The following is a 144,179-nucleotide window of genomic DNA, read 5'->3' as shown; positions in this document are numbered from 1 at the left end:
GATTACTTTTCCATGGCATTCCGAGGTGGACCCTGGATCTGTGTGTGGAAGTTTTAATGTGAATCAGATGTGGTCCTAATCAAAGGAATATGGTGGGACATGTTACAGAGCCCAGAGCACAGAGAAATGGAACCGCAAGGCTTCCTCTCAAATGAAAACTCTATTCTCTAAACAGTTCACTACTTTTCATCAGAGTCCTATTGGCACCGGTCAAAAGCAGTGCACTAAACAGGGTTCCATTTGGGACCTAAAGAAACTGCGATAAGGCTCAAACTACGGTAACAAATTACACGGCTTCTCTGTGATGCCTGGCCAGTGATTTCATTATGACCAGAGGTGTGTGTGTGTGTGTGTGTGTGTGTGTGTGTGTGTGTGTGTGTGTGTGTGTGTGTGTGTGTGTGTGTGTGTGTGTGTGTGTGTGTGTGTGTGTGTGTGTGTGGGTGTGGGTGTAGGTGGAGCAGACTGCCAGATATGATCAGCTGTACAGTGTAAGAAGAGACATACGGTTGGGGTGGAGAGTAGAGACTTCTGATGGTTTATAATGTTATTCCTGTCAATACATGTTGGCATGACAACCATGAGACTTCTGATGGTTTATAATGTGAACCTGTCAATACATGTTGGCATGACAACCATGAGACTTCTGATGGTTTATAATGTTATTCCTGTCAATACATGTTGGCATGACAACCATGAGACTTGTGATGGTTTATAATGTTATTCCTGTCAATACATGTTGGCATGACAACCATGAGACTTCTGATGGTTTATAATGTGAACCTGTCAATACATGTTGGCATGACAACCTGTCACGTCCTGGCCAGTATATAAGGTTAATTGTTTTGTAGTTTGGTCAGGGCGTGGCAGGGGGTATTTGTTTTATGTGGTTCGGGGTGGTGTGTTTGTGTAAAGGGTGTTTGATTTAGTATTTCCGGGTTTTGGTTTATGTTTAGTTAATTCTATGGTTAGTCTAGGTTGTGTGTTTCTATGTTTGGTTGATTGGGGTTGGGACTCTCAGTTGAAGGCAGGTGTTGTCTATCTGCCTTTGATTGAGAGTCCCATATATTAGGGTGTGTTTGTATGTGTGATTTGTGGGTGATTATTCTGTGTATAGCCTTGTGCCTTACCAGACTGTTTATTTGTCGAGTGTTCGTGTTTTTGTTATTTTGTATGTTCGGTTTTGAAGATAATTAAAAATCAAGATGAGCATTCACGTACCTGCTGCGTTTTGGTCCTCATTCACCGACAACAACCGTGACAGAAACACCTGCCTTCAACTGAGAGTCCCAACCCCAATCAACCAAACATAGAAACACACAACCTAGACTAACCATAGAATTAACTAAACATAAACCAAAACCCGGAATTACTAAATCAAACACCCTTTACACAAACACACCACCCCGAACCACATAAAACAAATACCCCCTGCCACGCCCTGACCAAACTACAAAACAATTAACCTTATATACTGGCCAGGACGTGACACAACCATGAGACTTGTGATGGTTTATAATGTTATTCCTGTCAATACATGTTGACATGACAACCATGAGACTTCTGATGGTTTATAATGTGAACCTGTGTCACGACTTCTGCCGAAGTCGATGCCCCTCCTTGTTCGGGTGGTGCTCGGCGGTCGACGTCACCGTTCTTCTAGCCATCATTGATCCATTTTTCATTTTCCATTGATTTTGTCTTGTCTTCCTACACACCTGGTTCCAATCCCATTCATTACATGTTGTGTATTTAACCCGCTGTTTCCCCTCATGTCCTTGTCGGAGATTGTTTGTTGTTATGTGCTCGTGTTGTTGGATTAGTGAGCGACGGGTTATCGTACCCATGTTTATTTTATTATGTACTTTACTCCAGTTACACCAAGTTTGTTTCTCCTGCGCCTGACTTCCCTGCCACCTACACACACACGACATGACAAACTGTCTATACATGTTGGCGTGACAACCATGAGACTTCTGATGGTTTATAATGTGAACCTGTCAATACATGTTGGCATGGCAACCATGATAAATGTTTTTTTTGCTCTATATACATTATGATTTAAGAGACTGGAGCAAGGCGTTCCACCTGCTGTTTAATAAATAATAAATAGGTCTGGTCTTCAGATAAACAGCCTCCGTTTTATATCACATTGGTCTTGTTTTTTTCCACACTTTACTATAAAAAGATGCCATTGTGCGACGTGAAGTAGAAAGTACAGATCTCCCACTGTGCTGTGATTTCACCGGTCTTTTCACAAGGACACATCTCACATCAAATCAACTGATAATGCTGAGCTGCCAGCTTGCAGACTGTCACTGTGTGAGTGTCTGAGTGTTGTCAGCACGATGTCCTATCTTCTCTCTCTGTCCTCTCTTTGTTTTGATATGGAGCTGTTGGACTGATCTCCACAGTGTCCTCTGCTTTGACTACTGGGACTGCATCCCAAATAGCATCCTATTCCCTAAATAGGGAACTACCTTTTGACACTATGGACCCTGGTCAAAGGTAGTGCGCAATGTAGGGAATAGGGTTCTGTTTGGGACGTAACCTGTGACTGCAGCTCAGCAGTATTTTGTGAAGCAGAGGCACTATGCTGTTAATACTCTGGTAATACCAGGCGGTGGTCTGCCGGTCGGTCTAACATCGACATGCCACCAGCCTAATGACCCAGCACAGGTGGAACCATGATCTCTCTGGTCCTGTGTTTATGTGTCTCTCTCTCTCTCTCTCTCTCTCTCTCTCTCTCTCTCTCTCTCTCTCTCTCTCTCTCTCTCTCTCTTCTCTCTCTCTCTCTCTCTCTCTCTCTTTCTCTCTCTTTCTCTCTCTTTCTCTCTTTCCCCCTTCTCTCTCTCTCTGTCTCTCTCTCTCTCTCCCCCCTCTCTTTCCTCTTTCTCTCTCCCCCCCTCTCTCTGACAGTCTGTGTTCACACTTATGGTACTCTTTCTCCAACTTGTTACTAGAAGTCTGTCATTGCTTGGATGCTGTTGAATGTTACAGAAATATCCTATGTGTGAAGAAGCGCAGAAGTATCAAAGCGAACTACCCCTTACAGTGTCATTAAGTGTTATGTAGCAGAGGATACATAGTAATGACCTCATCCTATCCTGTTGATATAAGCACCTGGTCATGCCCAGTTAGACCCGGCCAGAGCCAGCCAGACCCGGGCCAGAGCCGGGCCAGAGCCAGCCGACCGTGTGCTAACGGAACCATGATGTCAGAGAGGGATTCACGCTCACACAAAGAGGAACACACTCAGGCTGTTTTATCTCCTCCGTCAGACCGCCAGCTCCTTTCTGCTGGTAGAAGCAGAGTAAACACACACACACAAACACCAAACCACATGACACAACTCTCTTTCGAGGAAGGTATGTGTGTTTGTCATTCTCCCACCAGATGACGAGCAGCTTACAGTATTTCTGTAGTGACTTTTATTGTTCCCTGAAAGATGCTGTGTTTCTGTGAATGATTTAGAAAACCACAGAGCTCTGAGGGAGATGACATCAAAACCGATAACATAAAAAACCCTCTCTGTCTATGTCCCAAGTTGCACGCTATTCCCTATATAGTACACTACTTTTGACCATGATCCATGGTGCACTAAGTAGGGAATAGGGTGGCATTTGGGATGCAGACTGAAAGAGCTGTGGAGGAGAGCTGCTGGGTGTTCAGTTTTTAGCTTTTAGCTGACTGACTGACTGACTGACTGACTGACTGACTGACTGACTGACTGACTGACTGACTGACTGACTAACTAACTAACTAACTAACTAACTAACTGACCGACTGACTGAATGTCTGGCTGGCTGACTGTCTGACTGTCTGACTGACTGGCTGTGTGACTTCAGGGGAATAGAGCAGAGAGTTGAACAGCAGGGCTACATAGTCAGGGCCATTTCTGCTGCTGCTCTCTATTTTCTCTGCTGAAATGATGTGGTGGTTGGCTGGGGAACCTCTGTGGTCTTTAGAAGCACTAGTGAACTGGGTGGAGTGGGAGGACTAAAAGGAGAGAGAGAGAGAGAGAGAGATGAGAAGGAGAGAGAGAGAGAGATGAGAAGGAGAGAGAGAGAAAGAGAGAGAGAGAGAGGAGGAGAAGGAGAGCGAGAGAGAGAGAGAGAGAGAGAGAGAGAGAGAGAGAGAGAGAGAGAGAGGAGAAGGGGACAGATAACTAAAAGAAGAGTAGACAGAGAGAGAGAGAGAGAGAGAGAGAGAGAGAGAGAGAGAGAAGAAGAAAAGAGAGAGGAGAATGGGACAGAGAACTAAAAGAAGAGTAGACAGAGAGAAAGCACAATGGACTTTGTAGCCAGCCTGTTGAAGCATGAGATGAGGCAGTGTGTTATTTGGTGAGGCAGTGTGTTACTTGGTGAGGCAGTGTGTTATTTGATGAGACAGTGTGTTACTTGGTGAGGCAGTGTGTTACTTGGTGAGGCAGTGTGTTACTTGGTGAGACAGTGTGTTACTTGGTGAGGCAGTGTGTTACTTGGTGAGGCAGTGTGTTACTTGGTGAGGCAGTGTGTTATTTGGTGAGACAGTGTGTTACTTGGTGAGACAGTGTGTTACTTGGTGAGACAGTGTGTTACTTGGTGAGGCAGTGTGTTACTTGGTGAGACAGTGTGTTACTTGGTGAGACAGTGTGTTATTTGATGAGGCAGTGTGTTACTTGGTGAGGCAGTGTGTTACTTGGTGAGGCAGTGTGTTACAGTTTTTTAATTTCAGAAAACTCACAACCAATGATCAAACTGCAACATTTTCTAAACTCTTAACACTTTTTCCAGTTGCTTGGATACAATACACATAAAGATAAGATCATTTGTTCATTGAACTAAAATCACCTGTTCAAAATGACACAACTTTAACATCAAAATATTACCATTTCAAAATGCAATTCACACATTACATCTGAAATGACTGTCTATTCATTTCATTACAATGATCTAACTATCAATTGATACAACTGCTCAAAATGATAATTAACTGTTGCAGTACTCTTCATGCATAGTTTTATGGAAATTAACAAACAATATTCCATGTTTAGATCATGAAAGTTTCAGGATAACGAGATCCATTGACACCAATTACCGTGGAACATGAACCAATTGGACTACATTATCTATGGATGTAATATTTCATCATCATTCTTTATCAGACACTGTTTCTATGGTCCCATGTACCACTTTTCCAGACCATGTTTTCAGATTTGACATTACTGCACACTCACTGGCCACTTTATTAGGTACACCTATCTAGTAATGGGTAGGACCCCCTTTTGCCTCCACAACAGCCTGAATTATTCACGGTGTTGTACGTTAAGAGATGCCCTTCTGCACACCACTGTTTTAAACAGCTGTTATTTGAGCATTTGTTGACTTTCTGTTAGCTTGAATGAGTCTAGACGTTCTCCTCTGAACTCTCTCATTAACAAGGTGTTTTTGCCCACAGAACTGCCGCTCACTGAATGTGTTTTGTTTATCGCACCGTTCTCTGTAAACTCTAGAGACTGTAGTGTGTAAAAATCCCAGGAGGGCAGCTGTTTCTGAGATGCTGGAATCAGCATGTGTGGCATCAACAATCATACCACGGTCAAAGTTGCTTAGATTACACATCTTGCCCGTTCTAATGTTTGGTCGAACAACATCTAAAGCTCTCTACTCTATATACTCTATATACATTGTGATGTGAATGAGAACCTGTGGCCAAATCCACACGACAGGGTTGATGGAAATATAGAAGTACAGTAATCAATCCTTTGCGTTTTACAGTGAGCCAGGGGAGGCTCACTGCAGTTGACGTTTTACTGTAGTTTTTTTCCTTTTTTTGTAGATAATTATTTTTGCTTTGATTCAAAGAAACCTATGTTGTGATTTTATTGTATTTCATCAATAAATTTCACATTTTGTTCAATGATTCCACTGTGTCTGTAGTATTCTCTCTACTAGTCTTTTTACACTGATGTATTTACGTGTAGTACCATAATGAAACATGCATCACATATTCTGTCCTACAATATTTAATGATCGCACGAACAACGACACAGGGAAACTATCGGTATCTTGTGTGTGTGGGTGATCTAAATGAATGTTCCTATGGTATTTCATGATTAATGAGTTATTTGAACCAATGATTCTGTAAGTGGAAGGTTTCTTTAAAGATATGAATCCACAATGCGATGTTTTGATCATTGGACAGCCTGTGTTACAAGTGATGACCGTTTTGAGTTTTATGTCTAGAGTTTTCAAACAAGTGCCAAAGTGATTGTAAAAACAAAAACGGTTAAAACACAGCTAATGAATTACATAAACATTCTATTCAGACGTTTTCAACAATAACAGAGCAGACGCCAAAAGACACAAACATAGAAGAATATAATCAGTTCACAGAGTCATATATATATACCCATACACTATCCAGAGAGCTGGTTGGGTCTCCCAGGCCTTATACAGGATGCCATTAAGGAAGAGGTGGGTAGCCGGACCCCTGTCAACAAGTGGTAGACTGTCTACATCAGACTGGGTCAGAGAGTGTTGTGTGTGTGTGTGTGTGTGTCAGCGCGTAGAGAGGAATTTCCTTTCTTTCAAAGAGCACCGGGAGACTGAGGGAAGGGAACAGAATGGTGAACTTGTAACTTTGACCTTTGACATGAATGGACACTCTAAGAATGATGTCATTTCTCAGGGCGTAACTATTTCAGTATGAAACAGCAAGCTGCTAGTACACAACCTAAACATGTTATTTTGATTTAAGGGCATTCCATTAGAGGAACAGAGAAGAGTAGATGAAGACTTTCAAACGTTAAACGTTTGTGACAGTAGTTCACTTTACTTGCGGGTACCTGTACACGTCAGGACTTTCCCTTACGTACAGAGAAGCTGTTATCAAGTTCCTCAGCTGCCTTGTAATGTCCACACCAGACAGTCTTTCCTCTGGTTCTGAGGAGCTCTAGGACGAGGGAATGTTGATATTGTTTTAGTGCCACAGACCGCTGGTGAATAAGTCAGTGTGATTACGTCCCAAAGGGAACCCTATTACTTATATAGGGCACTACTGTTGACCACCACGGCTTATAGAGTGCACTTTATAGGGAACAGGGCACCATTTGGGATGTAGCCTGTGTGATTGCACGGCCTGATACCTGAGGGCTGTATAAAATCATATGATTTATGAAGTCCCCCCTGCTGCCTGTTGTTAATCAGTATAAAATCATATGATTTATGAAGTCCCCCTGCTGCCTGTTGTTAATCAGTATAAAATCATATGATTTATGAAGTCCCCCTGCTGCCTGTTGTTAATCAGTATAAAATCATATGATTTATGAAGTCCCCCTGCTGCCTGTTGTTAATCAGTATAAAATCATATGATTTATGAAGTCCCCCTGCTGCCTGTTGTTAATCAGTATAAAATCATATGATTTATGAAGTCCCCCCTGCTGCCTGTTGTTAATCAGTATAAAATCATATGATTTATGAAGTCCCCCCTGCTGCCTGTTGTTAATCAGTATAAAATCATATGATTTATGAAGTCCCCCCTGCTGCCTGTTGTTAATCAGTATAAAATCATATGATTTATGAAGTCCCCCCTGCTGCCTGTTGTTAATCAGTATAAAATCATATGATTTATGAAGTCCCCCCTGCTGCCTGTTGTTAATCAGTATAAAATCATATGATTTATGAAGTCCCCCCTGCTGCCTGTTGTTAATCAGTATAAAATCATATGATTTATGAAGTCCCCCTGCTGCCTGTTGTTAATCAGTATAAAATCATATGATTTATGAAGTCCCCCCCTGCTGCCTGTTGTTAATCAGTATAAAATCATATGATTTATGAAGTCCCCCCTGCTGCCTGTTGTTAATCAGTATAAAATCATATGATTTATGAAGTCCCCCTGCTGCCTGTTGTTAATCAGTATAAAATCATATGATTTATGAAGTCCCCCTGCTGCCTGTTGTTAATCAGTATAAAATCATATGATTTATGAAGTCCCCCCTGCTGCCCTGTTGTTAATCAGTATAAAATCATATGATTTATGAAGTCCCCCCTGCTGCCTGTTGTTAATCAGTATAAAATCATATGATTTATGAAGTCCCCCTGCTGCCTGTTGTTAATCAGTATAAAATCATATGATTTATGAAGTCCCCCTGCTGCCTGTTGTTAATCAGTATAAAATCATATGATTTATGAAGTCCCCCTGCTGCCTGTTGTTAATCAGTATAAAATCATATGATTTATGAAGTCCCCCCTGCTGCCTGTTGTTAATCAGTATAAAATCATATGATTTATGAAGTCCCCCCTGCTGCCTGTTGTTAATCAGTATAAAATCATATGATTTATGAAGTCCCCCTGCTGCCTGTTGTTAATCAGTATAAAATCATATGATTTATGAAGTCCCCCTGCTGCCTGTTGTTAATCAGTATAAAATCATATGATTTATGAAGTCCCCCCTGCTGCCTGTTGTTAATCAGTATAAAATCATATGATTTATGAAGTCCCCCCTGCTGCCCTGTTGTTAATCGATGTGAGGCTTCTGGAGTGGAGTTGTTAAAATCCCATCACATGAATTCACTTCATGTCAGAACATCTACTGTCACTGTCAGGAGACCCACGGGGTGATTTATGCTCTACGGTCAGACTCCAGAGACCCTGGTTGCATCCTGATTCTCCATCATTGGTACACAGCCCAGGGAGATAACCAGGTGGAAATACCTTGGTACACAGCCCAGGGAGATAACCAGGTGGAAATACCTTGGTACACAGCCCAGGGAGATAACCAGGTGGAAATACCTTGATACACAGCCCAGGGAGATAACCAGGTGGAAATACCTTGGTACACAGCCCAGGGAGATAACCAGGTGGAAATACATTGATACACAGCCCAGGGAGATAACCAGGTGGAAATACCTTGGTACACAGCCCAGGGAGATTAACCAGGTGGAAATACATTGGTACAAAGCCCAGGGAGATAACCAGGTGGAAATACCTTGGTACACAGCCCAGGGAGATAACCAGGTGGAAATACCTTGGTACACAGCCCAGGGAGATAACCAGGTGGAAATACCTTGGTACACAGCCCAGGGAGATTAACCAGGTGGAAATACCTTGGTACACAGCCCAGGGAGATAACCAGGTGGAAATACATTGATACACAGCCCAGGGAGATAACCAGGTGGAAATACCTTGGTACACAGCCCAGGGAGATAACCAGGTGGAAATACATTGATACACAGCCCAGGGAGATAACCAGGTGGAAATACATTGATACACAGCCCAGGGAGATAACCAGGTGGAAATACATTGATACACAGCCCAGGGAGATAACCAGGTGGAAATACATTGATACACAGCCCAGGGAGATTAACCAGGTGGAAATACATTGATACACAGCCCAGGGAGATTAACCAGGTGGAAATACCTTGGTACAAAGCCCAGGGAGATTAACCAGGTGGAAATACATTGATACACAGCCCAGGGAGATTAACCAGGTGGAAATACCTTGATACACAGCCCAGGGAGATAACCAGGTGGAAATACCTTGGTACACAGCCCAGGGAGATAACCAGGGGGAAATACCTTGGTACAAAGCCCAGGGAGATAACCAGGTGGAAATACCTTGGTACACAGCCCAGGGAGATAACCAGGTGGAAATACCTTGATACACAGCCCAGGGAGATAACCAGGTGGAAATACCTTGGTACACAGCCCAGGGAGATAACCAGGTGGAAATACCTTGATACACAGCCCAGGGAGATAACCAGGTGGAAATACCTTGGTACACAGCCCAGGGAGATAACCAGGTGGAAATACCTTGGTACACAGCCCAGGGAGATAACCAGGGGGAAATACCTTGGTACAAAGCCCAGGGAGATAACCAGGTGGAAATACCTTGGTACAAAGCCCAGGGAGATAACCAGGGGGAAATACCTTGGTACAAAGCCCAGGGAGATAACCAGGTGGAAATACCTTGGTACAAAGCCCAGGGAGATAACCAGGGGGAAATACCTTGGTACAAAGCCCAGGGAGATAACCAGGTGGAAATACCTTGGTACAAAGCCCAGGGAGATAACCAGGGGGAAATACCTTGGTACACAGCCCAGGGAGATAACCAGGGGGAAATACCTTGATACACAGCCCAGGGAGATAACCAGGTGGAAATACCTTGGTACACAGCCCAGGGAGATTAACCAGGTGGAAATACCTTGGTACAAAGCCCAGGGAGATAACCAGGGGGAAATACCTTGATACACAGCCCAGGGAGATAACCAGGTGGAAATACCTTGGTACACAGCCCAGGGAGATTAACCAGGTGGAAATACCTTGGTACAAAGCCCAGGGAGATTAACCAGATGGAAATACCTTGGTACAAAGCCCAGGGAGATAACCAGGGGGAAATACCTTGGTACACAGCCCAGGGAGATAACCAGGTGGAAATACCTTGGTACAAAGCCCAGGGAGATAACCAGGGGGAAGGCCCTTGGGACACAGCCACGGGTAGATTACCAGGTGGAAGACCCACACAGTCCAGGGAGATTAACCACAGTACATTATTGTGCCCCAGTCCGGTCTTCTGGGAAACCATTATAGATGTCATTGTGGTTGAGACGACGTTGACTTCTAATAACAGTCTGCTATTCACTTTGATCTTTATTCTACAGTAACAAGACTTGGTAACAGTGAAACAGTTTATGAATTATGAATAACATCATTAGTGGGATCCCCCCCCCATCACTCAGCCATTTTGACATTAACTCAGGAAATCTGGGTAATTTATTTCCATGGGAGAGATCATCAACCTTTCCATCCGAATATTCCCTGTGAGAGACAGAGACAAATAAAGAGAAAATGAGAGATGGAGAGAGGGGGGGAGAAAAAAAACGAAATTCTCCAATGTCCAGAGAATAAAAATACCTTGAGGTTCATAATCGAAAATATTTGACCTGGACCCTTAATTCAAGGAATAAAATTTAAAAAGTCCGGAGCCCAGACGGCAGGAAGTATGGAGTTTAAGCACTCCCAGATAGACCTAACAAGACCAGTGGAAATAGATACCGTAGCTGACAGACTTGGGTCTAACTATGGGGGATAGGTAGTGTAGCCTAACAGACCTGGGTCTAACTAGGGGGATAGGTACTGCAGCCTAACAGACCTGGGTCTAACTATGGGGGATAGGTAGTGTAGCCTAACAGATCTGGGTCTAACTAGGGGGATAGGTACTGCAGCCTAACAGACCTGGGTCTAACTAGGGGGATAGGTACTGCAGCCTAACAGATCTGGGTCTAACTAGGGGGATAGGTACTGTAGCCTAACAGACCTGGGTCTAACTAGGGGGATAGGTACTGCAGCGCTAACAGACCTGGGTCTAACTAGGGGGATAGGTACTGCAGCCTAACAGACCTGGGTCTAACTAGGGGGATAGGTAGTGCAGCCTAACATACCTGGGTCTAACTAGGAGGATAGGTACTGCAGCCTAACAGACCTGGGTCTAACTAGGAGGATAGGTACTGCAGCCTAACAGATCTGGGTCTAACTAGGGGTATAGGTACTGTAGCCTAACAGACGTGGGTCTAACTAGGAGGATAGGTACTGCAGCCTAACAGATCTGGGTCTAACTAGGGGGATAGGTACTGTAGCCTAACAGACCTGGGTCTAACTAGGGGGATAGGTACTGCAGCCTAACAGACCTGGGTCTAACTAGGGGGATAGGTAGTGCAGCCTAACAGACCTGGGTCTAACTAGGGGGATAGGTACTGCAGCCTAACAGACCTGGGTCTAACTAGGAGGATAGGTACTGCAGCCTAACAGACCTGGGTCTAACTAGGGGGATAGGTACTGCAGCCTAACAGATCTGGGTCTAACTAGGGGGATAGGTACTGCAGCCTAACAGATCTGGGTCTAACTAGGGGGATAGGTACTGCAGCCTAACAGACCTGGGTCTAACTAGGAGGATAGGTACTGCAGCCTAAGAGACCTGGGTCTAACTAGGGGGATAGGTACTGCAGCCGAACAGACCTGGGTCTAACTAGGGGGATAGGTACTGCAGCCTAACAGACCTGGGTCTAACTAGGGGGATAGGTACTGCAGCCTAACAGATCTGGGTCTAACTAGGGGGATAGGTACTGCAGCCTAACGGACCTGGGTCTAACTAGGGGGATAGGTACTGCAGCCTAACAGACCTGGGTCTAACTAGGGGGATAGGTACTGTAGCCTAACGGACCTGGGTCTAACTAGGAGGATAGGTACTGCAGCCTAACAGACCTGGGTCTAACTAGGGGGATAGGTACTGCAGCCTAACAGACCTGGGTCTAACTAGGGGTATAGGTACTGCAGCCTAACAGACCTGGGTCTAACTAGGGGGATAGGTACTGCAGCCTAACAGACCTGGGTCTAACTAGGAGGATAGGTACTGCAGCCTAACAGACCTGGGTCTAACTAGGGGGATAGGTACTGCAGCCTAACAGACCTGGGTCTAACTAGGGGGATAGGTACTGTAGCCTAACAGACCTGTGTCTAACTAGGGGGATAGGTACTGTAGCCTAACAGACCTGGGTCTAACTAGGGGGATAGGTACTGCAGCCTAACAGACCTGGGTCTAACTAGGGGGATAGGTACTGCAGCCTAACAGACCTGGGTCTAACTAGGAGGATAGGTACTGCAGCCTAACAGACCTGGGTCTAACTAGGGGGATAGGTACTACAAGCCTTCCCTGTAGCTCAGTTGGTAGAGCATGGTGTTTGCAACACCAGGGTTGTGGGTTCGATTCCCACGGGGGGCCAGCACAGGAAAAAACAAAAACAAAAAAAAAACAAAAAATGTATGAAATTGTATGAAATGTATGCATTCACTACTGTAAGTCGCTCTGGATAAGAGCGTCTGCTAAATGACTAAAAAATGTAAATGTAACAGACCTGGGTCTAACTAGGAGGATAGGTACTGCAGCCTAACAGATCTGGGTCTAACTAGGGGGATAGGTACTGCAGCCTAAGAGACCTGGTTACTGCGTTGGTTTAGTTTAGATCCGTTCAGCAGATCATTAATATTAGTCCGAAATAATAGTCCAGGGATCGATCAATACGTTAAGGCTTCAAGATATTAAGAGGACTGTTCACCATTTGGATCAGGGCTTTTCAACACTTAGACCCTAGAGGTCATGAACTACTGAACCAGGCAGAAAAGAAACACCTAACCCAAGAGGTCATGAACTACTGAACCAGGCAGAAAAGAAACACCTAACCCAAGAGGTCGCGGTAGTTGAATAGGCTTCATCTTATCTGGGTCAATCAGGAAGTGAACTATCACTGAGAAACAGAACCCACATCAAACTATGAATTGCAGTTTGTTTTTCTGCACCATGGACATTACTGAGGCTAGGGGGCACCGAGGTTGCTGGTTGTTGGATAGCGTCATCGCTGTTGATATAAATGCAGTGGATTGATCTGACCACAACCAGCACATCAGAGAGACACACAAGCAGGGACAAAGGATTCCTTCTTCCCACACGGGCAGGCAGGCACACCCAGTGTTGTGTTGCCTTTGGATCATGATGTGTGGATTGATGTCATGTTTTTTTGAGGTGATGCTCTCTAGCAGTGGGAATGGAGGACTCACCTAAATGACACGGTCGTCAGAATGAAGGCCTGATGTAATGACGCACTAATGAGTAACACGCTTGTGCACAGACAAGTGCACGCACACGCACACTCACATACACACACAAGGGGCCTCTGATTTCCTGGAATGCCACGGTCTACTGTGATTGCTGATATTTCAGGTTCAGTCACTAATGTCCTTTAGGACGGTTAGGGGAGAAGAGAAGAATATATATTTTGTTTAGACCTAGTGTGCGTGTGTGTGTGTGTGTGTATATATCTGGCGTGTGTGTGTGTCTGGTTTGTGTGTGGAAACGGACAGGGCCGGACTGAAATGGCACCATTGTTTGGGCTGCGAGTCTCCTGGTTGGTATGATTTTGATTATATTCTAGAGAGCATTGAACCAAACAAAGAGAGAACCTCTTGTTGGGAGAAGAATTCCACCCTTGTTCCCAGCTGGGCAGGCCCACAGAGGCCCGGCTGGAGAGAGGTGGAAAGGCATGGACCGAACCAAACAGATAGAGAGGGGAGGAAAGGCATGGACCGAACCAAACAGATAGAGAGGGGAGGAAAGACATGGACCGAACCAAACAGATAGAGAGGGGAGGAAAGACATGGACCGAACCAAACAGATAGAGAGGGGAGGAAAGGCATGGACCGAACCAAACAGATAGAGAGGGGAGGAAAGACATGGACCGAACCAAACAGATAGAGAGAGGAGGAAAGACATGGACCGAACCAAACAGATAGAGAGAGGAGGAAAGACATGGACCGTACCAAACAGTTAGAGAGAGGAGGAAAGGCATGGACCGAACCAAACAGATAGAGAGGGGAGGAAAGACATGGACCGAACCAAACAGATAGAGAGGGGAGGAAAGGCATGGACCGAACCAAGCAGTTAGAGAGGGGAGGAAAGACATGGACCGAACCAAACAGATAGAGAGGGGAGGAAAGGCATGGACCGAACCAAACAGATAGAGAGGGGAGGAAAGACATGGACCGAACCAAACAGATAAAAAGGGGAGGAAAGGCATGGACCGAACCAAACAGATAGAGAGAGGAGGAAAGACATGGACCGTACCAAACAGTTAGAGAGAGGAGGAAAGGCATGGACCGAACCAAACAGATAGAGAGAGGAGGAAAGACATGGACCGTACCAAACAGTTAGAGAGAGGAGGAAAGGCATGGACCGAACCAAACAGATAGAGAGGGGAGGAAAGACATGGACCGAACCAAACAGATAGAGAGAGGAGGAAAGGCATGGACCGAACCAAGCAGTTAGAGAGGGGAGGAAAGACATGGACCGAACCAAACAGATAGAGAGAGGAGGAAAGGCATGGACCGAACCAAACAGATAGAGAGAGGAGGAAAGACATGGACCAAACCAAACAGATAGAGAGAGAAGGAAAGACATGGACCGAACCAAACAGTTAGAGAGAGAAGGAAAGACATGGACCGAACCAAACAGATAGAGAGGGGAGGAAAGACATAGACCGAACCAAACAGTTAGAGAGAGGAGGAAAGGCATGGACCGTACCAAACAGTTAGAGAGAGGAGGAAAGGCATGGACCGAACCAAACAGTTAGAGAGAGGAGGAAAGACATAGACCGAACCAAACAGTTAGAGAGGGGAGGAAAGACATAGACCGAACCAAACAGATAGAGAGGGGAGGAAAGACATGGACCGAACCAAACAGATAGAGAGGGGAGCTAAGACATAGACCGAACCAAACAGTTAGAGAGAGAAGGACAGGCATCGACCGAACCAAAAAGCACCCCTTTTGATTTGAACGAAACCATACATATTTGCCCATTGAAGAAGTGCTCAGAAAGTGACTTTTTGGACACGAATACCAAAACATTCAAGAGATAAAAGTGCACAACATGCTCTAGCATACAGGGTGGATGTCATATTTTGGCTGATAAATGTAATAAAATGGAAATAAAATTGAAATGTCAACCTTCAAATGGTACCGAAAAGATGGTTGGAGGTCCACACATCATAGAATGTTGACTTGAACGGAAATATCTGTTGTTTTAAATGATACTGTCAATGCTGCATTGGAAAACCTTTTGAAATCATAGAACTATAGATAATAGAATAGACATGACTGTTTAGGTCGCACGTGTCAGACTCATTACTCAGATGATTTAAGATTTAAGCTACAACGTATGTGAATGTGAAATCTACGTTTACAAGTTGTTTTTTTAGACAGTTGATGTTAAAGGTTAGAAAAATGCAAGACATTATGAACTAGTTTGACAACCCTGTTTATGCAAGCTTTTCAATTCTATCAAACTGAACCGTTTATCTTTTCCAGTGATGAAGACATGCAAAACTTGTGATTCAAAATTTGGCAATGTAGATTTAAGTACCCTTATATCCCGCGGCTATGTCTGAAGGTACAGAGAGTTTACTGAGCTCCTATACGTACCTCTCTGTCTGGTCCTGTCTGAAGGTACAGAGAGTTTACTGAGCTCCTATACGTACCTCTCTGTCTGGTCCTGTCTGAAGGTACAGAGTTCAGAGTTCAGTTCCTATACATTCCTCTCTGTCTGGCCCTGTCTGAAGGTACAGAGTTCAGCTCCTATACATTCCTCTCTGTCTGGTCCTGTCTGAAGGTACAGAGTTCAGTTCCTATACATTCCTCTCTGTCTGGTCCTGTCTGAAGGTACAGAGTTCAGCTCCTATACATTCCTCTCTGTCTGAAGGTACAGAGTTCAGTTCCTATACATTCCTCTCTGTCTGGTCCTGTCTGAAGGTACAGAGTTCAGTTCCTATACGTTCCTCTCTGTCTGGTCTTAGTCAAAGTTAACTAATAGGTTCTGTGTGAACTATGTTCCATGTCAAAGCAGTTCTGAAGCACTGAAGGAAAAATCGCTCCCACCCATTTCCTTTCATTCTTTAGCAACAGTCAGCGTAACAGAGCGACTAAAGAGAGAGAAGGTTGCCGAGCTACATTCCTATGACATCAGCCACATCCTGTATGAGATAGGAACTACATCCTGCACCTTTCATGCTCATCATTCACACAACCACACCCTCTGACCTGATTGGCCCAGAGTGTTGATAAGGTATAACTCAGAGGGTGTAATAGCCGGGAAAGGAAGGATGACGGTGAGATAACATTGTTAGGAACGTTGGAAAGACGTCTTATTCTCTCCCTAATAAACGAAAAGCTCATTTATTTTGTGATTTCACTGCAACGTCCGGTGTTTGTTTGTGTTGGCGGCCGGCTGTAGCCTGCTGTAGCCTGTCTCTGTGTAACGAGTGTGATTATGTACTGGGAACTGGAGATCTTGTGTCATATTATAAACCAATAGAAACCAGGAGGGCAGGAGGGAGGGCGGGAGAGGGAAAGAGAGAGAGAGAGAGAGAGAGAGAGAGAGAGAGAAAGAGAGAAAAGAGAGAGAGAGACAGAGAGAGAGAGAGACAGACAGACAGACAGACAGACAGACAGACAGACAGACAGACAGACAGACAGACAGACAGACAGACAGACAGAGAGAGAGAGAGAGAGAGAGAGAGAGAGAGTCGTAGCCAGCTGACTGTGGTTCAGACAGACCTAGCCAAGCCACGGACACCCCCGCCACATCACCAGCTCACAGCTATGATCAGCCCTGCCCTATTCAGCCTTGAGCCGTCTGCCAAATCCATCATGACCAAACATCTATGTCAGAGCAGGCCCACAGCACACAGAGCAGATCCACAGCACTCTGAGCAGGCCCACAGCACACAGAGCAGATCCACAGCACTCAGAGCAGGCCCACAGCACACAGAGCAGATCCACAGCACTCAGAGCAGGCCCACAGGACACAGAGCAGGCCCACATCACTCAGAGCAGGCCCACAGCACTCAGAGCAGGCCCATAGCAAACAGAGCAGGCCCACAGCACTCAGAGCAGATCCACAGCACTCTGAGCAGATCCACAGCACTCTGAGCAGGCCCACAGCACACAGAGCAGGCCCACAGCACTCAGAGCAGATCCACAGGACACAGAGCAGGCCCACAGCACACAGAGCAGATCCACAGCACACAGAGCAGATCCACAGCACTCAGAACAGATCCACAGCACTCTGAGCAGGCCCACAGCACACAGAGCAGATCCACAGCACTCAGAACAGATCCACAGCACTCTGAGCAGGCCCACAGCACACAGAGCAGGCCCACAGCACTCAGAGCAGGCCCACAGCACTCAGAGCAGGCCCACAGCACACAGAGCAGGCCCACAGCACACAGAGCAGGCCCACAGCAAACAGATCAGATCCACAGCACTCAGAGCAGGCCCACAGCACTCAGAGCAGGCCCACAGCACTCAGAGCAGGCCCACAGCACTCTGAGCAGGCCCACAGCAGACAGAGCAGGCCCACAGCACTCAGAGCAGGCCCACAGCACACAGAGCAGATCCACAGCACTTAGAGCAGGCCCATAGCAAACAGAGCAGGCCCACAGCACTCAGAGCAGATCCACAGCACTCAGAGCAGATCCACAGCACTCAGAGCAGGCCCATAGCAAACAGAGCAGGCCCACAGCACTCAGAGCAGATCCACAGCACTCAGAGCAGGCCCACAGCACTCAGAGCAGGCCCACAGCAAACAGAGCAGGCCCACAGCACTCAGAGCAGATCCACAGCACTCTGAGCAGGCCCACAGCAAACAGAGCAGGCCCACAGCACTCAGAGCAGGCCCACAGCACACAGGGCAGATCCACAGCACTCTGAGCAGGCCCACAGCACACAGAGCAGATCCACAGCACTCAGAGCAGGCCCACAGGACACAGAGCAGGCCCACATCACTCAGAGCAGGCCCACAGCACTCAGAGCAGGCCCATAGCAAACAGAGCAGGCCCACAGCACTCAGAGCAGATCCACAGCACTCTGAGCAGATCCACAGCACTCTGAGCAGGCCCACAGCACACAGAGCAGGCCCACAGCACTCAGAGCAGATCCACAGGACACAGAGCAGGCCCACAGCACACAGAGCAGATCCACAGCACACAGAGCAGATCCACAGCACTCAGAACAGATCCACAGCACTCTGAGCAGGCCCACAGCACACAGAGCAGATCCACAGCACTCAGAACAGATCCACAGCACTCTGAGCAGGCCCACAGCACACAGAGCAGGCCCACAGCACTCAGAGCAGGCCCACAGCACTCAGAGCAGGCCCACAGCACACAGAGCAGGCCCACAGCACACAGAGCAGGCCCACAGCAAACAGATCAGATCCACAGCACTCAGAGCAGGCCCACAGCACTCAGAGCAGGCCCACAGCACTCAGAGCAGGCCCACAGCACTCTGAGCAGGCCCACAGCAGACAGAGCAGGCCCACAGCACTCAGAGCAGGCCCACAGCACACAGAGCAGATCCACAGCACTTAGAGCAGGCCCATAGCAAACAGAGCAGGCCCACAGCACTCAGAGCAGATCCACAGCACTCAGAGCAGATCCACAGCACTCAGAGCAGGCCCATAGCAAACAGAGCAGGCCCACAGCACTCAGAGCAGATCCACAGCACTCAGAGCAGGCCCACAGCACTCAGAGCAGGCCCACAGCAAACAGAGCAGGCCCACAGCACTCAGAGCAGATCCACAGCACTCTGAGCAGGCCCACAGCAAACAGAGCAGGCCCACAGCACTCAGAGCAGGCCCACAGCACACAGGGCAGATCCACAGCACTCTGAGCAGGCCCACAGCACACAGAGCAGATCCACAGCACTCAGAGCAGGCCCACAGCACACAGAGCAGATCCACAGCACTCAGAGCAGGCCCACAGGACACAGAGCAGGTCCACATCACTCAGAGCAGGCCCACAGCACTCAGAGCAGGCCCATAGCAAACAGAGCAGGCCCACAGCACTCAGAGCAGATCCACAGCACTCTGAGCAGATCCACAGCACTCTGAGCAGGCCCACAGCACACAGAGCAGGCCCACAGCACACAGAGCAGATCCACAGGACACAGAGCAGGCCCACAGCACACAGAGCAGGCCCACAGCACTCAGAACAGATCCACAGCACTCTGAGCAGGCCCACAGCACACAGAGCAGGCCCACAGCACTCAGAGCAGGCCCACAGCACTCAGAGCAGGCCCACAGCACACAGAGCAGGCCCACAGCACACAGAGCAGGCCCACAGCAAACAGATCAGATCCACAGCACTCAGAGCAGGCCCACAGCACTCAGAGCAGGCCCACAGCACTCAGAGCAGGCCCACAGCACTCTGAGCAGGCCCACAGCAGACAGGGCAGGCCCACAGCACTCAGAGCAGATCCACAGCACTCAGAGCAGGCCCACAGCACTCAGAGCAGGCCCATAGCAAACAGAGCAGGCCCACAGCACTCAGAGCAGATCCACAGCACTCAGAGCAGATCCACAGCACTCAGAGCAGGCCCATAGCAAACAGAGCAGGCCCACAGCACTCAGAGCAGATCCACAGCACTCAGAGCAGGCCCACAGCACTCAGAGCAGGCCCATAGCAAACAGAGCAGGCCCACAGCACTCAGAGCAGATCCACAGCACTCTGAGCAGGCCCACAGCACTCAGAGCAGGCCCACAGCACTCAGAGCAGGCCCACAGCACTCAGAGCAGATCCACAGCACTCTGAGCAGGCCCACAGCAAACAGAGCAGGCCCACAGCACTCAGAGCAGGCCCACAGCACACAGAGCAGATCCACAGCACTCAGAGCAGATCCACAGCACTCAGAACAGATCCACAGCACTCTGAGCAGGCCCACAGCACACAGAGCAGATCCACAGCACTCAGAACAGATCCACAGCACTCTGAGCAGGCCCACAGCACACAGAGCAGGCCCACAGCACTCAGAGCAGGCCCACAGCACTCAGAGCAGGCCCACAGCACACAGAGCAGGCCCACATCACTCTGAGCAGGCCCACAGCACTCAGAGCAGATCCACAGCACTCTGAGCAGGCCCACAGCACTCTGAGCAGGCCCACAGCACTCTGAGCAGGCCCACAGCACTCTGAGCAGGCCCACAGCACTCAGAGCAGGCCCACAGCACTCAGAGCAGGTCCTCAGCACTCTGAGTAGGCCCACAGCACTCAGAGCAGGCCCACAGCACTCAGAGCAGGCCCACAGCAAACAGAGCAGGCCCACAGCACTTAGATATACAATGCTTAGATATCCTCGGCTTGAAAATGGGTGCCATGGTGGAAAATAACATTCTAGTAAAAATACAACTGTTGCTCCCAAAGGGGAGGATTTGTGCTGAACTCTATGCAGTCTGTCTCAAATGACACTGTATATCCCCCTTTTATTGTGCTGAGAGTCATATGTTGCAAGATGAGAGTCCTATGTAGCAAGATGAGAGTCCTATGTAGCAGGTTAGGAGTCCTAAGTAGCATCCTGAGACTCCTACGTAGCGGGCTGGCAGTCAGTTCTATGTAGCAGGCTGGCAGTCAGTCCTATGTAGCAGGCTGGCGGTCAGTCCTATATAGCAGGCTGGCGGCCAGTCCTATGTAGCAGGCTGGCGGCCAGTCCTATGTAGCAGGCTGGCGGTCAGTCCTATGTAGCAGGCTGGCAGCCAGTCCTATGTAGCAGGCTGGCAGTCAGTCCTATGTAGCAGGCTGGCGGTCAGTCCTATATAGCAGGCTGGCGGCCAGTCCTATGTAGCAGGCTGGCGGCCAGTCCTATGTAGCAGGCTGGCGGTCAGTCCTATGTAGCAGGCTGGTAGGCAGTCCTATGTAGCATGCTGGCGGCCAGTCCTATGTAGCAGGCTGGAGGTCAGTCCTATGTAGCAGGCTGACAGTCAGTCCTATGTAGCAGGCTGGCTGTCAGTCCTATGTAGCAGGCTGGCTGTCAGTCCTATGTAGCAGGCTGGCTGTCAGTCCTATGTAGCAGGCTGGCAGCCAGTCCTATGCAGCAGGCTGGCGGTCAGTCCTATGTAGCAGGCTGGCAGCCAGTCCTATGTAGCAGGCTGGCGGTCAGTCCTATGTAGCAGGCTGGCGGTCAGTCCTATGTAGCAGGCTGGCAGCCAGTCATATGTAGTAGGCTGGCGGTCAGTCCTATGTAGCAGGCTGGCGGTCAGTCCTATGTAGCAGGCTGGCAGGCAGTCCTATGTAGCAGGCTGGCGGTCAGTCCTATGTAGCAGGCTGGCAGCCAGTCCTATGTAGCAGGCTGGCAGCCAGTCCTATGTAGCAGGCTGGCAGCCAGTCCTATGTAGCAGGCTGGCGGTCAGTCCTATGTAGCAGGCTGGCGGTCAGTCCTATGTAGCAGGCTGGCGGTCAGTCCTATGTGGCTCAGGTCAAAAGAAATGCGCCATATGTGCAATGTGGACCATAGTGAGTTATTTCTGATTCATGCGATTGCTTTGAGGAGGACTTAATATGAACTATAATATATTTTACTAGCTCACGTCATCGTGGGCACACCCTAGCTTTACCACACTTCAGTCATCTCAGCACTAAACCACAGCACCCTACAGTTACAGCAGGACTCTCAGACTACACGGCAATGAGAGTAGAAAAAAATGGAGACGTTTAAGAAACTAAAAATAATTTCTGATGAAATTACCTTCTATGAGTCATTTCCTTAAAATGGAGAAGTCAAATGGATTAGAGGTTTATAGAACACTCACATATGACATTGGTACGTCCCATTGGACATTATTAAGGCCAGATGGTATGTCCCATCGAATATTATTAGGCCAGATGGTACGTCCCATTGGACATTATTAAGACCAGATGGTATGTCCCATCTAACATTATTAGGCCAGATGGTACATCCCATCTAACATCATTAGGCAAGATGGTACATCCCATCGGACATTACTAAGGCCAGATGGTACATCCCATCAGACTTTACGAAGGCCAGATGGTATGTCCCATGGAACATTATTAAGGCCAGATGGTATGTCCCATGGAACATTATTAAGGCCAGATGGTATGTCCCATGGAACATTATTAAGGCCAGATGGTACGTCCCATCTAACATCATTAGGCCAGATGGTACGTCCCATCTAACATCATTAGGCCAGATGGTACGTCCCATCGGACATTATTAAGGCCAGATGGTACATCCCATCGGACATTATTAAGGCCAGATGACACGTCCCATTGGACATTATTAAGGCCAGATGACACTTCCCATCGGACATTATTAAGGCCAGATGGTACGTCCCATCGGACATTATTAAGGCTAGATGGTACATCCCATCGTACAATATTAAGGCCAGATGGCACGTCCCATCAGACATTATTAAGGCCAGATGGTATGTCTCATTGGACATTACTAAGGCCAGATGGTAGTACCCATTGGACATTATTAAGGCCAGATGGTACATCCCATCGGACATTATTAAGGCCAGATGGTACGTCCCATCGGACATTACTAAGGCCAGATGATATGTCCCATGGAACATTATTAAGGCCAGATGGTACGTCCCATCGGACATTATTAAGGCCAGATGGTACGTCCCATCGGACATTATTAAGGCCAGATGGTACTACCCATTGGACATTATTAGGCCAGATGGTACATCACATCGGACATTATTAAGGCCAGATGGTACGTCCCATCGGACATTTTTATGGCCAGATGGTACGTCCCATCAGACATTATTAAGTCCAGATGGTACGTCCCATCGGTCATTATTAAGGCCAGATGGTATGTCCCATCGGACATTATTAAGGCCAGAAGGCACGTCCCATCAGACATTATTAAGGCCAGGTCGTACGTCCCATCTAACATTATTAAGGCCAGATGGACTTGATGTCTTTATCACTCGGTAGTGAGTGTTACAACCGAGGACAGATGTGACACTCGGCGGTCCCGTTCTGTGAGCTTGCGTGGCCTACCACTTCGCTGCTGAGCCGTTGTTGCTCCTAGACATTTCCAATTCACAATAATAGAACTTACAGTTGACCGAGGTAGCTCTAGCATGGCAGAATTTGACGAACTGACTTGTTGGAAAGTCACTGAGCTCTTCAGTAAGGCCGATGTTTTTCTAAGGACAATGCATGGGCGTGTTCTCGATTTTATTCACCTGTCAGCAACGGGTGTGGCTGAAATAGCCGAATACACAAATTTGAAGGGGTGTCCACATACTTTTGACTATATAGTGCACTTTCTAAGGTAGCTGAAGAAATTCGGCATGGCACCCATGGGTCATCTCTAAATACCACCGCTTCACCATCGAGGGCGTCCTGACTGGTTGCATCAGGGCCTTGTGCGGGAATTGCTCCATCCACGACCACAAGACCCCCAGCGGGTGAAGAAGACAACCCAGTACATCCCTGGGACCACTCATCCAGGACATCTACTCAAAACGCAGCGTCATCAAGGACCCCCAGTTACAAGCTGTTCATTCCCTTACCGTCGGAGCAGACTATATCGGAGCATGAGGTCTCAGAGATTTAGCATATAGAAACACAGCTGAACACTTGAACTGGACTGACCACTTGCTCTGATTCTCCACACCTTACCACACATGCACTCATGCACGCGCACACACACACACACACACACACACACACACACACACACACACACACACACACACACACACACACACACACACACACACACACAATGATACACAGACATCACACCTGCTGCTAGCAGACTCTTATTACAATTGCTAAATACTGCAGAATTTAAACACTTGCCTCCCAAACCTCCCCCTTTCCCACAAAACAAGTGTAAATATTGGACTATAAATGGTGCCTTACTGTATTATACTTGTTTCTCATGGTCTAAGAGTCTTTAGGTGCCTTTTGGCAAAACTCCAAGCGGGCTGTCATGTGCCTCTTACTGAGGAGTGGCTTCAGTCTGGTAACTCTACCATAAAGGCCTGATTGGTGGAGGGCTGCAGAGATGGTTGTCTTTCACAGAGGAACCCTGGAGCTCTGTCAGAGTGACCATCAGGTTATTGGTCTTGCTTTGTAATTATGTGGTATTGTATGTAGATTGATGAGGAAAAACATGAATTTAATCCATTTTTGAATAAAGCTGTAAAAAGTCAAGGGGTCTGAATACTTTCTGAATGCACTGTATTCTACACTGTTTATTCTATTCCACTTCCATTGACTTTATGTTTTCTCTCTCTCTCATTATCTCTCCCTCTCTCTATGTATCTCTCTCTCATTATCTCTCTCTTTTTCTCTCTCTCTCTCTTTCTCTTTCTCTCTCTTTCTCTCTGTCTTTCTTTCTTTCTGTCTCTCTCTTTCTCACTCTCTCTCATCCCTTCTCCATCTCCCTATGTCTTGCTGTCTCTCTCACTACCCACTTCTCCCTCTCTCTTGCTCTCTGTCTCACCCCCTTCTCAATTCAATTCAATTCAATCCATGGGATTTATTGGCATGGGAAACATATGTTAACATTGCCAAGCAAGTGAAGTAGATCATAAACAAAAGTGTAATAAACAATAAAAATTAACAGATAACATTACACTCACAGAAGTTCCAAAATAATAAATACATTTCAAATGTCATTTAATTTCTATATACACTGTTGTAACAATGTGAAAATAGTTACAAAAGGGAAAATAAATAAACATAAATATGGGTTGTATTTACGATGGTGTTTGTTCTTCACTGGTTGCCCTTTTCTTGTGGCAACAGGTCACACATCTTGCTGCTGTGATGTCACACTGTGGTATTTCACCCAGTAGATATGGGAGTTTATCAAAATTGGTTTTGTTTTCGAATTCTTTGTGGATCTGTGTAATCTGAGGGAAATATGTGTCTCTAATATGGTCATACATTTGGCAGGAGGTTAGGAAGTGCAGCTCAGTTTCCACCTCATTTTGTGGGCAGTGTGCACATAGCCTGTCTTCTGTTGAGAGTCAGGTCTGCCTATGGTGGCCTTTCTCAATAGCAAGGCTATGCTCACTGAGTCTGTATCTTTTTGTTTTCTCATGATTTGGTTTAATTGTGTTGTTGTCCTGGGGTCTGTTTGTGTTTGTGAACAGAGCCCCAGGACCAGCTTGCTTAGGGGACTCTTCTCCAGGTTAATATCTCTGTAGGTGATGGCTTTGTTATGGAAGGTTTGGGAATCGCTTCCTTTTAGGTGATTGCAGAATTTAACGGCTCTTTTCTGGATTTTGATAATTAGCGGGTATCGGCCTAATTCTGTTCTGAACGCTTTATTAGCTGTTTTACGTTGTACACAGAGGATATTTTGGCAGAATATTGCACGCAGAGTCTTAATTTGGTGTTTGTCCCATTTTGTGAATTCTTGGTTGGTGAGCGGACCCCAGACCTCACAACAACGAAGGGCAATGGGTTCTGTAACTGATTCAAGTATTTTTAGCCAGATCCTAATTGGTATGTCGGATTTTATGTTCCTTTTGATGGCATAGAAGGCCCTTCTTGCCTTGTTTCTGAGATCGTTCACAGCTTTGTGGAAGTTACCTGTAGCGCTGATGTTTAGGCTGAGATATATATCGTTTTTTGTGTGCTCTAGGGCATTGGTTCCCAAAATGTTGTTAGTCCCGTACCCCTTCAAACATTCAACCTCTAGCTGCGTACCCCATCTAGCACCCGTGTCAGCGTACTCTCAAATGTTGTTTTTTTGCCATCATTGCAAGCCTGCCGATCACATTTATTAAACATAAGAATGAGTGTGAGTTTTTGTCACAACCCGGCTTGTGGGAAGTGACAAAGAGCTCTTATAGGACCAGGGCACAAACTCTTTATTTAATCATCTTACATATAAAACCATCTGTAAAGATACCAACATGAGCAGCAGCTACGTTTGGCTCCATACAGACCGTTAGTGGAATTCCCGCGAGAGAGTAACGGTTAATGTGATTGGATGTTCATTATTTGACTAGGCTTCCTGTATTTGACAATGTGTTGTTATTTCGCTGAACACTAGATAGTTTAATTTTATTTTTGGAAGTGAAACGAGGCTACTCAGGTGAGAAAAAAAATCCTCACCCAAATGTTTAGCCCCGTTGGAAAATATAAACGAACTGTTTGAAAAAGTGAAAAAAAATTGTGATTCACTTTCCATCAATTTGTATAGTAGACCCTCATGCCAAATTGAGTTGAAATCAACAAAGCATGAGAAGAATTTGCCTTTGTTTTTGTTTGTTTGTTTGTTTGTCTATTTAGAGTGTGCAGGGTGAATACGTATTCTGTTGTACGGTAATTTGGTAAAAAGACTTTTGTTTAGTACATTGTTTTCACTGAGAACATTTACAAGTCTACTGTTAATGATAATGCAGAGGATTTTCCCAAGGTTGCTGTTGACACATATCCCACGGTAGTTATTAGGGTCAAATTTGTCTCCGCTTTTGTGGATTGCGGTGATCAGTCCTTGGTTCCAAATATTGGTGAAGATGCCAGAGCTGAGGATGATGTTAAAGAGTTTAAGAATAGCCAATTGAAATTTGTTGTCTGTATATTTTATAATTTCATTGAGGATACCATCAACACCACAGGCCTTTTTGGGTTGGAGGGTTTGTATTTAGTCCTGTAGTTCATTCAAGGTAATTGGAGAATCCAGTGGGTTCTGGTTTTTAATAGTTGATTCTAAGATTTGTATTTAATCATGTATATTTTTGTTTTTGCTGTTTGTTCTTTGTTATAGAGCCAAAAATATTGGAGAAGAGGTTCATCCATACATCTCCATTTTGGATAGATAACTCTTCGTGTTGATTTGAGTGTTGATCTGAGGGTGTCAGTGGGCTGACTTATTCTCAATGGCGCCGAAGGAGATTTTACGATCCCGTAACCAATTGTACTATTGTGCATGTTTTTTTTTCGCGCTATTTCTAACTTATTTTGTACATAATGTTTCTGCCACTGTGTCTTATGACCGAAAATAGTTTCTTGATATCAGGACAGCGATTACTCACCCCGAACTGGAGGAATACTTGTTCTTCAATGAGTCGGAGGGAAGGATTTACTCCAGACACACGTCATTTGCAGGAGGAAAAGATGGAGGTATCGTGGACGACGGCCCGGGTGCCTTGTAAGGATCCGTCACCGACAGGGTAATCTACCTTTACCATCGGTCCTATTAGCCAACGTACAATCAATTCATAATAAAATAGATGAACTACGATCACGTATATCCTACCAACGGGACATTTAAAAACTGTAATATCTTATGTTTCTCCGAGTCGTGGCTGAACGACGACATGATTAACTTACAGCTGGTGGGTTTTAAGCTTTTTTCAGCAGGATAGAACAGCAGCCTCTGGTAAGACAAGGGGAGGCGGCCTATGCATATTTGTAAACAACAGCTGGAGCACGAAATCTAAGGAAGTCTCAAGGTTTTTCTCACCTGAGGTAGAGTATCTCTGTAGACCGCACTATTTACCAAAAGAGTCTATTTTGTTCGTAGCTGTCTATATACCACCGCAGACCGATGCAGGCACTAAGACCGCACTCAATGCGCTGTATACCGCTATAAACAAACAGGAAAACGCTCATCCAGAGGCAGCGCTCCTAGCGGCCGGGGACTTTAATGCAGGGAAACTCAAATCAGTTTTACCTAATTTCTATCAGCATGTTAAATGTGCAACCAGAGGGAAAACAACTCCAGACCACCTTTACTCCAAACACAGAGACGTGTACAAAGCTCTCCCTCACCCTCAGTCTGGCAAATCTGACCATAATTATATCATCTTGATACCGGCTTACAAGCAAAAACTAAAGCAGGAAGCACCAGTAACTCGGTCAAGAAGAAGGTGGTCAGATGAAGCAAATGCTAAGGTACAGGACTGTATTGCTAGCACAGACTGGAATTATGTTCCAGGATTATTCTGATGGCATTGAGGAGTACACCACATCAGTCACTGGCTTTATCAATAAGTACATCGATGACGTCGTCCCCACAGTGACCATACGTACATACCCCAAGCAGAAGCCATGGATACAAGCAACATCCGCACTGAGCTAAAGGGTAGAGCTGCCGTTTTCAAGGAGTGGGACTCAAAACCGGAAGCCAATAAGAAATCCTGCTATGCCCTCCGACGAACCATCAAACAGGCAAATCATCAATACAGGACTAAGATTGAATCGTACTACACCGGCTCCGACGCTCATCAGATGTGGATGTTTTTCGGATGTGGCAGGTTTGCAAACTATTACAGTCTATAAAGGGAAGCACAGCCACCAGTTTCCCAGTGACACGAACCTACCAGACAAGCTAAATTACTACTATGCTCGCTTCGAGGCAAATAACACTGAAACATGCATGAGAGCATCAGCCGTTACGGACGACTGTGTGATCACATGCGCCATAGCCGATGTGAGTAAGACCTTTAAACAGAACAACATTCACAAGGCCGCAGGGCCAGACGGATAACCAGGAATGGTACTCCCAGCATGTGCTGACCAACTGGCAAGTGTCTTCACTGACATTTTCAACCTGTCCCTGACTGAGTCTGTAATACCAACATGTTTCAAGCAGACCACCATAGTCACTGTGGCCAAGAACACTAAGGTAACCTGCTTAAATGTAGCACTCACGTCTGTAGCCATGAAGTACTTTGAAAGGCTGGGTTTGGGTCACATCAACATCATTATCCCAGAAACCCTAGACCCACTCCAATTTGCATACTGCCCCAACAGATCCACAGATGATGCAATCTATATTGCCCTCCACACTGCACTTTCACACCTGGACAAAAGGAACACCTATGTGAGAATGCTATTCATTGACTACAGCTCAGCGTTCAACACCATAGTGCCCTCAAAGCTCATCACTAAGCTAAGAACCCTTGGACTAAACACCTCCCTCTGCAACTGGATCCTGGACTTCCTGACGGGCCGCCCCCAGGTGGTAAGGCTAGGGAACAACATATCCTCCATGCTGATCCTCAACACAGGGGCCCCTCAGGGGTGCGTGCTCAGTCCCCTCCTGTACTCCCTGTTCACTCATGACTGCATGGCCAGGCACAGCTCCAACACCATCATTAAGTTTGCCGATGACACAACAGTGGTAGGCCTGATCAACGATGAGACAGCCTATAGGGAGGAGGTCAGAGACCTGGCCATGTGGTGCCAGGACAACAACCTCTCCCTCAACGTGACCAAGACAAAGGAGATGATTGTGGGCTACAGGAAAAGGAGGACAGAGCACGCCCCCGTTCTCATCAACGAGGCTGTTGTGGAAAAGGTTGAGAGCTTCAAGTTCCTTGGTGTCCACATCACCAACAAACTAGAATGGTCCAAACACACCAAAACAGTCGTGAAGAGGGCACGACAAAACCTTTTCCCCCTCAGGAGCCTGAAAAGATTTGCCATGGGTCCTCAGATCCTCAAAAGGTTCTACAGCTGCACCATCGAGAGCATCCTGACAGGTTGCATCACTGCCTGGTAAGGCAACCTCTCAGCCTCTGACCGCAAGGCACTACAGAGGGTGGTGCGAACGGCCCAGTACATCACTGGGGTCAAGCTTCCTGCCATCCAGTACCTCTATACCAAGCGGTGTCAGAGGAAGGCCCTAAAAATTGTCAAAGACTCCAGCCACCCCAGTCATAGCCTGTTCTGTCTGCTACCGCACGGCAAGCGATACCGGAGCACCAAGTCTAAGACCAAAAGGCTTCTTAACAGCTTCTACCCCCAAGCCATAAGACTCCTGAATAGCTAATCAAAGGGCTACCCAGACCCCTCTTTTAGGCTGCTGCTACTCTCTGTTATTATCTATGCATAGTCACTTTAATTCTACCTACACGTACATATTACCTCAATTACCTCAAATAACCGGTGCCCCCGCAAATTGACTCTGTACCGGTACCCCCTGTATATAGCCTCGCTATTGTTATTTTACTGCTGCTGTTTAATTATTTGTTACTTGTATTTTTTTCAATTTTTTACTTAACACTTATTTAAAAAAAAATCTTAACTTCTTAAAGAATTTTTGCACTATATAGGCAATAGGGTGCCATTTGGGACACAGTCTCTCCTCTGCATGGTGGAGGGAATGATCTAGCTGACTGGTGAGGGAATGAAAACCAGATCAGTTAGTTAGGAAATTCCTCGTCTCTCTCTCACACACTCTCTTTTTTTCTCTCTCTCTCTCTCTCCCTCTCTCTCCCCCTCTCTTTCTCTCTCTCTCCTTCTCTATCTCTCTCTCTCTTTCTCTCTCCCTCTCTCTGTCTCTCTCTGTCTCTGTCTCTCTCTCTCTCTCTCTCTCTGTCTCTCTCTCTCTCTCTCTCTCTCTCTCTCTCTGTCTCTGTCTCTGTCTCTCTCGCTCTCTCTCTCTCTCTCTGCAGCAAAAGCCCCCTCTTTCTTCTGATGGAATGTGTTCTTGCATTTCCCCTCAACTCGCTCCCTCACTCTTTCATTATCTCTCCCACACACACAGCTGCCCCTATGAGAGGAACACCAGCAGTGAGGAGAGAGTGAAGAGAGAAAGAGAGAGAGAGAGAGAGAGAGAGAGAGAGAGAGAGAGAGAGAGAGAGAGAGAGAGAGAAATCCAGTGTTAGAGAGATGGAGGGAGGGAGATAGGAAATAGGGGGAAATATTTACTTGGGGATGATAAGGATGGCAGAAGGGAGGTGAGATTAAATATTAGGGAAAGGTGAGACAGAGGTGAAGAAGTGGGTCAGAGAGTGCGTGAGTGTAATATGGGAGGGAGGAAAAGAGGAATGGTTGGGAGAGAGAGGGAGGTATGGAGGAAGTTGGGAGGGAGTTAGGTGGGGAGATGGAGGGAGGGCGGTATGGAGGGAGTTGGGAGGGAGTTAGGTGGGGAGATGGAGGGAGGGAGGTATGGAGGGAGTTGGGTGGGGTGGGGAGAGGGAGGAAGGGAGGTATGGAGGGAGTTGGGCGGGGAGAGGGAGGGAGGGAGGTATGGAGGGAGTTGGGTGGGGAGAGGGAGGAAGGGAGGTATGGAGGGAGTTGGGAGGGAGTTAGGTGGGGAGATGGAGGGAGGGAGGTATGGAGGGAGTTGGGTGGGGAGAGGGAGGAAGGGAGGTATGGAGGGAGTTGGGCGGAGAGAGGGAGGGAGGGAGGTATGGAGGGAGTTGGGAGGGAGTTAGGTGGGGAGATGGAGGGAGGGAGGGAGGTATGGAGGGAGTTGGGTGGGGAGAGGGAGGAAGGGAGGTATGGAGGAGTTGGGCGGGGAGAGGCAGGGAGGGAGGAATGGAGGGAGTTGGGTGGGGAGAGGCAGGGAGGGAGGAATGGAGGGAGTTGGGTGGGGAGAGGGAGGGAGGGAGGTATGGAGGGAGTTGGGAGGGAGTTAGGTGGGGAGATGGAGGGAGGGAGGTATGGAGGGAGTTGGGAGGGAGTTAGGTGGGGAGATGGAGGGAGGGAGGTATGGAGGGAGTTGGGTGGGGAGAGGGAGGAAGGGAGGTATGGAGGGAGTTGGGCGGAGAGAGGGAGGGAGGGAGGTATGGAGGGAGTTGGGTGGGGAGTTGGGAGGGGAGTTAGGTGGGGAGATGGAGGGAGGGAGGTATGGAGGGAGGGAGTTGGGAGGGAGTTAGGTGGGGAGATGGAGGGAGGGAGGTATGGAGGGAGTTGGGTGGGGAGATGCAGGGAGGGAGGAATGGAGGGAGTTGGGTGGGGAGAGGGAGGAAGGGAGGTATGGAGGGAGTTGGGTGAGGAGAGGGAGGAAGGGAGGTATGGAGGGAGTTGGGTGGGGAGAGGGAGGAAGGGAGGTATAGAGGGAGTTGGGTGGGGAGAGGGAGGAAGGGAGGTATGGAGGGAGTTGGGTGGGAAGAGGCAGGGAGGGAGGAATGGAGGGAGTTGGGTGGGGAGAGGGAGGAAGGGAGGTATGGAGGGAGTTGGGTGAGGAGAGGGAGGAAGGGAGGTATGGAGGGAGTTGGGTGGGGAGAGGGAGGAAGGGAGATATGAAGGGAGTTGGGTGGGAGAGGCAGGGAGGGAGGTATGGAGGGAGTTGGGTGGAGAGAGGCAGGGAGGGAGGTATGGAGGGAGTTGGGTGGGGAGAGGGAGGAAGGGAGATATGAAGGGAGTTGGGTGGGAGAGGCAGGGAGGGAGGTATGGAGGGAGTTGGGTGGAGAGAGGCAGGGAGGGAGGTATGGAGGGAGTTGGGTGGGGAGAGGGAGGAAGGGAGGGAGTTGGGTGGGTGGGGAGAGGGAGGAAGGGAGGGAGTTGGGTGGGGAGAGGGAGGAAGGGAGGGAGTTGGGTGGGTGGGGAGAGGGAGGAAGGGAGGTATGCTCTAATTTCATTTGGCTTTTAAAAAGTGCTGTTTGAAAACAGTAATCATACCACACATAAAATCTTTCAAATCTGTTTCAATATAAATAGCTGATTGGCAGCGGAGAGGCCAGGTGTAGCGGAGAGGCCAGGTGCAGCGGAGAGGCCAGGTGCAGCGGAGAGGGCAGGTGCAGCGGAGAGGGCAGGTGCAGCGGAGAGGCCAGGTGCAGCGGAGAGGCCAGGTGCAGCGGAAAGGCCAGGTGCAGCGGAGAGGCCAGGTGCAGCGGAGAGGCCAGGGGCAGCGGAGAGGCCAGGTGCAGCGGAGAGGCCAGGTGTGTCATTGCGCATTAAAGAACAGTGAAGACACGCAGCTCAGAAAGCTCCCCTATTGATCTGGTTTAGGGACAATAACATGATCCTACCTATACTAGCCTACAACACCACAATTCAATTAATAATTACTTGCATTATTGTTTTCAAGTGAGTACAATTTATTTTATTTAAAACAATTTTTTATGTATTTAACCTTTATTTAACTAGGCAAGTCAGTTAAGAAGAAATTCTTATTTACAATGACGGCCTAGGAACATTGGGTTAACTGACTTGGTCAGGGGCAGAACGACAGATTTTAATTGAGTACAATTGAGTACAATTCCTGTCTAGGCTGTAAACTGCAGTGAAAAACGTCATTTGAATAATAATGAATGCAAAAGAATGTTGAATGTTTGATTCATTCCACTCTGGTCAGATTCTAGAAAGACACAGTAGCAGGCCTGATGTGTTGTCTGTTACAGATCATCGTTCTCCCAATTCATCCTGCGGCCACATAGGCCTCTGTTCCCAGCAGGCCCAGTTATTCAGGAAAGCTTAACATACGTTCTGCCTCCTTTTCCCGATCCGAGCAGCTATTCCTAGAACGTATTGCTTCAATATAGTCGAAATATTTGTCACTTAAAAAAAATTACGTATTACCTTTTATGTGTGGAATAAACACAACTAGTCGCCATGTTTTAATCTGATATTTTATAAAGCTACTTCAAAAGTCTGTAGGCTCTCTGCACATGTTCATCCACCCCACTGTCATATAATTCCAGCATCCAAACTGTGTAACAGCCATTCGACTAATGGAAAGAGACGTGAAAATATTTTTTTACGTTTGGGGGTGGGGGGGGGGGAGGGGGTGCATTTTCTGATGTTGACATCTTGAGTTGGACGAGTACCCCCCCAACCAAGTGAATGTTGAACTGTCCATTAAGATTTTACTACAGCCCATGGAATCCTGGGTAAATGTACAAGGTGCTGCTGTATCTGGAACCTAAAAGGGTTCTTCGGCTGTCCCCATACGAGGAAGCTTTGAAGAACTCATTTTGGTTCAAGGTCAAAACCCTTTTGCTTTCAAGGTGCAACCCTTTTCGGTTCCATGTAGAACCCTTTCCACAAAGGGTTCTACATGGAACCCAAAGGGGTTCTACTTGTAACTAAAAAAAAGGTTCTACCTGGAACCAAAAAGGGTTCTTCTATCGGGACAGCTGAAGAAACCTTTTGGAGCCCTTTTTCCAGAGTATTTCTGCCAAATGACTTCCCTACTTTCCTAAGTCTACTGTTATGTGAATGACTAGGTTCTAACCTCAGTCTCTTGTGCACCACAAGACTGTGTTGGCCCGCTGAGCTAAATCCTAGACATTAGCTTGGGAAGCTAACCCAAGTATTCAGGAGTGAAGTAATGTTATTCATCGTGTGAGCATGGTTCAAAGTTACGCCCATTGTACTCTCACACCTTGGCCCCAAAAGAGACCAAGCCCACTGTCCAATGCTGCCCACAGTAGTCTGTGTGTAAGGCCTTGGTTTCACAGTATTTCTAAGAGGCTGTCATATTTCACAGCCTGGTGCAAAGCAACACAGGGTAAAGGAAGACCACACGTCTAAGGGTCAGGATATGTTTGTGTCGTTTGTAAATAATGCTGACATCTTTGAATGTCCTATAAATTTGCCTATACCACAATTTAGCAGTGGGATACTCCACAATACATCACAAGTTGATTGCTAATGTTCTCTGTGGCACTTTTAAGTGGTTTCATCTCTGTGTAAATCTTAGTTCTGTGACAGTGAGCTATAGCTTGGTCACAGACCTTTGACCATAGAAGTTAGCAAGAGAGCACTAAGATCTGCAACCAGGCTAGGACACAGAGAGAGAGAGCTGACTGTTAGGGGTGTGTACGGAGGCGAAGTCAGGTGCAGGAAATCAGAGTGTAGTAAACAGTCATACTTTAATTCCGGTCCAAAAATGACAGCACATAAAAACATAAATGTGCCCAAAACACAGAACATAACAAAAGTATAGCGCCTGAACAAATATCCACGTAACAATAAACAATTACACACAAAGACATGGAGGGGAAACAGAGGACTAAATACATGCAGTTGATTATGGAATGAAAACCAGGTGTGTATGGAACAAGACAAAACAAATGGATATATGAAGAGTGGAGCAGCGATGGCTAGAAAGCCGGTGACGTTGATCGCTGAACGCCGCCCGAACAAGGAGAGGAGCCGACTTCGGCGGAAGTCGTGACAGTGCCCCCCCTTGACCCGCGGCTCCACCGACCTCGGGGACGACCCGGAGGGCGAGGCGCAGGGCGATCCGGCCTGCGACGGTGAAACTCCCGCAGCAGTTTGGGGTCCAAAACGTCCGCAACCGGGACCCAGCACCTCTCCTCCAGACCGTACCCCTCCCACTCCACGAGGTACTGAAGGCCCCCTGCCCAACGCCTCGAATCCAGGATGGGACGAACGGAGTACGCCGGGGCCCCCTCGATGTCCAGAGGGGGCGAAGGGACCTCCCGCACCTCAGATTCCTGGAGCGGACCAGCCACCACCGGCCTGAGGAGAGACACATGGAACGAGGGGTTACTACGGTAATCAGAGGGAAGCTGTAATCTGTAACACACCTCGTTCACCCTCCTCAGGACTTTGAATGGCCCCACAAACCACGGACCCAGTTTCCGGCAGGGCAGGCGGAGGGGCAGGTTTCGGGTCAAGAGCCAGACCCGGTCCCCCGGTGCGAACACCGGGGCCTCACTGCGGTGACGGTCTGTGCTGGTCTTTTGCCACAGCGCGGCCTGCTGGAGGTGAACATGGGCGGCCTCCCATGTCTCCTCCGTGCGCCTGAATCAGTTGTCCACCGCAGGAGCCTCGGTCTGACCCTGATGCCACGGCGCCAGAACCGGCTGGTACCCCAATACGCACTGAAAGGGGGAGAGGTTAGTGGAGGAGTGGCGAAGCGAGTTCTGTGCCGTCTCGGCCCAGGGAACGAACAGAAACCGCAGAAACCTGCCCACATCCTGGTTGACTCTCTCTACCTGCCCGTTACTCTCGGGGTGAAAACCTGAGGTAAGGCTGATCGAGATATTCTGGGGGGATGCGCACCTAGTCTGGACTTTCCACTGTGGTAGCACCAACGGAAACCCCTACACACCTCCCCGAGCACTCTCGCGACCACCCTGTGAGAGCCCTCTGTTGCCAGGAAATAGTGGGGTTATGAAGAGCTAACCTGGGAAGGCCTAGTACCACGGGAAACGCAGGATAGTCAATGAGGAAGAGACTGATTTTCTCCTCATGACCCCCCTGCGTCTCCATGGCCAGGGAGATGGTGGCTTCCCTGATTAGCCCAAACCCTAATGGTCGACTATCCAGAGCGTGAACCGGGAAAGGTCTATCCACAGGAATAATGGGGATCCCTAAACTAAGGGCTAACGCTCTGTCGATAAAATTCCCAGCTGCGCCTGAATCGACGGGCGCCTTATGCTGGGAATGCATGGAGAACTCAGGGAAACAAACAGGTACAAACAGGTGGTCAACAGAGGACTCTGGATGAGAGTGGTGTAGACTCACCTGGGGTGATGCCAGAGTGCCCTGCCTGCTGCCTCGACTCCCAGAGGGACCGACCCGGCACCGACCGGCAGTGTGCCCTCTGCGGCCACAGATGTGCACGTGATGGTTCATCCTCCAGTCTCCCTACGAGCAGCCCCTCCCAACTCCATGGGCACCGGAGTGGGAGTGCTGGAAGATGGCACCGACAGAGCCCCCTCTGGACGTCCTCGGGTGACCAGCAGGTTATCCAACCGGATGGACAAATCCACCAGTTGGTCAAAGGAGATGGTGGCATCCCTGCAGGCCAGCTCACGTCGGACGTCCTCGCGCAGGCTGCACCGATAGTGGTCGATGAGGGCCCTATCGTTCCAGCCTGCTCTGGTGGCCAAGGTCTTGAATTCTAGGGCGAACTCCTGGGCGCTCCTTGTCCCCTGCCTCAAATGGAAGAGCCGTTCCCCCGGCTGGATGGTTCCCCCCGGCTGGATGGTCGAAGATGGGTGAACTCCTCGAAGTGGTCCAACGCCGCGTCTCCTTCTCCCCACACAACGTTTGCCCACTCCAGAGCTCTCCCCGAGAGGCATGAGACGAGGACAGACACTCTCTCCCTTCCCAAGGGAGCTGGGTGCACAGTGGCCAGGTATAGGTCCAGTTGTAACAGGAATCCCTGGCAATGTGCTGGCGTCCCATCATACTCCCTGGGAAGGGAGAGACGTATCCCACTGGGACTGGCTCCGGACGGGACGGGTTGAGGTAACCCTGGTTGTGCTGGTCGATGCACTGGGGAGACTAACTAAAGATCAGAAGAGACCAGTCTGATTTACTGTCCTCTCAACCTTCAGCTAAACCTTCTCATGTATAACTAACTATGAATTACTGTCCTCTTCTCAACATTCAGCTAAACCTACTCGTGTTTTACTGACCATGCCTGCGTCCCAAATGACACCCATTTCCCTACAAAAGGCCCCGGTCAATAGTAGTGCACTACCGGGTACCATTTCAGACCCAGGCCATGAGTAATTATGATTGTCTTTCTCCCCAGTCCCATACCTGCTAAATCTAAATCTGTAAGGTCCTTCTGTCCTGTGGACTATGTCTGTCTCCTGATCTAAATCTCTAGAGGAAATATTCCTCTGTCCTCGACAGTGAGTTCTCAGTAAGAGAACCATGTAAACAACTGGCTCTTAAGGCTTGGTCTTTCGTACCACTTCAGTGTTACATTTCCTTGCGTTTATATATTTCATTCTTTCTTCGGCAGATTCTTGTCTTTGAGCTTTTTGGAGGGAAAAACGGGGTTGAAAAAGAGAAAATGGGGGATGGAGAGAGGAGTTGAAAGAGAAAACGTGCGGGGATGGAGAGAGGAGAGGGGGCTTCCTCTTAGATCTCCCCCTATACATCCCTGTTGTTGAATATGAAAATATATGATGGCATAATGTGTTCAGTATGCAAGCTTGAAGGAAACCATATGAACAGGAGGTCAGACAAAGAGCCTACTGTGCTCCAAGTACTCGCCCCTCCTCTCCCCCCTCTCTTTCCTCTCTGTCTGATTCAATCGAGGGAGCGGGAGGAGAGAGAGAGAGAGAAGAGAAGAGAAGAGAGACTCCTGCTCAAAGAGAGAGAGTCCTACTCAGAGAGAAAGAGAGCGAGAGAGAGAGAGAGAGAGGGAGAGAGTGCTGCTCAGAGAGAAAGAGAGAGCGAGAGAGAGAGAGTGTGAGGGAGAGAGAGTGAGAGGGAGAGAGAGAAGAGAGAGAGAGAGAGAGAGAGAGAGAGAGAGAGAGAGAGAGAGAGAGAGAGAGAGAGAGTCCGTCCCAGAGAGAGGAAGAAGGGGGAACTCTGAGGAGCTGAAAGGGGCAGTACAAACTAACCGTGAGCCTCGCACACACAGACCCAGCGGAGTACAGGTGAGCTGTAACTACCATACAACTACTGTACAGCTGCTATCTGTTATACAGGAATGTTCTACAATCAGTTTGTAACGCCTAGATTAGACTTTTTGGCACAGTGACGTTTTGCTGCATGTGGACTTGTACTTTGAGTTTTACTTATAGTCAATTATGTTGATCTGTCAGTTGTTAGACTATCTCTCTGAGGGGGGGGGGGGGGTGGACAGAGTGCATGGGACTACAAGGTTAAAAAAAAATGGGGGGAAACATGATCTTTGAAATGTCAACTTTTGAACTAACTGATGACAAACAGCTGTCGGTTGCTGTTTTGTCACTTTCCCTTTGTGCAGACCAGTCTGGTTAGCTGGTGGTTACATTAGCACTTTCCCTTTGTGCAGACCAGAGTCTGGTTAGCTGGTGGTTACATTAGCACTTTCCCTTTGTGCAGACCAGAGTCTGGTTAGCTGGTGGTTACATTAGCACTTTCCCTTTGTGCAGACCAGAGTCTGGTTAGCTGGTGGTTACATTAGCACTTTCCCTTTGTGCAGACCGGAGTCTGGTTAGCTGGTGGTTACATTAGCACTTTCCCTTTGTGCAGACCGGAGTCTGGTTAGCTGGTGGTTACATTAGCACTTTCCCTTTGTGCAGACTGTAGTCTGGTTAGCTGGTGGTTACATTAGCACTGTGATCAGCTAGAGCTGTCACTGATAGCCTATTGTCTTGACTGTGACTGTGTGGAGCCTTGATGTGACCAGCCCTGGTTAGGGACTTAGAGCAGCGGTGTATTGACTGTGACTGTGTGGAGCCTTGATGTGACCAGCCCTGGTTAGGGACTCAGAGCAGCGGGGTATTGTATTGACTGTGACTGTGACTGTGTGGAGCTTTGATGTGGCCAGCCCTGGTTAGGGACTTAGAGCAGCGGTATATTGAATGTGACTGTGTGGAGCCTTGATGTGACCAGCCCTGGTTAGGGACTTAGAGCAGCGGTGTATTGACTGTGACTGTGTGGAGCCTTGATGTGACCAGCCCTGGTTAGGGACTTAGAGCAGCGGTGTATTGACTGTGACTTTGTGGAGCCTTGATGTGACCAGCCCTGGTTAGGGACTTAGAGCAGCGGTGTATTGACTGTGACTGTGTGGAGCCTTGATGTGACCAGCCCTGGTTAGGGACTTAGAGCAGCGGTGTATTGACTGTGACTTTGTGGAGCCTTGATGTGACCAGCCCTGGTTAGGGACTTAGAGAAACGGTGTATTGTATTGACTGTGACTGTGTGGAACTTTGACGTGACCAGCCCTGGTTAGGGACTTAGAGCAGTGGTATAGTGTAACGTTAGATGATGTATCAGATGAAGGGTTAGCTAGCTGGAGACTGTATTGTCTTACCTTCCTATGATACAGCAGGTGAGGACCAGTATAATGGTTTATGAGAGGAAATAACAGTCCTTTGTTTTGCCACATGTTACTATATAAATTATTTATTAGAGACGTAACTTATTCATGACGTTGCGTGAATTCGACACATGAGTCGACATAACACAACTAATTTATTCAGTAAACTGTATTGACAGGGAAAGGGGAAAGTGGGGGATACCTAGTCAGTTATACAACTGAATGTATTCAATTGAAATGTGTCTTCTGCATTTAACCCAACCCCTCTGAATCAGAGAGGTGCTGGGGGATGCCTTCATCGACCATGTCTTCGGTGCCCGGGGAACAGTGGGTTAACTGTCTTGCTCAGGGAGCAGAATGACAGATTTTTTTTTACCTTGTCAGCTCTGGGATTCGATCCAGCAACCTTTTGGTTACTGGCCCAACGCTCTAACCACTAGACGTCTTGGGAATGTAGTGTACTTTTACATAACTTTTAATAACCAGCTAAAGGAGTGTTTTTGTTTGAAGAAAACATAGTGACTTTGTGTTGTTGTTTCAGAGCGCTGACCATCCACACACACACACACACACACACACACACACACACACACACACACACACACACACACACACACACACACACACACACACACACACACACACACACACAGTTTTCTGGCAAAATGAAACTGCATATTTCAGTTCACCTCTGTTCTCTGAAGCTTTTAACTTTTAAGTGTTTTATTCAAGCTTCTAAGAGTTTTTTTGGATGGAAGAAGCTCTTGGCATGCCATGTTGGTTTTACACACCTATTGTAGGTATTCTATTTATCTTGTACACCTGCAGTTCCCAGTGTGGCCCTGCTGCACACATCACACACTTAATTACAAGATTTACTCTCACATGATACAGGAGATGAAACCAGACAGAGGGGAGAGGGGTGAGGGAGAGAAAGAGAGAGAGAGGGAGAGAAGAGACGGAGAGACAGCGAGAGAGAGAGAAAGAGAGAGAGAGAAAGAACCATTTCATTGAAGTCTGTGACTGACGTTGTTTTGATTGTCAGTCATCACCTCCAACACAAGCCAAGGCATGCCACGGTCGGAGCTATCACTGTCTCCTTCCCTCCCTCCCTCCCTCCCTCCCCTCCTCCCCCCTCTTCTCCTCCTCCTCGTCAGAAGATGAATTATGAACCAGGAATGCCAATTTTGGAGCAAATACCCACAATTATTTGGGAGGTCGTTGAATGGTCCTTTGCCTGAACAGGAGAGAGTAGAAGACAGCCTGCTAAACCCCTATCTGTGCTGTGTGTGAGTGTGTGTGTGTGTGTTTGTGTTTGTGTGTGTGTGTCTTTACGCCTGAACGGTACTGTAATGGATATGTTGGTAGGCCTTGAGATTAACAACACATTATTGGTTCTACAGCCCAAAGGGGATCGTCATGGCAACATGTCAGTCATGGTCCATACCAGCCTGAATATTATGGGATAGGTAACGGATACAGTTGAAATCCTCTCAGGAATGCTCTCTCTCACTCACCTGACATTCAAACTCACATCTCACATTATTCTATTATTACATAGAGTGGGTACTGCATAGAGTGGGTACTACATAGAGTGGATATTACATAGAGTGGGTACTGCATAGAGTGGGTACTACATAGAGTGGATATTACATAGAGTGGGTACTACGGAGAATGGGTACTGCGTAGAATAGGTACTACGTAGAGTGGGTATTACATAGAGTGGGTATTACATAGAGTGGGTACTACGTAGAGTGGGTATTACATAGAGTGGGTATTACATAGAATGGGTACTGCATAGAGTGGGTACTACGTAGAGTGGGTATTACATAGAGTGGGTATTACATAGAATGGGTACTACATAGAGTGGGTACTACATAGAATGGGTACTGCATAGAGTGGGTATTACATAGAGTGGGTACTACGTAGAGTGGGTATTACATAGAGTGGGTATTACATAGAATGGGTACTGCATAGAGTGGGTACTGCATAGAGTGGGTACTGCATAGAGTGGGTACTGCATAGAGTGGGTACTGCATAGAGTGGGTATTACATAGAATGGGTACTACATAGAGTGGGTACGACATAGAGTGGGTTCTACATAGAGTGGGTATTATATAGAGTGGGTACTATATAGAGTGGGTACTGCATAGAGTGGGTACTGCATAGAGTGGGTACTGCATAGAGTGGGTACTACATAGAGTGGGTATTATATAGAGTGGGTACTACATAGAGTGGGTACTACATAGAGTGGGTAGTACATAGAATGGGTACTGCATAGAGTGGGTACTACATAGAGTGGGTACGACATAGAGTGGGTACGACATAGAGTGGGTAGTACATAGAGTGGGTTCTACATAGAGTGGGTACGACATAGAGTGGGTTCTACATAGAGTGGGTACTATATAGAGTGGGTTCTACATAGAGGGGGTACTACGTAGAGTGGGTACATAGAGTCGGTACGACATAGAGTGGGTACTCCATTGAGTGGGTACTATATAGAGTGCGTACTATATAGAGTGGGTACATAGAGTGGATACTACGTAGAGTGGGTACTATATAGAGTGGGTTCTACATAGAGTGGGCACTACATAGAGTGGGTATTACATAGAGTGGGCACTATATAGAGTGGGCACTACATAGAGTGGGTACTGCATAGAGTGGGTACTACATAGAGTGGGTACTGCATAGAGTGGGCACTACATAGAGTGGGTACGACATAGAGTGGGTACGACATAAAGTGGGTACTATATAGAGTGGGTACTACATAGAGTGGGTACTACATAGAGTGGGCACTACATAGAGTGGGCACTACATAGAGTGGGTACTACATAGAGTGGGCACTACATAGAGTGGGTACTACATAGAGTGGGCACTACATAGAGTGGGTTCTACATAGAGTGGGTACTACATAGAGTGGGCACTACATAGAGTGGGTACTACGTAGAGTGGGTACTGCATAGAGTGGGTACTATATAGAGTGGGTACTACACAGAGTGGGTACTGCATAGAGTGGGTACTGCATAGAGTGGGTACTGCAAGGAGGGGTTTATACATATATACTGAAGACAGTAGTGTATGGCAGTATATATTTCATCAGAATATCATATAGTATTAGGTGGAGCTAAGATATGGGATATATGAGGGATAACACTCTCATACTGAGCTGACATGCCACATCTCCCATTACAGTAATTACTGTATGGAACAGTACACAGTATATCAATCAGGAGAGGGAATTGATATATGGGACATTTAATAAGGCTGGGAATTGCCAGGAACCTCAAGATATGATACTATCACGATACTTAGCTGCCGTTCCGATATGTATTGCGATTCTCATGATTCTCACAATTCTATATATCTATTGTGATTCGGTACTGAGATTTTATTGTGATTCGATGGTCCAAACATATTGCTCACCACATGTCTGCTGCAGAGGGACAAGACAGCTATGACAAAGCAAGTTCTGATCAGTCATGGAAATGAAAACTAACTGTCTCCCTGTTTGAAAAATAGATGGAGAACAAGCTATGAAGGTGAACTGTAGGACTGGTGACCTGTAGGACAGGTGTCTGTAGGACTGGTGACCTGTAGGACAGGTGCACTGTAGGACTGGTGACCTGTAGGACATGTGAACTGTAGGACTGGTGACCTGTAGGACACGTGCCCTGTAGGACTGGTGATCTGTAGGACAGGTGAACTGTAGGACTGGTACCCCGTAGGACAGGTCACCTGTAGGACAGGACTGTAAGGGGAAGCTGACAGACAGGTGAACTGCAGGACAGGGGAGGCTGACAGACAGGTGAACTGCAGGACAGTACTGTAAGGGGAAGCTGACAGACAGGTGAACTGTAGAACAGGGGAAGCTGACAGACAGGTGAACTGTAGAACAGGGGAAGCTGACAGACAGGTGAACTGTAGCTGACAGACAGGTGAACTGTTGAACAGGACTGTAAGGGAAGCTGACAGACAGGGGAACTGTAGAACAGGACTGTATATTCATCATAGGGTGGAGGCATACAGGAAATATGTGATTACACTCCCACGCAGCCTGAAGGGACAGACGCTGTAAATTATATCCTTAGATCTTTATTAATTTTATTTTGTATTTTATTTAACCTTTATTTAACTGGGTTGCGCCCGACTGGCTTCAGGGGGTTGCCGGTGATGGGGTCCGGGGGCAATGGGGTCACGGGGTGATGGGGTCAGGAGGTGATGGGGTCAGGAGGTGATGGGGTCAGGAGGTGATGGGTCAGGAGGTGATGGGGTCAGGAGGTGATGGGGTCAGGAGGTGATGGGGTCAGGGGTGATGGGGTCAGGGGTGATGGGGTCAGGGGGTGATGGGGTCAGGAGGTGATGGGGTCAGGGGTGATGGGTCAGGAGGTGATGGGGTCAGGGGGTGATGGGTCAGGGGGTGATGGGGTCAGGAGGTGATGGGTCAGGAGGTGATGGGGTCAGGGGTGATGGGTCAGGGGGTGATGGGGTCAGGAGGTGATGGGTCAGGGGGTGATGGGGTCAGGAGGTGATGGGGTCAGGGGTGATGGGTCAGGAGGTGATGGGGTCAGGGGGTGATGGGTCAGGGGGTGATGGGGTCAGGAGGTGATGGGGTCAGGGGTGATGGGGTCAGGAGGTGATGGGGTCACGGGGTGATGGGGTCAGGAGGTGATGGGGTCAGGGGGTGATGGGTCAGGGGGTGATGGGGTCAGGGGGTGATGGGGTCAGGGGGTGATGTGGTCAGGGGGCGATGGGGCGATGGGGTCAGGGGGTGATGGGGTCAGGGGTGATGGGGTCAGGAGGTGATGGGGTCAGGGGGGTGATGGGGTCAGGAGGTGATGGGTCAGGGGGTGATGGGGTCAGGGGGTGATGGGTCAGGGGTGATGGGTCAGGAGGTGATGGGGTCAGGGGGTGATGGGGTCAGGGGGTGATGGGGTCAGGAGGTGATGGGGTCAGGGGGGTGATGGGGTCAGGAGGTGATGGGTCAGGGGGTGATGGGGTCAGGGGTGATGGGGTCAGGGGTGATGGGTCAGGAGGTGATGGGGTCAGGAGGTGATGGGGTCAGGAGGTGATGGGGTCACGGGGTGATGGGGTCAGGAGGTGATGGGGTCAGGAGGTGATGGGGTCACGGGGTGATGGGGTCAGGAGGTGATGGGGTCAGGAGGTGATGGGGTCAGGAGGTGATGGGGTCAGGAGGTGATGGGTCAGGAGGTGATGGGGTCAGGGGGTGATGGGTCAGGGGTGATGGGTCAGGAGGTGATGGGGTCAGGGGGTGATGGGGTCAGGAGGTGATAGGGTCAGGGGATGATGGGTCACGGGGTGATGGGGTCAGGAGGTGATGGGGTCAGGGGTGATGGGTCAGGGGTGATGGGGTCAGGGGGTGATGGGGTCAGGGGTGATGTGGTCAGGGGCGATGGGGCGATGGGGCGATGGGGTGATGGGGTCAGGGGGTGATGGGGTCAGGAGGTGATGGGGTCAGGGGGGTGATGGGGTCAGGAGGTGATGGGTCAGGGGGTGATGGGGTCAGGGGTGATGGGTCAGGGGGTGATGGGTCAGGAGGTGATGGGGTCAGGGGGGTGATGGGGTCAGGAAGTGATGGGGTCAGGGGGTGATGGGGTCAGGAGGTGATGGGGTCAGGGGGCGATGGGGGCGATGGGGTCAGGAGGTGATGGGGTCAGGAGGTGATGGGGTCAGGGGGGTGATGGGGTCAGGGGGTGATGGGGCGATGGGGGGCGATGGGGTCAGGAGGTGATGGGGTCAGGAGGTGATGGGGTCAGGGGGGTGATGGGGTCAGGGGGTGATGGGGCGATGGGGGGCGATGGGGTCAGAGTTGGGTAGCGAGATATTCCTAAGCTTCAAATCCACAATTACACCATAACTCACATCCAAAACCTAATGCCAGTACCCAGAACCAAATCTCCTGCATGAAAGACTATCCACAACCAGATCACTGGTGGATTTTCTGGTAGTTCTGAATAAAAAAGCCCAAACACGAGGGTTGTATTGTTCAGTTTAGGATTTGAGGGATATATTAAGATATGTTGATGTTTGTGGAATTTATTTGGTAATTATGAATGTTGGAACAAAACAGAGGTTATTGAAACAGTTCAGGATTGAAAGGTTATTTTTATGTTCTGCTGAAATCGTCTAGATTATGAAGTTAGGAATTAGGAGAAACATAGAGGTTATACAGTTCAGGATTTGAGGGATATTATATTGAGACGTTTTGATGTAGTTTTCTCCTGTGCTCTCAAGCTTTCCCAGTGATTTCACTGTAGGGTTAAAATCAAATCAAATGTTATTTGTTACAGGTGTAGACCTTACAACAGGTGTAGACCTTACTGTGAAATGCTTACTTACAAGCCCTTAACCAACAATGGAGCTTAAAGATGAATAAGAGTTAAAAAAATATTGACTAAATAAACTAAAGTAAAAAAATAATGAGGCTATTGTCACGTCCTGACCAGTAAAGGGGTTATTTGTTATTATAGTTTGGTCAGGACGTGGCAGGGGGTGTTTGTTTTATGTGGTTCGGGGTTTTTGGTTAGGTTCTATGTTGTGTATTTCTATGTTAGATCTAGGGTGTTTAGTTATATGTTTAGTTTATTGGGATTGGGCCTTCAATTGGAGGCAGCTGTTCCTCGTTGCCTCTGATTGAAGGTCCTATGTATAGGGGTGTGTTTTGTTGTGGGAATGGTGGGAGGTTGTTTGTGCATAGCTGTGTGTAGCCTGCATTACTGTTTGTCGTCCATTCGTTTTCTTGTTTTGTTTGATAAGTGTTCTAAATAAAGTTATAATGAGCACTCAACCCGCTGCGCCTTGGTCCACTTCCTACGACGACCATTACAGCTATATACAGGGTGTTACGGTACAGAGTCAATGTGGAGGCTATATACAGGGTGTTACGGTACAGAGTCAATGTGGAGGCTATATACAGGGTGTTACAGTACAGAGTCAATGTGGAGGCTATATACAGGGTGTTACGGTACAGAGTCAATGTGGAGGCTATATACAGGGGCTACCGGTACAGAGTCAATGTGGAGGCTATATACAGGGTGTTACGGTACAGAGTCAATGTGGAGACTATATACAGGGGGTACCGGTACAGAGTCAACGTGGAGGCTATATACAGGGGGTACCGGTAGAGAGTCAATGTGGAGACTATATACAGGGGGTACCGGTACAGAGTCAATGTGGAGGCTATATACAGGGGGTACCGGTACAGAGTCAATGTGGAGGCTATATACAGGGGGTACCGGTACAGAGTCAATGTGGAGGCTATATACAGGGGGTACCGGTACAGAGTCAATGCGGAGACTATATACAGGGTGTTACGGTACAGAGTCAATGTGGAGACTATATACAGGGGGGTACCGGTACAGAGTCAATGTGGAGACTATATACAGGGGGTACCGGTACAGAGTCAATGTGGAGGCTATATACAGGGGGTACCGGTACAGAGTCAATGTGGAGGCTATATACAGGGGGTACCGGTACAGAGTCAATGTGGAGGCTATATACAGGGGGTACCGGTACAGAGTCAATGTGGAGGCTATATACAGGGGGTACCGGTACAGAGTCAATGTGGAGGCTATATACAGGGGGTACCGGTACAGAGTCAATGTGGAGGCTATATACAGGGGGGTACCGGTACTGTCACGGGTGTCGTAGGGTAGAGACCAAAACGCAGCGGGAAAATATATACTCATCTTCTTTTTGTTAGTGAAGAAGGAAAACACAAACAACGTATACAAGAACAAACAAACTAGACAGTCTCGTCAGGCAAAACAGCTAAACAAGAAACAATCTCCCACCAAAATCCCATGACAAACACATTCCTATTTATAGGACCTTCAATCAGAGGCAACGATAGACAGCTGCCTCCAACTGAAGGACCCAACACCAATTAGCTAAACATAGAAATACAAACGACTAGACTGAACATAGAAATAAACTAAAATAGAACAATAACCAAAACCCTGGACTAATAAATCAAATACCCCTCTACATACACAACCACCCCGAACCATATAAACCAAATACCCCCTCTACATGAACACATACACAAACACACCCTGAACCACATAAAACAAATACCCCCTGCCACGTCCTGACCAAACTACAAGAACAAATAACCCCTATACTGGTCAGGACGTGACAGGTACTGAGTCAATGTGGCGGCTATATACAGGGGGTACCGGTACAGAGTCAATGTGGAGGCTATATACAGGGGGTACCGGTACAGAGTCAATGTGGAGGCTATATACAGGGGGTACCGGTACAGAGTCAATGTGGAGGCTATATACAGGGGGTACCGGTACAGAGTCAATGTGGAGGCTATATACAGGGGGTACCGGTACAGAGTCAATGTGGAGGCTATATACAGGGGGTACCAGTACCGAGTCAATGTGAGGGGGTACAGGTTAGTCGAGGTAATTGAGGTAACATATACTGTACTGTAGGTAGGGATAAAGTGACTACGCATAGATAATAAACAGAGAGTAGCAGCAGCGTAAAAAAAAGAGAGGCGGGGGGTCAATGCAAGTAGTCCGGGTGGCCGTTTGTTAGTGGTAGTTGTGAATACAGACAGAGGTAGTCCAGGATTGGATAGATAGTAAGACAATTGTGACATCTTGCAGATGTTTTATTTAAAAAAAATTTTTTTTTTGCATTATAAAGTTGTCTGAAATTGGTTAAATTGTGAAGGGGTCGTGTAGTTCGGGATTTGAATGATCTATTAAGACAATTCAACATCCTGCTGATGTTTTCCTGCCAGATTTAGTAACTCAGTGCTTTCCCAGTGATGTCATGGCAGTCTGAAGGACTCCAACTCCAACACATGTTCACAGTCTTGTGGCGAACAAATATTTACAGATTACATTAAAAGATTTGAATCAAAACTGAATTTTAAGACATTCTTCCAACAGATGTCCTCAACGGAAGATGGTTGCCACTTTGTAGATCCAAGATTGTAATGTGAACGTGTTGAAATATACTCAACTATAGTCAACATCCAAATCTCAAACTTACTAGTGATGAAATCTGTCAGAATGATGGTGAGCAGTACACGGAATAATACAAACCCAATCATATATAAAATAAAACATGTCAACCTCAAAATGACGTTGAAAAATCTAAACAATGATAACCAGATTGACGTGAGCATACACGATATATTCAAAAGTATGTGGACACCCCTTAAAATGAGTGGATTCGGCTATTTCAGCCACACCCATTGATGACAGGTGTATACAATCGAGCACACAGCCCTGCAATCTCCATAGACAAACAATGGCAGTAGAATGGCTTCACTGAATAGCTCAGTGAATTTCAACATGGCACCGTCATAGGATGCCACCTTTCCAACAAGTCAGATCGTCAAATTTCTGCCCTGCTACAACTCTAAGTGCTGTTATCGTGAATTGGAAACACGTCTAGGAGCAACAACGGCTCAGCCGCAAAGTGGTAGGCCACACAAGCTCACAGAACGGGGCTACCGAGTTCTAAACTGCATCTGAAAAGCAACTTCAGGCACAAGAAGTGTTCGTCGGGAGCTTCATGAAATTGGTTTCCAAGGCCGAGGAGCCGCAAACAATCCTAAGATCTCCATACGCAATGCCAAGCGTCGGCTGGAGTGGTGAAAACTCGCCGCCATTGGACTCTGGAGTGATGAATCACGCTTCACCATCTGGTAGTCCAACGAACGAATCTGGGTTTGGCGGATGCCAGGAGAAAACGACCTGCCCCCAATGCATAGTGCCAGCTGTAAAGTTTAGTGGTGGAGGAATAATGGTCTGTGGCTGTTCTTCATGGTTTGGGCTAGGCCCCTTAGTTCTAGTAAAGGAAAATCTTAACACTACAGCAATGACATTCTAGATGATTCTGTGCTTCCAACTTTGTTGCAACAGTTTGGGGAAGGACCTTTCCTGTTTCAGCATGACAATGCTCCCGTGCACAAAGCAAGATCCATACAGAAATGGCTTGTCAAGATCGGTGTGGGAGAATTTGACTGGCCTTCACAGAGGCCTGACCTCAACCCCATCGAACACCTTTGGGATGAATTGGAAAGCCATCTGCGAGCCAGGCCTGATCGCCCAACATCAGTCGCCTGACCTCACTAATGCTCTTGCGGCTGAATGGAAGCAAGTCCCCCACAGCAATGTTCCACCATCTAATGGAAAGCCTTCCCAGAGGAGCGGAGGCTGTTATAGCAGTAAAAGGCGGAGGACCAACTCCATATTAATGCTCATGATTTTTGGAATGAGATGTTCTTTGGCTCATGGAGTGTATGTCTGTCCTCCCTCCTTAACACATCAATAGGAATCAAAGAGAGCTCTTGTCATTACACGTGTCCCTAATGCCACCCCGTACACTGTAGTGCACTACTATGGGCCCTGGTCAAAAGTAATGCAAGTAGTGCACTATATAGGGAATAGGGTGCAATTTGTTAAGCAGCCATTGTGTCTAAACAATAAAACCCTTCTTCCTCTTCTCATATTGGCCTCAGTGCCGACACATCAGGTGCCCGCTGGGCAGACCACTTCATTGGAACGTGAAGCATTGGGTAATATTTGGTAGATATGTTGATCAATGACAATAATTGTACATTTGAATTCCATAAAGTGAGTGTGGAAGAGGTGAATTTTCTGTTGTTGTTGTCTATCAACAACGACAAGCCACCGCGGTCTGACAACCTGGATGTTACTGAGGATAATAGCGGAAGATATTGCCACTCCTATTTACCATATTTTCAATTTAAGCCTATTAGAGAGTGTGTGCCCTCAGGCCTGGAGGGAAGCTAAAGTCATTCCACTACCTTAGTAAAGACCCATTTACTGGCTCAAATAGTCAACCAATCAGCCTGTTGCTAACCCTTAGTAAACTTTTGAAAGAAATGGTGTTTGACCAGATACAATGCTATTTTACTCTAAACAAATTGACAACAAGCACAGCACTTACACAAATGACTGATGATTGGCTGAGAGAAATTTATGATAAAATGATTGTGGGGGCTGTTTCGTTAGACTTCAGTGCGGCTTTTGACATTATCAATCATATTCTGCTGCTTGAAAAACGCATGTGTTATGGCTTTACACCCCCTGCTATATTGTGGATAAAGAGTTAGCTGTCTAACAGAACACAGAGGGTGTTCTTTAATGGAAGCCTCTCCAACATAATCCAGTTAGAATTAGGATTTCAGGGCAGCTGCCACTGGCTTTGAGGAAAGCCAGTGTGTCTATGTATGCGGATGACTCAACACTATACACGTCACCTACTACAGCGACTGAAATGACAGCAACACTTAACAAAGAGCTGCAGTTAGCTTCATAATGGGTTGCAAGGAATAGGTTACACCTAAAAAAATAAAAAATAAATTAAAAGCATTATATTTGGGACAAATCATTCACTAAACGCTAAACCTCAACTAAATATTGCAATAAATAATGTGGAAATTGAGCAAGTTGAGGTGAATTAACTGCTTGGAGTAACCCTGGATTGTAAACTGTCATGGTCAAAACATATAACAGTAACTAAAATGGGGAGAAGTATGTCCATAATAAAGCGCTGCTCTGCCTTCTTAACAACACTATGAACAAGGTAGGTCCTACAGGGCCTAGTTTCTACCTTCTTAACAACACTATCAACAAGGCAGGTCCTACAGGCCCTAGTTTCTACCTTCTTAACAACACTATCAACAAGGTAGGTCCCTACAGGCTCTAGCTTTGTCGCACCTGGACTACTGTTCAGTCGTGTGGTCAGGTGCCACAAAGAGGGACTTAGGAAAATTGCAATTGGATCAGAACAGGGCAGCATGACTGGCCCTTGGATGTACACAGAGAGCAAACATTAATAATATGCATGTAGGGGCCTCCCGGGTGGTGCAGTGGTCTAAGGCACTGCATCGCAGTGGTCTAAGGCACTGCATCGCAGTGGTCTAAGGCACTGCATCGCAGTGCTAGCTGTGCCACCAGAGCTGCGACCGGGAGGCACATGGGGCCGTCCGGGTTGGGGAGGGTTTGTCCGGCAGGGATATCCTTGTCTCATCGCGCACTAGCGACTCCTGTGTCGGGCCGGGCGCATTGCACACTGACCAGGTCGCCAGGTGTACGGTGTTTCCTCTGACACATTGGTGCGGCTTGATTCCGGGTTGGATGTTCATTGTGTCAAGAAGCAGTGCGGCTTGGTTGGGTTGTGTTTTGGAGGACAGCTCTCGATCTTCGCCTCTCCCGAGTCCTTACGGGAGTTGCAGCGATGAGACAAGACTGTAACTACCAATCGGATACCATGAAATTGGGGAGAAAAAAGGGGGTAAAATAATAAAAATAATATGCATGTCAATCTCTCATGGCCCAAAGTGGAGGAAAGATTGACTTCATCACTACTTGTTTTTGTAAGAAGTGTTGACAAGCTGAATATACCGAGCTGTCTGTTTAAACGACTAGCACACAGCTCGGACACCCATACATACCCCACAAGACATGACACCAGAGGTCTCTTCACAGTCCCCAAGTCCAGAACAGACTATGGGAGGTGCACAGTACTAAATAGAGCCATAACTACATGAAACTCTATTCCACATCAGATAACTGAGGAACTGATCAAATTTAAAAAACAGATCATTTGGAACAGCGGGGTCTGTGAAGCAACACAAACATAGACACATGCATACACACACGCGATAACATAAGCCAACCGATTGTGTTTTTTTGTTTGTTTATTTGCGTTGTTTGTAACTTATTTTTTTACTTATTTTGTACATAACGTTGCCGCTACCATCTCTTATGACCGACAATAACTTCTGGACATCAGGACTGCGATTACTCACCACGGACTAGCATATCCTTCTTTTTCTTTAACGAGTCTGACTGATCTCTCCAGTAGGAGGTGCTGTAGATAGATCTCTCCAGTAGGAGGTGCTGTAGAGAGATCTCTCCAGTAGGAGGTGCTGTAGATAGATCTCTCCAGAAGGAGGTGCTGTAGATAGATCTCTCCAGTAGGAGGTGCTGTAGATAGATCTCTCCAGTAGGAGGTGCTGTAGATAGATCTCTCCAGAAGGAGGTGCAGTAGAAGGATCTCTCCAGTAGGAGGTGCTGTAGAAGGATCTCTCCAGTAGGAGGTGCTGTAGAGAGAGATCTCCAGAAGGAGGTGCTGTAGATAGATCTCTCCAGTAGGAGGTGCTGTAGATAGATCTCTCCAGTAGGAGGTGCTGTAGATAGATCTCTCCAGTAGGAGGTGCTGTAGAGAGATCTCTCCAGTAGGAGGTGCTGTAGATAGATCTCTCCAGAAGGAGGTACTGTAGATAGATCTCTCCAGTAGGAGGTGCTGTAGATAGATCTCTCCAGTAGGAGGTGCTGTAGATAGATCTCTCCAGTAGGAGGTGCTGTAGATAGATCTCTCCAGTAGAAGGTGCTGTAGAGAGATCTCTCCAGAAGGAGGTGCTGTAGAAGGATCTCTCCAGTAGGAGGTGCTATAGAAGGATCTCTCCAGTAGGAGGTGCTGTAGAGAGATCTCTCCAGAAGGAGGTGCTGTAGAAGGATCTCTCCAGTAGGAGGTGCTGTAGAAGGATCTCTCCAGTAGGAGGTGCTATAGAAGGATCTCTCCAGAAGGAGGTGCTGTAGATAGATCTCTCCAGAAGGAGGTGCTGTAGATAGATCTCTCCAGAAGGAGGTGCTGTAGAAGGATCTCTCCAGTAGGAGGTGCTGTAGAAGGATCTCTCCAGTAGGAGGTGCTATAGAAGGATCTCTCCAGAAGGAGGTGCTGTAGATAGATCTCTCCAGAAGGAGGTGCTGTAGATAGATCTCTCCAGTAGGAGGTGCTGTAGAAGGATCTCTCCAGAAGGAGGTGCTGTAGATAGATCTCTCCAGAAGGAGGTGCTGTAGAAGGATCTCTCCAGAAGGAGGTGCTGTAGATAGATCTCTCCAGAAGGAGGTGCTGTAGATAGATCTCTCCAGAAGGAGGTGCTGTAGAAGGATCTCTCCAGAAGGAGGTGCTGTAGATAGATCTCTCCAGTAGGAGGTGCTGTAGACAGATCTCTCCAGAAGGAGGTGCAGCCCTATAGTTTTTTTTGTTATAGTGGATATTACGTTAAAGATCTGGCATTGTTTCAAACGTACATATTCAACAAATTTTATATAAGGTTTGTCTATGTTGAAAATTGGTTAGCATGAGGACATAAACCTGTGGTTGAAATTTTACCCTCAAAACAACAGTTGATTACTTTTTTCAAATCCAATGTATTTTCCACGCAGGGTTCCACGTCACAGTACATTTACAAATGATGTTGATTCAACCAGTTTGTGCCCAGTGGGTAGTGAAATGCAGTGTTTTGGAGGAGTATGTGTGTGTACCTCTGTGCGTCCGTGCCAGCGTGTGTGTGTGTGTGTGTGTGTGTGTGTGTGTGTGTGTGTGTGTGTGTGTGTGTTTTGGGGTTGTAAGGGGTCATCGAAAACAACACTGTTCTTTGTGTCTGTGTGACTAAGCTCTTGACTATCACGTTGAATGTGACTCAAGAACACAACAAGGCGAACCCCTATCGCATTGAGGACAGACAAGTCTGAACAGGTATAGGACTTATCATTACAGACAGACTGACGGACGGACGGACAGACAGACAGACAGAGACAGTCCCAGGGTGTTGTAATAAATTTGGATGAGAAACATGACCCTCCTTGTCTAATGTAATCCTTTATAGACTGAAACATGACCCTCCTGGTCTAATGTAATCCTTTATAGACTGAAACATGACCCTCCTGGTCTAATGTAATCCTTTATAGACTGAAACATGACCCTCCTGGTCTAATGTAATCCTTTATAGACTGAAACATGACCCTCCTGGTCTAATGTAATCCTTCACAGACTGAAACATGACCCTCCTTGTCTAATGTAATCCTTTACAGACTGAAACATGACCCTCCTGGTCTAATGTAATCCTTCACAGACTGTAACATGACCCTCCTTGTCTAATGTAATCCTTCACAGACTGAAACATGACCCTCCTGGTCTAATGTAATCCTTTATAGACTGAAACATGGCCCTCCTTGTCTAATGTAATCCTTTATAGACTGAAACATGACCCTCCTTGTCTAATGTAATCCTTCACAGACTGAAACATGACCCTCCTTGTCTAATGTAATCCTTCACAGACTGAAACATGACCCTCCTTGTCTAATGTAATCCTTCACAGACTGAAACATGACCCTCCTTGTCTAATGTAATCCTTTACAGACTGAAACATAACCCTCCTTGTCTAATGTAATCCTTTATAGACTGAAACATGACCCTCCTTGTCTAATGTAATCCTTTATAGACTGAAACATGACCCTCCTGGTCTAATGTAATCCTTCACAGACTGAAACATGACCCTCCTTGTCTAATGTAATCCTTCACAGACTGAAACATGACCCTCCTTGTCTAATGTAATCCTTCACAGACTGAAACATGACCCTCCTTGTCTAATGTAATCCTTTACAGACTGAAACATAACCCTCCTTGTCTAATGTAATCCTTTATAGACTGAAACATGACCCTCCTTGTCTAATGTAATCCTTTATAGACTGAAACATGACCCTCCTTATCTAATGCAATCCTTTATAGACTGAGACATCAACAGGTGATAGTTGTAACACTTGAGACTGGAGTATAGACAAAGCATATATTAATTAATCCACATTAACCTTGTCAGCTCCTGAGTGCAATACAACACAGAGGCAGAGATTGGGCTAAGAGTTGGCAGCTTTAGTCATTTAGTGAGATTTCCCGACATCCAACTCTTAATGTCCTGACCTTTCCTTCCCATGTAGGAGAGTGTGTGTGTTTGTGCTTGTGTGTGTGCGTGTGTGTGTGTGTGTGTGTGTGTTTGTGCTTGTGTGTGTGCGTGTGTGTGCGTGCGTGCGTGCGTGCGTGCGTGCGTGCGTGCGTGCGTGTGTGTGTGTGTGTGTGTGTGTGTGAGTGTGTATCCCACTTTCAGTTTTTCAGTGGTGCTTTGCTGTCTTTAAAATTTGTGTAGGTGGGTGGAGCGTTACAATATTTGGCAGTAAACAAGTGCTCATTATAAAGCATTAGACTGGTAGAGAACCAGACAAACAGATTAGCTAAAGATGTGGAAACCAAAACCACTGTCTCAAAAAATAATTCTCAAAATAATTCTCAAGGAGCCCCTGGATATCCTCAAGGAACCACTGCTAGTCAATGGTTCATATTTGCATTTTCGGTAATTGAGCGGTTCTTGGAGGAACCTTTTAATTATTCAATTTAGCAACAGGTTCCTGGAAGAACCCTGGAGTCGGGGCGTGGCTGGGTAGGGGCTTCAAGATAGATCTATTTTTGGGCCACCCATTAGAGTAAATGTCATTCCTGTTCACCTGTTCTGTTGTATTGTTGAACACTGACAGTTTTGTAGCTTCAACGAGGCTAACAGAGGTGTATTAGTTCCTCAAGAGCCTGTGCTAATCCCAAAGTTGGACTAGTTACCACTTTATAACCATATATCATTAACAATGTTAATATTATTAATATAATATGTAATATGCATAAATATAAAATAGATATATATTTGCAGTCTACAATCTTAACATGATGAACGGGAATTACATTTACGCTAACGGGTGGCCAAAAATAACTATCTGAAAGCCACGCCTCGAATAAACTGTGCCTCCAATCTGATATATATATCCAATCCACAATATAATATTAAAAAGGTTCAAAATGGAACCCCTCTCATCACAAAAAGGTCCCGGTTTGAACCTTTATAGAGGGATTCCTCAAGAAACCTTTTTGAACTGGAAAGGTTCAGCTGGCGTGGCAAACCAAAAGGCCCATTTTCTTCTAAGAGTGCAGACCTTGGAGCGTTGGATGGCCAAGGTGTGGGCCGCAATTCTTTCTGTATCAAACAGCTGTGATCAGTGGCATACCGCAGTTCGCGAGCCCCCCCCCCGCAAGGTCCGAGCAAGGCTCCCTCCTAACTTCCTGCATTTCTACACATCAGTGAGTCAGAGAGGTTACCTATAAATTCAGTTAACAGATGAATACTGATCTTCTTCTTCTCCTGTCTTTCAGGTGGTAGTGTCCCAGACCTGGACACTGAACGGGCTCGGACACAGAACCAGCGGAGATCAGCCGCTCATGACAACAACAGCTTTACTCTAACCTGAATCCTACAGCACCATGTTTTACCATACACACCTTCAATAGGGGCTGGAGATACAGATCACCCAGACTAATAGTTGAAGTATCACCCAGACTGGATAAACAACCTATTTCCCTTAACATAGACATTGTAATCTCCCCCCCCGAAACAACCTAAATAAACCAACTGAACTCTGCTGCCTGAGCCTCAGCTCTAATTGTAAGGTATGGATATAATGGTAATGTGTGGATATAATGGTAATGTGTGGATATAATGGTAATGTGTGGATATAATGGTAATGTATGTTTATAATGGCAACGTGTGGATATAATGGTAATGTATGGTTATAATGGTAATGTGTGGATATAATGGTAATGTATGTTTATAATGGTAACGTGTGGATATAATGGTAATGTATGGTTATAATGGTAATGTGTGGATATAATGGTAATGTATTGATATAATGGTAATGTATGGTTATAATGGTAATGTATTGACATAATGGTAATGTATTGATATAATGGTAATGTATGGATATAATGATAATGTGTGGATATAATGGTAATGTGTGGATATAATGGTAATGTGTGGATATAATGGTAATGTATTGATATAATGGTAATGTATGGTTATAATGGTAATGTATTGATATAATGGTAATGTATTGATATAATGGTAATGTATGGATATAATGGTAATGTATTGATATAATGGTAATATATGGATATAATGGTAATGTGTGGACATAATGGTAATGTATTGATATAATGGTAATGTATGGATATAATGGTAATGTATTGATATAATGGTAATGTATGGATATAATGGTAATGTGTGGATATAATGGTAATGTGTGGATATAATGGTCATGTGTGGATATAATGGTAATGTGTGGATATAATGGTAATGTGTGGATATAATGGTAATGTGTGGATATAATGGTCATGTGTGGATATAATGGTAATATGTGGATATAATGGTAATGTATTGATATAATGGTAATGTATGGATATAATGGTAATGTGTGGATATAATGGTCATGTGTGGATATAATGGTAATGTGTGGATATAATGGTAATGTATTGATATAATGGTAATGTATGGATATAATGGTAATGTATTGATATAATGGTAATGTATTGATATAATGGTAATGTATGGATATAATGGTAATGTATTGATATAATGGTAATATATGGATATAATGGTAATGTGTGGACATAATGGTAATGTATTGATATAATGGTAATGTATGGATATAATGGTAATGTATTGATATAATGGTAATGTGTGTATATTAAGAGAACATACTGTATATCTCTGCATCTAATCCAAACCAACATCCAACAGGACTAAGATGCGACTCCCTGCTTGACTCCTGAGTGGTTAAAAGTCCAACTCCTTGGAAGATATCGATTCTTCTGTTTATAGAAGGTTTTTTGGGCTTAGTGTATATACTTTAATGTATGTGACTCTCACAAAGGAAGCCATCTGGATGAGATATCAATACAAAATATACAGTTGAAATATCGGCCAGCGGAGCTCGGTGAATCCTGACTGCTCTTAGCAGTGACCTTTCTAGAATGAAATGCTGTTTCTCACTTTGTCCGAACCAAACAGCAGGAAGCTTTGAAACATTTCCACCCCTGTCACTCCCTTCTCGGCGTTGTTGAGTAACGGTCTTCCAAGATAAAGAGCTGCTCGCTTTCTCAACAAGAACAATTATCTGTCTAGTAGAGATTGCAATGCAGTCAACAGGCATGTTTTGGTGGCTGGACTAAGAAAGAAAAACAAACGAAAGATTGAAAGAAAAGGGGGAGGAAGAGACGACAAGCGTCTGGGTTTTGGAGAAAGAGAAAGATTGAGAGGGAGGGAAGACAGACACAAACAGAAATAGAAAAGTTTGATGTTTTATCAGCCTTTCTTCTTTAGCTGGAGATTTGCAGTAGAGCACATCGTTATTGTGAAAGCGTCTTGGCTGTGGTCCCTGGGAACTGATCCAGCGTGCTCTGTGTCTGTGGAACTCCCAGCCTGCTTTAGTCTCCCGGGAGGTCCCTGATACTGTTTCTGGTAAGTCCTGAGTAATACTGTGTAGTAACAGTGTGTCAGAACCAGAGGAACAGCACACTTCTGCCATCCGTCAGCCTCCCTCCCTGCTAGCTACAAGACTAAAGGACTAAAAGAAACATTAAGGAGGATTACTGCAGAAAGAGAAATGTTCAACAGTAGGAGAAGCAATATGGATAGCTAAGATTCTCCTTATCCCCACTGGTGATTCTATTTTTTTCTCCACTCGCTCCCCAAACGGTGATCCTCAAACTGACATACAGATCAAGCCAGGCAGGGCTGCAGACAGTCTGGGTAGAAGAAGAGACAGAAACTGTGGAGCAAACCAGAGGAGAACCAGAGGAGCTCCAGAACTCTCTAGCAGAGCAGCAAAGCTCCACCAGATCGAGGCACCGTCCTGGGGGTAGAGATGGAGACGGAGAGGGGTCATATGTCTGTGAGGAGGGGGGTAAGCTGGAGCCCAGGTGGGGGGAGGAAGCCCCTTCAGGGGGGGCAGAGCAAGGATGTGGACACCGGCAACAGAGAGAGCGATGCATCTTGGGAGAGGCGGGACTACAGAGGGATCAAAGGACAGGTGACATCGACCTCCACCAATCAGCTGGCTCGGAAAACCAGTAAGTTTGATGTTTATTCTGTTTACATGGCTTTGGTTTCTAGTTAGTCTGTAGTTAGTCTGCCTTCTTTTTGGATAACTTACCTGCAACAGCAGGAGCGAACGTGGAACATAATGGAACTACAGCAATGTGAATCTGAGATTCAGTAGTTGAAATCAAGGACAAAACAGTCAGTTTCAACGAACTGTTTTGAAGTGATGACAGAGGCATATACAGAGGTAGAGGTATATACAGAGGTATATAAAGAGACATATACAGAGGTAGAGGTATATACAGAGGTATATAAAGAGACATATACAGAGGTATGGGGCAGCAGGTAGCCTAGTGGTTAGAGCGTTGGACTAGGTTGCAAGAACGAAATCCTGAGCTGACAAGGTAAAAATCTGTCGTTCTGCTCCTGAACAAGGCAGTTTACCCGCTGTTCCCCGGTAGGCCGTCATTGTAAATAAGAATTTGTTCTTAACCGACTTGCCGATTTAAATAAAGGTTAAATGAAAAAATATATACAGAGGTACACTACTGTTCAAAAGTTTGGGGTCACTTAGAAATTTCCTTGTTTTTGAAAGAAAAGCAATTTTTTTTGTCTATTAAAATAACATCAAATTGGTCAGAAATACAGTGTAGACATTGTTAATGTTGTAAATGACTATTGTAGCTGGAAAAGGCAGATTTTTATGGAATATCTACGTAGGCCTTCAGAGGTCCATTATCAGCAACCATCACTCGTGTTCCAATGGCACGTTGTTTTAGCGAATCAAAGTTTATCATTTTAAAAGGATAATTGATCATTAGAAAACCCTTTTGCAATTATGTTAGCACAGCTGAAAACTGTTGTCCTGATTAAAAAAGCAATAAAACTGGCCCTCTTTAGACTAGTTGAGTATCTGGAGCATCAGCATTTGTGGGTTCAATTACAGGCTCAAAATGGCCAGAAACAAAGAACTTTCTTCTGAAACTCATCAGTCTATTCTTGTTCTGAGAAATGAAGGCTATTCCATGCTAGAAATTGCTAAGAAACTGAAGATCTCGTAGAACGCTGTGTACTACTCCCTTCACAGAAGAGCGCAAACTGGTTCTAACCAGAATAGAAAGAGGAGTGGGAGGCCCCGGTGCACAACTGAGCAAGAGGACAAGTACATTAGAGTATCTAGTTTGAGAAACAGACACCTCACAAGTCCTCAACTGGCAGCTTCATTAAATAGTACCCGCAAAACACCAGTCTCAACGTCAACACTGAAGAGGCGACTCCGGGATACTGGCCTTCTAGTCTGAGTTGCAAAGAAAAAGCCATATCTCAGAATGGCCAATAAAAAGAAAAGATTAAGATGAACACAGACACTGGACAGAGGAACTCTGCCTAGAAGGTCATCATCCCGGAGTCTTCAATTCAGCTTCAATTCATCTTACTGTATTCCCTATTTAGAGATGAGTAAGTTTAGAGTTGAAGAGAAACGAGAACAGAAAGAGAGCAGTGGACAATATCTAACACGCAGCTGATCGCTCCTGGGTTAGAGACAGTAAACTAATCACTTAGCTGATCACTCCTGGGTTAGAGACAGTAAACTAATCACTCCTGGGTTAGAGACAGTAAACTAATCACTCAGCTGATCGCTCCTGGGTTAGAGACAGTAAACTAATCACTCAGCTGATCACTCCTGGGTTAGAGACAGTAAACTAATCACTCAGCTGATCACTCCTGGGTTAGAGACAGTAAACTAATCACTCAGCTGATCACTCCTGGGTTAGAGACAGTAAACTAATCACTCAGCTGATCACTCCTGGGTTAGAGACAGTAAACTAATCACTCAGCCTGGGTTAGAGACAGTAAACTAATCACTCCTGGGTTAGAGACAGTAAACTAATCACTCAGCTGATCACTCCTGGGTTAGAGACAGTAAACTAATCACTCAGCTGATCGCTCCTGGGTTGGAGACAGTAAACTAATCACTCCTGGGTTAGAGACAGTAAACTCCACGTTACGTCAGAAATGGTTAAACGCTCGATGAAACATCTGTTTCCCCACCGTAAAAATGCAGACTGGGTTACCCTGACACACACACACCTGTGTACACACACACCTGTGTACACACACACACACACACACACACACACACACACACACACACACACACACACACACACACACACACACGTGCGTACAAAAACACAAACATATACACACGAACACACGCACACACACACACACACGCACACACACAGAAACTAGACTACTCTGAGATGGAAAGGCACCCCAACCTGAAGGGCAATCTCAGAAAGGCTCTATACCCAGGACCAGTCCAGACCATAATGGACTGTGTTGAGGCATAGAAAGGCTCTATACCCAGGACCAGTCCAGACTATAAAGGACTGAGGGAAAAGTTGTTGGAAAGGACTTCATAATAAGTTATGTTCAGATCATTATCATTATGCTGCTACAGTGACAGGAAAGCAGAGTTGGAGTCAGTAATTTAAAAACTGAATGAAAGAGAGAGAGAGACATAAACACATCAGTGATGAAGGAGAAACATTGTGATCTCGTTAAAGAGTAATGTGGAAAACCCCTCAGACAGAGTGTCTGTCTGTCTGTCTGTCTGTCTGTCTGTCTGTCTGTCTGTCTGTCTGTCTGTCTGTCTGTCTGTCTGTCTGTCTGTCTGTCTGTGTGTGTGTGTGTGTGTGTGTGTGTGTGTTCACACAGAACTGGGATATAGATGAGCCTACTATACTGAGGTGAAGCAGTGAGCTCAGAGTTTTAACCCTGTGTTTAGTAGTGTTGTCCAACATCCAGGTATCAGACAGTGTCTGAGCAGAGTTTTAACCCTGTGTTTAGTAGTGTTGTCCAACATCCAGGTATCAGACAGTGTCTGAGCAGAGTTTTAACCCCGTGTTTAGTAGTGTTGTCCAACATCCAGGTATCAGACAGTGTCTGAGCAGAGTTTTAACCCCGTGTTTAGTAGTGTTGTCCAACATCCAGGTATCAGACAGTGTCTGAGCAGAGTTTTAACCCTGTGTTTAGTAGTGTTGTCCAACATCCAGGTATCAGACAGTGTCTGAGCAGAGTTTTAACCCTGTGTTTAGTAGTGTTGTCCAACATCCAGGTATCAGACAGTGTCTGAGCAGAGTTTTAACCCTGTGTTTAGTAGTGTTGTCCAACATCCAGGTATCAGACAGTGTCTGAGCAGAGTTTTAACCCTGTGTTTAGTAGTGTTGTCCAACATCCAGGTATCAGACAGTGTCTGAGCTGAGTTTTAACCCTGTGTTTAGTAGTGTTGTCCAACATCCAGGTATCAGACAGTGTCTGAGCAGAGTTTTAACCCTGTGTTTAGTAGTGTTGTCCAACATCCAGGTATCAGACAGTGTCTGAGCTGAGTTTTAACCCTGTGTTTAGTAGTGTTGTCCAACATCCAGGTATCAGACAGTGTCTGGGCGGAGTTTTAACCCTGTGTTTAGTAGTGTTGTCCAACATCCAGGTATCAGACAGTGTCTGAGCAGAGTTTTAACCCTGTGTTTAGTAGTGTTGTCCAACATCCAGGTATCAGACAGTGTCTGAGCTGAGTTTTAACCCTGTGTTTAGTAGTGTTGTCCAACATCCAGGTATCAGACAGTGTCTGGGCGGAGTTTTAACCCTGTGTTTGGAGAGAGGTTAAGTCCTATTCATCTATGTTCAAACTAGTGGCAGCACACTTTACTGTTGTTCAATATTTTGTTCATCAATGATTGTGTTTCTATGTCTTGCCTTGGTATAGAGTCTGAGATGAAATAGACTATGATGTTGAGTTCCTATCACATGACGTTGAGTTCCTATCACATGACGTTGAGTTCCTATCACATGACGTTGAGTTCCTATCACATGACGTTGAGCTCCTATCACATGACGTTGAGCTCCTATCACATGATGTTAAGTTCCTATCACATGACGTTGAGCTCCTATCACATGACGTTGAGCTCCTATCACATGACGTTGAGATCCTATCACACAGCAATACTGTACCTTATACCCATACTTTCAAATATAATAAATAGGCTACAGGTTTATTTACTTTCAAGCATGTTTTGCTGTTGAACGAGCATAAAATGTGTTTTGTTAGCGGGAATAAACCAGACATGTAAGGGGACATGTCTTGTAATATGATTATGATTTAGTCCTATATAATAATAGACATGTCCTGTAATATGATTATGATTTAGTCCTATATAATAATAGACATGTCCTGTAATATGATTCTGATTTAGTCCTATATATGACATGTCCTGTAATATGATTATGATTTAGTCCTATATAATAATAGACATGTCCTGTAATATGATTATGATTTAGTCCTATATAATAATAGACATGTCCTGTAATATGATTATGATTTAGTCCTATATAATAATAGACATGTCCTGTAATATGATTATGATTTAGTGCTATATAATAATAGAGACATGTCCTATAATATGATTATGATTTAGTCCTATATAATAATAGAGACATGTCCTATAATATGATTCTGATTTAGTCCTATATAATAATAGACATGTCCTATAATATGATTATGATTTAGTCCTATATAATAATAGACATGTCCTATAATATGATTCTGATTTAGTCCTATATAATAATAGACATGTCCTGTAATATGATTATGATTTAGTCCTATATAATAATAGACATGTCCTGTAATATGATTATGATTTAGTCCTATATAATAATAGACATGTCCTATAATATGATTATGATTTAGTCCTATATAATAATAGACATGTCCTATAATATGATTATGATTTAGTCCTATATAATAATAGAGACATGTCCTATAATATGATTCTGATTTAGTCCTATATAATAATAGACATGTCCTGTAATATGATTATGATTTAGTCCTATATAATAATAGACATGTCCTGTAATATGATTATGATTTAGTCCTATATAATAATAGACATATCCTATAATATGATTATGATTTAGTCCTATATAATAATAGACATGTCCTGTAATATGATTATGATTTAGTCCTATATAATAATAGAGACATGTCCTGTAATATGATTATGATTTAGTCCTATATAATAATAGACATATCCTGTAATATGATTATGATTTAGTCCTATATAATAATAGACATGTCCTGTAATATGATTATGATTTAGTCCTGTATAATAATAGAGACATATCCTGTAATATGGTTATGATTTAGTCCTATATAATAATAGTAATAGTAACAGTACGTTATGTTTTTATTAGCCTACCATTATTAGGATTATTGTGAATTAAATACCTCCATTTCCCTCATAAGAACAGTAGTTGTTTATACTCATGGTCTGAGTTTTGCGTTTAGTTCAACATTGATAAATAACATCCTCTGGCATTGGCAATGTAAACATATGTTTCCCAATTCCAAGGAAGCCCTTTTGAATTGAGAGAGTGAAAGACTCAGGTCAGACCAGAGTGAGAGTGAAGTTAAGACAGTGGGAGGGAGGGAGCCTCATTGCCAAGGGCCAAGTTGTGTCACTGCTGGAGGAAAGCGAAGGAAGTTCATGTCCCTCCCTGCAGGTTGAAGCCCAGAGAGAAGGACTCCGGAGTTCACAGAGGACAGACAGAGAGGGACCACCTGGAGAGGGCAGACAGAGAGGTACCGCCTGGAGAGGGCAGACAGAGAGGGAACCGCCTGGAGAGGCCAGACAGAGAGGTACCGCCTGGAGAGTCCAGACAGAGAGGGAACGCCTGGAGAGGGCAGACAGAGAGGGAACGCCTGGAGAGTCCAGACAGAGAGGTACCGCCTGGAGAGGCCAGACAGAGAGGGACCGCCTGGAGAGGCCAGACAGAGAGGGAACGCCTGGAGAGGCCAGACAGAGAGGTACCGCCTGGAGAGGCCAGACAGAGAGGTACCGCCTGGAGAGGGCAGACAGAGAGGGAACGCCTGGAGAGGCCAGACAGAGAGGGAACGCCTGGAGAGGCCAGACAGAGAGGGAACGCCTGGAGAGGCCAGACAGAGAGGGAACGCCTGGAGAGGCCAGACAGAGAGGGAACGCCTGGAGAGGCCAGACAGAGAGGGAACGCCTGGAGAGGCCAGACAGAGAGGGAACGCCTGGAGAGGGCTGACAGAGAGGGAACGCCTGGAGAGGCCAGACAGAGAGGGAACGCCTGGAGAGGGCAGACAGAGAGATACCGCCTGGAGAGGGCAGACAGAGAGGGAACGCCTGGAGAGGCCAGACAGAGAGGGAACGCCTGGAGAGGCCAGACAGAGAGGGAACGCCTGGAGAGGGCTGACAGAGAGGGAACGCCTGGAGAGGGCAGACAGAGAGATGCCGCCTGGAGAGGGCAGACAGAGAGGTGCCGCCTGGAGAGGGCTGACAGAGAGGGAACGCCTGGAGAGTGCTGACAGAGAGGGAACGCCTGGAGAGGCCAGACAGAGAGGGAATGCCACCTGGAGAGGGCAGACAGAGAGATGCCGCCTGGAGAGGGCTGACAGAGAGGGAACGCCTGGAGAGTGCTGACAGAGAGGGAACGCCTGGAGAGTGTTGACAGACAGACAGGGAGGGAGGCAGACAGGGAGGTAGGCAGGAAGAGGTCTGAGTCACCTAGCCCCGACGAGAGAGAGAGAGAGAGAGAGCAGGCATGTGGACAGGAAGGCACTCCCCTCTCTCTCTCTCTCTTCCTCCCTCCCTCCACACATAGAGAAAAGAAGGTCAGGTGCCTAACCTAACTTTCTTAAAGGGCCTAGAGGATCTTCCTATGGTCTATAACCCACCAGCTGTACACATGGTCTCTACCCTCTGGTTCCTGGTCTAACTCAACATGGTCTCTACCCTCTGGTTCCTGGTCTAACTCAACATGTTCTCTACCCTCTGGTTCCTGGTCTAACTCAACATGGTCTCTACCCTCTGGTTCCTGGTCTAACTCAACATGGTCTCTACCCTCCTCTGGTACCTGGTCTAACTCAACATGATCTCTACCCTCTGGTACCTGGTCTAACTCAACATGGTCTCTACCCTCTGGTTCCTGGTCTAACTCAACATGTTCTCTACCCTCTGGTACCTGGTCTAACTCAACATGTTCTCTACCCTCTGGTACCTGGTCTAACTCAACATGGCCTCTACCCTCTGGTACCTGGTCTAACTCAACATGGCCTCTACCCTCTGGTACCTGGTCTAACTCAACATGTTCTCTACCCTCCTCTGGTACCTGGTCTAACTCAACATGGTCTCTACCCTCCTCTGGTACCTGGTCTAACTCAACATGGTCTCTACCCTCTGGTACCTGGTCTAACTCAACATGTTCTCTACCCTCCTCTGGTACCTGGTCTAACTCAACATGGTCTCTACCCTCCTCTGGTACCTGGTCTAACTCAACATGTTCTCTACCCTCCTCTGGTACCTGGTCTAACTCAACATGGCCTCTACCCTCCTCTGGTACCTGGTCTAACTCAACATGGTCTCTACCCTCTGGTACCTGGTCTAACTCAACATGTTCTCTACCCTCCTCTGGTACCTGGTCTAACTCAACATGGCCTCTACCCTCCTCTGGTACCTGGTCTAACTCAACATGTTCTCTACCCTCTGGTACCTGGTCTAACTCAACATGGCCTCTACCCTCTGGTACCTGGTCTAACTCAACATGTTCTCTACCCTCTGGTACCTGGTCTAACTCAACATGGTCTCTACCCTCCTCTGGTACCTGGTCTAACTCAACATGGTCTCTACCCTCCTCTGGTACCTGGTATAACTCAACATGGTCTTAACCCTCCTCTGGTACCTGGTCTAACTCAACATGGTCTTAACCCTCCTCTGGTACCTGGTCTAACTCAACATGTTCTCTACCCTCTGGTACCTGGTCTAACTCAACATGGTCTCTACCCTCTGGTACCTGGTCTAACTCAACATGGTCTTAACCCTCCTCTGGTACCTGGTCTAACTCAACATGGCCTCTACCCTCCTCTGGTACCTGGTCTAACTCAACATGGTCTCTACCCTCTGGTACCTGGTCTAACTCAACATGGTCTTTACCCTCCTCTGGTACCTGGTCTAACTCAACATGTTCTCTACCCTCTGGTACCTGGTCTAACTCAACATGTTCTCTACCCTCCTCTGGTACCTGGTCTAACTCAACATGGCCTCTACCCTCTGGTACCTGGTCTAACTCAACATGGTCTCTACCCTCCTCTGGTACCTGGTCTAACTCAACATGGTCTTAACCCTCCTCTGGTACCTGGTCTAACTCAACATGTTCTCTACCCTCCTCTGGTACCTGGTCTAACTCAACATGTTCTCTACCCTCCTCTGGTACCTGGTCTAACTCAACATGTTCTCTACCCTCTGGTACCTGGTCTAACTCAACATGGTCTCTACCCTCTGGTACCTGGTCTAACTCAACATGGTCTCTACCCTCTGGTACCTGGTCTAACTCAACATGGTCTCTACCCTCTGGTACCTGGTCTAACTCAACATGTTCTCTACCCTCCTCTGGTACCTGGTCTAACTCAACATGGTCTTAACCCTCCTCTGGTACCTGTTCTAACTCAACATGGCCTCTACCCTCTGGTACCTGGTCTAACTCAACATGTTCTCTACCCTCCTCTGGTACCTGGTCTAACTCAACATGGCCTCTACCCTCTAACCACTAGGCTACCTGCCGCTCCAGGTACGCACATTGGATACCATTTCATGTTTGAAAACAAGGTTAAAGTTTGGCAGATTGTATGATCCCCCCCATATGTCTACACCTCACTGGTGAACAAGGGGATTTATGTGTTCATCTTTCTGGTTTCTGAGTGTCATCTTTATTCAATCTGAAATGCAGGCTATCTTTGGGGATGTAAAATACTCTACTCATCTCTATGATGGCACGATCCAACCTCTGGAACTACCCAAACTCACCACTCTACTCTGTCTGCGCCACAGTCCATGTGAAGTCTGTCAGTGTGTGTGTGTGTGCGCGCTGGACTGGATGGAGGCAAAGCGAGCCTGTGCTGTGCGCGCTGTAGGGACCAGCAGCTTTTGCAACGAAAACGAAATCCGATCCTTCTGTCGAGCAGAGCAGCAGAAGGGGGTGTGGGGGAAGCAGATACAGTTAAATTGGAAAAGCTCGTGGAACGGTAACTAAAGAGCGGAGGTGTCTGACTTTTAAAAAGGTAAGGAAAGACTAAAAAGAAAAAGGGAGTGGTAAAGTTACTTTGTAACTTCCTCATAGAGCAGAAAACTTATCAGTAAATGTATTTCCACCCTAAACTCTGAAGTTTTCCTTTGGTTTTGAAAGCTAGAGAGAAGTTGAAGCGTTTTGTAACTTAGAATGTGCATTTGCTTTATTTATCCAGGTATGTGCGGTGAAATAACGTTTATGGATGTTTTATGGACTTCCCAAATTGTAACTTTTTCTCTAGTAAACGGGCATCGATTGAACGTTGAATTCATACTTGATGAATGTTCCACCATGTGATGAGGTAATTTAATGTAGTGGAAAATTGAATCCACGCTATTTCATGGCCATATGACATCTGTGATTTCTGTCCGAAGTGTAGTCTACAATATAGTCTCGTATGGTGGTTTAGAACATGGCAGAAACGGTTAGACAAACGCTTGTCTGTCATCATAGTTCAGCTTTGCACTCGTCGGCATTTTTATTTAACCTTTATTTAACTAGGCAAGTCAGTTAAGAACTAATTCTTATTTACAATGACGGCCTAGGAACAGTGGGTTAACTGCCTTGTTCAGAGGCAGAAAGACAGATTTATACCTTGTCAGCTCAGAGGATTCGATCTTGCAACCTTTCGGGTTACTGGTCCAACGCTCCAACCACTAGGCTGCCTGCCGCCCCATTTGGGTTTAACAGATTAACCAAATAACGGTCATTAAATTCCTAAATCCTGACCATTTATTAAATTGTAATGCGCACATATAACTCAGTGTGTCCTACCATTGCATAAGGCAAACGGCAGGATATGATCTATTTTGGTGGTCAATATTTCATTATCATATCAAAATGCTCGTGATTGGTGGTTTGTGTGTTTGCGCAACTATGCGTCACCTGATAGGTGTATTGCGCCAAATGGCACCCTATTCGCTACATAGTTCTCTCTCTCTCTCTCTCTCTCTCTCTCTCTCTCTCTCTCTCTCTCTCTCTCTCTCTCTCTCTCTCTCTCCTTCCCCCTCTCTCTATCTCTCTCTGCCCCCTCTCTCTATCTCTCTCTGCCCCCACCACCCCCTCTTCAATTCAATTTCAATTTAAGGGGTTTATTGGCATGGTAAAACATATTCACATTGCCAAAGCAAGTGAATTATGTAATAAACAAAAGTGCTCTCCCTTTGTGGGTTAAGTTAATTAAGGTCCAGATCCAGCCTGTAAAATGTAAAATACAGATGTAGATTATTCCTGGTCTGGTCGTCGGCTGGCTGTAAACTGTAGCTGGAGGGATCATCATGATATTTAATGAAAAGACCCACTCAGAGCCAGGAAAATCTGCCTGTTAATATGAACACCATGGGAAAGCTAAGTGGTGCCCTAAATGGTGCCCTATTCCCTATATAGTGCACAACTTTTCCATAGGGTTCTGGTCAAAAGTAGTGGACTACAGGTAAGGGATAGGGTGCCATGTGGAATGCGATCCCCCAAGTCAGAGTTTGGAGCCAGCTGGTTGGCTGCTTTAGTCGTTGTTGTGATTGGCTAGGACACCGTGGTTCCCATCAGTCGATGTACAGTAGCTGTCTGGATGGTCGTGATGTGGAGTGAGGTTGAAGGTTTGCCTGTCAGGATGGTCGTGGTGTGGAGAGAGGTTGAAGGTTTGCCTGTCTGGATGGTCATGATGTGGAGAGAGGTTGAAGGTTTGCCTGTCAGGATGGTCGTGATGTGGAGAGAGGTTGAAGGTTTGCCTGTCTGGATGGTCGTGGTGTGGAGAGAGGTTGAAGGTTTGCCTGTCTGGATGGTCGTGGTGTGGAGAGAGATTGAAGGTTTGCCTGTCAGGATGGTCGTGATGTGGAGAGAGGTTGAAGATTTTCCTGTCTGGATGGTCGTGATGTGGAGAGAGATTGAAGGTTTGCCTGTCAGGATGGTCGTGATGTGGAGAGAGGTTGAAGGTTTGCCTGTCAGGATGGTCGTGATGTGGAGAGAGGTTGAAGGTTTTCCTGTCTGGATGGTCGTGATGTGGAGAGAGGTTGAGGGTTTGCCTGTCAGGATGGTCGTGATGTGGAGAGAGGTTGAAGGTTTGCCTGTCAGGATGGTCGTGATGTGGAGAGAGGTTGAAGGTTTGCCTGTCTGGATGGTCGTGGTGTGGAGAGAGGTTGAAGGTTTTCCTGTCTGGATGGTCGTGATGTGGAGAGAGATTGAAGGTTTGCCTGTCAGGATGGTCGTGATGTGGAGAGAGGTTGAAGGTTTGCCTGTCTGGATGGTCGTGGTGTGGAGAGAGGTTGAAGGTTTGCCTGTCTGGATGGTCGTGATGTGGAGAGAGATTGAAGGTTTGCCTGTCTGGATGGTCGTGATGTGGAGAGAGATTGAAGGTTTGCCTGTCAGGATGGTCGTGATGTGGAGAGAGGTTGAAGGTTTTCCTGTCTGGATGGTCGTGATGTGGAGAGAGGTTGAAGGTTTGCCTGTCAGGATGATCGTGATGTGGAGAGAGGTTGAAGGTTTTCCTGTCTGGATGGTCGTGATGTGGAGAGAGGTTGAGGGTTTGCCTGTCAGGATGATCGTGTTGTGGAGAGAGGTTGAAAATGTTCCTGTCTGGATGGTCATGATGTGGAGAGAGGTTGAAGGTTTGCCTGTCAGGATGGTCGTGATGTGGAGAGAGGTTGAAGGTTCGCCTGTCTGGATGGTCGTGATGTGGAGAGAGGTTGAAGGTTTGCTGCGGTGCCAGCTGTGTTGTTGTAATAGTGAATCACAGTCGGTGATGGTGATGGTGTCTGGACAGAGGCAGAGCTGGATCTGTATTCCAGTGAATCACAGTCAGAAGCACAGTTAGAGATCTTCACCTACTAAATCCAGGATCTCAGGAATAGGAAACGGAATAGTCATGGTATGCATATGCATAACCCGGGAAAATACGGGATTACAATAGCCAGTGAGGATTGTTTGTGATTGGCTGTCATTTTTAGGCATTTAGCAGACGCTTTTATCCAGAGCGACTTACAGTAGTGAATGCATAAATTTTTTTCTCCGTACTGGTCTCCCATGGGAATCGAACCCACAACCCTGGCGTTGCAAACAGCATGCTCTACCAACTGAGCCACATGGGACCCCCTTGATCAGAATAACACACACACAATATACATTCCCTCACATTCCAGTCAGTGAACGCATGAAAAGCCTCAAGGAGGGATATTTTAGAGCAGTATTCTAGCCTCAGTGCAAAGGCATTTCCAACTTTCCTCCAGGATACTAGTGATGGAGAGGTACATAGACCTGTGGCTGAAATGAAGAGGTACATAGACCTGTGGCTGAAATGGAGAGGTACATAGACCTGTGGCTGAAATGGTGAGGTACATAGAGCTACGGATGAAATGGAGAGGTACATAGAGCTACGGATGAAATGGAGAGGTACATAGACCTGTGGCTGAAACGGAGAGGTACATAGACCTGTGGCTGAAATGGAGAGGTACATAGAGCTACGGATGAAACGGAGAGGTACATAGACCTGTGGCTGAAATGGAGAGGTACATAGAGCTACGGATGAAATGGAGAGGTACATAGAGCTACGGATGAAAAGGAGAGGTACATAGAGCTACGGATGAAATGGAGAGGTACATAGAGCTACGGATGAAATGGAGAGGTACATAGAGCTGTGGCTGAAATGGGGAGGTACATAGAGCTACAGATGAAATGGAGAGGTACATAGACCTGTGGCTGAAATGGAGAGGTACATAGAGCTACGGATGAAATGGAGAGGTACATAGAGTTACGGATGCAATGGAGAGGTACATAGACCTGTGGATGAAATGGAGGGGTACATAGACCTGTGGCTGAAATGGAGAGGTACATAGACCTGTGGCTGAAATGAGAGATACATAGAGCTACGGATGAAATTGTTTATGATTAATAAAGGGTTGATCTACAGCCTTGAAGACATTATAAAGTCATGCCTGAGGTTCAGAGACTGACTGAGGCAGTGATTTATTCCCAAATAGAACCCTATTCCCTATCGTATTCCTTACACAGTGCCCCATAGGGCTCTGGTCAAAAGTAGTGCACTATGTAGGGAATAGGGTGCCATTTGGGAACGCTGACAGGGAATGTTCTCGGCTGCTGAGGAATGCTTGGTGAGGGACCAGATGGTAGAGAGGAAATACTTTCTCCTGCTCTGAACGGAGCTCTTAAACTCGGACAATAAACCAAGCCTCCATTTTCAACAGAAACACTGTTTAAAAAAATATTTTTTTTTTATCACATTGTCTAAATAATGAGCCACAGTGCCAAGTCATCATAGTCAAAATATTATATTACTGAAAAATAGTTGATTTGTCTGAAATGCCTTTCTCATTGCGAAACCTAAACCTTAAATGTCCGTTTTTATCTGAGTAAAAAATGAGGTACCTTAATGTGTTTGTTTTCAAAAGAATTGGCAAAAAGGAACAAAAATAGCTTCTGAGCAAAGAGCAATTTAGCTGGGAGTGGTCTGAGAGGGGAGGGTAAAACTTAAAACGAGCTTTTATTGGCAGAGAGGTTTGAAACTCTTTCTTATTGGTCTATAAACTAATTTACAGCATGGTGATGTCACCATGGAAAGCCCAAAGCTTCATTCCATCAAAACAGGCTGAAATTTCAGGCAGTTTTACACTAAAAGGGCATTATCATAATTTTCACAATTTCACAGTATTATTCCAACCTCATAGTGTGGAAATATATATAAAACACAGGAAAAATCACATTTTTGACTGCACTGGGATTGTAGCCCTTTCCTGAAATCAAATGACCTAGTGGCATCGTGGGTAGAATGTTGATTTTTTTTAAACGCAGAAAATCCAGCGTTTTATGTCAAACGGTTTTTGTTATATTTCAGTCCTCTGTGAAGTATATAAAGTGTAATATTGGGATGCAAACTCAAAATGTAATACATTTCATCTCTATATCTGACATGGTACAGGTGTCTTCTTTTCTTAAGCCCATAACCATGTGTGTGTGAGGTGTATACTTTTGTTTTAAAGTAGATTTGTTTAAAAATTCCCAGAAACACTCTGTGTGACCCTGATTTAGCCCACTGCACTAAAAGGTTTAACCTAAGACCTCTAGTATTTGTTCCAACTTTTGTGGAGCAGGAAGTTCTCTTTTGTGAAAGTGTTTATTTGAACATTTTCTCTAACTGTCCACATTCTTTGTCTGAGCTACGTCTTACCAGTGCCAGTCTGAACAGTGAAACACCAAACCAGTCCGTGAACTAACTAACTAACTAACTAAGTAACTAAGTAACTAAGTAACTAACTAACTAACTAACTAACTAACTAACTGTCTGTCTGTCTGTCTGACTAACTATCTATCTAACCAACTATCTATTTAACTAACTAACTCCCTCCCACCACATTTGGTTGGAGGGATTACACAGTACAGCACCAGGTAACGATAACCATATGTAGCCGAAACAATTATGTGGCTTTTTAAATAGTACAGCTACACTGCCTTCAGAATGTTTTCAAAACCCTTGACTTTTCCCACATGTTGTTGTGTTAAAGTCTGAATTTAAAATTAATTAAATTGAGATTTTGTGTCACTGGCCTACACACAATACCCCATAATGTCAAAGTGGAATTATGTTTTTTGTAATTTCTACAAATTATTTAAAAAAATGAAAAGCTGAAATTTCTTGAATCAATCAGTATTCAACTCCTTTGTTATGACAAGCCTAAATGAGTTCAGGAGTAAAAAAGTGCTTAACAAGTCACATAATAAAAGTTGCATGGACTCACTGTGTGCAATAATAGTGTTTAACGTCATTTTTGAATGACTACCTCATCTCTGTACCCCCCACACATACAATTATCTGTTAAGGCCCTCAGTCGAGCAGTGAATTTCAAACACAGATTGAACCACGAAAACCATGGATGTTTTACAGTGCCTCACAAAGAAACTCACCTATTGTGTAGATTTAAAAAAAGCTTTACAAATATCTCTTTGTGCATGGTGAAGTTATTACCACTCTTCATATTTTCAAGCATGGTGGTGGCTGCATCATGTTATGGGTACGCTTGTCATTGGCAAGGACTAGGGAGTTATTTTAGGATAAAAAAACGGAATAGAGCTAAGCAGCTGCAAAATCCTAGAGGCTTTCCAACAGACACTGGGAGATAAATTCACCTTTCACCGGGACATTAACCTTAAACACAAGGCCAAATATACACTGGAGTTGCTTACCAAGATGACATTGAATGTTCCTGAGTGGCCTAGTTACTGTTTTGACTTAAATCGACTTGAAAATCTATAGCACGACTTGAAAATAGCTGTCTAGCAATGATCAATTACCAACTTGACAGAGATTGAAGAATTTAGAAAATAATAATGATCAAATATTGTACAATCCAGGTGTGCAAAACTCTTAGAGACTTACAATGGTATATTCTAACATGCATTGACTCAGCAGTGTTAATACTTATGTAAATTAGATATTTTTTGTATTTCATTTTCAGTCAATTTGAAAAAGACAAAAAAAAAAATGTTTTCACTTTGTCATTATGGGGTTTTATGTGTAGATAGGTGAGGGGGACATTTTTTTAATCCATTATGAATTTAGGCTGTAACACAACTAAATGTGGAATAAGTGAATTTATGTCACTGTCTCCTCAGACTTGTTAAGACCTTGTCCTTGTTGGTTCACAATAGTTTGAACATTTACAAGCTGATTGTTGAGGGGATGCTTTCAACGGAGGTGTTGAAATGGTTTCTTTTGTTTTCTGTAAAAGAGGGTAGCTAACTAACAAACGTCCCCAGTCTGTTCTGGGGTTATGAGTTCAATGAATTTGTCCAAGCTTTTGTTGCTGTCATCAAATAACAATGATTTATCTCTCTCTCTCCCCCCTCCTCTATCACTCTATCACTCCTCTCTCCTTCTCTCTCTCTTCTTGTATCCCTCTCTCCCCCTCCTCTCTCTTACTTTCCCTTCCTCTATCTCCCACCTTCCGCCCAGACCTGACACGTAGTGCCAGCCTATCAGAGAAGGAGTTGAAGGAGGCAAGGGTGAGGTCACAGATCATCGCTGCCCAGCTGACCGTCCCGTCTGGCTGCTCCAACTCCCGCGGAGTCCAGCTCTTCAACCGCCGCCAGCAGAGAGTCAACGCCTTCACGCTAGAGAGCTGCGGGGAAAGAACAAGGGAAGAGGAGCGAGAGGCGAGAGACGGAAATACCAGGAACAACAACCTGACATGGGAAGAAGAGAGAGGGGGACCTAGTGAGGGGACAGAGAAAGACGTACAACTGAACTGGAAGAACAGCGTTGGAACAAAACAACCACTTTGGTCGCCACCCTCTGGAAGTGAGGTCACCGGAAGTGACATCATGAAGGACCCAGGTGACGAGCACATCTACGAGGAAGTGGAAACTGTGACACAGGAGAGACACTTCCAGCCGGTGAACGAGAGACAAGGGGAGGAGGAAGAGAGGAGTGGAGAGAGAGAAAGAGAGGAGATATACGAGGATATTGAAGGTGAAGTGAAGGATGAGATTATACCAGTAAATGACAACAACACTGGTTCAGTCAGAGAGGAAGTGGGGATGAATAGGGGATCATACACATACTCCACAGCTCCCCCTGAGACCCGTAATGGCTTCCACAGCACTCAGGGCTCTGCTGGAGAGATCCAGAATGGAGGCCGAATTTCTATGTCCCTGTCCAGACAGGCCCCCACCATTGTCAACCGGACAGCCAGACCATTCTTCTCCCCGCCCACCGTACAGCCCAAGTCCCCAGAGGCAAGGAGTCCCGTCATGGATAACAACATACCTCCAGCCCCCTCCTATCCTACCCCAACTCTTCCCCCAGCTTCCTCAGACTCCACTCGCCCTCTCCCTCCTTTCACTGCCACTCGCCCCGTAGCCTTCTCCCCTCCTCCCCCTCCTCCCTCATACCCCATGCCTCCTCTCCCAGCCTTCCCCATCCATCCTCCTCCTCCCTCTCAGTCTCTCTCCAGTCCTCCACCCATGTCTACCGTCATGTTCCCTAGGTCTACACCCGTCCCCCAGTACAACCCTCCTTCTACAGCTGCTTCAGTTCCCCAGTATCTACCCCCCAACCCTCCTGTCACCCACAACATCCCTCCTCCAGGTTCCCCTAGACCCAACACCTTTGTCCCCTTCACCCCTCAGCCTATTGGTCAACAGAACCAGCAGCAGCTAATCAAAACGGGCATCCTGGAGGAAGGGGCGGCGGCCATCAGACGATCGTCGACGGCCAGGAAGTCCATGTTCACCTTTAAGGAGAAGTCTGTCATGGCACCCAACCCTGAACTCCTCTCTCTGGTCCAGGGGAACGATGATAGGAAGAAGCACGGCCTCCACTCCGTTCCCGACCCAGCCCCAGAGGAGGAGCTGCTGGCTCTGGGGGCCGAGGCCTCTAACTTCCTAGCCAGGGAGGAGGTGAAGGCGGAGGCTGCCAACGTGCCGGAGTGGTCCTCCTGTCTCAAGAGCTCCAGGACCAGGGAGCCCAGGGGGCAGCACCAGCCAGAGCAGACCCTGACCAACGCATCAGGGAAGGGGGCCGAGCTTTTCGCTAAGCGCCAGTCCAGGATGGAGAAGTACGTAGTGGAGAACCAGAATGTCTCTGGTGGTGGAGGTGGTCAGATGAGGTCTCCGTCTCCCACCGCGTCTCTGCCGCCATCTTGGGTCTATCCATCTAATATGCCTGGCCGGGTCAAAGCTATCGCTAACAACACTGACCTCAGCGCCAGGCTGACCCGGACCCTCCAGACCCCTCAGCCCGCGAACAGGAGGCCCAGCCAGCAGGCTTCAACCCCGGCCCCGGTCCTCGCAGAACCACCCCTGGAGAACGGCTGCACCAAGCTAGAGATGGACCTCTCCAGGCACCAACCCTACCAGCTCAACTCCTCCCTGTTCATCTTCAACCCAGTCCAGGACTCTACCAGCACCCTGCTGAGCGCTCTGCCCCGAGGGGCCCCTCAACCACCCAAACCCCTGGTCTCATCTGAGGCCTACTCCAGGCAGGCCTCCCTGCCTTCCTCCAACCCTCCATCACACAACTACAACAGCCTGCCCCGGTTCAGGCCTACCCTGTCCCCCTCACTTCAGCCCCCATTAGGAGGAATTGGAGGTGGGGATTACTATCCTTCACAACAAGAGGGGACTCCACAGCTGAGGGACACCAGGATCACCTCTCCTGTCTCTGCCTTCTCTCCGGAGAGAGTGGCCTCTCCTCGGTCGAGCGTCCAGGCACCCAGACCCACCTTCTCTGCCAAGAGGGCAGGGATCGAACCCCAGGTGTGGAGGCCTTCTTTCTTCTTCTACCAATAGATTTCCTCCGCTTTTACTCTGTTTCTACTCTGAACTGTGTTAACACGACCAAAGTACAACAGATAGACGGACAGAAAGAGCCTTATTTTACTATAATGCACAGATACAACGGATACACACAGTCGATTTATTGGATACCTAGATACTACAGGGTTAGATGTCACTGTTGATGTTATTTCACAGTACAAAGCTCAACATAGATTGTTTCTCTACACCTAAAGCCACACATTTTGTTAGAGTTCCTTGTGGAATCTTGATTTCATGGTTTTTCTGCTTCATTAGTGGTTAAAGAAAACAAGTCTGCTATGCAACTGACAAACACCCTCTGTATGCTATGGAGCCAGAGATCAAATCCCAGAAAAAGGAACATTATTTAATGTCAGTTAACAGGGGAATATTTGCCAAATAGTACAATATATAAAAACCACTGAGTGTGCTTTTGTCAGCTCCTAAAGAACTTTGGGGCGATAAATCGGGTTCACACTTTTTCCAGTGTTTTTCCCCTTCAAGTCTCCAGAAAGACTTGAAACAAAGAGAAAGAGAAAGAAAGAGACTGGGAGAGAGAGAGAGAGATTGAATTGAGAGAGAGGAAGAGAATAGCAGAGAGAGAGAAGAAGAGAATAGCAGAGAGAGAGAGAAAGGAGAGAGAGAGGAAGAGAATAGCAGAGAGAGAGAGAGAAGAGAGAGAGAGGAAGAGAATAGCAGAGAGAGAGAGAAGAAGAGAATAGCAGAGAGAGAGAAGAAGAGAATAGCAGAGAGAGAGAGAAAAGAGAGAGGAAGAGAATAGCAGAGAGAGAGAAGAAGAGAATAGCAGAGAGAGAGAAGAAGAGAATAGCAGAGAGAGAGAAGAAGAGAATAGCAGAGAGAGAGAAGAGAATAGCAGAGAGAGAGAGAAGAGAGAGAGAGGAAGAGAATAGCAGAGAGAGAGAAGAAGAGAATAGCAGAGAGAGAGAAGAAGAGAATAGCAGAGAGAGAGAAGAAGAGAATAGCAGAGAGAGAGAAGAGAATAGCAGAGAGAGAGAGAAGAGAGAGAGAGGAAGAGAATAGCAGAGAGAGAGAGAAGAGAGAGAGAAGAAGAGAATAGCAGAGAGAGAGAAGAAGAGAATAGCAGAGAGAGAGAAGAGAATAGCAGAGAGAGAGAGAAGAGAGAGAGAGGAAGAGAATAGCAGAGAGAGAGAGAGAGGAAGAGAATAGCAGAGACCAACAAAGAAAACAAGATACACAAAGCCCTTTAACAGATGCTCTGGCGTCTATTTTATGATCTATGATTTGTAATTTAATACAAGCTTACAGACATGAAAGTATCAGGCAGGGAACTCCCTTTAATGTCTCTGTTTGTAATATAGACTGACTGCTGTTTGAAATGGCACCCTATTCCCTGTATGGGCCTTGGTCAAAAGTAGTGCACTGTATAGGAAATGGGGTGCCATTCGGGACGCAGGTTAGACTTCTGATTCTCAGTTTCTCTGCCCTTAGACGAGAACTACCAAATGATATACTACTATTAGCGTCCTGTGAGCCCTGGCTCTGAGGCCGTTGATGTCAGTCATTTACACACTACACACTGCATGCCATTTGACGTAATGTATCTTAAATGGTTTTACGACTTGACTGAGCAATAATTTCAGGTGAAGTGTTTATACATAGAACAACATAGAATGAAAATATAACTCAAGAGTGTTTTCAGATTTACGATGTTGATTACTAAACCAAATAGGGGAGCCTCAAAACATACAAGTGTTTGGAGCTAGTGGACAATAATAATAATAATAATAATAATTATAGCTTCCTCGTTTCTCTTATCTCTGATGCACTCATTTCTGATTCGTAGAACAACAATATAGAATAAAAATAGATTTTCAGATGTATAATGTTGATCACTAAACCAGCCTACTGACAACAAGGACTTCTCTATTCTTTTATGAGCTGATTTCTGTGTTTCCAATTCTGTATCTAGAAACTTCTCTTTTTCTGTTGGACTGTTTCTTCTTCTCTCCCGATTAAACATTTATCCTTTCTGTTTTCCTTGGAACCTTCTTTCTTTTGTTTTGTCTTTTTTACCTAACCCGTCTTCTGTTTCATCTATCCTGATGTCTTCCACTCATCTACCTTTTATAGTACCCATAATCATAACCATAATCATTTTCTATTGCCATAGTTTACTGAAGCATATAGTACATTGACCAAATGTATATCTCTGCAGGAAAACCTTTGAAAGCAGTCAATAGACACGACACAAATGCATATTCCTAAAAGCTAACAAACACCCAGTTTAAAGCTCAAAGAGCCGGCAGAGTACACACTAGATACATACATCAAAGCAAAACCAACAATCAGCCTTTTTTTTTTTTTTTTAAAGTAACAGTTTTAAAAGATTCTCTCTGAAGGTAACGGAAACACCCGGTACAATATGAGTGATTACACTGCATTCCACAACCTGTTTCTTTGTGAAGGAAGGGTCTTAGCTTTCTAAAAGCCCCCAAGGGTTAAAAGCATTCAGACAAATAGTATGACCCATGGCCCCTACCTTCAAAAGAATGGTATGACCCATTGGCCTTTCTTGTCTAGCATGAAAACACTCCGGGCTCAAGGTACAGGTTACCCTTAGGGCCTAAGTAGGTACAGATTTGTCACATGCTTTGTAGACAACAGATGCAGACTAACAGTGACATGCTTACTGATGGGCCCTTCTCAACAATGCAGAGTTAAATATAAGATGAAATAAAAATAGGAAAAGTGACAGTGAATAACAAATAAAAATAACATGGCTATATACAGGAAGTAGAAAATAACATGGCTATATACAGGAAGTAGAAAATAACATGGCTATATACAGGAAGTAGAAAATAACATGGCTATATACAGGAAGTAGAAAATAACATGGCTATATACAGGAAGTAGAAAATAACATGGCTATATACAGGGAGTAGAAAATAACATGGCTATATACAGGAAGTAGAAAATAACATGGCTATATACAGGAAGTAGAAAATAACATGGCTATATACAGGAAGTAGAAAATAACATGGCTATATACAGGAAGTAGAAAATAACATGGCTATATACAGGGAGTAGAAAATAACATGGCTATATACAGGGAGTAGAAATAACATGGCTACATTTAATTTTTTAACCTTTATTTAACTAGGCAAGTCAGTTAAGAACAAATTCTTATTTACAATGACGGCCTAGGAACATTGGGTTGACTGACTTGTTCAGGGACAGAACGACAACTTTTTATCTTGTCAGCTCGGAGGATTCGATCTAGCAACCTTTAGGCTACTGGCCCAACGCTCTAACCACTAGGCTACCTACTCTACATACAGAGAATAGAAATATCATGCCTATATACAGGAAGTAGAAAATAACATGGCTACGTACAGGAAGTAGACAATAACATGGCTATATACAGGGAGTAGAAAATTACAGGGATATATACAGGGAGTAGAAAATAACATGGCTATATACAGGAAGTAGAAAATAACATGGCTATATACAGGGAGTAGAAAATAACATGGCTATATACAGGAAGTAGAAAATAACATGGCTATATACAGGAAGTAGAAAATAACATGGCTATATACAGGGAGTAGAAAATAACATGGCTATATACAGGTATTCAGGGAGAAGAAAATAACATGGCTATATACAGGAAGTAGAAAATAACATGGCTATATACAGGAAGTATACATAACATGGCTATATACAGACAGTAGAAAATAACATGGCTATATACAGGGAGTAGAAAATAACATGGCTATATACAGGAAGTAGAAAATAACATGGCTATATACAGGAAGTAGAAAATAACATGGCTATATACAGGAAGTATACATAACATGGCTATATACGGACAGTAGAAAATAACATGGCTATATACAGGGAGTAGAAAATAACATGGCTATATACAGGATGTAGAAAATAACATGGCTATATACAGGGAGTAGAAAATAACATGGCTATATACAGGAAGTAGAAAATAACATGGCTATATACAGGAAGTATACATAACATGGCTATATACAGACAGTAGAAAATAACATGGCTATATACAGGGAGTAGAAAATAACATGGCTATATACAGGAAGTAGAAAATAACATGGCTATATACAGGGAGTACCAGTACCGAGAAACGTGCAGGGGTACGAGGTAATTGAGGTAGCTATGTACTGTATACATTTACGTTTTAGTCATTTAGCAGACGCTCTTATCCAGAGCGACTTACAGTAGTGAACGCATACATTTCATACATTTTCTTTTGTACTGGCCCCCCGTGGGAATTGAACCCACAACCCTGGCGTTGCACACACCATGCTGGCATTGCACACACCATGCTGGCATTGCAAACACCATGCTCTACCAACTGAGCCACAGGGAAGTATATATGAGTAAGGGTAAAGTGACTAGCAGCAGCGTGTGTGGTGAGTGTGAAAGTGTGTGTGTGTGTGTGTGTGTGTGTGTGTGGTGTCAGTACGCATGTGTGTGCATGTTATGTGTGTGTGGGCGCATGTGGTGTGTGTGTGTGTGTGTGTGTTGTGGTGTGTGTGTGTTGGGATTGTCGGTGTAAGTATGTGTGAGTCTGTGGGTAGAGTCCGGTGTGTGTGTGCATAGAGTCAGTGCAAGAGAGTTGGTGCAAATGGTTCAATGCAGGTAGTCTGGGACGGATAGCCATTTGATTAACTATTTAGCAGTCTTGTTTAGCTGTCTTATGGCTTGGGGGTAGAAGCTGTTCAGGGTCCTGTTGGTTCCAGACTTGGTGCATTGGTACTGCTTGCCGTACAGTAGCAGAGAGAACAGTGTATGGCTTGGGTGGCTGGAGTCTTACAGTTTTTTTGGACCATCCTCTGAACACCGCCTGGTATAGAGGTCCTGGATGGCAGGGAGCCCAGCCCCAGTGATGTACTGGGCCGTACGCGCTACCCTCTGTTGTGGCTTGCGGTCGTGTGCCAAGCAGTTGCCATACCAAGCGGTGATGCAGCCAGTCAAGATGTTCTCGATGGTGCAGCTGTAGAATTTTTTTTTGAGGATCTGAGGGCCCCATGCCAAATCTTTTCAGACTCCTGAAGGAGAAGAGGCGTTGTCGTGCCCTCTTCACAACTGTGTTGGTGTGTTTCGACGTTGATATATCCTTAGTGACGTGGACACAGGAACTTGAAGCTCTCGACCCGCTCCACTGCAGTCAAATGGATGTGAATGGGGTCGCGCACGCCCCCCTGATTACTGTAGTCCACAATCAGCTCTTTTGTCTTGCTGACGTTGAGGGAGAGGTTGTTGTCCTGGCACCACACTGCCAGGTCTCTGACCTCCTCCCTATAGGCAGTCTCATCATCGTTTATCACCATTGTGCAATTTTCCCTCTAAGAAAAATAAACTTTCTAGTTTACCCCATTAGTTAACACTATCAATGTTTTCCTCTACTGAGGGAATTGCCACTTTCAATGCAACATACTGAAACAAAATGAACTATGCAAGACTTTTTTTTTTTTTTTGCACCGCAGTTGGATTATATTGCATTGACAGGAATGACTCAGCCCATACTCTACAGACCTGTGCGGCATAACCAATCAGAGCTGCAGTATCCCTATATGCAAATAGACCATTGCCATATATGGATCTGTGCCATTCCTTATATGGTAGACCATTCTAATAGGCCTACATTATGACCAAATAGCCACAGTAGCCTACTTGGCCACTGTTATAACTGTAACTTAAAGTGGGTACAACTTCAGTGTTTACAATAAAAGTACGCACAGACTTTTCACAACGTTGAAGTTCGCTCTCAGCAGACCTGAAATTTGCTCAGTGCCGAAATAATGTTCAGGGAACATTGCCGTTGTGTTGTCAGCAAACTGAATGATGGTGTTGGAGTCATGCACTGTCGTGGGGGAACAGGGAGTACAGGAGGGGACAAATCACGCACCTCTGAGGGACCCCCGTGTTGAGGATCAGCGTGGCAGATGTGTTGTTGCCTACCCTCACCACTTGGGGGCGGCCCGTCAGGAAGTCCAGGATCCAGTTGCAGAGGGAGGTGTTCAATCCCTGGGACCTTAGCTTAGTGATGAGCTTTGAGGGTACTATGGTGCTGAATGCTGAGCTGTAGTCAATGAACAGCATTCTCACATAGGTGTTCATTCCGTCCAAGTGGGAAAGGGCAGTGTGGAATGCAATAGAGATTGCGTCATCTGTGGTTCTGTTGGGGCGGTATGCAAACTGGAGTGGGTCCAGTGTGTCTGGGATGATGGTGTTGATGTGAGCCATGATCAGCCTTTAAAAGTATTTCATGGCTACAGATGTGAGTGCTATGGGGGCGATAGTCATTTAGACAGGTTACTTTGGCGTTCTTGGGCACAGGGACTACGGTGGTCTGCTTGAAACATGTAGGTATTACCGACTCAGACAGGGAGAGGTTGAAAATGTCAGTGAAGACACTTGCATGCTCTGAGTACACGTCGTGGTAGTCCGTCTGGCCCTGCGGCCTTGTGAATGTTGACTTATTTAAAGCTCTTTCTCACATCGGCTACGGAGAGCGTGGTCACACAGTCATCCGTAACAACTGATGCTCTCATAGATGCTTCAGTGTTGTTTGCCTCGAAGCGAGCATAGAAGGCCTTTAGCTTACCTCACATTCATGTCTCTCTACCCTAGTTTAACAGTATCACGGTGCCTCACATTCATGTCTCTCTACCCTAGTTTAACAGTATCACGGTGCCTCACATTCATGTCTCTCTACCCTAGTTTAACAGTATCACGGTGCCTCACATTCATGTCTCTCTACCCTAGTTTAACAGTATCATGGTGTCTTATATTCATGTCTCTGTACATTCACGTCTTTTTATTCTTTACTCTCTCTCCACAGACGAGGAAGGAGTCGCCTCCAACTCCGACCCACACCACCCCCACTCCCACCAGGACACCCCAGTTCACCCGTCGGTTCAGCAGCCCAGAGGGACACCCCACTCCCAGTGGGGTCCGGCTCCCTACCCCCCAGACCACCATCACCACCTCCTCCTCTTCCAGGCCCCCCCACCAGGGCACCTCCACACCCACCTCCCCTGTTTCCCCACCCTGGGAGACGAGGTGCCAGTCCCCCGCGGTGGTCAACCAGACCACCAAACCCTTCTCCACAGCCTCTTTATCCAGGCCTAAACCATCCACTACCACCTCACCTATATCGCCTGTATCTCCCTGGGGGTCCCGCTGTCAATCCCCTAACATCAACCAGACAACCAAGCCTTTCTCCACCATCATCTCCAACTCTTCCTCTTCCAGACCCTCTCACCAAGGCACCATTACCTCTCCTCTCTCCCCCTCACCCCTGTCCCCTCCCTGGGGTTCCAGATGCCAGTCTCCCATTGTCAGCCCTAGCCCCAACAACTCCAAGGCAAACCATCGCCTGTTAGCCAAGAACATCATCAACGCGGCCAAACGTAAAAACAGCCCGTCCCCAGGTGCTCTGAGCGGCCACAATCTCCCAATCTCCCCACTAGGTGGCATCACTACCCACCAGCACCACCAGGGCTATGACCACAGTAGCAGCAGCTCCAAACCCCCATTCAGCCCCTACCAGTCCAGGGCCATGGGGTGCCAGTCCCCCCCCTTCGCCAGCCCACCTCCCACCCCTACAGGAGTGATCCGGTCCCCAGTAAGGCTCTACAACACCAGGTCCCTCACTGACTCGGATGCTTCGGTGGAGTCGGAGGACTCTGGGCTGAGGTCTCCAGGACTGCAGCGTACCCACAACACCAGTCCCCGGGGCTGGGGCGGCAGCCTGAGGGTGAAGAGGGGCAGTTTTGGCACCGACCTGTAGGGGGAGCCGGGGAGAGAAGGTCAGGAGAAAGGACCATTGAGCTTGTGAAATAGGAGAAAGAAGAAAAAAAACAGGACATTGATAAAGGGACTGGTGGGTTTTGGGCAATTCTTAATTTCATTGGACCTATAGGAGCATCTAGATGGAGGGCCAGCTCAGCGCTAGCCTAACAGGGGAAATATGGAAATGACTTTGAAAGGAACTGACCTTGTGTGTTTGTTGCTTTGGAATAAGGGACAATAATGTTGACCACACAGTAAAGAACCTGATGCCCTTACAACGCAGCTGGGACATAGAAGCAACCTGTCTGGTGATTGTAAAGTCCACTAAAACCCACTGATTTCTCTGGCTGGCTATAGATGAGTCCAGGACCATCAAGCTCAGAGCTAGCTCAACAGCGGGATTACCGAGAGGAGATTGAAGATGACAATTCACTGTTGTCTCTTCCTCTCATTCTTAAATCTTATAAAACCCGTTATACATTTATTGCAAAAAAAAAAAAAAAAAGGAAATTGAAGGGATTCTTAAATCCAAAGCGACTTGTTTTCAACTTTTGATATGGACCTTGTAATTGAAAAACAAAATGTGTTGTTGTAATCAGGCATTGCTGAAATGTAAAACTAGCTTACTTGCATTTGACTTTGACAAGAGTTCCTTGAATAATCAAATTATTACAGTAGCTTACTTATGTTTACTCTAAAAAAAAAAGTTTTTTGTTTATTCTAATTTGTAACCAAAGAAAAAAGTATACAGGCTAGAAGAAAAATACCAAAGAGAATATCTGGAATGATGCAGTGTTTTCAAAACAGTGTTACACTTTTCCTCCCCCACGTAAGACATTGATAATGTTGTGTCGTAGATATGCTTTTGCAGTTATTTTGTATTTTTAATGTTGCTGGGTATACATTGGAGTAGAAAAAAAAATGCAGTTAAACCATAGGTTGACATGATGTTTGCAGGTCTGACACAGGTCAAACTGGGGAGAGAGAGAGAGAGAGAGACTGTATTTTAAATGGCACCCTATTCTCTACAGTGCACTACTTTACACCCGAGCCTTATGGGCCCTGGTCAAAAGTAGTGCACTAAAAATAGGGAATAGGGTGCCATTTGGAAACAGAGCGCCATTTAGGACGCATCTGGAGTATCGATGTGTCAGTTTTAGTTCTGTAGTAGTAGTGTCTACAGGGAGGTAGGTATAGGAGTTTTGTAATATAATAATATAGCTTACCGGACTATGCTTTCATCAAACAAATCCCTTTGAAAGTTGACGTGATAGTTATTAGATTAGCTAAAACAGAAAAACGGACTATTACTCTTCACTCTGAATGAGTACGTAGAGATACAATGGGTACAGTCAGAGCCATGTATTTACATTGACATTTTATAAATACGGCTCTGGTTACAATGTAGTTACCTATCCATAACCTTACTATGCAAAGAATCAAGGAACATTGGCGTTATTGTGGTGTTGATAACATCACAAATGGTCCAAGATTTACACTACAGTACAGTATATCCTTTTTTTTTAATGAACAGGGGGCGGAAGAAAACAAAGCTTCTTTACCTATCGCAGTGCAATAATGCATCTATCCCCTCTATGTACTGTATATACAGTTACTGTATGTTGTTTTATGTACTGCTTTGTTTCAAATGAATGTAGAGATTGGCAGGTAGAGAGGTAGAAGAGAGACAGAGACAGACAAAAGGCAGGGTTGACCTTTTTGGAGAAAGTTTATGTATGGTTTTATATGTTAACCAATGGGACACAATGTTACCGTTTCTAATACTGATATGTCTACTGTCCGGGCACAAACAACAAACTAACAATGGCTGGGGACATCAAATAGAGCATGTAGAAAATACTACATTCTGAGAGATATATAGGAAACGAAAGGGGGGTTGTTGTCACTAATGTTGTAGAGACAAACATCTGTGTGTACCACGACGATGACGATCAAGGTAGCCAATAGGAAAGAGGAATAAATGAGTCATTCCATTGGTTGAGAGTAGGCTGCAGTCAGAGGTTAGGTTGGGGTCGAGGTCGAGGTTGGGATCGAGGTTGGGGTCGAGGTTGGGATCGAGGTTGGGGTCGAGGTTGGGGTCGAGGTTGGGGTCGAGGTTGGGATCGAGGTTGGGATCGAGGTTGGGGTCGATGTCGAGGTCGGGATTGAGGTCGGGGTCGAGATCGGGGTCGAGCTCGGGGTCGAGGTCGGGATCGAGATCGGGATCGAGGTCGGGGTCGATGTTGGGATCGAGGTCGAGGTCGGGGTCGAGTTCGGGGTCGATGTTGGGGTCGAGGTTGGGGTCGAGGTTGGGATCGAGGTTGGGGTCGAGGTTGGGGTCGAGGTTGGGGTCGATGTCGGGATCGAGGTTGGGGTCGATGTTGGGATCGAGGTCGGGGTCGAAGTTGGGGTCGAGGTTGGGGTCGGTGTTGGGGTCGAGGTTGGGGTCGAGGTTGGGGTCGATGTTGGGGTCGATGTTGGGGTCGAGGTTGGGGTCGAGATTGGGGTCGGTGTTGGGGTCGATGTTGGGGTCGATGTTGGGGTCGAGGTTGGGGTCGAGGTTGGGGTCGAGGTCGGGGTCGGACGATAGGAGTAGGTTTTTATTAAAATGACCAAACTCTTGCTGAAGCAAGGCCCTGTATTGCGCATACAATACTCTAAATGCACAGTTTGCTTTAGTTTTTTTGTATTTGATCAAGTTTCACTTGATTTTGCACTTCCATATTCCTATTGGCACACAGTATTGCGGACTAACCTTGATTGGCTGAAACAGGTGTCATTCACACAGAAAACACACTCTTTCTCCATAATCTGCATAGTAACAGTTAGAGACCGCCGCCACACACTGAACACACTATAATAGGCTTTTATATGTTATACAGTAAAAAAACAATGATCAGTTAATGTAACCGTTGCACTTCAACCCTCTGGAGGCATTGTATTTCCAGGCGGGGGGGGGGTCACCGAGGCCACCGACCTCATCCCACATCTCTCCCTCCGGCCCTGTAGCGGATCACAAACAGAACAGGACCACAGGAAATACAGGAATGGTTCTATCCTTCTCCCTTAAACACATAGGAGTCTATTGTGACCGCTGCATCAGCAGATTACTGACTAGTCACGTGTGGGCTGTATTCATTAGACACCAAAAACAGAAGAAAAAGGATAGAAACAAGAAGGTACTACCTGAGCTTGTCCAATAAGGATTTGTTTTCCTTTTGCACAGCATTTTGCTACAGTGTACCCTAATGAATACAACCCTGACAAATCTCTTGACTGACCGGGGACAGCTGGTATTATGGTGACTTGGCACCTTGGGTAAGCAGGAATAACCTCACTGTCATGGCTGCGTCTTAAATGGCATCCTATTCACTATGTGTAAACACATTTAGCTGGTTGTTTTTCTTCCCCCTTGTCTCACAGCGGAGTGTTGTTGTCAGAACATTCACAACAAGAAAAAAGTGAAATGCGAGAAAGAAAAAAAAAAACTTCCAAATGCTACCGAATGGTAGAAATCATCGGTATATCAACAACACACTATAGTGATAGGGTGGTATTTCAGATGTTACCACTGTAGGGATCAGTCTCGAGTAACCCCCCCCCCCCCCCTTCCTCTGTGAGTCCAACCTGCCCATCAACACAGGATGGCTAATGTCCCAGTCCCAAGTGTTGATTGTAATTAGTTCTTCATGTATTTTAACAATACATTGGGGGCGGCAGGTAGCCTAGTGGTTAGAGCGTTAGGTCAGTAACTGTAACAGGTTGCTAGATCGAATCCCTGAGCTGACAAGGTAAAAATCTGTCGTTCTGCCCCTTGAACAAGGCAGTTATAACCCACTGTTCCTAGGCCCGTCATTGTAAATAAGAATTTGTTTTTACTGTCTTGCCTAATTAAATTAAAAAAACAAGAGGGGAAGATTTATTGAGGTTGAAAAAAATGGACAAGTTTTATTGATAATATGACTAACAACAACATGTGTGTATCAACAATATGTCTCATGTGCCCTTCCTTAAATTCTGGGTTATTTAAATAGCTGAACACAAAACAAAATAAAAGTGATGACACTAATTATATCAATGTGGTGTATGTGGTCTCTTTTCATTTAAGGTCACAATACACTTCAGTTACATTACAACGGTAAGAAGGGCCTCGTAGAGGCTAATCTGGGATATTACAACAGTAAGAAGGGCCTATGTACTGTAGAAGTTGTAGAGGCTAATCTGGGATATTACAACAGTAAGAAGGGCCTATGTACTGTAGAAGTTGTAGAGGCTAATCTGGGATATTACAACAGTAAGAAGGGCCTATGTACTGTAGAAGTTGTAGAGGCTAATCTGGGATATTACAACAGTAAGAAGGGCCTAGGTAAATGTTGTAGAGGCTAATCTGGGATATTACAACAGTAAGAAGGGCCTATGTACTGTAGAAGTTGTAGAGGCTAATCTGGGATATTACAACAGTAAGAAGGGCCTAGGTAAATGTTGTAGAGGCTAATCTGGGATATTACAACAGTAAGAAGGGCCTAGGTAAATGTTGTAGAGGCTAATCTGGGATATTACAACAGTAAGAAGGGCCTAGGTAAATGTTGTAGAGGCTAATCTGGGATATTACAACAGTAAGAAGGGCCTAGGTAAATGTTGTAGAGGCTAATCTGGGATATTACAACAGTAAGAAGGGCCTATGTACTGTAGAAGTTGTAGAGGCTAATCTGGGATATTACAACAGTAAGAAGGGCCTAGGTAAATGTTGTAGAGGCTAATCTGGGATATTACAACAGTAAGAAGGGCCTAGGTAAATGTTGTAGAGGCTAATCTGGGATATTACAACGGTAAGAAGGGCCTAGGTAAATGTTGTAGAGGCTAATCTGGGATATTACAACGGTAAGAAGGGCCTAGGTAAATGTCGTAGAGGCTAATCTGGGATATTACAACGGTAAGAAGGGCCTAGGTAAATGTTGTAGAGGCTAATCTGGAATATTACAACAGTAAGAAGGGCCTAGGTAAGGTGGAAGCTGTGGCCCACAACACATTAGCAGAGGGCCTATGTAGATGTTGTTGAGGCTAATCTAGGATATTACAACAGAAAGAAGACTATGTACATTTTGTACAGGCTAATCATAGAATACCTAAATTCACGGTGTTTTGTCATCATACATTATGCTACTCAGGTTGCCTTGGTTCTTACCCTCGCTCATAGTTTTTTTTGTTTTTATATAGTACATGACAGGGGGAAAGGATTATATTTCGACATACTAACTCAGAATCATTTAATGCAGCAAACCAGCAGCCACCAAGAGAAAAAATCAATACAGATAGCAGCTAACAAGCAAACACAAGCCTGTCAGGCAGACCTCTGGGCTTTCTGTGCCCCTCCAGCCATCCGCCTGGTGTCTGTAAGAGATACTCTTGTCTGCATCTTAAATGACACTCCCTATTCCCTAAATACCCATAGGTATCTGGTGAAAAGTAGTGCACTATATAGGGAATAGGGAGTGTCATTTGGGACGCACTTCTCTCCATCTCACAACATGACAACCAACTATATTGATTCAAGAGTTAAATATCTACTAGCTTTATTCACATCTATTTTGATAATTAATTTTGTCCTGAGAACATACATTTACATTTTACATTTAAGTCATTTAGCGACTTACAAAATGGTGCATTCACCTTATGATATCCAGTGGAACAACCACTTTACAATAGTGCATCTAAATCTTTTAAGGGGGGGGGTTAGAAGGATTACTTTATCCTATCCTAGGTATTCCTTAAAGAGGTGGGGTTTTAGGTGTCTCCGGAAGGTGGTGATTGACTCCGCTGTCCTGGCGTCGTGAGGGAGCTTGGTCCACCATTGGGGTGCCAGAGCAGCGAACAGTTTTGACTGGGCTGAGCGGGAACTGTGCTTCCTCAGAGGTAGGGGGGCCAGCAGGCCAGTGGTGGATGAACGCAGTGCCCTTGTTTGGGTGTAGGGCCTGATCAGAGCCTGAAGGTATGGAGGTGCCGTTCCCTTCACAGCTCCGTAGGCAATCACCATGGTCTTGTAGCGGATGCGAGCTTCAACTGGAAGCCAGTGGAGAGAGCGGAGGAGCGGGGTGACGTGAGAGAACTTGGGAAGGTTGAACACCAGACGGGCTGCGGCGTTCTGGATGAGTTGTAGGGGTTTAATGGCACAGGCAGGGAGCCCAGCCAACAGCGAGTTGCAGTAATCCAGACGGGAGATGACAAGTGCCTGGATTAGGACCTGCGCCGCTTCCTGTGTGAGGCAGGGTCGTACTCTGCGAATGTTGTAGAGCATGAACCTACAGGATCGGGTCACCGCCTTGATGTTAGTGGAGAACGACAGGGTGTTGTCCAGGATCACGCCAAGGTTCTTAGCACTCTGGGAGGAGGACACAAGGGAGTTGTCAACCGTGATGGTGAGATCATGGAACGGGCAGTCCTTCCCCGGGAGGAAGAGCAGCTCCGTCTTGCCGAGGTTCAGCTTGAGAGACATAGACAGACAGTAGTTACACATCATCTTGGGGATACTGATCGATTGATATCTATTTGTTATAAGATACTGAATCATCAAATCAAATGTATTTATAAAGCCCTTCTTACATCAGCTGATATCTCAAAGTGCTGTACAGAAACCCAGCCTAAAACCCCAAACAGCAAGCAATGCATGTGGCTAGGAAAAACTCCCTAGAAAGGCCAGAACCTAGGAAGAAACCTAGAGAGGAACCAGGCTATGAGGGGTGGCCAGTTCTCTTCTGGCTGTGCAGGTGGAGATTATAACAGAACATGGCCAAGATGTTCAAATGTTCATAGATAATAATAATCACAGTAGTTGTCGAGGGTGCAACAGGTCAGCACCTCAGCAGTAAATGTCAGTTGGCTTTTCATAGCCGATCATTCGGAGTATCTCTACCGCTCTTGCTGTCTCTAGAGAGTTGAAAACAGCAGGTCTGGGACAGGTAGCACATCCGGTGAACAGCACGTCCGCTGAAGTAGCCTACATATTGTGGCAGCTATACAAATGTAAATGAAGGAGGAGAATTATTGGTGATTCACAGCCATGCATAGACTGCCACCTGTAGGACTAAAGAGGGGAGTTTTAATGACCAGTATCTTCCCCTGTAGTAATCTAACATAACACCGGGTGGCAGCACAGCACAGGTCAGACATGGACAGGTCTTTTTTTTTTTAGTTGAAACTGCTTTTTTTATTGCAGAAAAACCAGTACACTTACAAAAAGTATACAAACAGACAATGATAAAATATGCAAGGGGGGGGTTACAACAAATTATAGATTATACAAAGACCTTAGAGGATACAGACATATTGATTGTTTTAACAGCTTTCTCATTAGAAGAATGTTGAATGTTCTTAATGTACTGCTCGGATTCCTTAATGAAAACACGAAAGAGTGTTTTTTTATTAGTGAATTTACATTTATGAATATTACATTTTGCCATTAGCACAATTAGATTTATGAGGTAAAATTGTTTTTCTTTATCTTTATTATGGTTAAGGAAACAGAGCAGCACATTCTCCCATAAAAAAAAAAGATTTAAAAAAAAGAAAAAAGTCATCAAGAATATTAATAATTATAAAACTATGAATATCTTTCCATAATTTCTTTACATGTAGACAATGTCAAAATAAATGCAAATCTGTTTCTTGATGCTCAACACAAAAAAGTACAGTTAATGTTCATGTATTTTTTGAGTTTCTTCAGGTAATTATTCGCAGGGTCATACTTATGGATCATTCTGAACGACACCTCTTTGACCTTGTTAACAAGCAGGTATTTGTGTGGTAATAACTAGACTCCCCCCCCAACAGATATTATTGACAAATATATTCCAGTAAGTTGTGACATAAGAAATGGATACAATATCCCTTTGAAATAAAGCACGTATACATCTGTTGTTCTGAGGGAACAAGGAGAAACATATTTTTCCTATTGGAGAGTCAACTGGATTAAGCGAGAGTAAGTCAAGAAAGTGAGAGAAGGGATGCAATAGTTGTACAACTAGTGAGGTCTGGCTACACCTCTAAACAACATGATAGGACTAGATGGAATAGCATCAAAGACTATGGTGAACTCTCTAGGTGTAACAGGGATATTGTAACGAGATACAAATTCCTCATCATTGAGTAACAATCCTTCTGCAGTAAAAAGTTGACTCACCAGCAGGATATGATAATTAAACCAGTTCTTAACAACAAAAAAAATCTATACAAAATATCCTTATTGTTCCAAATGAACTACCTATGCGGGGAAAAGATTATGTTTATATATTAAACGTTACAAAGTAACATAAAATTGAAGTCACCAAAACGGGAGAAGATATATTGAGGGATGAAATTTCAAATTGAAGTTGGATGCTTTAAGAAATGTTTAGCCCAATTTATCTTAAAAGTATTATTCAAAGTAGGAAAATCAACAACAAAAAAATGTAGGCCACCATATTCACACGTGTTCATAACGACAGATTTCATAATATAATGTGCACGATTTTTCCAGATGAAGTTGAAAAGCACCTGGTGAACCGCTTTACCTATTTTGTTGTCAAGATGTAGGGACTGGACTGTATGTAGGGACTGGGCTGTATGTAGGGACTGGACTGCATGGAGGGACTGGGCTGCATGGAGAGACTGGGCTGCATGGAGAGACTGGGCTGTATGTAGGGACTGGGCTGTATGGAGGGACTGGGCTGCATGGAGGGACTGGGCTGTATGTAGGGACTGGGCTGTATGTAGGGACTGGGCTGTATTTAGGGACTGGGCTGCATGGAGGGACTGGGCTGTATGTAGGGACTGGGCTGCATGGAGGGACTGGGCTGCATGGAGAGACTGGGCTGTATGTAGGGACTGGGCTGTATGTAGGGACTGGGCTGTATTTAGGGACTGGGCTGCATGGAGGGACTGGGCTGTATGTAGGGACTGGGCTGCATGTAGGGGACTGGGCTGAATGTAGGGGACTGGGCTGCATGGAGGGACTGGGCTGCATGTAGGGACTGGGCTGCATGGAGAGACTGGGCTGTATGTAGGGACTGGGCTGTATTTAGGGACTGGGCTGCATGGAGGGACTGGGCTGCATGTAGGGACTGGGCTGTATTTAGGGACTGGGCTGCATGTAGGGACTGGGCTGAATGTAGGGGACTGGGCTGCATGGAGGGACTGGGCTGCATGTAGGGGACTGGGCTGCATGGAGGGACTGGGCTGCATGGAGGGACTGGGCTGCATGGAGGGACTGGGCTGCATGGAGGGACTGGACTGTATGTAGGGGACTGGACTGTATGTAGGGGACTGGACTGTATGGAGGGACTGGACTGTATGTAGGGGACTGGACTGTATGTAGGGGACTGGACTGTATGTAGGGGACTGGACTGTATGGAGGGACTGGACTGTATGTAGGGGACTGGACTGTATGGAGGGACTGGACTGTATGTAGGGGACTGGGCTGCATGTAGGGACTGGGCTGTATGTAGGGACTGGGCTGTATGTAGGGACTGGGCTGTATGTAGGGGACTGGGCTGTATGTAGGGGACTGGGCTGCATGTAGGGACTGGGCTGTATGTAGGGGACTGGACTGTATGTAGGGGACTGGACTGTATGTAGGGACTGGGCTGTATGTAGGGGACTGGACTGTATGTAGGGACTGGGCTGTATGGAGGGACTGGGCTGTATGTAGGGGACTGGGCTGCATGTAGGGGACTGGGCTGTATGTAGGGACTGGACTGTATGTAGGGGACTGGGCTGTATGGAGGGGACTGGACTGTATGTAGGGGACTGGGCTGTATGGAGGGACTGGGCTGTATGTAGGGACTGGGCTGTATGTAGGGGACTGGGCTGTATGTAGGGGACTGGGCTGCATGTAGGGACTGGGCTGCATGGAGGGGGGACTGGGCTGTATGTAGGGACTGGACTGTATGTAGGGGACTGGGCTGTATGTAGGGACTGGACTGTATGTAGGGGGGACTGGGCTGTATGTAGGGACTGGACTGTATGTAGGGGACTGGACTGTATGTAGGGGACTGGGCTGTATGTAGGGACTGGGCTGTATGTAGGGACTGGGCTGTATGTAGGGGGGACTGGGCTGTATGTAGGGGGACTGGGCTGTATGTAGGGGACTGGGCTGTATGTAGGGACTGGGCTGTATGTAGGGGACTGGGCTGTATGGAGGGACTGGACTGTATGTAGGGACTGGGCTGTATGTAGGGACTGGGCTGTATGTAGGGACTGGGCTGTATGTAGGGACTGGGCTGCATGTAGGGACTGGGCTGCATGTAGGGACTGGGCTGCATGGAGGGGGGACTGGGCTGTATGTAGGGACTGGACTGTATGTAGGGGACTGGGCTGTATGTAGGGACTGGACTGTATGTAGGGGGACTGGGCTGTATGTAGGGACTGGACTGTATGTAGGGGACTGGACTGTATGTAGGGGACTGGGCTGTATGTAGGGACTGGGCTGTATGTAGGGACTGGGCTGTATGTAGGGGACTGGGCTGTATGTAGGGGGGACTGGGCTGTATGTAGGGGACTGGGCTGTATGTAGGGACTGGGCTGTATGTAGGGGACTGGGCTGTATGGAGGGACTGGACTGTATGTAGGGACTGGGCTGTATGTAGGGACTGGGCTGTATGTAGGGACTGGGCTGTATGTAGGGACTGGGCTGTATGTAGGGACTGGGCTGCATGGAGGGACTGGGCTGTATGGAGGGGACTGGGCTGTATGGAGGGACTGGACTGTATGTAGGGACTGGGCTGTATGTAGGGACTGGACTGCATGGAGGGACTGGACTGTATGTAGGGACTGGACTGCATGGTGGGGACTGGGCTGTATGGAGGGGACTGGACTGTATGTAGGGACTGGGCTGTATGGAGGGGACTGGACTGTATGTAGGGACTGGGCTGTATGTAGGGACTGGACTGTATGTAGGGACTGGACTGTATGGAGGGGACTGGGCTGTATGGAGGGGACTGGACTGTATGTAGGGACTGGGCTGTATGTAGGGGACTGGGCTGTATGTAGGGACTGGGCTGTATGTAGGGACTGGGCTGCATGGAGGGGACTGGACTGTATGTAGGGACTGGGCTGTATGTAGGGACTGGGCTGCATGGAGGGGACTGGACTGTATGTAGGGACTGGGCTGTATGGAGGGGACTGGACTGTATGTAGGGACTGGGCTGTATGTAGGGGACTGGGCTGTATGTAGGGACTGGACTGTATGGAGGGGACTGGGCTGTATGGAGGGGACTGGACTGTATGTAGGGACTGGGCTGTATGGAGGGGACTGGGCTGTATGTAGGGACTGGACTGTATGTAGGGACTGGGCTGTATGGAGGGGACTGGACTGTATGGAGGGACTGGACTGCATGGAGGGACTGGACTGCATGGAGGGACTGGACTGCATGGAGGGGACTGGGCTGTATGTAGGGACTGGGCTGTATGTAGGGACTGGACTGTATGGAGGGACTGGGCTGTATGTAGGGACTGGACTGCATGGAGGGACTGGACTGTATGTAGGGGACTGGGCTGTATGTAGGGGACTGGGCTGTATGTAGGGGACTGGGCTGTATGTAGGGGACTGGGCTGTATGTAGGGACTGGGCTGTATGGAGGGACTGGGCTGTATGTAGGGACTGGGCAGCATGGAGGGACTGGACTGTATGGAGGGGACTGGGCTGTATGTAGGGGACTGGGCTGTATGTAGGGGACTGGGCTGTATGTAGGGACTGGACTGCATGGAGGGACTGGACTGTATGGAGGGGACTGGGCTGTATGTAGGGGACTGGGCTCTATGTAGGGGACTGGGCTGTATGTAGGGGACTGGACTGTATGGAGGGACTGGGCTGTATGTAGGGACTGGGCAGCATGGAGGGACTGGACTGTATGTAGGGACTGGACTGTATGTAGGGGACTGGGCTGTATGTAGGGGACTGGGCTGTATGTAGGGGACTGGGCTGTATGTAGGGGACTGGGCTGTATGTAGGGACTGGGCTGTATGGAGGGACTGGGCTGTATGTAGGGACTGGGCTGTATGTAGGGGACTGGACTGTATGTAGGGGACTGGACTGTATGTAGGGGACTAGGCTGTATGTAGGGGACTGGGCTGTATGTAGGGGACTGGGCTGTATGTAGGGACTGGGCTGTATGTAGGGGACTGGGCTGTATGTAGGGGACTGGGCTGTATGTAGGGACTGGGCTGTATGGAGGGACTGGGCTGTATGTAGGGACTGGACTGTATGGAGGGGACTGGGCTGCATGGAGGGACTGGACTGTATGTAGGGGACTGGACTGTATGGAGGGGACTGGACTGCATGGAGGGGACTGGGCTGCATGGAGGGGACTGGGCTGCATGGAGGGGACTGGGCTGTATGTAGGGACTGGACTGTATGGAGGGGACTGGGCTGCATGTAGGGGACTGGGCTGCATGGAGGGGACTGGGCTGTATGGAGGGGACTGGACTGTATGTAGGGGACTGGGCTGCATGGAGGGGACTGGGCTGCATGTAGGGACTGGGCTGTATGGAGGGGACTGGGCTGCATAGAGGGGACTGGGCTGCATGTAGGGACTGGGCTGTATGTAGGGGACTGGGCTGCATGGAGGGGACTGGACTGTATGGAGGGGACTGGGCTGCATGGTGGGGACTGGGCTGTATGGAGGGACTGGGCTGTATGGAGGGACTGGACTGTATGTAGGGGACTGGACTGTATGTAGGGACTGGGCTGTATGTAGGGACTGGACTGTATGGAGGGACTGGACTGTATGTAGGGACTGGGCTGTATGTAGGGGACTGGGCTGTATGGAGGGACTGGACTGTATGTAGGGACTGGACTGTATGTAGGGACTGGACTGTATGTAGGGGACTGGACTGTATGTAGGGACTGGGCTGTATGTAGGGACTGGACTGTATGGAGGGACTGGACTGTATGTAGGGACTGGGCTGTATGTAGGGACTGGACTGTATGGAGGGGACTGGGCTGTATGGAGGGGACTGGACTGTATGTAGGGGACTGGACTGTATGTAGGGACTGGACTGTATGTAGGGGACTGGACTGTATGTAGGGACTGGGCTGTATGTAGGGACTGGGCTGTATGTAGGGGACTGGACTGTATGTAGGGGACTGGGCTGTATGTAGGGGACTGGACTGTATGGAGGGGACTGGGCTGTATGGAGGGACTGGGCTGTATGTAGGGACTGGACTGTATGGAGGGACTGGGCTGTATGGAGGGACTGGACTGCATGGAGGGGACTGGGCTGCATGGAGGGGACTGGGCTGCATGTAGGGGACTGGGCTGTATGTAGGGACTGGGCTGTATGTAGGGACTGGACTGTATGGAGGGACTGGGCTGTATGGAGGGACTGGGCTGTATGTAGGGACTGGACTGTATGGAGGGACTGGGCTGTATGGAGGGACTGGACTGCATGGAGGGGACTGGGCTGTATGTAGGGACTGGACTGTATGTAGGGACTGGGCAGCATAAGTAAGTCTGGAGATACCTTCAGCTTTAGAAAGCAATACTCAACCTTTCAAGGATAAATCCCTCTGCAGCCAATGGATCAACTTCTTTTAGTTTTTTTTCAATAATAGGTATGAAATGTAATGAGCATCTTTCCTGTTGATCCTTAGATATGGTAATCCCAAGGTATGTTACTTTTTCCTTGACTGGAATATTGAATATAGAGGGTAGTATTTAACGTTAAACAATTCACACTTATTAAGGTTTAAGCAAAGACCAGATGCTTTGGAAAAAATATGTATCACATCGACTGCTCTAGGAATCTGGTCAGCATCTTTCAAAAAGAGGGTGGTGTCATCTGCAAGCTGACTGATGATAATATCTCTGTCGGCAATAGAGATCCCTTTTAATATCTCTGTCAGCAATAGAGATCCATTTTAATATCTCTGTCAGCAATAGAGATCCATTTTAATATCTCTGTCAGCAATAGAGATCCATTTTAATATCTCTGTCAGCAATAGAGATCCATTTTAATATCTCTGTCAGCAATAGAGATCCATTTTAACATCTCTGTCAGCAATAGAGATCCATTTTAACATCTCTGTCAGCAATAGAGATCCATTTTAATCTCTCAGTAATAGAGATCCATTTTAATATCACTGGATGTAACAAAACTTGCAAGGGCTGCGACTTTTGTGGCGCGATGGGTAACGATGCTTCTTGGGTGTCAGTTGTTGATGTGTGCAAGGGTCCCTGGTTCGAGCCCAGGTTGGGGACGGAACCTACACTGTTACACTAAGGCAAAATTGGGCAACCTTGCCTAATTCCTCTTTTCAAATCAAATCTAGGAGAAGTGCCATGCTTTCATTTAATGGAACTGTTCCAATTCATATACAAAGTTTTAATAGTACTACAAAATAATTCCCCAAAAAACATTTCTCAAGGGAGAGAAATGGAAACTCATGTTCCACTGTATCGAAGGGTTTATAAAAGTCTAAGACGACAATAAAACGATCTTGGAATATTAGATCAGAATAGTCAATAAGGTCTAACACCAGTCAGATATTATTAGATATATGTCTATTCTTCATGAAGCCAGATTGGGTCTCTCCTATAATTGAGTCCAATACTGCCTTCATTCTTTTTGCAAATATAGAGGATACTATTTTGTAGTTGTTATTGAGCAGACATATTGGACGCCAATTATCGAGGAGAAGCAAGTCTTTCTTGGGCTTAGCGATTAATGTAATCAGACCTTGAATCAAACTGGGAGAGAGAGCATTATTTGCAATGCTTTTCGGTAGATATGGACAGGTCAGGAATCACGGATATAGCCTCACGAGACTCACAGCACAGGGAGAGCTGTGACACAATGGTCTGGAAAGGAGGCCGTTTGTTAAAACAATATTCGCTCAGAAATTGAGGAACGGGTTTGATTGGTTCTCTCAATTTTTTTTCTCTCCCCCTCTCCCCCTCGATTTAGATGCACTATTGTAAAGTGGTTGTTCCACTGGATATCATAAGGTGAATCCACCAATTTGTAAGTCGCTCTGGATAAGAGCGTCTGCTAAATGACTTAAATGTAAATGTAATTGGTTAAGACTTGGTGTTGTTTGGATTTGAAAATCCCAACCATTGTAATGGAACGCCGAGGCGCTCGCTCGGAGGCTGTGTGTGTGTGTGACTGAGAAAAGACACTGAGAGCCAACCAGTAAAATCACAGCACCCCTTTCATTATGGATGCATTGTGCTGACAACGTCATAGGGCCATTCCAGACTTAAGTCAGGAGGACTTTGAGAGTTAGGTGTTAGCCAGACTATCACTGATATATTTACAGCCACAGCACATTGATACAGCACAGCACAATCTGCCCCCCACCTAAGTTTAATGTTGTCAATTGTTGTCTTATCCTGTATTGCTTCATTTGATCCATTTTAGTTTTAGTTTAGTCGTTGTACAAGGTTTACATGTCACAACAAAAAAAAGGCACACTTTAAACTGTCAAATAACAAAATGCAAGAAGAATTGCCAGTCTCTCTTACCTGGTAAGTATGTATTTATGTTGTTCAAACACCTAAATTGTTTTCACAGGGTATCTTCATCACTTCCCATTGTTCTGTTTGGTCTGTGCACTGCAGCAGGAAGAAGTACACCAGCAGTGTTGTTAGTGAATAGTTCCAGTAGAGGTCACTCTTAAAAAATAAATCTTCCATACATTTGTCAGGATGGGTTTCCTCACCTCATTGCAAATGACAGCGAGGTTTGTTGTTAATAACAAGAAAGGTGGAATGCAAAAAAACAATCAAACCCTATGAAACGGGAGGAAATCCAGAATGTATCAACAAGAACAAGCTTTAATTGGATTTATCTTTCAACTTTCTGATTAGTTAGGGAGAGTATACAGCTAACATTATATAACATTATAGCTAGATGGCGATGTGTTTGTGATTTGGCTGACTAGCTAGCTGATAGTTTCAAGTTGTTTTATAGAGTTAGGTAGTCTATGTGCTACAAAAACTAAAATAAATAGCTATTTTGTCACTGCCGTGATTGTACGTTAGTAAACAAGTTAACTAACCAGTACATTGTTACTGTAGTTAACTAGACATTTACAGGATGAATAGCGTTAGCAGTCGAAAACAACACCAGCTTTTTAAAGCAGTCGAAGTGAGCGGCTGTGTCAAATACTTCTTGTTTGGATTTAACATCATATTCTGGGTAAGTAACTTACATTTGTATCTCACACGTGGCATGCATTTCTTCTAAACATGAGTTTTTCTAGTGCTGCCCGAATAGAGGAGAGAAGTTAAACTCTTAACTTAACTAAGCTAAGTAAGTTTAAAACTATTACATTCAGATATTATTTAATGAACAATCCTACTGTACTGTAAAATACTTTACAGTAAGTTAGTCCCTGACGTATGTATCCCAACATTAAGTGATTTGAAACGGTCAATATTCCCATTTCCTCTGTAAAGTTTTATAAAACCAGTTGTTTAATTCTCCATCGCCCATCTGCTTATTATTTGACTCATTGGGCAATATTTTGTGTGTGTTTATATTTAATGCCTGTCCTATCGTTGACTGTTAACCTCCATATAATGGCTACTCTCACTCTGAGCTAACCTACTCTGCCCTTACACACCTGTTAAAGCATGGCTTAGTGTGAACTAGTGTACAGTGCATGGTAGCCACTGAGTCAGTGCAGCAACACTGTCATTATCACACACAAGAAGCTGCCAGGGTTATTGTATGTTGCAGGCCTAAGTAGTAATTATAAAAGGTGTTTTTTGGATCCAGAATGCTGATTGGTTGATCTTTTTTTTTTCTTTTTTTACCTTTTATTTAACTTGGCAAGTCAGTTAAGAACAAATTCTTATTTTCAATGACGGCCTAGGAACAGTGGGTTAACTGCCTTGTTCAGGGGCAGAACGACCAATTTTTTTTTTTATTTTTTTTAAACCTTGTCAGCTCGGCGATTTGATCTTGCAACCTTCAGGTTACTAGTCCAACACACTGACCACTAGGCTACCTGCCGCCCCCCCCAACACCCTCTGGGTAATACCTGTTCCATTAGATTTAACAATGTCCCACATCCCAGCCAGTCAATTTATATACTTCATCTCCCCTTGAAAAAAGTGTCTAGACAATATCTCCCCTTGCTATTAGACTAGCATTCTATTTGCCACATTTGGGGTTTGTCTAAACCTTGCTGTCTGCCTTACCGACCTGTCGAAAAATTTAGCAGTTTTCTTTTGTGATCTCCACAGTGCAAATATGAGTGTGAAGAGGCAGACAGCTTCTCTGATCAAGGCAAATTCATTTATCAGGATCATTACAATAGATATGTCCAGAGAAATGGCAATAGAAACACAAAGGTAAACAAACGAAAGTGCACATAGTTTTGTTGTCCTTTCGGCTGCTTGATGTGATTGTGTGTTAGCTTTAGTTAGTTAGCTAGCGAATGAGAAGTAGCTAGCTTGCATAGCTTGATACCAAGGATTTGTTTAGCATAGCAACCATTGCAAATAGAATGGATAGAAGGAACGACCTGCCCATTTTTGCTAGTAACTTCAGAATCCTGTAACTAATGACTGGCTTTTGCCACAGACTATTTTGTATGATGGATGGATGAAATAAAACAGATTTACTCAATATAATGTTTTTAATAAAACATGTCATTGATCTTTTTTTTAATATGTTGGCAACCGTTTTATAAAAGCAATAAGGCCCTCGATCTCAGGAATGATTGAGAAAAACACCTTCCTAAGAGCTCCTTGGGTTCGCCCCCGGGCATTAAGAATAGCCCTTAGTCTGGAGTTTTTCACACAATAATTCCCAGGATATCATGCCTTATTGCTTAAGTAACCTTGTCTGAGACAGAATGGCCCATATATCAGGAGCCTACCTCCTGTACAGGATGCTAGTCTATTCATGTAGTGCTAGTTTGCAATCTTACAATCACAGACACCCTAAAACTAGTTTATCCATGGCCTTAACACTGGGTTTACACTGCTGTGCTGGATAGGCTAACATGGCCTTAACACTAGGGTTACACTGCTGTTCTGGATAGGGTAACATGGCCTTAACACTAGGGTTACACTGCTGTTCTGGATAGGCTAACATGGCCTTAACACTAGGGTTACACTGCTGTTCTGGATAGGGTAACATGGCCTTAACACTAGGGTTACACAGCTGTTCTGGATAGGGTAACATGGCCTTAACACTAGGGTTACACTGCTGTGCTGGATAGGCTAACATGGCCTTAACACCAGGGTTACACTGCTGTGCTGGATAGGCTAACATGGCCTTAACACTAGGGTTACACTGCTGTTCTGGACAGCCTAACATGGCCTTAACACTAGGGTTACACTGCTGTGCTGGATAGGCTAACATGGCCTTAACACTAGGGTTACACTGCTGTGCTGGATAGGCTAACATGGCCTTAACGCTAGGGTTACACTGCTGTGCTGGATAGGCTAACATGGCCTTAACACTAGGGTTACACTGCTGTGCTGGATAGGCTAACATGGCCTTAACACTAGGGTTACACTGCTGTGCTGGATAGGCTAACATGGCCTTAACACTAGGGTTACACTGCTGTTCTGGACAGCCTAACATGGCCTTAACACTAGGGTTACACTGCTGTGCTGGATAGGCTAACATGGCCTTAACGCTAGGGTTACACTGCTGTGCTGGACAGCCTAACATGGCCTTAACACTAGGGTTACACTTCTGTGCTGGATAGGCTAACATGGCCTTAACACTAGGGTTACACTGCTGTTCTGGACAGCCTAACATGGCCTTAACACTAGGGTTACACTGCTGTGCTGGATAGGCTAACATGGCCTTAACACTAGGGTTACACTGCTGTGCTGGACAGGGTAACATGGCCTTAACACTAGGGTTACACTGCTGTGCTGGACAGGGTAACATGGCCTTAACACTAGGGTTACACAGCTGTGCTGGATAGGGTAACATGGCCTTAACACTAGGGTTACACTGCTGTGCTGGATAGGCTAACATGGCCTTAACACTAGGGTTACACAGCTGTTCTGGACAGCCTAACATGGCCTTAACACTAGGGTTACACTGCTGTTCAAGCAGTGTAACCCCACATCATCATCTGCACGTTTATCACTCCATTGCTAAATTGTAATTACTTCGCTACTATTGGCCTATTTATTGCCTTACCTCCTCACGCCATTTGCACACACTGTACATAGATTTTATCTATTGTGTTATTCACTATACTTTTGTTTATTCCTGTGTTGTTGTTTTTTGTCACACTGCTTTGCTTTATCTTGGCCAGGTCGCAGTTGTAAATGAGAACTTGTTCTCAACCTGCCTACCTGGTTAAATAAAGGTGAAATAAATAAATAAAATGTTGCGTTTTAATATTTGCTCAGTATAGTTCCCAGATGCGCCCCCCCATTCTACTGGTCTCTTACATTTTATTAAATGGATCACAACTTTAAGTAAAAAATAAAAAATAAAACTATCGTTTTTTGCTCGTGAGGAAAATACATTGTGGTCATCCTCACAATTTAATCCAATGCTTCATGAAAGCAACTGTCTTTCTCTTAGGCTTAATCTGTGTTCACTAAACAGCCCATGTGTCTGTGCTTTATTCCCTTTAAAAAAAAGGTCTTGATTATTTGTTAGACCATTCCTGGTGAACAAGCAAACTATTAGGTTACAGCTGTTCTAGTGGTTGCAGTGTTATGGTCTCTAAGGGTTTTCAATGTCGTCACCACCCTCCACTACCCACACCCCCCAAACCCTCCTTTCAATGCCTTCTACCCTATTGTACCGGTATTGTTTTACACACTGATTCACGCTCATGAACGTACACACACACACACACACACACACACACACACACACACACACACACACACACACACACACACACACACGGTAAGAAGAACAAAGGATAGGGGGTGTTGATGTGTTTTTCCCTGAGACGCTGTGTCCCACGACTCCTACAACGGTTCTTCTACCAGATAGGATCCACATGCACTCCTCTTCTTCCTCCTTACCATAACCCTGCATCTTTATAAGTAATTTCCCTCAGTTTATTTCAATCCCTGACATCAATAGTACAGCACACTCTGCTCATTAGAATCAATAGTTGATATAAGAATCAACTGTGAGATGTAAACTGACACATTCCAGTACTTACAATGGCATTAGCTTCTGAAAATCGATGGGTTTACAAGCAGTGGTTAGAACCGGTTCAGGGAACAGAACCGCAAACCGGAAAATAAATACATTTTTCAACAAACGGGAAATGGAAACTGGAACGAAAGTGATCCATACTGTTCCGGACTGTTATTTTAAAAGCATGTGAACCAGTTAATATTGTTTATTTAAGTTCCAGGCATTTTTTTTCTAGTCCCACAACAAAACTCAACAAAGCGCCTATGCCCTCAGTCTGTCACTCAGAAATTTTGTGCATTCTGAAAGTATTCAGACCCCTTCTCTTTTTCCATATTTAGTTACATTACAGCCTCGTTCTAAAAATGTATAAAGTAAAACATTTTCCTCCTCAATCTACACAAAATACCCCATAATGGCAGTGTTTGTCAGAGCAAAAACCAAGCCATGAGGTCGAAGGAATTGTCCGTAGAGCTCCGAGACAGGATTGTGTCAAGGCACAGATCTGGGGAAGGGTACCAACATTTTTTTGCTGCGTTGAAGAGAATGCAGTGGCCTTCATCATCCTTAAATGGAAGAAGTTTGGATCCACCAAGACTCTTCCTAGAGCTGGCAACCTGGCCAAACTGAGCAATCGGGGCGAGAGGTGCCTTGGTCAGGGAGGTGACCAAGAAACCGATGGTCACTCTGACAGAGCTCCAGAGAACCTTTCAGAAGGACAACCATCTCTGCAGCACTCCACCAATCAGGCCTTTATGGTAGAGTGGCCAGACGGAAGACACTCCTCAGTAAAAGGCACATGACAGCCTGCTTGGAGTTTGCCTAAAGGCACCTAAAGGACTCTCAGACCATGAGAAACAAGATTCTCTGGTCTGATGAAACCAAGATTGAACTCTTTGGCCTGAATGCCAAGCATCACATCTGGAGGAAACCTTGCACCATCCCTACGGTGAAGCATGGTGGTGGCAGCATCATGCTCTTTACTTTCCAATAGGACAAAGACCCTAACCACACAGCCAAGACAACGCAGGAGTGGCTTCGGGACAAGTTTCTGAATGTCTTTGAGGGGCCCAGCCAGAGCCCAGACTTGAACCCGATCTAACATCTCTGGAGAGACCTGAAAATAGCTGTGCAGTGTCGCTTCCCATCCAACCTGACAGAGCTTGAGAGGATCTGCAAAGAAGAATGGGAGAAACTCCCGAATACAGGTATGCCAAGCTTGTAGCGTCATACCCAAGAAGACTCAAGGCTATAATCGCTGCCAAATGTGCTTCAACAAAGTACTGAGTAAATGGTCTGAATACTTACACTACCGTTCAAAAGTTTGGGGTCAATTAGAAATGTCCTTGTTTTTGAAAGAAAGTTTTTAAAATAACATCAAATTGATCAGAAATATAGTGTAGACATTGTTCATTTTGGAAATGACTATTGTAGCTGGAAACGGCTGATTTTTAATGGAATATCTACGTAGGCGTACAGAGGCCCATTATCAGCAACCATCACTCCTGTGTTCCAATGGCATGTTGTGTTAGAATTCCTCTGTCCAGTGTCTGTGTTCTTTTGCCCATCTTAATATTATATATTTTTTGGCCAGTCTAAGATATGGCTTTTTCTTTGCAACTCTGCCTAGAAGGCCAGCGTTCCGGAGTCGCCTCTCCAATGTTGACGTTGAGACTGTTGTTTTGCGGGGACTATTTAATGAAGCTGCCAGTTGAGGACTTGAAGCGTCTGTTTCTCAAACTAGACACTAATGTTCTTGTCCGATTGCTCAGTTGTGCACCGGGGCCTCCCACTCCTCTTTCTATTCTGGTTAGAGCCAGTTTGAGCTGTGAAGGGAGTATTACACAGCGTTCTATGAGATCTTCAGTTTCTTGGCAATTTCTCGCATGGAATAGCCTTCATTTCTCAGAACGAGAATAGACTGACGAGTTTCAGAAGGAAGTCCTTTGTTTCTGGCCATTTTGAGCATGTCATCGAACCGACAGATTCTATATATGTATGCTCCAGATACTGAACTAGTACAAAGAAGGCCAGTTTTATTGCTTCTTTAATCAAAACAGTTTTCAGCTGTGCTAACATAATTGCAAAAGGGTTTTCTAATGATCAATTAGCCTTTTAAAATGATAAACTTGGATTAGCTAAAACAACGTGCCATTGGAACACATGAGTGATGGTTGCTGATAATGGGCCTCTGTACGCCTATGTAGATATTCCATACAAATCTGCCTTTTCCAGCTACAATAGTCATTTACAACATTAACAATGTCTACACTGTATTTCTGATCAATTTGATGTTATTTTAATGCACAAAAATTTTGCTTTTCTTTAAAAAACAAGGACATTTCTAAGTGACCCCAAACTTTTGAACGGCTGTGTATGTAAATGTGATATTTCCGTTTTTTTATCTTTAATATATATATTTTTTGCTTTGTCATTATGGGGTATTGTGTGTAGATTGGTGAGGGGGGAAAAACAAACTATTTAATCCATTTTAGAATAAGGCTGTAACGTAACAAAATGTAGAAAGTCAAGGGGTCTGAATACTTTCTGAATGCACTGTATTCCAGTGTCTGCCTGCAAGCTGAAAATATTTGCCTGTATGTGTTTAGGCTGCATGTCCCTCCCCCCTCTGAATCATTGGCTACTGTACTGACGTTACCATAGGTTACTGTACTGACGTTACCATAGGTTACTGTACTGACGTTACCAGCTTGATTCAGAAGATGGGGAGAATTTTTTTATTTTTTATTAGCTAGAGTGCGGCTGAACTGCGTGTGTGAGAGCGACCGCAAGGCGCTACCAATGATGTAGTTAAACCCTAGATTGCTGATGGTCGGCCATATCTCAGTATCAGCAGTCCTCCATAGGAATGGAATTCTACAATATTTCAATTCACTGTTTGAAATTACAGTATTTTATTTTTTTTGCAGTGTGGACAGTAACATTAGTAATGTCAAAAAATTATACTTTAAGGAAAAGGTTTATCTATATTTTTTTATTTGTATGTTTAGTTCACATAATATAATGTTAAGGTGTGTAAGGGCTGTGCCCATGTAGTCGACTGGTTCATTGTTTGGTCGACCGAGATATCTTCAGTCGTGCAGTAACAATTTCTTTTTTTTTTTAAATCATGGTGTAAAAGACTGATTGGCCCCCCAGTCTGAGTGGACTGATCCATTGTGTAGGCCATGGGGATGGCACAGTCCATCAGTTTAAGACATGTGCTACTGAAATTGCATATGGTTATCATTAAAAATATAATTTTATAACAAACGCACTTTCCTCCGTGTTGGACCGTGGTGTTGAAACACGTGCATAAATTCAACGTTAACCAGCATTTTTTTATGTTGAGAACAATGTACTTTGTTAAAGCACCTTTGGCAGCAATTACAGGCTCGAGTCGTCTTGGGTATGACGCTACAAGCTTGGCACACCTGTATTTGGGGAGTTTCTCTCATTCTTCTCTGCAGATCCTCTCAAGCTCTGTCAAGTTGGATGGGGAGCAATGCTGCACAGCTATTTCAAGTCTTTCCAGAGATGTTCGATCGGGTTCAAGTCCAGGCTGTGGCTGGGCCCCTCAAGGACAAGGTGAACCTTTGGAAGGTTGGAAGGTGAACCTTTGCCCCAGTCTGAGGTCCTGAGCACTCTGGAGCAGGTTTTCATCAAGGATCTCTGTACTTTGCTCTGTTCATCTTTGCCTTGATCCTGAGAAGTCTCCCTGTCCCTGTTGCTGAAAAACATCCCCACAGTGTGATGCTGCCACCACTATGCTTCACTGTAGGGATGGTGCCAGGTTTCTACCAGACATGACGCTTGGCATTCAGGCCAAAGAGTTCAATCTTGGTTTCATCAGACCAGAGAATGCTGTTTCTCATGGTCAGAGTCATTTAGGTGTCTTTTGTCAAACTCTATGCGGGCTGTCGTGCCTTTTACTGAGTGGCTTCAGTCTGGCCACTCTACCCATAAAGGCCTGATTGGTGGACTGCTGCAGAGATGGTTGTTCTTCTGGAAGGTTCTCCCATCTTCACAGAGGAACTCTGGAGCTCTTTCAGAGTGACCATTTGGTTATTGGTCACCTCCTTGTGAAGGCCTTTCTCACCTGATTTGCTCAGTTTGGCTGGGCGGCCAGCTCTAGGAAGATTCTTGGTGGTTCCAAACTTCTTCCATTTAAGAATGATGGAGGCCACTGTGTTCTTGGGGACCTTCAATGCTGCAGAAATGTTTTGGTACCCTTCCCCAGATCTGTGACTCGACACAATCCTGTCTCAGAGCTCTATGAACAACTCCTTCGACCTCATGACTTGGTTTTTGCTCTGGCATGCACTGTCGACTGTGGGACCTTTATATAGACAGGTGTGTGCCTTTCCAAATCATGTTCAATTTACAACAGGTGGACTCCAATCAAGTTGTAGAAACATCTCAAGGATGATCAATGGAAACAGAATGCACCTGAGCTCAATTTCAAGTCTCATAGCAAATGGTCTGAATACTTATGTAAATAAGGTATTTGTGTATATATTTTTTTAAATACATTTGGAAGAAATTCTAAAAACCTGTATTCACTTTGTCATTATGGGGTATTGTGTGTAGATTGATGAGCAACATTTTTTTATTTAATCCATTTTAGAATAAGGCTGTAACGTAACAAAATGTGACTCACCACCTGGATTCGGTCTTATGCAGCAACATTTGAATTTCTGTTTTTTACATTGGATAAAAGTAGAGACAGAGCTAGAAAATGGTCTGTCATACACTGCATTGGAGGAAACAATGGGAAAGTAATTCTGCTTTGAAAGTTGATAAACTTGTAAACTCACTTTTGAGAAAACCTTCTTTCAATGTTTTGGTACTACTACTGGAGAGCCCTTCTTTGTCTACACCCATTCAGCATTGTTCACACGCTCTTAAGCCTTAGCCCCACCCATCTCTTTAAGGGTTGATCCAACCGTTCTGTACTAACTTGCCAGCTACTTCCAGACATCTAAGAGAGAGAAAACACCTCACTGAACATAACTTGCCCTATCTGTGGTTTCGCGTTCAGAGCGCAGACTGGATGCTCTGGCCAATAAGTAGGGTTGTTCTGAAAGCTCTGACCTCACAACTACAATCAAGCACCCAAGCTAACATTGGCTAGCTACTTCCAGACACATAATGAGAGAACACCTCTCTCTGACCATTTAACTCTCCCTAGCAGAGCTGGTTAGGCTTTTTTCATGTTATCCAGAGCATTGGTGACTGTAACTGTGCTGCCGGCAACAATTGAATTACGCTTTGTTGGCGACGTTTATTGACACTGGACATATTCATCACGTGTTGAGCGTTCAAAAATGCATCAGCTATTCTGAGCTCTGGCACACTAAGACTAGAGTCTTTTGTTAAGAAATGTAGCTAGATAGCTAGCTAGGTGAACAATGAATCCCAACCATGATGTAATGTTAGTTAGCAAGCCAGCCAGCTAACGTTAGATAGCTAGCTAACAGTATACTTTAAATTTAAATGAAAATACTTCGTCAGAATTAGAGTAGAGTCTTTTGTTAAGACATGCTAGCCAGCAAGCTAGCGAGCTAAACAATGGACCATAATCACATCTCATGACATTACTACCCTGCATGAATCTGCAGGTAGCTAACCAACCAGGTTCTATGGCTATAACTAGTCAAGCAAATGTGTCTGAGATACGAAGAATAAGATCATACACATAATGTTAGCTAGCGACCCAGACATTACACTTGAAATGAAACCACTTTCTGTCAAGTAAGAAACGTGTCATTTCTGAAAATCTTACCAGTATACATCATGGTTGGACGCGTCTCCTGTCTGATGCCATGCATGGTTGCCTTAGTTTGACAATGTAATCCAGACTAGTGTTTTCTCCATCTCCTTAGCTATCATACTCGAATTCCACTGATTTCAAAACTTGTATAACAGAAAATGGAGAGCATACATAACGTTAGCTAGCGAGCCATCCAGCTAACGTTAACTAGCTAACAGTACACTTTAACTTGACATCAGGTTTATGCAGTTTTACTACGCTATATATATATATTTTTTTTAAAGCCACGTTCGACACAATTACCTAAACATACTGACCAGCTCCAATAGACATACGCATGCTATATGGTAGACCAATCCAAACTCATCTCTCGGTATGTCCAGCCCACTCATTATCTCAGCCAATCATGGCTAGCGGGAAGGTGGCTCACTTTCTGTGGGTAAACCAACTAGGCTCGTAATTTAACAATTTTATTCGTATTTGCAAATGGCATACAAGTTTGATATTAAGGCACATGAAAGTTCACATGTTAGAGAAGGCATTTCTGCCAAAAAACACTTTTTATGTTCAAACAGCTCTCCTGTGAAGTCGTGACTTGCGTCATACACCTAGTTTCCTGAATCGGGTCACAAGTGGAAAAAGTCAAGGGGTCGAAATAAACTCAGCAAAAAAATAAACATCCTTTTTTTCAGTACCCTGTCTTTCAAAGATAATGTGTAAAAATCCAAATAACTTCACAAATCTTCATTGTAAAGGGTTTAAACACGGTTTCCCCATGCTTGTTCAGTGAACCATAAACAATTAATGAACATGCACCTGTGGAACGGTCGTTAAGACAGTAACAGCTTACAGACTGTAGGTAATTAAGGTCACATTAAGGTCCTACTGATTCTGAAAAACACCAAAAGAAAGATGCCCAGGGTCCCTGCTAATTTGCGTGAACGTGCCTTGGGCATGCTGCAAGGGGGCATTAGGACTGTAGATGTGGCCAGGGCATTAAATTGCAATGTCCGTACTGTGAGACGCCTAAGACAGCGCTACAGGGAGACAGGATGGACAACTGATCGTCCTCGCTGTGGCAGACCACGTGTAACAACACCTGCACAGGATCGGTACATCCGAACATCACACCTGCGGGACAGGTACAGGATGGCCGAGTTAGACCAGGAACGCACAATCCCTCCATCAGTGCTCAGACTGTCCGCAGTAGGCTGAGAGAAGCTGGACTGAGGGCTTGTAGGCCTGTTGTAAGGCAGGTCCTCACCAGACATCACCGGCAACATCGTGGCCTATGGGCACAAACCCACCGTCGCTGGACCAGACAGGACTGGCAAAAAGTGCTCTTCACTGAGGAGTCACGGCTTTGTCTCACCAGGGTGGTCTGGGGCGTCATGGTCTGGGGTGGTGTGTCACAGCATCGTCGGACTGAGCTTGTTGTCATTGCAGGCAATCTCAACGCTGTGCGTTACAGGGAAGACATCCTCCTCCATCATGTGGTACCCTTCCTGCAGGCTCATCCTGACATAACCCTCCAGCATGACTATGCCACCAGCCATACTGCTCGTTCTGTGCGTGATTTCCTGCAAGACAGGAATGTCAGTGTTCTGCCATGGCCAGCGAAGAGCCCGGATCTCAATCCCATTGAGCACGCCTGGGACCTGTTGGATCGGAGGGTGAGGGCTACGGCCATTCCCCCCAGAAATGGCAGTGAATTTGCAGGTGCCTTGGTGGAAGAGTGGGGTAACATCAGGGCCATTCCCCCCAGAAATCTCCGGGAACTTGCAGGGGCCTTGGTGGAAGTGTGGGGTAAGCAAGAACTGGCAAATCTGGTGCAATGCATGAGGAGGAGATGCACTGCAGTACTTAATGCAGCTGGTGGCCACACCATACACTGACTGTTACTTTTGATTTTGACCTCCCCAAACCCCCCCCTTTGTTCAGGGACACATTATTCAATTTCTGTTAGTCACATGTCTGTGGAACTTGTTCAGTTTATGTCTCACTTGTTGAATCTTGTTATATTCATTCAAATATTTACCCGTTAAGTTTGCTGAAAATAACCGCAGTTGACAGTGAGAGGACGTTTCTTTTTTTTTGTTGTTGCTGAGTTTACTTTTCAAATATAGGCTAGTGTATCAATCAATAATTTATTAGTTAATGTCATCACACAGCATACAAGTCATTCATGATTTTAAATGGAATCAAGCATTTTAGTTTTCAAATAAATTACCAAAGTGACCGTTAAATAATTACTGTAAACAATGAGTAGACCTAAACCGTTCCATTTTGGGAAATTGCAGTCACGCTTTAATGTGACTGTTTTTAGTCTTTGCTGTAATAAAGGATTAAAAAATAAAATAAAAAAATAATGTTACAACAGACTCTTTGGTACGCTTATAATGTATTTAGTGTTTACATTGTTCCAAACGGTCAGAAAAGTTATATTGTAATCTGTACAGCACCTGTTTGGCATACATAATATGAACGCAGCGCTTGCTCCTTACCTTTATTTAAAAATAAATAATTTTAAAACAGTTTTCATTGATCTCCAGTATTTTCCACTGACTTCCCCTTTACCTCCTGTACAATTTAAATATATCATTTTGAATTTTGCAACTTGAAAAGCCGACTCTTCCTCTGTTTACACTACCTCATAGATTGGAACCCCTCTGGACCGATCACTTCTGTTAATATCTGGTCTCCACTGTAACATTATACAACTCTGTTAATTAATATCTTAATATAGGCTAGTCCCTGGGAAAGGCAGTTGTGTGGTTTTGTTGCACCGTAGATAACACATAATTTGATAGGCCCTACATCGATTACACCGCATCGGATGTGGTGAATTGGGAATGTGTGAATCTTTTTACCAGAGCCAAGCGATTTAGTGTCATATTATCAGCAGAGTATGTCGCCGATGAATGAGAGGGCTTTGAGTGTCTCTAGTATAGACCATTCCCAAGCTTATCTAAAGCGCTGAGCTGTGTAGGCTAGGTTTAAGGTTGGGCTAGCTGAGATTAACACACACTCTCACTATCTGAGGTTAACAGGATCACATGGATTAAAGGAGTGCCTTCTCCCCAAGTGCCTATAATCCTACTGTCCACATGGAGATAGGATGGAATCCCTAGCCGCAGTGTGATTATGATACATACACCCGGAGGGGGGCAGTGGGAGACAGCAGTTGATCGTCTCTATCTCTCTAATCCTCCTGGATTAGTTTGATGGGATTACATTAACCTCTGATCGCTAACAGTGGAGGCTCCTCAGAGGAGGAAGGAGAGGACCATCCTCTTCAGTGAATTTCATAAAAATAAAATATTGAAATATATTTAAAAAAAGTTATCCTTTTAAAATAAAACGTTACTAAATACATTAATGTGCAATGAAGGTCTACAGTAGCCTCAACAGCACTCTGTAGAGTAGCACGATGGTGTAGCCGGAGGACGGCTTGCTTCCATCCTCCTCTACGTCCATTGGTTTCAATACACAACCTAGGAGGCTCATGGTTCTCACCCCCTTCCATAGACTTACAATTATGACAACTTCCAGAGGACGTCCTCCAACCTATCAGAGCTCTTGCTGCATGAACTGACCTGTTGTCCACCCAATCAAAGGATCAGTGAATGAATCTAGTATTGAAAGCAAAAGCTACAGCTAGCTAGCGCTGCAGTGCATTGAATGTGGTGAGTAGTTTACTCAAAGAGAGAGAGAGAAGACATTAATTGAACAGTTTTGAACAAATTAAATTCTTAAAAATGAAGGAGCTTGAGAGAGAGCTATATATTATTAATTTTTCTTTTTTCTTTTTTTACTTTCACTTAGCTAGCGAATGCAGCTAGTTAGTTTAGCCTACTGAAACACCCTGCTCAAACAGAGAGATGTTATGTTAGCTAGCTGGCTATGGCTATCCAACACAACACTGAAACTCTTCCAAGTCAAGTTAAGCTTTTAGTCTTATTAATTTATTGCCACCGGGGCCTACCGGTGTAACTGCTAAACTGCTTGCAAACACTGTACTGCATGATTGTAGCGAGTTTTTCTAACGTGTTAGTTCTAGTAGCTATGGTGACCTATGACGCAAATATGGTGACAACGATGTAGGCTGTGTGTAGACGTTAGTGGTTATGATTTGAAGTTTTGGTTTGTAAAGATTTTTTTTTCCGCCTAGTCAGAGAAAGCTGATGTGTTGCGCACTGTAGTCCACAAGCTAAGCGAAGAGGAGAGGAGGAGTGCATGTAGATGTGAGGAAGAATACAACGATCAAAGGGATCTCGCTGTTACGTGGCTGCTATGAAAGTGAAATGTGTTTGTGTGTGATCAGGGGTGTATTCATTCCGCCAATTCTGTTGAAAAATGTTTCTTAAACGGAAGCAAACGGAACAAAATGAGAGAAACATACCTGAATGTATCCAATATAAACTCTTGTTTGCAACTGTTGGACTCATGAATACGCTCTATGTCAGCTAGATGCAGACAAGCGTGTGCAAGGCAATATTGAATATGTCAATGTCTGTTACCTTGATTACTGAAATTTCTCGCGACCTGTGCACTTGCATTGTAAACTTTCATTCATAGGCTAGGTTGTAGCAACTTCATGATGGGTACAGGAAACATTATCATGTATCATGTAATAGCCTAAACCTATTGTTGTTACATTGAACTGGGTGAATGGAATATGAAGGACAGTCAACCAATATGCTGTAATAGAATTAAGGCCATGCTCATGAAACCATTATAATTGTCCTCCCTAATCTTAAACGGCCCTGACCTCCACTGATCTCCAACTAATACCTTACCTGGACTCGCACTCTGTTGTACTCCCCAGTCACAGCCAGATCCCAGGTCCCAGGGGCATCCTGAATAACAAAAGAAATAAAGAATTCCGTCCCTCCCCCATCGTTTCCCTGTCTGTCTGCCTGTGTGTGATTGAAGGGGTGATGGTGATATGTTGCTAATTGAAAGGGAAGTGGCAACAACAGATCTAAGTCTACTCTAAGAGGCAATCAATAACAACATGCTTAGGGTCATTTCCATGTAAAAGGACCCATGAACACCAACATGTGAATTTTTATAGGAGCCAGTTGCAGTGTGTGGGTAAAATCTCTGGGGAAGCCAGAAAAAAAAGAAGCCATATTTGAACCTATGTGTTGTGATAATTGCCTTGTCTGCTTTATAACCTGTTAGTTCATATGCCTTGCGACCGTGATATATAAAGGCCTAAAGGCTGAGACAATAAGATGACACAGTGGCAGAATAAATTCAACCACACCTTTTTATTTCATCACAAAATTGGAGAGCAACTTCTGTCCGGTGAAGTCCACAAAACAGTTACGTGACCTACAGCATGTTCAAGCAAGTTGATGTTTCCGACATTCTGACAAATGTAATCAAAAATCTAATCAAACACTTCATGAGAGCTCATGTTGCGCAACATTTCTAGAGGGTTTGAAATTGCACAAGTGATGGCCTCTACTAAAAAGAGGAGAACCCCCATCAGCTTTCTATAGGCTAGGCCTACTATATTTATTTCTCAACTTTCCTAATATTAAGCACATTGCTTATGTTTACAACAGGAGTATAGCCTACCTGGCTGGCATGAACATGAACCACAGGAAAGCGTCCTCCATTCGCTATTTAAGTGCATAGATGACATATTATTTTTTTTCCCGCTGCCCCCGTTTTGATACAAGTGCATGATAAATGGTCCATTGTAAATCAAAACAAAATTCACACGTATATGGAAATACTAGATTAAATCAAGAATAGTCTGATAAGTGACAATATTAGCCTATCACTTGTGAATTATATATTATCACTTGTGAATGATGTAGAGCATAAGAAACAATACTTTTTCCCCCAGACTTTTTCGAATCATAGTCTTGTGTCACAACTAAAGTGCCTGTGGTTGTATTCATTTGGGATCTATCCCCATCCCACAACTGTCCCAGACTATGTTTTGGAATATTTATTTCTCACACAGAATGTCAACTGTGGTACTATGGAGGATAGTAGATTGACATAGGCTAGTGCTTTTGCTGTTCGTTAGGCCTACTCATCTTGTTGACTGACGTAAAGTAAATGTGGACAGTTCTTCCAACTTCTTTCAATATGCAACTCGGGATTGGATAAGGACGCGGGCAGTTGTGTCCCCGATGGGTCTGTCTTCACTTGTAGCCTGTGAGAAAGACCCGATCCCGTGATGGAGAGCCATGTGAGTGAGAGGTGATTCAGAGCACCCAGCACTCAGGTAGAAGGGCAGAACGCAGCACTCTGGGTCAAGGGCCGCTGGCCGCAAAAGGCATGGATTTTTTTAGGGTGCATTGCGGCCACACTAAGGGGATGCGGTCATTAAATTATAGACCTTATCAAGTGCTTGTCAAATTGTGAATGAGAGACTGATGTAGTGTGTACAGCCTGCTTGCTCAAAAAAACTAAGCAGAGCTCATGCCTTTCAAGCAACTTTTTTCAAGTCATCATTAGAGTCTCATCATGCAGCCTTAGAATGTATTTAAAATCAAAACATATAGCCCAAAGGTTCTAGAATAACTAAAGTTACATTAATAACTCTAAATGAAGCATATACAGTTGAAGTCGGAAGTTTACATACACCTTAGCCAAATACATTTAAACTCAGTTTTTAATAATAATAGAGTGATTTATTTCAGCTTTTATTTCTTTCATCGCATTCCCAGTGGATCAGAAGTGTACATACACTCAGTTAGTATTTGGTAGCATTGCCTTTAAATTGTTTAACTTGGGTCAAACATTTCAGGTAGCCTTCCACAAGCTTCCCACAATAAGTTGGGTGAATTTTGGCCTGGTTTGTAGGCCTCTTTGCTCGCACACACTTTTTTTCAGTTCTCCCCACAAATGTTCTGTAGGATTGAGGTCAGGGCTTTGTGATGGCCACTCCAATACCTTGACGTTGTTGTCCTTAACCATTTTGCCACAACTTTGGAAGTATGCTTGGGGTCATTGTCCAATTGGAAGACACTTTTGCGACCAAGCTTTAACTTCCTGACTGATGTCTTGAGATGTTGCTTCAATATATCCACATAATTTTCCTGCCTCATGATGCCATCTATTTTGTGAAGTGCACCAGTCCCTTCTGCAGCAAAGGACCCCCACAACATGATGCTGCCACCCCCGTGCTTCACAGTTGGGATGGTGTTCTTTGGCTTTCAAGACTCCCCCTTTTTCCTCCAAACATAATGATGGTCATTATGGCCAAACAGTTCTATTTTAGTTTCATCAGACCAGAGGACATTTCTCCAAAAAGTACGATCTTTGTCCCCATGTGCAGTTGCAAACCGTAGTCTGGCTTTTTGATGGCCGTTTTGGAGCAGTGGCTTCTTCCTTGCTGAGCAGCCTTTCAGGTTATGTCGATATAGGACTTGTTTTACTGTGGATATAGATACTTTTGTACCTGTTTCCTCCAGCATCTTCACAGGGTCCTTTGCTGCTGTTCTGGGATTGATTTGCACTTTTCGCAGAGACATCTTTTTCTGAAATTTTCTAAGCTGTTTAAAGGCACAGTCAACTTAGTGTATGTAAACTTCTGACCTACTGGAATTGTCATACAGTGAATTATAAGTGAAATAATCTGTCTGTAAACAATTGTTGGGAAAAATACTTGTAATGCACAAAGTAGATGTCCTAACCGACTTGCCAAAACTATAGTTTGTTAACAAGAAATGTGTGGAGTGGTTTAATTTTTTTTTTTTTATGACTCCAACCTAAGTGTATGTAAACTTCCGACTTCAACTGTAGTAATACCTATTTCTTTGTTAACCGTTCCACACAGAATAGCCGCATGTGCGGACTCCCTCAAATCCTTTGGAGAAAATAGCCTTTCTATTTTATTCAGCTTTGTTCAATTGTATTCTTGTCAGCTGAATGAACTAGTATAGCCCACAGCCATTTGGTAAAACCACAATTAGGGCATAAGAACAACTCACAAGTGTGATATTCTGTTCTTCTGAAACAGACTACATTTTATTCATATCATGCTTCTTTATATCTGTCTAAAATAAAGAATGGATTTATTGTGATACTGTAGGCTATATTACAGAAACATGGATTTATTGTGATGGTGTAGACTATATTACATGGATTTATTGTGATGGTGTAGGTAGACTATATTACATGGATTTATTGTGATGGTGTAGGCTATATTATAGAAACATGGATTTATTGGGATGCTGTAGGCTATATTACAGAAACATGGATTTATTGGGATGCTGTAGGCTATATTACAGAAACATGGATTTATTGTGATAGTGTAGACTATATTACATGGATTTATTGTGATGATGTAGACTATATTACATGGATTTATTGTGATGGTGTAGGCTATATTACATGGATTTATTGTGATGGTGTAGGTAGACTATATTACAGAAACATGGATTTATTGTGATGGTGTAGACTATATTACATGGATTTATTGTGATGGTGTAGGTAGACTATATTACAGAAACATGGATTTATTGTGATGGTGTAGGTAGACTATATTACAGAAACATGGATTTATTGTGATGGTGTAGACTATATTACATGGATTTATTGTGATGGTGTAGGCTATATTACAGAAACATGGATTTATTGTGATGTGTAGGCTATATTACATGGATTTATTGTGATGGTGTAGACTATATTACATGGATTTATTGTGATGGTGTAGGCTATATTACATGGATTTATTGTGATGGTGTAGAATATATTACATGGATTTATTGTGATGGTGTAGACTGTATTACATGGATTTATTGTGATGGTGTAGGCTATATTACATGGATTTATTGTGATGGTGTAGACTATATTACATGGATTTATTGTGATGGTGTAGACTATATTACAGAAACATGGATTTATTGTGATGGTGTAGGCTATATTACATGGATTTATTGTGATGGTGTAGGCTATATTACATGGATTTATTGTGATGGTGTAGGCTATATTACATGGATTTATTGTGATGGTGTAGGCTATATTACATGAATTTATTGTGATGGTGTAGACTATATTACATGGATTTATTGTGATGGTGTAGGTAGACTATATTACATGGATTTATTGTGATGGTGTAGAATATATTACATGGATTTATTGTGATGGTGTAGACTATATTACATGGATTTATTGTGATGGTGTAGACTATATTACAGAAACATGGATTTATTGTGATGGTGTAGACTATATTACATGGATTTATTGTGATGGTGTAGACTATATTACAGAAACATGGATTTATTGTGATGGTGTAGACTATATTACATGGATTTATTGTGATGGTGTAGACTATATTACATGGATTTATTAGACTTTTTCAAATGTAGATGTTCCAAAAGGTCTGCATCAGTGACTGGTAGACTGTGTGTTGAAGCCAGGAGATGCTACATGTGTTTATGTTAATTAACAGGTCAATTACCATGAGACCGACAGTTACTTGCTTGACAATCGCCGGCTGACCTAATTTTGTGACCAACCATAGCCCTTCACAAGCAGGTGACTCACACACCATGATTTTTCTAGGATTTGTTTTGCTGACCCAAAAAATTATCTATAACTGGGCTAATAACTCACTAACTACCAATGAATATCAACAAATGTGCTTGATTTGATCTCAAACGAATCTCATGACTGGATGATTTGAAAGCCACTTGTGCCTGTCAATGCAGGCCTGCAATAATTATACAGTGATGCGAGGACAGTGTGTAACACATTACATCTGGAAGACACTGATACAATTCTGGTCGGAGTAGCCTAATTGTTTGAGTAGCCTAATTGTTTGAGTAGCCTAATTGTTTGATATTGTGATTTTAGCGTGATTTAACAAAAATAATTTACCTTTCCAATCAGACAACTTAAATCTATATTCTTCATGTCCAAAAATCTTTTTACTTTCCCCAGGCAAGCAGACAAGTGTTAGTGTTGAGCCCTGCTGTACTTAACTATACTCTACTCTACTGTATTGAACTCTACTGTACTGAACTATACTCTACTGTACTGTATTGGACTCTACTGTATTGAACTATACTCTACTGTATTGAACTATACTCTACTGTATTGAACTATACTCTACTGTACTGAACTCTACTGTACTGTATTGGACTCTACTGTACTGAACTCTACTGTACTGTATTGGACTCTACTGTACTGAACTATACTCTACTGTACTGTATTGGACTCTACTGTACTGAACTATACTCTACTGTACTGTATTGGACTCTACTGTACTGAACTATACTCTACTGTACTGTATTGGACTCTACTGTACTGAACTATACTCTACTGTACTGTATTGGACACTACTGTACTGAACTATACTCTACTGTACTGTATTGAACTCTACTATACTGAACTATACTCTACTGTACTGTATTGAACTCTACTATACTGAACTATACTCTACTGTATTGATCTCTACGTTACTGAACTATGATCTCTACTTGACTATACTGAACTCTACTGTAATTTACTGAGCAGAACTCTACTGTAATTTACTGAGCAGAACTCTACTGTAATTTACTCAGCTGAACTCTACTGTAATTTACTGAGCTGAACTCTACTGTAATTTACTGAGTTCTACTGTTTTGTAATTTTATCTACAAACTTGTGAAACATAGACATTGGTTTACATTTGGTTTGTTTCAGATCATTCCGAAATTGATCTTGTTTGGTGGTGGAGATAATTAAAATAATATCCAGTGTATTGAATAATAAAACAAATAAACAAAGGATGATATTGCATATTCCTACCTTTTTTTGTTGTTGTGTAGGCTACCTATTTAGGATACACCACCAGGAAGAGAGTGACAAACATATCCATAATTATGCATTTCTTTTTAGTACAGATCAGGGACCGAAAATTTAAATTCTGTTATCGGGTGTAAATCCACTTCACTTACAGTAGTTCATTAACCAAAATATATATTTTTTTCAAACTCAAGATGTCATAGCTGACATTCTTTCTGCAGACATCTTTGAATATTAATTCGGAGCAGATATTTTTTAAGAGTTGTTGGAAAACGTGGTCACATCACAAAAACTTATGGAGATTTAACCGAAAATCTGTTACCAAATTTAGCATCTGCACAGTTCTTCCAGTACGTGTGTTTTTTTGTAAAATGTTCAATAAATGGCTAAAAGTAGTCCTTGTTCATAGAGTTAAAATCAATGATTTTACTTTGGCATACATTTTAAGTGGAATTGACCTTTTAGATGAATCCTGTAATAATTATGGCTAGTCATTGTATGATCTTTATGCCAATGAGGCCTCTACAGCTACGGGCTACTATGGTAACCCTGAATATATTATATATTCCAGAGACTCTTCAGCATTAGTAACGGACTTTCTGACGTACAGAAGCTGTGTGAAGAAACCACTTTATTCCAACTGTCATCATTTCAAACTAGGCCAAGACAGGCAACCCTCCATTCACTCACAGGGCTCACTATGTCCACTAGTCCAGCATTAAGACTATATGTGTGTCTACAGTCAGTGTACTTTATGTGTATATTATTTATATATATATATACACACACACACTATATGTACTTTGAGGGAGTATGAGTAGTGTTCATCTAACCTTTTGTTTGTGTGTTTTATTCAACAGTTACTAGGCGCAGCCTTCCTGGGCATAGGGCTGTGGGCATGGGCCGAGAAGGTAAGGAAAAACATTACTATTCAAATGTTATCATGACATTGTTTTTGGATTTTCCAGATAGTCAGAATTCTCAACAACAACTACAACAATAAACAGCGAACATACTGCCTTTCTCCAGTAGTTTTGGCTAACAGCAACAGCAAAAAGAGAAGTCTTATTTTTCACCATGATAGAACTGATTCTGTTACAATAAATGTTTCTTGTTGAATATTTTGCAGGTGAGCACCTGTGATTTCTATTTGAAGTGGGATAAATATTATGTCAGGGTAGCCTGGAGGGATAAATACATACTGATGTCAGGGTAGCCTGGAGGGATAAATACATACTGATGTCAGGGTAGCCTGGAGGGATTAATACATACTGACGTCAGGGTAGCCTGGAGGGATAAATACATACTGATGTCAGGGTAGCCTGGAGGGATTAATACATACTGATGTCAGGGTAGCCTGGAGGGATAAATACATACTGAGGTCAGGGTAGCCTGGAGGGATTAATACATACTGATGTCAGGGTAGCCTGGAGGGATAAACACATACTGATGTCAGGGTAGCCTGGAGGGATTAATACATACTGATGTCAGGGTAGCCTGGAGGGATAAATACATACTGATGTCAGGGTAGCCTGGAGGGATTAATACATACTGATGTCAGGGTAGCCTGGAGGGATAAATACATACTGATGTCAGGGTATCCTGGAGGGATAAATACATACTGATGTCAGGGTAGCCTGGAGGGATTAATACATACTGATGTCAGGGTAGCCTGGAGGGATTAATACATACTGATGTCAGGGTAGCCTGGAGGGATTAATACATACTGAAGTCAGGGTATCCTGGAGGGATAAATACATACTGATGTCAGGGTAGCCTGGAGGGATAAATACATACTGATGTCAGGGTAGCCTGGAGGGATAAATACATACTGATGTCAGGGTAGCCTGGAGGGATAAATACATACTGATGTCAGGGTAGCCTGGAGGGATAAATACATACTGATGTCAGGGTAGCCTGGAGGGATTAATACATACTGATGTCAGGGTAGCCTGGAGGGATTAATACATACTGATGTCAGGGTAGCCTGGAGGGATTAATACATTCTGATGTCAGGGTAGCCTGGAGGGATAAATACATACTGATGTCAGGGTAGCCTGGAGGGATAAATACATACTGATGTCAGGGTAGCCTGGAGGGATTAATACATACTGATGTCAGGGTAGCCTGGAGCGATAAATACGCAGCAGTAGCTCAACGCACCAAAAGTGCAATGAAGAAAAATATAAATGCAACATGTAAAGTGTTGGTTTCCATACACAAAAAAGGCTTATTTCTCTCATTGTGTGCTCAAATTTGTTTACATCCTTGTTAGTGAGCATTTCTCCTTTGCCAAGATAATCCATCCACCTGACAGGTGTGTCATATCAAGAAACTGATTAAACAGCATGACCATTACACAGGTGCACCTTGTGCTGGGGAGGCCACTCTAAAATGTGCCGTTTTGTCACACAACACAATACCACAGATGTCTCAAGTATTGAGGGAGTGTGTAATTGGCATGCTGACTGAAGGAATGTCCTCCAGAGCTGTTGCCAGAGAATTTAATGTTCAGTTCTCTACCTTACCTTAAGCTGTCTCCAACGTCGTTCTAGAGAATTTGGCAGTACGCCCATCAAGCCTCACAACCGCAGACCAGGTGTAACCAGGCCAGCCCAGGACCTTCACATCCGGCTTCTTCACCTGCGGGATCGTCTGAGACCAGCCACCCGGACAGCTGATAAATCTTTGGGTTTGCACAAACGAAGATTTTCTGAACAAACTGTCAGAAACTGTCTCGGGGAAGCTCATCTGCGTGTTCGTCCTTACCAGGGTCTTGATCTGACTGCAGTTCTGCATTGTAATCGACTTCCTCACCTTTGATGTCCACTGGCACGCTAGAGAAGTGGTATGGAGTCGTGTAGGTGAGCAGTTTGCTGATGTCAACGTTGTGAACAGAGTGCCCCGTGGGGTTATGGTATGGGGCAGGCATAAGCTACGGACAACAAACACAGTAGCATTTTATCGATGGCAATTAGAATGCACAGAGATACCGTGATGAGATCCTGAGGCCCACTGTCGTGCCATTCATCCGCTTCCATCACCTCATGTATTATCATGATAATGCACGGCCCCATGTCACAAGGATCCGTACACAATTCCTGGAAGCTGAAAATGACCCAGTTCTTCCATGGCCTGCATACTCACCAGACATGTCACCCATTGAGAATGTTTGGGATTCTCTGGATCGACGTGTACGACAGCGCGTTCCAGTTCCCGCCAATATCCAGCAGCTTCGCACAGCCATTGAAGAGTTGTGGGACAACATTCCAAAGACCACAATCAACAGCCTGATCCCCCCCCCCCCCATTTAATAAATAAATAAAATTAAACTCTGTACGAAGGAGATGTGTCCACATCACCGACAAACTAACATGGTCCAAGCACACCAAGACAGTCGTGAAGAGGGCATGACAAAACCTGTTCCCCCTCAGGAGACTGAAAAGATTTGGCATGGGTCCTCAGATCCTCAAAGGGTTCTACAGCTGCACCATCGAGAGCATCCTGACTGGGTGCATCACTGTCTGGTATGGCAACTGCTCGGCCTCCTGACCGCAAGGCACTACAGAGGGTAGTACGTACGGCCCAGTACATCACGCCCAGTACATCACTTTCTGCCATCCAGGACTTCTGGATGGGTGTCAGAGGAATTTGATTTAATTTGTCACGCTGCATTAGGCAAATGATGGTCACACCAGGTACTGACTGGTTTTCTGTTCCACGCCCTTACCTTTTTGTTTTTTTAAGGTATCTGTGACCAACAGAGGCATATCTGTATTCCCAGTCATGTGAAACCCATAGATTAGGCCCTATTGAATTTATTTCAGTTGACTGATTTCCTTTGTTGTTTTTATTAAATTAAGATGTTCAAATGTCATATATCCATGAAAGGATAATTGAATTTAGACAAAGCTTTTTTTTTTTTAAAGCTTAAAAAAAACAACAAAAAAAAAACATTTTTACTCCTAATCGAATGCTAGTGTCTGTTCAGATATCTGGCTATTTAATTCACCATGCCCATCCCTAGCCTGTAGTGGTATACTATCGAGAGCTGTGTATATCCCTGTAAATATATTGCTCTGTCTCCTACAGCACACATCTTTACCGGTCTAAGGCTGCGTTTACACAGGCAGCACAATTTGGATATTTATGCCCAATTATTTGCAGAAGACCTGATCTTTTTGGTCAAAAGAGGAATCAGAATTGGGCTGCTTGTGTAACTCAGCGTTTGAGCCTTACAGCCCAGCACTCTGCCTTTACCTCAACCTCCCTCTGTAATAAAGAACCATGTTAGCTAACAGCTACGGGTGGCTAAACACAAAAAATCACATTTACATTCCAATTACATTTACTTTTAAAAATGGCCATAATAATGGGGAATTGTCATTGTGTGCATCCCACAACAACCAAGACCACCATCACAGCCACGATGAGAAACCATATGCTTTACATTATAAATTAATTTCAGAGGCATTTGTCTTAATCAGATGTATTATTTATGTCTTTGTATCTAGGACAGCGTCTGTCTAACATAGACGGCTGATAACATAGATTAGATTACATATTTTAATGTCAGTCTGGGTAATAACGTTGTGGATTCTCGGTTTCTCTCTCTGTCTGCTTCTCTCTACCCCTGTCTCTCTCTGTCTGTCTCTCTCTGTCTGTCTCTCTCTGTCTGCTTCTCTCTGTCTGTCTCTGTGTCTCCCTCTCTTGTCTCCCTCTCTGTCTGCTTCTCTCTGTCTGCTTCTCTCTCTGTCTACCTCTGTCTGCTTCTCTCTCAACCTCTGTCTGCTTCTCTCGCTGTCTCTCTGTCTCTCTACCCCTGTCTCTCTACCCCTGTCTCTCTCTGTCTGTCTCTCTCTGTCTGTCTCTCTCTGTCTGCTTCTCTCTGTCTGTCTCTGTGTCTCCCTCTCTTGTCTCCCTCTCTGTCTGCTTCTCTCTGTCTGCTTCTCTCTCTGTCTACCTCTGTCTGCTTCTCTCTCAACCTCTGTCTGCTTCTCTCGCTGTCTCTCTGTCTCTCTACCTCTGTCTCTCTACCTCTGTCTCTACATCTGTCTGTCTGCTTCTCTATGTCTCTGTCTGCTTCTCTCTGTCTCTGTTTCTCTCTCTACCTCTGTCTCTTCATCTCTCTCGCTCCCTCTCTATATAGGCCGTCATTGTAAATAAGAATTTGTTCTTAACTGACTTGCCTAGTTAAATAAAGGTTGAAACATGTTTGTTTTTATTCTAAATAAGCTTTGTTGCACAATCAAAGGTCAATACACCGCATTTAAAACAGTCAGCAATAATCAAATGAATTCAGGGCTTTGTAAAATGATACCTAGGATAAATATAAGTCTTCAACCAGAAGGCCCATCAATAATGTTATTATTTAATTTAAATAAAACAGTTTAAACTGCTTTTTTTGCAATAGTCACTCATCTGGCTTTCAGGTCTGCCTATGAAAATGCCCTTTTTTGTTACAAATTTAACCAGAGCTATGGACAACGCACATCAACTAATAACAACCAACTTCTGGGAGAAGAAATGAACAGGTCTCAAACAATCTCTCAAACACAAGCTCACCTGCTAGTGAGTATCCAGCTAGTCTTTATATTTAGAGTCTAGCCAACTTGTCTTGCTAATAAGGTAGAACAGTTGTACCGTTATGAATACACCCTCCTGTCCTTCTCTAACTGTTTGAACAACACGGCCCGTTCATTTTACATTTACATTTTAGTCATTTAGCAGACGGTCTTATTCAGAGCGACTTACAGTAGTGAATGCATACATTTCATTTCATGCATTATTTTGTTTGTTTTTGTACTGGCCCCCCGTGGGAATCGAACCCACAACCCTGGCGTTGCACACACCATGCTGGCGTTGCAAACACCATGCTCTACCAACTGAGCCATGTAGATGTTGAAATCCAGTGGCCTACCTGGATAAGATAATGCTTATTTCTCAGAATTGGAATGAGAAGCGAATTCCTTATAGATATGAATATTTTTATGCTCGTTACACATTTTATAAAAACACAGACTAGACAGCTAGCATGTAACAGTCTAGCTATAATCCTTCTAGGGGTACGTGGTACCGCGACAGAAACTGAGCATGAATTTTCATCCCGTTCTTAGTAGGGTCTTTTCTAAATTTGGGGAGTTGAGACATAAAAAGGGTTAACCAATCAATCAATCAATCAAATGTATTTATAATGCCCTTCTTATATCAGCTGCAGGTGTAGAAGCACGGTGGCTAGGAAGAACCCCCTAGAAAGGCCGGAACATAGGAAGAAACCTAGAGAGGAACCAGGCTGGGGGTTGCCAGGGGTAGCCAGTCCTCTTCTGGCTGTGCCGGGTGGAGATTATAACAGAACATGGCCAAGATGTTCATAGATGACCAGCAGGGTCAGATAATAATGATCACAGTGGTTGTAGAGGGTGCAACAGGTCAGCACCTCAGGAGTAAATGTCAGTAGGCTGTTCATATCCGATCATTCAGAGTAGAGACAGCAGGAGCGGTAGAGATAGAGGGTTGAAAATAGCAGGTCTGGGACAGATAGCACGTCCGGTGAACAGGTCAGGGTTCCATAGCCGCAGGCAGAACAGTTGAAACTGGAGCAGCAGCACGACCAGGTGGACTGAGGACAGCAAGGAGTCATCAGGCCAGGTAGTCCTGAGGCATGGTCCTAGGGCTCAGGTCCTCTGAGAGAGAGAGAGAGAAAGAGAGAGATTCACACAGGACACGGGATAAGACAGGAGAAATACTCCAGATATAAGACTGACCCTAGCCCCCCGACACAAACTACTGCAGCATAAATACTGGAGGCTGAGACAGTCAAATAATGTGTCTATGTTTCGGTGTCCATATGACCCATTTATGTTGAACCAAACCTCAAATGCAAATGGTGAGTTTAAACTGCTTGTTGTCAAAATAAGTTATCTTTCTTCTTTGTTGTGAGTTACAGGGGGAGGGGCTTGGTTGCAGGGGGAGGGGCTTGGTGTATGAGAGTGGGAAGGTGCACAGCATAGGAGGGAAGGAGACGTGACCAAAAAGACACAAACAGTCATAAAATGAACAGGGTGTTAAGGGAGGTCGTGTGTTAGGGGAAGTAGGGGGAGGGGACTGCCTGTTCGTCTGTATTTATTGTCCTGGAAGGGAAGGCCTAGTCTCTCACAGTAAGGTGTGTTGTTGTATTGGCTTTTTATATCATGCCAAAGAAGAGGTTGCGAAACACTGCTTTCTTACATAAATTTCACCTGCATTTCTTCTTCTTTTTTGTACTCTTACGCTTTCTGTGGTCATTTTGTCTATATATCTGTAATAACCCCTTGGTCCTCCTGTCCTCCAGGGGGCGTTGTCTGTCAATATATCTGTAATAACACCCTTGGTCCTCCAGGGGGTGCTGTCCAACATGGCCTCCATAACAGACCTGGGAGGTTAGGGTGCTGTATATCTGTAATAACACCCTTGGTCCTCCTGTCCTCCAGGGGGTGCTGTCCAACATGGCGTCCATAACAGACCTGGGAGGCTTCGACCCTGTGTGGCTGTTCATCGTAGTGGGAGGAGTCATGTTCATCCTGGGATTCGCTGGTTGCATTGGGGCGTTACGGGAAAACACCTTGCTGCTCAAATTTGTGAGTTTAAATTAAGTTTATACTTTTAATGAATTATGCTTTATTCATCCTTACACGGAACCCAAACCGGCTGTGCGCGTGCACCATCCTGCGCCATCGTGCATACATTTATTGTGTCCCCCCCACACAAAACGCGATGACGACACACAGGTTAAAATATCAAAACAAACTCTGAACCAATTATATTAATTTGGGGACAGGTTGAAAAGCATTAAACATTTACGGCACTTTAGCTAGTTAGCTTGCACTTGCTAGCTAATTTGTCCTGTGATATAAACATTGAGTTGTTATTTTACCTAAAATGCACAAGGTCCTCTACTCCATCAATTAATCCACACATAAAACAGTCAACCGAATTGTTTCTAGTCATCTCTCTTCCTTCCAGGCTTTTTCTTCTCTTGACTTTATATTGCGATTGGCAACTTTCATAAATTGCGTGCATTACCGCCACTGACCTCGTTCGTTTTTCAGTCACCCACGTGGGTATAACCAATGAGGCTATGGCACGTGGGTACCTGCTTTTATAAACCAATGAGGAGATGGGAGAGGCAGGACTTGCAGTGCGATCTGCGTCAGAAATAGAAAGGAGTTCTATTTTAGCCCTTGGCAACGCAGACGCTCGTTGACGTGCGCGAGCAGTAATTGAATAACATAGATTTCAAAATGTATTTTGCAACGCTCGCGTACGCGACGCAAGCGGTGTGGTCAGCCTATTAGAGTTCAGCTATGTATTTCTTATATAGCCTACTTAGTTTAATCTCTCTGTGGATAGTAAGGCTGTGGCCTTGGGCGATAACATGTGGAACCTCATGGTTAATCTAATTTCTACCTTCAGCTCTGCTATCCACATCTTTTTTCACACCCTGGTGGCATAGACACTTTACCCCTACCTACATGTACAAATTACCTTGACTAACCTGTACCCCCGTACATTGACTCGGTACCGGTTCCCCCTGTACATAGCCCAAAAATATACATACTATTAGTATATACAATTAGTTTTTCGTCACTTTTTTATAGTGGATTTTTCATCACCCATCTACACACAATACCCCATAATGACAGTGAAAAAATAATAATTTGATTTTAAAAAACTATACAGAATGATCTAATTTACATTATTATTCACACACCTGAGTCAATACTTTGTAGAAGCACCTTTGCAGGCGATTACAGCAGTGAGTATTTCTGGGTAAGTCTGTAAGACTTTTCCACACCTGGTTGTGCAACATTTGCTCATTTTATTATTTTCACATTTCTTAAAGCTCTGTCAAAATGGTTATTGATCATTGCTAGACAACCATTTTCAGGTCTTGCCATAGATTTTCAAGTAGATTTAAGTGAAAACTGTAACTCGGCCACTCAGGAACATTCATGGTCTTCTTGGTAAGCAACTCCATTCTAGATTTTGCCTTGTGTTTTAAGTTGTTGACATCTCCCAGTCTCCCACCAGACATCTCCCAGTGTCTGGTGGAAAGCAGACTGAACCAGGTTTTCCTCAAGGATTTTTGCCTGTGCTTAAATTCCTTTAAAAAAAAATCCTGATAAACTCCCCAGTCCTTAACGATTACAAGCATACCCATAACATGATGCAGCCACCACTATGCTTGAAAATATGGAGAGTGTTACTCAGTAATGTGTTGTATTGGATTTGCCCCAAACATAACACTTTGTATTCAGGACAAAACATTAATTGCAGTACTGCTTTAGTGTCTTGTTGCAAACAGGATGCATGTTTTGGAATATTTTTTATTCTGTACAGGCTTCCTTTTCACTCTGTCAATTTGGCTTTTATGGTGGAGTAACTACAATGTTGTTGAACCATCCTTAGTTTTCTCATATCACAACCATTAAAATCTGTAACCCATAAGCAATCATTTCTGATGAAAAAACACAAATATCAATTGATCGATTGATATAATAATATTTGTTTTGTGTTAGCTAGCAGTCTGAGAAGGTTGTGTGTGGTGAACATAAGGTTCTGTTTGGTGTTGAAACTGCTGCTACAAATAACAACGTGGCCAGTGACGACAAATCTAAATGTAATCTATTTTAAATTCAGGCTGTAACAAAACAAAATAAAATATGGGAAAAGTCAAGGAGTGTGAAGGCACTAGATAGGCAGGCAGGCAGGCAGGTCGGTCAGTAGAAAGTACATGTTAGATTGATTCACAAAAATAACTCGAGCTTCGTTTGATCTGAAAGCTCAGTAGCTCAGTTGGTAGAGCATGGTGTTTGCAACGCCAGGGTTGTGGGTTCGATTCCCACGGGGGGCCAGCACAGGAAAAAAATAAAAAATGTATGAAATGTATGCATTCACTACTGTAAGTCGCTCTGGATAAGAGCATCTGCTAAATGACTAAAATGTAATGTAAATGTCATAGCACTTGGCTACTTACCATGAATGAACACGTAGGATTGGTATTGATCTAGATGGGAAATAAGTAACCACTTGTTTTATAAAAGCCTGAAACATCCATTACTGAGAACTAAACATGTTCTCTAAGCATCTTGAAAACAATTGACATCGTTCAGAGAAGTTATGTCAGGTTCAACGTTGACAATGGAGTCTGAGGGACAGAGACAAACTGGGCCTCATAGCCAGCTGTCACCCCCAGTGGCTATTACCTCCACTACTCTGTCCATTAACTCCTGGCTGGCCATCCTACAGAAGAGGAGAGAGTGCTCCTGGCTGGCCATCCTACAGGAGAGGAGAGAGTGCTCCTGGCTGGCCATCCTACAGAAGAGGAGAGAGTGCTCCTGGCTGGCCATCCTACAGAACAGGAGAGAGGAGAGAGTGCTCCTGGCTGGCCATCCTACAGAAGAGGAGAGAGGAGAGAGTGCTCCTGGCTGGCCATCCTACAGGAGAGGAGAGAGTGCTCCTGGCTGGCCATCCTACAGAAGAGGAGAAAGTGCTCCTGGCTGGCCATCCTACAGAAGAGGAGAGAGAGCTCCTGGCTGGCCATCCTACAGGAGAGGAGAGAGTGCTCCTGGCTGGCCATCCTACAGGAGAGGAGAGAGAATAGATAGCTCCTGGCTGGCCATCCTACAGAAGAGGAGAGAGTGCTCCTGGCTGGCCATCCTACAGAACAGGAGAGAGTGCTCCTGGCTGGCCATCCTACAGGAGAGGAGAGAGAATAGATAGCTCCTGGCTGGCCATCCTACAGGAGAGGAGAGAGAATAGATAGCTCCTGGCTGGCCATCCTACAGAAGAGTAGAGAGAATAGATAGCTCCTGGCTGGCCATCCTACAGAAGAGGAGAGAGAATAGATAGCTCCTGGCTGGCCATCCTACAGAAGAGTAGAGAGAATAGATAGCTCCTGGCTGGCCATCCTACAGAAGAGGAGAGAGAATAGATAGCTCCTGGCTGGCCATCCTACAGAAGAGGAGAGAGTGCTCCTGGCTGGCCATCCTACAGAACAGGAGAGAGTTCTCCTGGCTGGCCATCCTACAGAAGAGGAGAGAGAGCTCCTGGCTGGCCATCCGACAGAAGAAAAGAGAGAAGAGCGAGAGCTCCTGGCTGCACATCCTACAGAAGAGGAGAGACGAGAGAGTGCTCCTGGTTGGCCATCCTACAGAAGAGGAGAGAGGAGAGAGAGCTCCTGGTTGGCCATCCTACAGGAGAGGAGAGAGAGCTCCTGGCTGGCCATCCTACAGAAGAGGAGAGAGGAGAGAGTTCTCCTGGCAGGCCATCCTACAGAAGAGGAGAGAGGAGAGAGAGCTCCTGGTTGGACATCCTACAGAAGAGGAGAGGTAGCTCCTGGTAGGCCATCCTGCAGAAGAGGAGAGGTAGCTCCTGGTAGGCCATCCTGCAGAAGAGGAGAGAGAGCTCCTGGCTGGCCATCCTACAGAAGAGGAGAGAGGAGAGAGCTCCAGGTTGGACATCCTACAGAAGAGGAGAGGTAGCTCCTGGTAGGCCATCCTGCAGAAGAGGAGAGGTAGCTCCTGGCTGGCCATCCGACAGAAGAGGAGAGAGCTCCAGGTTGGACATCCTACAGAAGAGGAGAGGTAGCTCCTGGTAGGCCATCCTACAGAAGAGGAGAGGTAGCTCCTGGTAGGCCATCCTGCAGAAGAGGAGAGGTAGCTCCTGGTTGGCCATCCTACAGAAGAGGAGAGGTAGCTCCTGGTTGGACATCCTGCAGAAGAGGAGAGGTAGCTCCTGGTAGGCCATCCTGCAGAAGAGGAGAGGTAGCTCCTGGTTGGACATCCTGCAGAAGAGGAGAGGTAGCTCCTGGTTGGCCATCCTACAGAAGAGGAGAGAGAGCTCCTGGCTGGCCATCCTACAGAAGAGGAGAGGTAGCTCCTGGTAGGCCATCCTACAGAAGAGGAGAGGTAGCTCCTGGTTGGACATCCTGCAGAAGAGGAGAGAGAGCTCCTGGCTGGCCATCCTACAGAAGAGGAGAGAGGAGAGAGCTCCAGGTTGGACATCCTACTGAAGAGGAGAGGTAGCTCCTGGTTGGCCATCCTACAGAAGAGGAGAGAGAAGAGCGAGAGCTCCTGGCTGCACATCCTACAGAAGAGGAGAGACAGAAGTAATAGCTCATAGCTGGGTCTACAGTACTCCAGAGCTGATGTGGCTCTGCTGTTTCCTCAGTGTTTACAGTGAATGAATGATATAATGAAACACAAGAGGCCTGGGGCATCTCAACGCTGCTCCTAGCCAGTCAGGAGAGAGAATACATAGTTCCTGGCTGACCATCATACAGTAGAGGAGAGAGAGAAGACATAAAGCATCTCAACGCTGCTCCGAGTCAATCCCTCAGTCAGGCCTGAGGCGTCTCACTGCTGCTCTGAGACAGTCAGCCAGCCAGCCAGCCAGTCAGGCTACAAAGGTACCTATTTCCGGAACAGTACAGTATTATAGATATGCTCTTTTAGTTTACGGATATCTCTAGAACAGCACTGAAATATACGTATGTCCTATTTTCTCACATGTTCAAATGTTCTCTCTCTTGTGTTCTAGTTCTCAGTGTTCCTGGGTTTGATCTTCTTCTTGGAGCTGACAGCAGGCATCCTGGCCTTTGTGTTTAAAGACTGGATCAAAGACCAGCTCAACTTCTTCATCAACAACAACGTCAAGGCTTACCGCGACGACATCGACCTGCAGAACCTCATAGACTTCACACAGGAATATGTGAGTAGTACTAGATGTTATATAGTTAACACAGGGATGTGTCAGTAGTACTAGATGTTATAGAGTTAACAGGAATACAGTCGGAAGTTTACATACACTTAGGTTGGAGTCATTAAAACAAATTTTTCAACCACTCCACAAATTTCTTGTTAACAAACTATAGTTATGGCAAGTCGGTTAGGACATATACTTTGTGCATTACACAAGTCATTTTTCCAACAATTGTTTACAGACAGATTATTTCACTTATAACTCACTGTATCACAATTCCAATGGGTCAGAAGTTTACATACACTAAGTTGACTGTGGCTTTAAACATCTTGTAAAATTCCAGCAAACGATGTCATGGCTTTAGAAGCTTCTGATAGGCTAATTGAGTCAATTGGAGGTGTACCTGTGGATGTATTTCAAGGCCTACCTTCAAACTCAGTGCATCTTTGCTTGGCATCATGGGAAAATCAAAAGAAATCAAAAGATATCTACAGTAAAACGAGTCCTATATCGACATAACCTGAAAGGCCGCTCAGCAAGGAAGAAGCCACTGCTCCAAAACCGCCATCAAAAATTACGTGGATATATTGAAGCAACATCTCAAGACATCAGTCAGGAAGTTAAAGCTTGGTTTCAAATGGGTCTTCCAAATGAACAATGACCCCAAGCATACTTCCAAAGTTGTGGCAAAATGGCTTAAGGACAACAAGGTCAAGGTATTGGAGTGGCCATCACAAAGCCCTGACCTCAATCCTATAGAAAATGTGTGGGTAGAACTGAAAAAGCGAGTGCAAGCAAGAAGGCCTACAAACCTGACTCAGTTACACCAGCTCTGTCAGGAGGAATGGGCCAAAATTCACCCAACTTATTGTGGGAAGCTTGTGGAAGGCTACCTGAAATGTTTGACCCAAGTTAAACAATTTAAAGGCAATGCTACCAAATACTAATCGAGTGTATGTAAACTTCTGACCCACTGGGAATGTGATGAAAGAAATAAAAGCTGAAATGAATCATTCTCTCTACTATTATTCTGACATTTCACATTCTTAATTTTTTTTTACTAGGATTAAATGTCAGGAATTGTGAAAAACTGAGTTTTTAAATGTATTTGGCTAAGCTGTATGTAAACTTCAGACTTCAACTGTATGTGAGTAGTAGAAAAGTGTCCCTGGAGCATTTGAGGGGTTAAGCGCCTTGCTCAAGGACCCAGTGTCATTACATAGCTGCATCTGACCCTAGATCTGTAGTTCGGACCAACCTCCAATGCTAAAGGTACATGTATTGTACCTTTAGCTGCACTGTACAGGCGTCTTAACCCTGATTAGATAACTGTACAAAATGCTGAAGCCAACCAGAGCCAGCCTCTTTATCATAGCAGACTTGGTTGTAGTAACACTTTATAAAGGCTCATAGGTGGTTATAACATGTAACAAAGCCTTATACCTGTCTGTGTGTGTGTGTTTTAGTGGTCGTGCTGTGGAGCCCACGGTCCTAATGACTGGAACCTGAATATCTACTTCAACTGCACTGAGTTTAACCCCAGTAGAGAGCGTTGTGGCGTCCCCTTCTCCTGCTGCGTCAAAGATCCTGCCGTAAGATACCTTACTGGGCTATAGAACTACATTATAAACCTCAGACTTAATTCAGTTTATTAACACATGAACATATTCACTTTCTTCTATTCTCATGATTGTTTTGCTTTCATTCGTTTCAGGAAGATGTCCTTAACACACAGTGTGGCTACGACGTGAGACTTCAAGGGGTTGGTTTTTCTCTTGTGTTTTGCTATCAGACCCAATCAGTCTTTAAAACCATGCTGGTCGTTATCCAGAGAGAGAGAGACGGCTGATATTTCAACCTTTCCTCTGAACATCTAGCCAGCCATGGTAGTTAGGGGTTTAGTAGCTAGCTAGCATTCAGGCTCCTCTCCTCTGTCCTCCTCTCTTCCTAGTTAGCTAGTGTTCAGGCTCCTCTCCTCTGTCCTCCTCTCTTCCTAGCTAGCTAGTGTTCAGGCTCCTCTCCTCTGTCCTCCTCTCTTCCTAGTTAGCTAGTGTTCAGGCTCCTCTCCTCTGTCCTCCTCTCTTCCTAGCTAGCTAGCGTTCAGGCTCCTCTCCTTTGTCCTCCTCTCTTCCTAGCTAGCTAGTGTTCAGGCTCCTCTCCTCTGTCCTCTTCCTAGCTAGCTAGTGTTCAGACTCCTCTCCTCTGTCCTCCTCTCTTCCTTAATAACAGTGTGTTTCTCTAAAAGTGCTGATTAGACTCCAGTTATAGCCCTGGGAAGCATCACAGCACTACACTCTATAATTGGGGATTAAGTGGGTTATGCCTCCCTATGCTGTGTGTGTGTGTGTGTGTGTGTGTGTGTGTGTGTGTGTGTGTGTGTGTGTGTGTGTGTGTGTGTGTGTGTGTGTGTGTGTGTGTGTGTGTGTGTGTGTGTGTGTGTGTGTGTGTGTACTCGCAATACAGATCTCAACCAGAGCATTGTTGCTATGCATACTGTTATGTTGTGAAGCCCCAAATGACTGTATGTGCTGAAATGTTGTTAGCGTTCCCTACTGTATACTGTTAGCTTTCCCTACTGTATACAGTTAGCTTTCCCTACTGTATACTGTTAGCGTTCCCTACTGTATACTGTTAGCTTTCCCTACTGTATACAGTTAGCTTTCCCTACTGTATACTGTTAGCGTTCCCTACTGTATACTGTTAGCGTTCCCTACTGTATACAGTTAGCATTCCCTACTGTATACAGTTAGCGTTCCCTACTGTATACAGTTAGCGTTCCCTACTGTATACAGTTAGCGTTCCCTACTGTATACAGTTAGCTTTCCCTACTGTATACTGTTAGCGTTCCCTACTGTATACTGTTAGCGTTTCCCTACTGTATACTGTTAGCGTTCCCTACTGTATACAGTTAGCGTTCCCTACTGTATACAGTTAGCGTTCCCTACTGTATACAGTTAGCGTTCCCTACTGTATACTGTTAGCGTTCCCTACTGTACTGTTAGCTTACCCTACTGTATACTGTTAGCTTACCCTACTGTATACTGTTAGCGTTCCCTACTGTATACTGTTAGCTCTCCCTACTGTATACTGTTAGCGTTCCCTACTGTATACTGTTAACTTTCCCTACTGTATACTGTTAGCTCTCCCTACTGTATACTGTTAGCGTTCCCTACTGTATACTGTTAACTTTCCCTACTGTATACTGTTAGCGTTCCCTACTGTATACTGTTAGCGTTCCCTACTGTATACTGTTAGCTTTCCCTACTGTATACTGTTAGCTTTCCCTACTGTATACTGTTAGCAATCCCTACTGTGTACAGTTAGCGTTCCCTACTGTATACAGTTAGCTTTCCCTACTGTATCCGGTTAGCTTTCCCTACTGTATACTGTTAGCAATCCCTACTGTATACTGTTAGCAATCCCTACTGTATACAGTTAGCTTTCCCTACTGTATACAGTTAGCTTCCCCTACTGTATACAGTTAGCTTTCCCTACTGTATACTGTTAGCAATCCCTACTGTATACTGTTAGCGTTCCCTACTGTATACTGTTAGCAATCCCTACTGTATACTGTTAGCAATCCCTACTGTATACAGTTAGCTTTCCCTGCTGTATACAGTTAGCTTTCCCTACTGTATACAGTTAGCTTTCCCTACTGTATACTGTTAGCAATCCCTACTGTGTACAGTTAGCTTTCCCTACTGTATACAGCCTTGTAGTCTTTGCCTTGAAAAATGTATTGAAACAAGCCATTTAATGTACACAATTCCTGTGGAGTTTGTTTGGGGTGGGGTGGGGGGGGATAGAGAGACTAGTCTGTGGTGACCTAAATGTCAGAACCAGACAAGAACCTGACACCCTCAGCACACAGGGGGACAAACACCTACTTGGGGTGACAGCATTCCCTCCCCCATATCACCCCCTAGGCACAACTACGAAAACATAACCAACACAAACCCCTGTCGCACGCTGGATATGTACATAGTCAATGGTAGGCTTCGAGGGGACACCTATTGTAGTTACACCTATAGCTCATATCTAGGCAGTAGTACTGTAGACTACTTTATCACTGACCTCAACCCAGAGTCTCTCAGAGCGTTCACAGTCAGCCCACTGACACCCTAAACATCAGCGCCACAGGTAACTTCCACAAAGCTGTGAACGATCTGAGAGACAAGGCAAGAAGGGCCTTCTATGCCATCAAAATGAACATAAAATTTGACATATCAATTAGGATCTGGCTAAAGATACTTGAATCAGTTATAGAACCCATTGCCCTTTATGGTTGTGAGGTCTGGGGTCCGCTCACCAACCAAGAATTGACAAAACGGGACAAACACCAAATTGAGACTCTGCATACAGAATTATGCAAAATATCCTCTATGTACAACGTTAAACACCAAATAATGCATGCAGAGCAGAATTAGGCCGATACCTGCTAATTATCAAAATCCGGAAAAGAGCCGTTAAATTCTACAACTATCTGAAAGGAAGCGAATCCCAAAACTTCCATAACAAAGCCATCACAGAGAGATGAACCTGAAGAAGAGTTCCCTAAGCAAGCTGGTCCTGGGGCTCTGTTCACAAACAAAGAGAGAGAATAGCAGAGAGTGAGAGAGGGAGAGAATAGCAGAGAGAGGGAGAGAATAGCAGAGAGTGAGAGAGGGAGAGAATAGCAGAGAGTGAGAGGATAGGAGCGCTTTAACAAAGACGAGACAAACTGAAATGGCTCTAGGGGAAGTTCAGTCACCATCTGAAACATTTCATTGAACGCCCAGGGATTCTATTTTCTCCCGTTGGTGGAGAGTCGTTTTACAGGTTTTAGCTTTGGACCGAAGGAATCCTTGGTGGAGTGTCTCTGTAGAGAGACAAAGACGAGCTTTGTGGGAGAGAGCCTTTTTGTTGCTGGGGCTCAACAGGACCTGTGCTTCACTAGATTTATATGGGAAAAGAATAAAAGACGAGCTTGACAAAACATTCACACAGCTTCATCCACATTATACACTCACAGCTTCATCCACATTATACACACACAGCTTCATCCACATTATACACACACAGCTTCATCCACATTATACACTCACAGCTTCATCCACATTATACACTCACAGCTTCATCCACATTATACACTCACAGCTTCATCCACATTATACACACACAGCTTCATCCACATTATACACACACAGCTTCATCCACATTATACACACACAGCTTCATCCACATTATACACACACAGCTTCATCCACATTATACACACACAGCTTCTTCCACAGTATACACACACACACAGCTTCACCCACTGACTGTTACTTTTGATTTTGACCCCCCCTCTTTGTTCAGGGACACATTATTCCATTTCTATTAGTCACATGTCTGTCGGAACTTGTTCAGTTTATGTCTCCGTTGTTGAATCTTGTTATGTTCATACAAATATTTACACATGTTAAGTTTACTGAAAATAACCACAGTTGACAGTGAGAGGACGTTTCTTTTTTTCGTTGCTGAGTTTATATATTAATATTTCTGGTATTTCCTAGATATGGGGAAAAACACTTCAAAAACAAGCTACATATGGGCAGAACCAAAACAAGTTATCTAATGATCTTGTTGTTCAAAGTGTTTTATTGTTTCCTGTACTTGTCTTATATTATCTCCAATATATCGTAAAATTAGGATTAATAATATCCCTAAATACTTTTTTAATTCTATGTGCTGTGCAATTTGTTAGAATTTTTGCATCGCAACACTGAAGTGTAAGGGGCCTCCAATTTTTTTAATGGACTGGATCTTTATATTTACCACCTGTTTTCTGTTTCAGTAATAATGGTTGCCAGCGATTTAGACATTAATGGCTGTGTGTTGTGTTATTTTGAGGGGACAGCAAATTTACACTGTTATACAAGCTGTACACTCACTACTTTACATTGTAGCAAAGTGTCATTTCTTCAGTGTTGTCACATGAAAAGATATATTCAAATATTTACAAAAATGTGAGGGGTGTACTCACTTTTGTGAGATACTGTATGCACCAACCCCCCCTCCTCTGATATGCACCAATCCCCCCTCTGATATGCACCAATCCCCTCCTCTGTTATGCACCCATCCCCCCTCTGATATGCACCAATCCCCCCTCTGATATGCACCAATCCCCCTCTAATATGCACCAATCCCCTCCTCTGTTATGCACCAATCCCCCCCTCTGTTATGCACCAATCCCCCCCTCTGTTATGCACCAATCCCCCCCTCTGATATGCACCAATCCCCCCTCTGATATGCACCAACCCCCCCTCTCCAAGACTATCACAGCCCTAATAGAGACACAAAGTTTATTGCTGCTCTCATGACCTCCTATGAAGTGTTGTACACTTGGCATAATGTTAATACTACACTATCTATGCCAGAGGGGACACAGTGAATTCATCCCAAATGGCAGTGTCATTTGGGAATCAAATAGTATATATATCTTTTTTTTTTATCCTTCATTTTTCTGTGAGTCATAGTCTAATGGACAGTGGTTTGGTTTGGCTAACTCAGTGTTAAAAAGTTTTTTTTCAAACTGTTGGTTGGGAGAAACACTGTATTTAAAACATCTCCCATTTCCTTCTCCCAGGAGTTGGACCAGCAGAAGTACATCCACACTAAGGGTTGTGTGGGCCAGTTTGAGAGGTGGCTTCAGGACAACCTGATCATTGTAGCCGGGGTCTTTGTGGGCATTGCACTTTTACAGGTAAGGAGAACTTCCAAAGACATTTATTTAACAAATGTATATTTAAAGAATCAGCTTTGTGTGAATCAGATAAATTATGTCTGCATTTGCTGTCATCATCATGACAGGAAGTCAGGGTTTCTGCTAGCTGACCATTACCGGCTTTTGGCATATACCCCAAAAATGTAATCCCATAAATAAAACGGTTGCCGGGCCAAAATGACCAGGAGAAAAAAAATCTCATTGCAAAATTATACTTTTTATGAATTGATGGAAATACATTTGACCGTCATGCTTATTGGTCTATAGGTTAATTAGCATAATATAGTGTAATCAAACTGGTCTGTGTGTATTTTCGTTAGTCATCATGTGTCTTATTTATCCTACACGTCTATTACATGCGCACAGCATATAGAAGAGCCTATTTCGAGCGGGATTTCTTACAATGGGGAAGCTTACAATTTATCCTGCCATTTTTTACCATTCTGCTTGCCAGTTATGATATTCATATGCGTATTTTCATGGAACAGTTTTATTTCAATAACGTTTTTTTGTTTCTATCACGCGATTAATAAAAAAAAAATCTGAATTAAAATGATAAAAATCGGGAAAAGTTATAATTCAACTAATGTGAGGTCATCAGTCTTTGCCATATAAACACATTGATACACTGTGATCCAGTGGCAGCTAAAGAAATTAGCTCATGGAACTCATAGCCTATAGGCCAATGCAGCAGTAGGCCTATAACTTCCATTGTTCTTTCCAGGAGCCCTGTTTAAAGTGGTGTTTTCCCACAGAGTTGCATTTTGGCGAATGTTTGAAAATGACGTTTTATTGGCTGCTTTATTACATGAGTTGCATGTTCTGTTAAGATCATTACCATAATGTAAATGTTCTGTTTCATATCATTACCATATTGTAAATGTGATTTCTGTCATTATGAGCACCGTGGTGGACGCCCTAATTGGTTATCCACCCACTGCATATGGGTCCGGTAAATTTCTCAAATGGCTGTTAAATCAAAATCTTCCCGGTTACGGTTTGCCCCGACATTTTCCTAAAGGAAACCCTGCTGGGAGTGTCCATTTAGTTTGAGACTGCCATCTGCTGGCGAGAATCATGATTACTTCCTTTTCTCTGTGTGTCGCTCTAAATCAGAGAACCTATGCTATAAATGTCAGCTATGTGTCAGAGGCTGGCAGAGAGGAAATGGAATTTAGCTAACCTGTGATGTCATTTCCTGTTTAGATATTTGGGATCTGCCTGGCTCAGAACCTGGTGAGTGACGTCAAGGCCGTGAAGGCCAACTGGTGACCCCAGGACCTTGGTGGGGGGGGGCGTACTCTGACCTTTGACCCCCAACATCCAGCTCACCTCCCGCTGAACCGCTGAGAGATGGAAACACAAACAGCTGTTTACCTCTGGTCCTGCCGGGCTGAGAGTTGGAAACACAAACAGCTGTTTACCTCTGGTCCTGCCGGGCTGAGAGTTGGAAACACAAACAGCTGTTTATCTCTGGTCCTGCCGGGCTGAGAGTTGGAAACACAAACAGCTGTTTACCTCTGGTCCTGCCGGGCTGAGAGGTGGAAACACAAACAGCTGTTTACCTCTGGTCCTGCCGGGCTGAGAGGTGGAAACACAAACAGCTGTTTACCTCTGGACCTGCCGGGCTCGGGAGCTACCACACAAAACATTGTTTACTGTCCCACACACACACACACACACACACACACACACACACACACACACACACACACACACACACAACACCGTTTATTACCACTCTGGTCTGGGGACTTACACACACAAGTACATATGGACACACAGGGGACTCATGCGGATGTCTAGCTCAACTGATCTGACTTGAGAAACTGGACTCTCTGTTGTTTACACTTTAATTCCACTGGGTGTGTTTACCTGCTCCAGGAAGATGCACCCATTGGCTGGGGAGATGAATAGAAAGACAAATAAACAGATAGAGGACCTGGGTAAAAGCTTTTATTTTTTAACATTTTTATTTCATCTTTATTTAACCAGGTCGGCTAGTTGAGAACAAGTTCTCATTTACAACTGCGACCTGGCCAAGATAAAGCACAGCAATTCGACACATACAACAACACAGAGTAACACATGGAATAAACAAAACATACAGTCAATAAAACAGTAGAACAAAATAAAACAAAAAGTCTATATACAGTGAGTGCAAATGAGGTAAGTTAAGACAATAAATAGGCCATGGTGGCGAAGTAATTACAATATAGCAATTAAACATGGGAATGG

General features: G+C 45.0%; 2 protein-coding genes across 4 annotated transcripts; both read left to right on the top strand.

Annotated features, from left to right (window-relative positions):
• The first annotated feature begins 38,207 nt into the window (after nt 1–38,207).
• LOC106604157 (mucin-5AC) lies at nt 38,208–89,881 on the top strand. Of its 3 annotated transcripts, XM_045717826.1 has the most exons (5): nt 38,208–38,406; nt 56,829–57,122; nt 58,249–59,579; nt 75,659–77,961; nt 84,851–89,881. In XM_045717826.1, exons 3-5 carry the CDS (start codon nt 59,375–59,377, stop codon nt 85,799–85,801), a joined length of 3,459 nt encoding a protein of 1,152 aa, XP_045573782.1. In that variant the 5' UTR covers nt 38,208–38,406; nt 56,829–57,122; nt 58,249–59,374; the 3' UTR covers nt 85,802–89,881. The 3 variants fall into 3 exon arrangements, with proteins under 3 accessions (XP_045573782.1, XP_045573784.1, XP_045573783.1); XM_045717828.1 differs by lacking the exon at nt 58,249–59,579; XM_045717827.1 differs by lacking the exons at nt 38,208–38,406; nt 56,829–57,122; nt 58,249–59,579 and adding an exon at nt 68,458–68,692.
• Nucleotides 89,882–101,475: 11,594 nt separating this feature from the next.
• Nucleotides 101,476–143,848, top strand: LOC106604155 (tetraspanin-17). Its single transcript, XM_014198571.2, has 8 exons — nt 101,476–101,976; nt 123,313–123,363; nt 129,922–130,068; nt 135,032–135,202; nt 136,660–136,785; nt 136,908–136,955; nt 141,804–141,920; nt 143,148–143,848. The coding sequence occupies exons 1-8, from the start codon at nt 101,875–101,877 to the stop codon at nt 143,211–143,213; spliced, it is 828 nt and encodes a 275-aa protein (XP_014054046.1). The 5' UTR covers nt 101,476–101,874; the 3' UTR covers nt 143,214–143,848.
• The last annotated feature ends 331 nt before the right edge of the window (nt 143,849–144,179 follow it).

This window comes from Salmo salar, chromosome ssa05 (assembly GCF_905237065.1).
Source record: "Salmo salar chromosome ssa05, Ssal_v3.1, whole genome shotgun sequence".
Classification (NCBI taxonomy): Eukaryota; Metazoa; Chordata; class Actinopteri; order Salmoniformes; family Salmonidae; genus Salmo; species Salmo salar.
Note: the sequence above shows the minus strand (reverse complement) of the source record. Positions and strands in the feature narration are given on the sequence as shown.

Coding starts and splice junctions, on each gene's coding strand:
- LOC106604157 (XM_045717826.1), top strand. CDS start 59,375: ATGGAGACGGAGAGGGGTCATATGTCTGTGAGGAGGGGGGTAAGCTGG. Junction 59,580..75,658: donor TCAGCTGGCTCGGAAAACCA/GTAAGTTTGATG, acceptor CCTTCCGCCCAG/ACCTGACACGTAGTGCCAGC. Junction 77,962..84,850: donor GGGCAGGGATCGAACCCCAG/GTGTGGAGGCCT, acceptor CTCTCTCCACAG/ACGAGGAAGGAGTCGCCTCC.
- LOC106604155 (XM_014198571.2), top strand. CDS start 101,875: ATGAATAGCGTTAGCAGTCGAAAACAACACCAGCTTTTTAAAGCAGTC. Junction 136,786..136,907: donor GCTGCGTCAAAGATCCTGCC/GTAAGATACCTT, acceptor CATTCGTTTCAG/GAAGATGTCCTTAACACACA. Junction 136,956..141,803: donor ACGACGTGAGACTTCAAGGG/GTTGGTTTTTCT, acceptor TCCTTCTCCCAG/GAGTTGGACCAGCAGAAGTA.